This window comes from Eleutherodactylus coqui, chromosome 11 (genome assembly GCF_035609145.1).
Source record: "Eleutherodactylus coqui strain aEleCoq1 chromosome 11, aEleCoq1.hap1, whole genome shotgun sequence".
Lineage (NCBI taxonomy): Eukaryota > Metazoa > Chordata > Amphibia > Anura > Eleutherodactylidae > Eleutherodactylus > Eleutherodactylus coqui.
Window position 1 is genome coordinate 15,194,855 of NC_089847.1, and position 119,991 is coordinate 15,314,845.

Genomic DNA, 119,991 nt, shown 5'->3' on the forward strand with positions numbered 1-119,991 from the left:
CCGTAAATCCCATTTTATTGAGGACTGATTGAAGGTAGGACCATGACAGGGAGTCGAAGGCTTTCTCCATGTCTAGCGCTATTACTGACATAGGGGTTTTGGTGTAATTTGCGTTGTGGATAAGGTTGAGGATTTTCCTTACATTATCGGGGGCCTGTCTTCCCGGGATGAAGCCCACCTGATCCTGGTGGATTAATGAGGGAAGAAGTCTGTTTACCCTGCTCGCTATGATGGAGGTGAAAAGTTTTAAGTCTATATTGAGGAGTGAGATGGGCCTATAATTCGCGGGGATGGTGTGATCCTTTCCTGGTTTTGGGATGGTTGTGATTAGGGCTTGTAGGAATTCTGCGTGGATGTGGCCTTTGCTAAGGATGCGGTTGAATAATGCTGTTAAATGGGGTGTCAGCAGGGGGGTAAATTTTTTATAGTATAGGGACGTGAAGCCATCTGGCCCTGGGGCTTTTCCTCGCTTCAGCCGTTTAATCGCCCATTCTGTGTCCTTGTCGGTTATTAAGGCATTTAGATCAGCCAGGCCGGATTCCGACAGGTGGGGTAGGCTTAGTTGGGAGAAGAATTCTCTGATAGTGTTTTCTGGTGGGGCTTGTTGCTGTTTATATAGATTTTGATAATATTGGTGGAAGGTTTTGTAAATTTTATTGGGGTTGGAAGTGATTTGGCCTCGCTGCGTTTTAATTTTGTGAATTGTGTTGATGGTTTGTTTTTCCCTCAGTTGTCTAGCTAAGAGTTTGTCTAGTTTGTTTGCATATCGGTAGAATGTTGCCTGTGTCCAGGCCAGTGCTCTTTCTGTCTTGTGGGACAGCAATACGTTTAATTCTAATCTGGTGTCCCGTATGGTTTTTCTTAAATAGGGGGAGGGATGTTGCGTGTAGGCGATTTCAAGTTTGCGTATTTTATGTTCCAGTGCTAATTGGGTTTTTGTTTTCTCTCTTTTCTTCTGCGAGGCCATGGCAATCAGGGCACCTCGTATCACGGGTTTGTGAGCTAACCATCGGATGTCCGGTTCTGTGTCCTCTGGTGTGTTATGGTGAAAGTACTCCTCGAGCTTTTGCTGTAGTACGGTGGCTGAAGCCAGATTAGTGAGGAGGGCCTCGTTTAGCCTCCATGTGTAGGGGATTCTTGTTTGTGGGGACAGTAGAAATTCTGCCAAAACTGCGTCATGGTCTGACCACGCACTGACCAGGTGGCGAGAGAAAGATAATAGGGGCAGGGGCAGGGAGTTCGTGAGGATCCAGTCTAGCCTAAAGTGATGTTTGTGCGCTGGTGAGAAGTAAGTGTATCCTCTCTTGGCCTGGTTAAACTCCCGCCAGGTGTCCGCTAGTGTTAATGTCTGGAATATTTCCCTGAGCCTCTTTCTCTGTCCTTTGTCTCTTATAGGGGGGGTTGGGGAGGTGGAGTCAATGCTGGGATTCTTAGTGAAATTAAAGTCTCCGCACCAAATTAATCTGGTGTATTCTAGGGAGATAAGGATGTCACATACTTCTAGAAAAAATTCTATGGGGTTTTTGTTAGGTGCGTAGGTGTTAACCACGCACAGTTTATCATTGTATAGATCCCCTGTTAGTATCAAGTATCGGCCCTGGTTATCTGTAAGCGAATCGATCAGTTTAAAGGGAAGAGAGTTCCAAACGAAGATGGACACCCCTCTGCTTTTTGTGATGTAGCGGGCATGATGGTGTGTTTGGTATCTGGGATGGAAAAATTTTGGGGTGGAGGTGATTGAGAAATGGGATTCTTGTATGCAAATAATGTCGGGTTTGTGCCTTTCATAATCTATGAAAGCTTTTCTACGTTTCTGGGGGGAGTTTAGTCCTCGGACATTGTGGCTTAGTACTCTACACATATTTGTTTGGGTTAGTTAGTGCGCTGGTGTTAAGAGATGGTTGGGTGGGATTAATTTTATATGCGGGCGGTGTTGTGTTGTTCCTCTGTATGATGAGATGTGGTGATAGGGAAGGAGTAGTGTACCCTGTAACAAACAGAACAGTCAAAATAACATTGCTGCAAATTTTCCTAAATACTTTAAACTTAAAACAAGATAGGAAGCGAAAGGGGTCCTTAAATCGGACCAGCCAAATTCGCTTAAACCAGTCGGACAGCATTTCGTCCGCGTTGGTGGCATTGAACTTATGTAACGTTGGCAGCCGCCAATAGGCCGCTGGGAGGGCAACTCAAAGTCTTGTTCGCCTCAACAGTTATTGGGTGGTATAGTGTCCTGACAGCGACCACCCTGGGTGTCGCAGCATAATGAAGCGGAGTTAAGAGGATCTGTCTTACCCCTGGTGTTCGTCTGTTGGAAGTGGCATGCACGTCAGGGCACCACCAACTCTACTATACTTGGTAACTTCAGTGTGGTGTCTCTTGGGAAGGGGGTGGACGTGGTCTCTGGCGTCTTCTTTCCCATAATCTTGTGGGGCGTTGGGGTTGTGGGGGCTGTTGTTCTGGGGTTGTGACATCATCCATTGGTATGTTTGCGGCCTGGAGTATTTCTTGTCCTTCAGTCAGCGTGTGAATGATGTGTTCCTGGCCTTCAATTTTAAAAGATAGCATGAATGGGAAGCCCCAGCGGTAGCGTATTTGCGCTTTTTGCAATGCCAGAGTGATGGGGCGCAGTCGTCTCCTGCGCTCGAGTGTGGATGGGGCCAGGTCTGCGAATATTTGTACACCCTGGTCCACTCCAGGGAGTGGGGATACGTTTCTTGCAGCTGCAAGGATCATGTCCCTGGCTTCTGCGTAGTGCAGTTTGAGGATGATGTCCCTCGGTTGATTTGGATAGCGTGGTTTGCTAAGTGCTCTGTGTATGCGGTCCATACGAAATAAGTTGGGGTCTGCTTGTGGGAGGAGTGCTTGAAAAATGTTAAGTACAGTTTCTTTAAGTGATGTGAAGCGCTCCGGCAATCCTCTAATACGTAGATTAGCTCTTCTGGATCTGTTTTCAAGGTCTTCGAGTTTTAACTGTAGCTGCTCTATCATTTCTTGGTTTTCTTTAATGAGACTTCTGTCTTGGTCTAATGCCTCTATTATTTCATCGTTTTTATTTACAATCTTGTCTACTCGTTGGCCCAATTCGTGTGTTTGCTTTGAGAATTCGGAGATTGCATCCTGTAGCTCCTTTTTGAATAATTGTTGGATATTATCGTAGAGCTCCTTGATGTCCATGTTAAGAGGGGTTAGCGTTGCTTTGAGGTGGATTTGGAGCTTTGTTTTCTGAGGTGGACGGCTGGTCAGAGTCTTGGTCTTCCATTTCTGAAGTAGGTTGAAAGCGGAAGATTTTTGGGATTGTTTGAGACAGGTTTTGTAACGGGACGGGTTTCGGGTTTTTCCCGTATTTTGGCATAGTACTTTGGTTTTAGTAGTAGAGGTGTTTAGTTCGCTGTGTGTATACTGAGTTGCAGCTTTAAGGAATCACATGCCACCAGGCAGTCGGGGGTTAATACAGTAGCATCGAACCTCCGGGTATGCGTCCGCTGGAGAACTTTTTTGGTGGCTTTACAGTTTAGGACAGGTGGGGGTTTGGTCTTCTTTTATAGAAGCGATTAGGTTAGATGCTGTGGTGGTTTAGGGGGGGCGGAAGAGTGTCTCTCTCTGTGGAGCAGATCCTTTCTGCTGTAGTCTGCCAGGCTGTTGGTATTCAGGGGTTTGTAGTGGGTGTAGTGCCTGTGATTACACTGGAGGTGGCGCAATGCAGAATGTGGCGGCTAGTTGGTGTGGCCCCACAACCATGGCACCCCACCAATGCCCCTTGCTTGACTTTACAGTCTTTGTAAAATGTAAGTGCGTGGTGGTGGGGGGGGGTGCAATAACACTCACTGTGGTCCACGGAGACCTCTGGACTCCCGGGCCGGCACTGGTTTACGCGGTGCTGCTCTCCTCTTGCTCTCTTACTGGCTGGAGGGCAGTTCTTCTGAGCCTCGGTGCCTCTGAGGTCTCTGAGAGCCCTGGTTGGTGCTGCTGGCTTGTCGCCGCCGTCGGGGGCTTGCCCTCTCCTCACCCGAACGGCAGTTGTTTGCAGGTGCCCTGCTGGGGCTCAGTGCTGGTGCTCCCCTGCTCCCCCCCCCCTCCTCCTGCTTGTGGTGCGGCTCTCGTGTCTCTCCTCCGGCAGCTCCCCTCGGTCCTCGGTTGCAGCGGCTGTGGGGTCTGGCTTCCCCCCTTTGTATGGTTGGGTCCGGCTCCGCTTGGTGTCCTCTGCGGAGGCTCCTGCTGCCCCGCTGGCCGCACTTCCGGTCCGGCTGCTCACTGCGCTCCAGGTCGCGGCGCGCCGCTCGAATGGGCAGCGGTTCTTTTCGGCACCCAGCGCGTTGAGTAAGGGCTTATTCTGTGCCTCTTATGGTGGGGGCCCCGGTCCTGGTAATTTCGGGAGCTTTTATGCGTCTTTTTTCTGCGAAAACCGCGTTTTAATGCGGTCCGGCTGGAGGAGACACAGAGCGCGCGTCTTCTCCCGCTCTCCGCTAGGCCACGCCCCTATAAAGCATTTTTAAACTGCAAGTGAGGCGCATTTTAAAGTACATTTTCTATTTTTGTTTCTTTTGACTGATCTAATTTATTTCCGCTGTTTTATTATATTTTACACATCTATATAGCGTATATTTATTCCGCAGCGCTGTACATCACTTGATGTCCCTATTGGGGCTCGCAGTCTACGTTAGTATGTTTTTATTTTTTGGGATTGTAGGGGTAATCGGAGTATCTGGAGGAAAGCCACACAAACACTGGGAGAACGTGCTATTGACACTTTGCTGCAAACACAACCTGCATTTTGGGAGTTTAGTGTTGACTCTAGATCTTCTTTGTTTCCTAAAAATATTTAACGTTTTGTTAATCAACAATTCGTGTTTTTAGGGATCAGCTGTGAAGTTCGTATAAACTGCTCATGGAAGAGAAACGGATTCTGACAGAACAGTTAGAGGTCCAAGAAGGAAAAAGCAGAGAGACTAAACATAGTATGCTAGACTGAAAACGATAAATGTTCAGCCCGTTTTCGCCCTTCCTACTCCCCATGTTGATCCAGAGGACAGCAAAAAACAATGAGGCAGAAGCTAATTTACCCCAGCCCCGAAGGTGAGATTACCTGCGGGACTGTGTCTGTACTTCTGATGGGGCTCTTGGAACTGAATTCATGATTGGCTGCGCGCAGGGACCAATCAGGGGCAGCTCTCAGCTTTCATTCAATAGCTGAAAGCTGCCTCTGATTGGTCACAGTGCTCAGCCAATCAGAGGCAGCCCATTCAGCAGGCGGGGATTTTAAATCCCCACCTGCTGAATACTACTGAGAACAGTGCAGGGAGAAGAGAATGAGCAGAAAAGTTTTTTGTTGTATTTTTTTTTTTTTTACACTCTTTATGTCAGTGAAGGGGACCTGATCCATAGCAGTCATGACCACTATGGTAAGGCATTGTGGAACTTATGTACTTATCCCTTGTAAAAGCAATCATAGGCAATGGCAAAGCAGGACAGGTTGTCCTGTTACCATGGCAACCAGTCGGTCCTTTGTGATTACATTGTGAGGGTCCAAAAATGTCACAGAGGGAGCGCCATCCCTTTACATGCCCTGATTTACATAGATCGTGGCATGCAGGGGTTAACAGTGGGGATCGCTGTCCTCATGTACCCCCACTGTTGCAGGTGGAGGCCGGCCATCAGTAACAGCTGGCTCCTGCTGCCAGATGGTGCAGGCTCAGCTTCCGAGATCGCACCATCCACAGGGCGTAAGCTTATGTTCTGTTGTGTTAAGTTCCACCCAGTCATGACATAAAATTACGCCCTGTGGCATTAAGTGGTTAAGAGTTAAGAGTTTTTGGTGATTTCACATTTCACTCCACTTAGAAATGTAAAAGTTTTTCAGTACATTATAATGCTACGTTAAAAAACCCCTGAAAGCTACAACCCGTCCTGCACGAAAACAACGAGCCCTCAGACAGCGATGGCAATGGAAAAAACAAGAGTTTTCATTTTTATTTTTTATATTTTTTTGAAAGTGGGGAGGAGAAAACAAATATGAGGGGGGGGGGGGAGGCCGCATCCTTAAGGGGTTAAACTAGTAACTAAAAACACCAAACTTGACAGCATGTAATAACAAATATTGTTTTATTCCACTGGGACGGACTAATTCCTGTCGCCCAGCAAACATGACGACGTCTACAACACATTATTCTGTATCGAAACATCAATCTAAATATTGCACAATTACATCTCCGTCAGCAACGCGTCATCTAAACTCTGCCGGCGCCCGGGTCCTTTACAAGTGGTCATCTCGGCTTTCTGCGGCACCAACAATGTCTGTTCAGAGTAGAGCGATCCGGCGTTTACATATTTACTCTTAAATACATTAAATATATACAATCTTATATAAACCTACAAAAAGAAACAACCTCTATAGTGTAACACATATTTAAAGTCTTGACTCGCTTCCCTTATTCTGGGGGTCGTTCTGTCAGATATGCAAAAAACAAAATCTGGTCAAATGTTTTAACCTTGCTCCTTTAAGTTGCATCTATGAAGAAATGGCTTTTCTCTAGCACTGTAAGGGTTAAAGTTTGTATACCGTTCCAATAGCTCCCTAGTTAAAGGGGGTGTACAAAAATCTCAAGGTATCCCACCCCCATGCACAGGCTTAATGCTGAGTCCCCCGTTGTCATCAGTGCGGGGTTGCATCTCCCATCCACAGTGACAGCATGCTGAATGGAGAACCAAGCATGTGCGCCCGCGGCTGCATTCACTTCAACGGGGTGACGGAAATACCAGAGAGCTTGTCGCTCCTCAATCACTGGTAGTCCCATTGAAAATGAATGTAGCTCTTTAGTCAGTCTCCTCCTCACTTCAAGGGGTGCAGTAAGCCCACAGTAAGGAGTACTGGAGATACAGCGGTGAGTCCCCAGCGATCTGTGGATTGGGGTAACTTGAGATTCTGGTACAACCCCTTTAATACACAATGTTATGTAATCTAAGGGGAGTCTGCACGTTTGACCAGAGCAATTCCCACCGGTGATCTACAACCCTGGAACTCCCAGCATGTCTGCAGCTACCAGGATATTCTACTGCTCATTCCGTCACAACAGCTAAGGGAGGCTCAGGGTGTGGACCACTAACCTACAGTGTATCTTCATATACAGATGGACGATCTCAGCAGTAACACCATATAAACAACATATAAATATACAAAGACGACATCCAGCGTCACCGTATATCCACCATCATGCAAGGCAGACGTTGGAGTCGGACATGTGAAATAGTCTCACTGACACCTTATATAATCAGTCATAACATCGTCTATAGCAGCATCTGGAGGAAAGTAAGGATAGTCTCTACCGGCGTCCCTTCTCAGTGTAGAAGTACCTTAGTCTTTGGTCTGTGGGGAAAGTGGCTGAGCTGAAAAGGATTATTTGATCCATCAAACAGAATGATTCTTACTCAAGTAACACAGCAAACATATCAAGTTTTACTACAGAATGCAGGAAATAATGTCACTGATGCACTACCACCAGTGGCCTGCAGGTGGCAGTGTTTCACCTTCAGAACTATTTTTGAGGGCTGTGTACTTCTATGTACACTGAATGACCACTTTATTGGAGCCCCCACTCCTTTCAGGATTGCCGCCTTATCTGTATGGAAATTCTCTCCGTGACCCCGCAGTACGGCATAAAATCATGTGACAAGTTTGCCGTGGATCAGTTTCAGTGTGAATCCAGTGATCTGAGTGACTTCCAACGAGGCCGGGTCATCAGTGCTAGACTAGCCGGGCCAGGATGTCGCAGCCAATCATGTAGGATTTTCTTATGTAACGGTGTGGAGAGTGTACAGAGAATGGCGCGATCATGGAAAAACGTAGCGAAAGGGGATCTTGTGAGCGGAAACAACTAGTCACCAAAAAGGGTCAGAGGAGGATGTCCGGAATCGTTCTGACCAACTAGTGCTACGCAGTTAAGATCGGTGGAATACAAATAACATGTCCAATCTCTGAACTCGCCATTCCTCAGCAGGCGACCAGTTCCAGCGCCGTTGTTTCTAATTGAAACAGAAAAGCGAGACTCCAGCGGGCAAAAAGAGCATAAAAAGTGTATCACAGAGCAGCAGAAAAACATCTCCTGGTCAGATGACTTCAGATTGCTGTTGTACCATCCTGATTGGGGGGAAGGGGGCAGAATTTGGCACATGTAACATGAACCGACGCCCCTTTTCAGGTTGGTGGAGGTGCAGGAGGTTTTCTTGGCACTTGCTGGGTTCTTGTGAAGGAAGGACCACGGAGGTCCAACGCACTACTAGATGGGGGTCTCGAATGCAGTGGTCATCCAGTGTATATTCCACCAATAGCGTTGACAACTATCTGGGGTCGGTGATGAGCAGCTGAAATTGTTAATGATCTGCTAAACTGGAAAGATTATTTTATACAGAGGATTACATTATAGTGAAAAATTACAAAAATCGTTTTATTTAACTATTTAAGAGCAGATTCCTTTTCCAGTAATGTGAGGGGATTTTCCTTTTTCACCAGCACCTTCTTCCAGTACGGGGGAGGGGGGGCAAAAGGGAAATCCAGTTGTAAGGAAAACAGTTGGAAATTAAAGTACTTGTCACAGCTCGCGGGATCGGCACAGCTGTCACTGTGCATTTAGTCTTTGGGATATGGGGATCAGTACATAGCGCTGTCACACGCCCGGCTGTCGTAGGGTGAGAGGAAAAGTCTGCTGCTTTGGGGTTTGGCGGCGGTGGCGGAGGGGAGGCACAGGGTGCTGGCGGCTTTCTGGCGGTTTCGGAATCCCCAGCTGAGGAATGATAGTTTCTTTGTTGCTTTTTGCGTTTTGGGGTTCTTGTCGTCGTCCATCGTCAGGCAGACCAGGGAGTAAGTCTTCTGCATCCCGACTGAGTAGGTGGCACTCTTGTTATGCTGTGTGAACAGAAGAGGATATTATCACATCAGGTTGGGTTCTATCTGTAACCATCGATGCAACTAGAATGGTTAACAAATAATGATAGAACAATTAAAGAGGTGACCAGCATTAGAAAAACATGGCTGCTTCCTTCCCGAAAGAGCGCCACACCTGTCCACAGGTAGTAGTGCAGCTTCAATGGGCTCATTTTCAAGGTTATGTACATTTAGATTTAGTAATACTTGGATATTAGGGAACTGCAAGTACAGCTTTTCCCTAGAAGTTTAGAAATCCCATTATCCTATGCCCAAGTGGGGAATTATGAGTTAACAGAGGGGGTCCCTGTTTAGGATCCTCATCGCTTGGCCATAGTGTAGAGTGGTTACAGTAAGTGTCTCTCTGGAGGACTCATCAGTTCCTTCACACATTGCAAAAACGCTGCGGATTTGTTGTGGATTTTCCGCAGGTTGGAGTTACAGCAGAAAATCTGCAGCAGTTTTTTCCTCTATGTGTGAACAGGATTTGCTTTAATCCCATTCACTTTAAGGCTGGGGTCACATGGGACGGAATTCTCGCGGAATGGTCGCACCAAAAAAACCACGAGATTTCCGCTGGAAACATGTAGCTTCAAAACCTGCGGCCTTTAGCCACGGGTTTTGGAGCGGTTTCGCCGTCAGCATTCTGCTGCAGCTTTCTCTCCCCATAGAGAGGAGAGAGGCCGCTGCGGTAAATGACAAAAGAATGCTGCGGAATTTAATTCTGTGCCGCATGCCAGTTTTCGTGCAGCTTGGCCGCAGTGTGTGGACGAGCTTTTTGCAAAACCTCGTCCACTTTGCTGGCTAATCCCGGGATTAGGAGCCGCGGACTCTCCACACGGAAATGCCACCCCGTGTGAACCCAGCCTAATAGTAAACGTTTCTGCTGTGTGTAAATACACCTTACACAGACAGTCTATTAATATGAATGGACACTGTGTAATGCTTCATCTCCCCTTTAGGGGCACTGTAGAGAAATTGAACACTCAGGCCACTTTTTACACATGTTCAGAAAAAGCTGTTTCGAAATCGCAAGTTTTTGGTGGCATTTTTTAACGCGCTTGACAGCGCTTTTAAATCTGCCCCATCATTGCGATGGGTGATGAGGTGCGTAAAACGCACAAAAAGAGAGCAGATTGTACTCGAAAATCGCTGCGTTAGAAGCGCTGTCTTTGAGCGCAGGTCTGTGAAGCCCCATTAAAATCAATGGCAGTGTTGTACCGCAGCACTCGCACCTTAGGCTGCTCTCACACAGCACATAGCGTGGTGTTTTAAATGCCTCGCTAAGCTCTGTACAATGTCCCATTGATTTTAATGGCGCATCGCAGAGTAGCGCTTTAATGCAGCGTTTCTAGCGCCACAATTTTCTAGCACAATCTGCTCTATTTTGGTCCTTTTTAATGTGCCTCATCACACATTGTAGTGATGGGGTGTGTTAAAAAACACCGTAGAATGCGTTCGAAAACGCAGCACGAAAAATCACGGTAAAATGATGCTATTTTGAACGTGCGGTTTAGTAGACATGTATGAGAGTGGCCTTACTTGTCAGATATCCCCACAGATCACAGCTGATCCCTGGAGATCCCGCAGAGAGACACTTTGTAATCTTCATATTGTCTAGGAGGCAGGGATTGTCCGAAGTGGAGAGCCCCTTTAAACATCAGTCATGGGAAATGTTGCAGCTTTCCCAGAGTGCTGCACACACATATGCTATCAATGCACCTTCTTGGATACAAGGGTTTTAGCCCGGTCTTTCTGCTTCGGTATCACAATTAAAGTGAATGCACTTCTGAACATTTCCAACTACTTGTAGCTGCAGGTTACTGAGCTGACACGGGTCCCACATCTCGTCCGCTTACAGTTCCTGAGAACATCGCACCTCGAGAAATTCACTTTTAAAATTTCCCATGCCGCGTGCAAATCTCAGCCGACCAGTCCATTGTGGGGTACGGGGCAGACTGTCTCCTTCCATAGCCCCTCAGTCTAACTATACGATGTGATTGACATCTCCTACGTTGTTCACTGGATGACTGAAATCTCATCCGGCGGGAGATCGTAGACAGGAGCATGTGCAGAACAGTAGGCCCTTTTGTGAACAGAATGGGATCAGTCATCTGCACATGTGAGGGCAAGGATCCCGTTAGCAGGAGGATGAATCTCCAATCAATGGCACTGCAGATGTCGGAGATATCCACCTTGCATAGTCATTGAGAGGAGGGGTTACTGAAGGAACTCTACTAGACAGTCTGGCCCGCCCACTGGACCGATCGGCCAAGATTTGCACGTGGCGTGGAAAATTTTAAAAAGGCGATTTCTTGAAATCAGATGTCAGTAGAAACTGCAAGCAGTTGATGTTTGGGAGCCGCTCCACCTCAGTAACCTGTAGCTTTATGTCACTTGACAAGTTCAGAAGTGCTGACTGGTTCCATTTAGATATTAGAAAGCAGCGACACAAGTGGGTCTCCATAGATCTTTTATGGTACAAGGGAAACGCTGAGTGCAGTGAGTAATGTGGACGCGCCCCTACCAAACTAGACGTCTGGTCCTGGATACTGATCACTTTGATCTCCTTCCCTTCTTCATTGATTCCTTTCAGCATATCCATGACTTCATTTATGGAGCACCATTTGCAGTCCTTGTCTTCCACAGCCACAATGTAATCTCCTTCTCTCACGCCTGCCCCCTGGAACATCAAAAGGGGAAACATGACTAAATAATTAGTTCATGGCAAACTCTGTAGGTCCAGATCTAGAATAACCTGGGGTCAGTTTGTTCTCATCTACAGTTTTTGGCTATTTAGCCTGTGCTGAGAAAATTAATCTCCAGGTTGCAGCCTTAGGCCTCCTTCCCACGAGCGTGACGGGCTCCGCCGCGTAATATTACGCAGTGAAGCCCGTCACGGCGCCCCCCAGAGCCCCTATACTTACCTGCGGGAGATAGCGTGAAGCCGCTTCCCCGCCCACCGCGTCGTGTGACACGCCCACCGCGTCACGTGACGCGGCCGGCAGTGTCACGTGACGCGCCGGCCGCGTCATATGACGCTGCGGCGGTAGGTGGGGAAGCGTTTTTTCACGCTATCTTTTCACGCTAACCAGCGGGAGATAGCGTGAACGGACGGCTTCCATTGACTGCAATGGAAGCCGTCAGCGCGTACAGCCCGTCCTCACCCGCAGCAAATAGAGCATGCTGCGGGTGAGGACGGGAGAAATCGCGGTGCGTAATTCCGCGGTGGAATTACGCATCGTGAGCATTGTGCTATTAGGTTCAATAGAACCTAATAGCAGGGGGCCACGCAGCGGATTTTTGCCGCGAATTTACGCGGCGTAAATCCGTTCGTGGGAAGGAGGCCTTACTGAGATTAATTTCCTGCATGATGCTTCTCCCTCGCTCACTGAGGATTTACATGTAGTTTTATAGTATCTGTCCTTGCTATAATAGAAATTAACTCTCAGTGCACAGATCAGCTAATCTGAGCAGGGAAAACTGCAGTGCAAAGCATGGGGAGGGTCAGAGCAGCAGCATCTCTTTCTCTCTGCAGCACACCCTCATAAGTAGCAGTATGAAAGCCATTACACAGCAGTACTGTGCAGTGTAGATGTGAGTCCAGTAGCTGTCAGGTGGTAAACACTATTGGGCTAGGTTCACACCTGTATCAAAGGCAGAAAAGGCTGGATAAAATAGCGCAGCATGCTTTGCTATTCTGTCCAGAACAACAGAGGGCAGGAACTGGACTGACCCTCTTATGGTGGCCCTAGCGCCATTTGTTTCCACCATAAAATGGATCCAGCATTTCATTTTCCTGATCCCATGACTAAACAGAAAAATGGAAACCCAAATGCTGGTATGAACAAAGCCGTAGCTGCAGCAGTATATGTGTGTTCCTCTCTGTGTCTCCTTTCTTCCTGCAGCTGCCTCCCCCTCCCTTCTCTCCAAAGGGTGAAAGTAAAGTGGTGGAGCTATTCAATGGGTGGAAGTATAGCGTTTGTTATGAATAGTGGCACAATTCTATGTGGGAGATGCTACGGCCAGACGTGTTACCTGTACAAGACCGATCAAGAAGTACACAGTGGGAGTGAGAGAAAATGGCTCAAGGTGCAACGACTCCAAAAAATGGTGATGAGATATAAAGAGTAAAAGCAGCAGCACAAACGCGTTTCGAGGAATAACCTCTTCAGTGGGGCAAGACATGCTGGGTGGCTACAGTGAGTATTGAAGTTGCCATGCCAGCACGGCCAGTAGGGAAACAATAGGGAGAGGATCAGGCCGCAGGTGTGGCTCCTGGTGTCTGAAGTGCAGACAACATGCAGCGGACAGCAAATTAGAAGGAAGCGAGACCCTTAGTGGCCAACACTTTAAACTGTTTTTTCAGCACAACAACAAAGTGATTTGCACTTTTACCAGTTATCAGATTGGCTGTCAGAGAAGAAAAAAACTCCTTAATCATCGCAATACCGACTGATTTACATGCGGGTGTCATATGGAATGCAAGAAAATATTCTGGTAACGCCAAACTATTTGTACTTACTGCAGCAGGACAAAGAGGATCCAGCGAGGTTATCTGGACCGGGCAGTCACCTTTTAAGACGAACCCAACCTCCCCATCTTCAAGAGTCAGGAGGACCCTCCTCGGCGCCGTCCACCTCTGCTTTGCTGAGAATACTGACAGAGGGCCCTGGAAATCAAAGTGAAAAAAACATTATTTGCAAGCAAAACAGAATGTTTTCATCATGTGACCTAGAACCTTCTTCGTTCAGTATACACCAGTATGCTCAGGTAAGCCGGAGATCAAGGTATAAGCATTTTTTGTTCTAATCTGCTAAAAGAAGGACTTTTCAGTACAGTGTAAGGCCGGCTGCACACGGCGGATTTGCATTGTGGAATCCTGGACGGGCTTCCGCCTCCGGGTTCCATAGCAAACAGCGGCCATAGCATGCTATAGAAAGGTGATTCTTCCTGCACACGAGCCGGACCCAACTGTGGTTTCTGCTCGCAGAGGACAAATCACAGTATGCTCCGTTTTTGCACGGACTCCATGCAGACGGCTTCCATTGAAGTCAATGGAAGCCGGCCGATCTGTGGCCTTTCTGCGGGAAAGGCAAGAGTTTAAAAAAAATCTGTACTGCGCATGTCCGATGGTGAGCCATGCCGATCATTTGCAGTACAGGCGAAGAGAAAGGCCGCGTGCACACGGCAGGGACGGATTCCACAGGCGTGAGCCCACAGTGGAATCAGACCCTGGCAGCAGCGGTTCCCATGCGTACCTGTCTTTCTTGCTCTTTATCTGTACGGTTCGCCATCGGACATTCGCAGTAGATTTTTTTTTTCAAACTCCTGCTTTTCCCGTGCCTTCGCCTAGCATGACACGGAATCCGCTAATTTTCTGCGATGTTGACTGCAGAAGGGCCACGGGTTGGATGGCTTTCATTGAATCTACTCAAAAATGGAGCATGCTGCGATTTTTTCTATGCGGGCAGAAACTGCAATTGGTTTCCGCTCGTTTGCAGGAAGAATCATTTTTCCATAGCATACTATGGACAGGATTTGCTGCGGAACCAGGAGGCGGACAACCGCCCAGGAATCCGCAATGCAAATCCGCCCATGTGCAGGTAGCCAAAGAAAGACAGGTACACGCGAATTCTGCTGCGGGCTCCAGCATGCAGAATCTGGCTCTGCCATTTGCAGGCGGCCTGAGGAATAACCTTGAGGGAATGACCACCGGTTGCTGAGAACAACGCCAGTCTGCTGCTCATAAGCCCTGTACAACATTATGTCTGAAGCATGTTCACAACCATATTAAAGTATCTAGAGATCTACGGGGATACCAGAATACAAGCGTTTGCCACCCCACTGTGTATACAAAGTGGTAACTAAATCTTTGTGTAGTCTGGCGGTACATACCAGTCGATGAAAGAAATCAATCACTTTCACCCTAGAGAGTGGCGGAGGAATGGTCTCTGCCTTGAACTCTGTTTTACCTGAGGAAGAGAAGAAAACTTCATTGTGAATACATTCCAGTAGATGAAATGAAACATGCTTCTTAGTTATCTGTGGAATCTTGCCATCCAAAGACAGAAACCGCACATGAATGATACGGAACAGCCGCGCCGTGTGCCGCCCACGATAGTGTGATACACCATCCTACCAAAAGTGATTGAACCCCGGAACTAGAATCACAAGTAGTATTTATTTCCATATGTTACTACTTAGTGGGGCTCCTTTGGCCCTAAGGACATAGGATACTCTCCATGGTATACTTTCTACTAACGTCAGATACACTTCAGGGGGCATTACCCTTCACTCATCCTGCAAACGACTGGCGAGTTCTCTCAAAGAAGATGGACGCTGTTCATATTTCCTGACCCAACATTTCATTTTGTCCCAAAGATGTTCAGTAGGGATCAGGTCAGGACTCTGTGCTGCCGGACCAATCATGGAACATCCATATCCTCAGACCAACGTAGTATGTGTGACAAAGCATGTCGTCTTCTTGGAAGTATGGCTGGGCATTCCCAGAGTATTACCACATTATTGTCTAGAATGTCGGGGTCACCTCCGTGTTCATGGTTCTTGTCACTACAACCAACGGACTGAGCCCATACTACGTAACACATCCCTAGAGTATAACTGGACCTCTGCCGTACGTAACTGTTGGCACAACACACTTAGGTAAAATTGAAAAAGGTGTGTCAGCAGCACTCAAAACACCAGGCACAAGGGCAAGCTGGTGAAGGAAAAAAAAAAAAAAAAAAAAAAAATCACACAATTACGTCAAATGCGCATGAAGGATGCCGAGGTAACCTCAAGGCCGTAGACCATCAACCAAAGGTAATGCAAATATATAAATAAGAGGTGGCAGCATAAATGGTGCTTCAAATTGTTACAAAACTCAAATCTTTATTGTTCCATCATAAAAGAGGCAACGTTTCGACCTGTTACGGTCTTTATCAAGCCGCTAAATAGGTGAAACAGGACGGTAAGTCCATGTTCCAGGATGGAACATGGACTTACCGTCTTGTTTCACCTATTTAACCACTTAGGTAAAAGGTGTTCTTCAGGGTCCTTCACGCCCAGGTACCCCTCATCTGATGTGAAGATGGAGTAGCACAATTCGTCTGTCTGTAAAACTTTCTTCCATTGCTCAACTGTCCAATGACGACACTCCTTGCAGCATTGTATACGGCCGATGGATGGCGCTTCATGATGGACGGCTTGTGTGCAGCGGCATAACCCATATATCCAATAACGTACGGCTATTTTTATATGTGATAATCAATAAAAGCTACATTATAGTTTATGACGCATCACATCTTTCTGTGAACTCTTGAATTTATTGGGTCTATGGCTGACACCTCCGAGGGTCTGCATATTATGTAGCATGGTTTAGGACATGTGACATACTAAAAAGACACGATCCATTTGGGGTGTCCAAATACTTTTGGGAGGATAGTGTGCATTATAAGATGCACATTAATCCATACAAGACATAAGAGAAACTGTTTGATTATCTTACATCTGCCAGGTCCCATAGAAGGGAATGGGAGCTATGCCTGCAATACCATGTTGAGCCACTCCAAAGTATACGGAGCTGTCTGCTTCTGACTCCCTACTTACAGATGCAGTGGACCCCTGCCAATCAGCTACTGATGATTGGTCCTGAGGATAGCTCAACCTCCAGAGCTGGACAACCCCTTTACTCAGTTATAATAATTAAAGTAAGAACATTTGCCCCTGAAATATTTTTGCAGATTACTACGGTCCTGCATGCCTTGGGGGTCCTGAACATTTTTGGGACACCTGATGTTTACAGCTTTCAATGGCCTTTTTTTCATATATGCTGAATTAAAAGCATGCATGCGCATCACTATATCATTCACTTCAATGGGAGCTGCCAGAGATAACCAAGCGCTCGAACTTGGCTGCTTCCTGCAGTCCCACAGAAGTGAATGTCGTGGCTATCCACCATCAAAATTTCATAACTTGCTGGAGCGATTTCTCAGGATTGTGAGGGCCCCAGCGGTCAGACCCCAACCCCGTGAATAGGGAATACCCCTTTAAGGATAGGGCAAAGACCAGCCAACTTGGTCGTTTTCGTAATCCCAGCCACCACCGTCTGTCGCATTCAAACAGTTGTTCCCATCTCAGCCACAACTTAAGGTGCATTTAGACACAAAGATGATCGCTCAGAAGATGGCTTTTGAGCGATCATTTTTGCATAAACTACTACTACTTGGTACTAATGCCCATTAGTAGTGTGAGAGAGCTGCCCGAGAGCTATGTTCAGGGAACAGACCACCCGCTGATTGCTGAATACATTCTCTTTGTTCTGCCACACTGATTACAGCTGAGACAATGTAATCAGCAGTTATCAGCGCTCCCGGGCAGAACACAGCGTGCGGTCCGTCTTATCAGCTGTTCTGCTTATTGGCTGATTTCATGCCGAACTGAAATCCATTGTTCAGCAGAAAACTGAAAGATGGGCACATTTACACGCAACGATCATCGCTCAAAAGATGGCTTTTGAGTAATCATCATTCTGTCTAAATGGGCCTTTAGTTAGGAGGACACCTTTAGTTTAACTTCTCAGCTCTTGGAAGATACCGATTCTTTGCAGAGTCTGACAGGCAATGCTGTCGGGAAGCAGCATGCAAATTAGCTCTCCTTCAGAAGGGAAAAAAGTCTCTCTAGTGCCACCTATAGATTGCTACTTCTTTGGTTGAGATCCCTAGTCACGTTTCAAGGTTTTTCGATGAGTAACACATTGACTTACAGGGTAGCTACCAATAGGCGGTACTACAGAGACAGTTTTCTTTATTTTGCATGAGAATAACCTGCATTCTAATTATATGCCAGATACATTAACCCTTTCCAATCCAATTTGTATCCCGGTTTTCCTAGGGGGCTTACTCTTTTTCTGCCATTATACAACGGCGCTATCTGCTGGCTAAAGCCAGTATTGCATGAGGCAACACATTGGATAGGCTTCGACAGCAGAGAGGCTGGCAATATACAGCAAGAGACCCCCAACGGACGTCCTCCAACATCGGAGCTGTACAGCCTTAAATCATAATGTCTTCAGAGGTCAGACAGTGGGTTGGAAAGGGTTAAGGAGGTCAGAAATACAATTATAGGTTCTCATTAATCAATCTGTCATCGTTATATTAGAAAATCTGCATCTTCATCATCCTGGCGTACCGTACTTACTGACTATATCGGGGGCCACCAATATTCCGAGGAAGTCATCTTCCTTCTTGTAAATTGAGTCTTTGAGCAGCGCCCTCTTGTGGAAAGCAGACAGCATCTCCTGTAGTACGTCGATCTGCTTGAGTTGGCTGCACAGATTAGATAACCTCAGGGCTTCTTCGTGACACACAATGGCTTTGGATAGATGCGCCTTCCCTACGTATGAGACAAAAACAAAGCACCGTGGATGGGACGCCGGACAGAGCTGTATGCACCGCATTCTACCATTTCCCAGAAGATACAATGGCAGCCGGTGAGGACTGGCCGCAGGTAACTACATTTGCTGACCAGTTTGCAGTGATATCTTTTCTATTGTTTAAGAGCAGAGAGGAATGTGAAGTATGTCCGGTATAGAGGGAGCGGCCAGAAGCGAGGGTGCCATCACCCCGCTGGATGGAATTTATATACAACTCCACAAAGTGGCACAGAGCCCGGATGTTATGTCACATAAAGCACTTGTCAGGAGGACACAATGTCACAGAAATGCTCTATAAATGGCATCTTCTCAACAAGAGCGAACTGAAAGCCTAATATCAATTTTATTCCAGGTAGAAGAGTTATTGTCGCCCATCTGTCCCAGACATAGAAATAAAGAGCTGTTTATATAGTTTCATATATAATTTATATATAGATAAAACCCACATAAAGAGTCACTTTGTAAAAGTATTAGATTACTCATCCTATACGGATCCTGAGGTACATCCTGTATTATACTCCAGAGCTGCACTCACTATTCTGCTGGCGGAGTCACTGTGTACATACATTACTTATCCTGTACTGATCCTGAGTTACATCTTATACTCCAGAGCTGCACTCACTATTCTGCTGGTGGAGTCACTGTGTACATACATTACTTATCCTGTACTGCTCCTGAGTTACATCCTGTATTAGACTGCAGAGCTGCACTCACTATTCTGCTGGTGGAGTCACTGTGCACATACATTACTTATCCTGTACTGATGCTGAGTTACATCCTGTATTATACTCCAGAGCTGCACTCACTATTCTGCTGGTGGAGTCACTGTGTACATACATTACTTATCCTGTACTGATCCTGAGTTACATCCTGTATTATACTCCAGAGCTGCACTCACTATTCTGCTGGTGGAGTCACTGTGTACATACATTACTTATCCTGTACTGATCCTGAGTTACATCCTGTATTATACTCCAGAGCTGCACTCACTATTCTGCTGGTGGAGTCACTGTGTACATACATTACTTATCCTGTACTGCTCCTGAGTTACATCCTGCGTTATACCCCAGAGCTGCACTCACTATTCTGCTAGTGGAGTCACTGTGTACATACATTACTTATCCTGTACTGATGCTGAGTTACATGCTGTATAATACTCCACAGCTGCACTCACTATTCTGCTGGTGGAGTCACTGTGTACATACATTACTTATCCTGTACTGATCCCGAGTTACATCCTGTGTTATACCCCAGAGTTGCACTCACTATTCTGCTGGTGGACTCACTGGGTACATATATTACTTATCCTGTACTGATCCTGAGTTACATCTTGTATTATACTCCAGAGCTGCACTCACTATTCTGCTGGTGGTCACTGTGTACATACATTAACTTATCCTGTACTGCTCCTGAGTTACATCCTGTATTATACTCCAGAGCTGCACTCACTATTCTGCTGGAGTCACTGTGTACATATATTACTTATCCTGTACTGATGCTGAGTTACATCCTGTATTATACCCCAGAGCTGCACTCACTATTCTGCTGGTGGAGTCACTGTGTACATACATTACTTATCCTGTACTGATCCTGAGTTACATCTTGTATTATACTCCAGAGCTGCACTCACTATTCTGCTGGTGGTCACTGTGTACATACATTACACACTGTTTCGGTCTATACTTGTTACACCTGATCAGTAATGGAATGATTCCCATCAGGTCTTCTGTCTGATTACCTAGCAGGGTCCGCAGCTGTTTCTCCTTTAGTATTTTCATTGCGGTCATCCCTTCTGGTATGTGGTCATAGAGCTGCGATAACGCTTTCTCCTGCTTGTCTTCATCATCATGAGGCATCACTGTCAGAGAGAAGCTCCATTAATAAGCATCCTAATTAGTATAAGAGTGCACTGGGCTTCTGTGCCATCATATAAAGATACTTGTTGCATAGAGCAGTTGTACAGATAGTCCCCAGTGATAACTGTATATGCAATACAGACCCCCCCCCCCCCCCCCCCCCGATGGCTTAATAGACATCAAAAACACAATGTGGCAGGAGGAGCTTGCTGCAATGACATTGATATTCTGCATGGGATGAGCCAAAGCAATGGTGAACCATCCCATCTCTGCATTAGCCTTGTAAGCAACTGCGGCTGTATGAATTGTAGGCTATGCATGACTGGTGCTAGAAGATAGCCTTAAGCTGGTCATGCTCATTACATTTTGGCAGCTCACCCCACTGATCTTGATGAGACCTGCTGCCAATGTACAAAGGACCTGGCACATACGAGGCCATGTGTGGAAAGAAGAATCCATTCGCACGTCCTATCATATTCTTTATACAAACGAGAATAATACCAAAAGGTGTCTGGCAGCCGCTTACAGTGCTGGACTTGGGGTAGGGGGCATTCTGTAAATAGCATGCCTACACCAGAACAGCTCAGTGAATAACTACTGTACAGGAACCAAGCTCAGAACCTAAATACAGTACCGGAACCAAACTTCTAACATAAATGCAGCATGAATCAACCTTATTACAAAGATACAATACCAGAACCAAGCTCATACCATAAATACAGCCCCAGAACCATGCTCATAACATAAATACAGCCCCCAAACCAAGCTCAAAACATAAATACAGCCCCAGAACCATGCTCATAACATAAATACAGCCCCAGAACCAAGCTCATAACATAAATAAAATAGCAAAACTAAGTGATTGTGTTGCGAGGGTGTCAATGGGCTGACAGCAGTGCTTCAGAACATCAGAGGGGAAGAGACAGCGCTAAGAGGACGATGATCCATGTAGCTCCACAAGATGATGCCACATGGAGGAAGAAGCTCACCTGGCCAGGTGTACCTAGTTGAGGAGATCGCACCAAGCTGCAACCACCTGCTGCCCCTTGATGACCACACAGATCACAAGAGGCTCATCTTCCCTAACATGCATGATCTGCTGAATGTTAAGTGCCAAGACCTGTATCATTCACCCCCCATCTATGGCCAGCTTTAGAATTACAAGCGGACATTAGCTGCTCCGGCAGATTACACGGACTGTACAATGAACACTTACACTGGTGATCGATGAGTATGATTGCTGCAAAATAGTGAGCCAGGGCTTTGTAATGTTCCGACTTGACTTGCACCATAACGGTCCAGGAATAGGGGACGTTCTCCTTGATGGGCGCCTGGTTCATTGCGTTAAACACTTGCAAGTAAACCTCACTGACCTGCAATGAGTAAGATCATCAGACTGCAATACAAACCAGTGCAGTGCTACAATAAACCACAAGCGATTCCCTTAACGAGCTCAAAAGTATCAACACGAATACCTGATGCAGAATTGGATCTAGTGGAAGATGGGAACGCTCACCTCTGCTCCATGTAATTGTTAAAGTGACCCTCTGGTCCCGGACAAACAAAGATGGCCGCACCGCTTCTCTGACTACCTGATGTGCATTGTGTATTAGTATATATTGGTAGTCTAAGATACTAACATGCCAATTAAAACAGCTTGTAGCATCTTAAGACTAATAATGCATACTAATCCGGTGTGCATCAGGCAGTCAGAGAAGCCGTGCGGCCATCTTTGTTTGTCGTTTTTACGATGGGGAGAAGCTCAGCGGTAATGCTCCCATTGAGCCCAAAGGACATAAAGGTCTTCTCAATGGTAAAGCAAAGGCTTCACAGCAACACGTGTCCTGCAGCATCGCGTCTATGCGGTCATGTTATGACATGTGACTGAAACACGGCTGTTACAAGAAGACCAACTCACGGATGTGTCTGCCAGTGGGTGGATTTCAGCAAAATCGCAACTCTAAAACACTCAGATGACAGCAAACCGCATCCAGCTTGTCACACAACTTGTGTAATTGATGTCATGTAACACATGTTGCGGTGTAGCTCCAGCCTGAACCCTGCAGTAATAGGTCTTTCTCGTCAGACCAGATGGAGTCATATTACTCCTCCACATAGAGATCATTCACCTCCTCACAGGGGTTTTTTTGCCCATTGACTAGCCACTTCTGTCCTGGAAACAGTATAAGGCCTGTGTCACACGGGCTACAAAACGCATGTCTGTGAAGCTCATGACTTCCAATTGGTTCTTTCACATGAGTGAGGTTTTGTGAAAAAGGCCTAAAGGGGTTGTCTGGGATTACGAAAACATGGCTACTTTGTTCCAAAACAGTGCCAGACCTACCCACAGGTTGTGAGTGGTACTGCACTCAGCCCTATTCATTTCAATGAAGATAGGCTGCAATACCACCACAAAGCATGGACAGGAGTGGCACTGTATCTGGAAGAAAGCAGCCTGGACAGCCCCTTTAACATTCCTAAAATACTCCCTTTAATTAGGCCTAAAAGCGCCTCCCCTCTCCCTTCCATCTCGGGACAAGAAGGGGTGGGGGGGCGTTATATTAGCAGTACCCTTCTTTATTCCCAGACGATGGCAGCTATGTGCCAAAATGTGCATTAGGCTTCTTGGATTTTGTTTTTACGGTCATCATCTCATGTTGGCGCCTTCGTTACACAAGCAGTTTATTTGTATATGACTTGTCATCATTTGGGGTGTGATATATATTTATTGATTTCTGACATGAGATTATGGGATCATGCATGGAGGGCAATCTTTGGGATTTGTTTTGTCCTTTTGACTACTTTGTAATTACAATAAAGTTATTTATATTTTGGGGTGATACGTTTCTTCTATTTGGGGTTTATTCCCTTAGAGTTGCCTATCTGCCGCTTCCTGCAGCCTTTCTCAAATGATCAAAGATGGTCACCGAGTTGCTAATCAATGCATCAGTAATCAGCCTCTGCATGCTGCTTTCTGATTGGGCAGGGTTAGTCACGTGAGCAGTGCTGGCCAATCAAAGTAGCGTGTGATGTTTTAGACTGATATGTAGCAAGTCCGAGGCCATCATGACACCAGATCCTTTATACGTTGTAGCCCAAGGGACTCCCGGCGGGTTGCTGAATCTGGAGTGGCTGCCATTCCTCTCACAGCTGAGGCCATCTCCTGTTTAGGCCTGGTACTGGGCCACACCAGAGCTTCACAGTGCTGGGTCAGAAACGGTGTCCATCCACTCAGGTTACAAAGGAGGGTTCCATAGAAAGACTCTTGTGGTTCATGCTTGCAACTTAAAGGGGTTGTCCCGCGCCGAAACGTTTTTTTTTCTCTCATAGACCCCCCGTTCAGCGCGGGACAAACCCAAGGGACGTGATAAAAAAAAAATTATAATAATTTTACTTACCCGAATCCCGTCTCTGCAGCCAAGAAGGCCGCCGGGATCTTCACCCACGATGCACCGCGGGTCTTCTCCCATGGTGCACCGTGGGCTCTGTGCGGTCCATTGCCGATTCCAGCCTCCTGATTGGCTGGAATCGGCACGCGTGACGGGGCGGAGCCACGTGATGACGCTTAGAAGGGGGCGGAGCCAGAACGCCGCTCGTGCCGAGACCGAAGAGAAGGGAGAAGACCCTTCTGCGCAAGCGCGTCTAATCGGGAGATTAGACGCTGAAATTAGACGGCACCATGGCGACGGGGACGCCAGCAACGGAACAGGTAAGTGAATAACTTCTGTATGGCTCATATTTAATGCACGATGTATATTACAAAGTGCATTAATATGGCCATACAGAAGTGTACAATCCCACTTGCTGCCGCGGGACAACCCCTTTAAGGCCCTGAGTTATGGAGGAACCGGTTGCAATGAAGAACAAAGCTGGCCCAGATGAGTTAGACCGTAGAATGATTCTCCAAGTGACAAGCCGTTGCTTCGCTGCTCATAATTTCTTGAATCTCAAGAGCTACTTCTCATCTGCTGGGAGCATCTACCTCACAGGTCCTCTCACTGAGAAGACCTCTAATTTTTTGTGCCACCCCTCCCTCCTTCTGGGTCCTCCACAAACTCCTCTTAGTTAGAAATGTGAAGTACTGTGCCTTTATGTAATAGACTGTTTTATTGAGCAATGTTCTCTTAGTTAAACTACCCGATGCGGACTGGTATAAGAAGTGGCTCAGCCATCTTGGTTCACAGGAGCGAAACCCCAGGAAACGGTGGCTGCGGGGAAATAGAGGAGGGCACCAAGTAATATAACCCCCACCAGTCCAGAGGCAAAACAGGACCTGCTAAGTGGTGGATGATGAAGGATTCCGAATTACTGGATGATCATCGAACATTAGAAATAAATTTCACAGTGATTTGTTGCCACAGACACTCAGACTTTGATCATTAATACTCATTATTGGTCACATCAGATAAGTTATCCACATGCCAACGGGCACCTTAAGAGACGGGTAATGGAAACACTAAGCATCAATCATTGTGTTGACCAGGGCACCACCCTGCAGTCAATACAAGCTCCTGAACTGAATCACCAGTAAAAGTACACTTCTACCTGTACACATACACCAATCGGGTTGCTGTGATACAAATAAACACTGCGTCATTTATGATATTAGAGTTCCAGGAAACCTTGACAAAGCCGGAACTGGTAGCTGACGTTATATAATAAGATGCCAAGTACCTTCGCCGCTTCCTGCGCCATCTTCACCAAAGTGCAGAATTCATTCTGGACTCCTGCTAGGATCAGCTTTTCAAAATAACACTCATGGGCTTCTGCCAGAAACATCTTAATGAGGGCTCCCAACATGGCCGGACTCATGTCGTAGCTGGGGGTGTGCGTGAAGGTCTCTTTAAGGTAGCTGAGTACACCTGGAAGAGAGGCATAGAGTATGAGCAAAGGCTTTTCTGCAGTGTATAGTGGGTCGCACATCATGCTTGAGAAACATCAAGATAGAGTACAATTTAGAAAAACAGTAAGACACTGACTTGGTTATACCAGTTAACACTAAACTGCTGAATGCCATTCAATGCCAAGCAGCAGCAGCAAAAGCAAGTCCAATTCTAGTGTACATTAAACCAGAGATAAACCTATGAACTTAATTACATTTGCCCTTCTATGAATCACTAATAAAGTGGGGCACTGTTTGTGGAAGCATATGGGAGAGTTCAAAAGCATGAAGCTATATGAATGAACGACTGAAAAACTTAAAGGCTATGGAAACCTTTGAGCATGAAAAAGCAATACACACAGATCTTATTAAGGCCCTGCAGAAAAGAAATGCAATTATCTGTTTTGCTTTGCATTGAGTTTTCCTACTTCTGCATTTAGAAAACCTCATACTTTGCATGCATGCTTTCCTACATTAAAGTTTCTGGTTGGGGGGCATTCCCAGCACTGATGAGCTAGTCTCCATCAGCTCCTCCTCCCTGCTCCCCATTCAGAGGCTGTGTAGCATAACCATGCCCACTCAATACTACACAGCTATCTCTCCATCTAGATCATCCTCTCTCTGAGAAGTTGCTGGTCTCCCTAACTCCTGATAAGAGCAGAAAATTCACAGTCCTCTGTAATAGTAGCTTTCTCTGCCGTCCTGATCTCCTCCATCATTCCACAGCATTGTCATACAGCCCCATGCAATAGTAGCTTTCTCTGTTCTTTGCCCTTCTGCTCTCCTTCACCATCCCCTGGCACTGTCATACAGCCCTCTGTAATAGCTCAGTGGAAAGGAATTGTATGCACATTCACAAGAGAGGAGCCGAGAAACAATGTCAGTTTACTGTGACTGACAGCATTGGCTACGATTTCAGTCCTCTAGTCTATAGTGCCTTGGAAAACAATACAAGCACAGAAATGAAACATTTTCAGTGAAAACCAATTACAAAAAGTCTTAATCTCTAAAAACAGCTGGCGGAAATAGAATCGCAATACAGGTATTAACAGGTACGCCCAGATGCCGGCTGCGGTCAGAGATGGATTCCGCTGCGGGCTCCTGCATGCGGAATCTAACCTGTCCGTGTGAGACCAGCCTTAGTCTCCAGGATCGGTGACACTGGAGATGATGTACAGTCACCATTCTTCTTATGACAATCTTTGCAGACCATAAACATCTAACACCACCCCAAACACAAAAACAATGGGAAACAACAACCCCTCTATACGCAAACACTACAGAAACATTAACTCTGTTCTGGATTAAGATACTGATTTGCATTGTCGGGAAATAGTCCCTGATGTCAGAGTCCGACACTGATGCCTGGTAATTGCTATTTGTAGGAACTAACCCGGTAAAGTCTACCAGGCCCATGTTACTAATTGCATCAACATAGTAAACTATAATTACATGACTGCAGCGAGGTGCTACATTTTATTACACTGGCTATTTTAAAGTTTCATTGTGAAATAGCTATTTGGCTACATGCAAACTGACTGGCCGCTTTCAGAGAAACACCCGTGTAGGAGCGCTTTGGTCTGCCTTTGGCCTTCAGATTCCATTAGGTGATGCACTCGTTCTGCAGGAATATTCATTAGCACCTGCGGACAGGAAACGTCTTGTAGTTGCCAATTAGATGGATATACTGACATGCTCTGACCCGCTGACAGGAAGGGGTCATCTATTCATGCTGCTTGCACCAAATTATATCCCCCCTCCCATCAGCACGGGGCAACAGAAATCTGGAATCACCTGACCAGATGATGTGTTTCCGCAGCTCAGTGATACAATTTTTGTACTTTTTTGCCCCCCTGGAGTCTCACCTTTCTGATTCTCTTAGATACAATGGTGCTGGAACTGGTCGTCTGCTGATATAGGCCATCCGTGCTAAGGAATGGCGAGTTGGACATGTGTTGTATTTGGTTGCTCTTGACTGTGTAGCACCTCTTTATTGGTATGATTCCCAGCACCCTCATCTGACCCCTATGACTGTGAGAAGTCCTCTTTAGATTCGTCCAGCCCCCACATGTTCACACGGCCTCCCACACAGCAGTTATTTCATCCGCAGATTGTAAACACAAGGTTATCATTCTAAGATTAATACTGCAACCGGTTAGACTAGTTCCACTTAATCAGTCCTTGGAGACGACTTGCAGGCTCGCTCTCCTCTTGTATAAATGGCTTGCAGCTCTGTGTGCACAATATCTGCTGAGATCTACTATTTACTTCATGTAATTTTCACTTAGACTTTCTATCCATGCAAGGAGAACAGTCGGGTCACCTTGTCCTTAGATACTGGAAGACAAATCTCATTTCCCCTTGTCTTAAAGGAAACTTCTCCCTATGACAGGTTTCCTTTACATTACCGTACAAGTGCACTGTCCTACCAGAAGTAATTGCACACCTGAGCAAGAATCAGAAGTACTATTTTGTATCCATATGATAATACTTAGTGGGGCTCCTTTGGCTCCAATGATATCAGATAGTCTCCGTGGCATGGTCTCTACTAACGTTTGATTCACTTCAGCTGCCATTTCCCTCCATTCTTCCTGGAGACCTACAGATTTTTCATTGGGACCCAGAAGTCCCACTTTGCTCCTCTGCTATCAGCGGGTCAGAAGAGATGGTTCTCCCAATAATTCTTCTTCCACTCAGCTCACGTTATAGAACAGATATAATCTGCGGACAGTCCCATGTTATGGGGATTATCATTTAATGTCGCCAGTCAGTAGCAGCAAGAGTCAGATGTCTTAGACTTTAACTTATACTGAATGACCCCTTTAATATTAGAGACTTTCACTTTTTCACGATTGGCGCTTCCCAGTATGGAAAATCTCCCTGTGATCCCGGAGGGCGGCATAAAATCATGTGATAAGTTTTCCGTGGATCAGTTTCAGTGTGACTCCATATTAGATGGGAAAATCCAGCGATCTGAGCGACTTCCAACTAGGCCGGGTCACCGGTACAAGACTAGCCGGGGCCAGGATGCCACTGCCAATCGTGTGTGATTTTTTTCATGTAAGGTTGTATACCAAGAATGGTGTGATAAAGGAAAAACATGCAGTGAAAGGAGATCCTGTGAATAAAAATAATTCCCTGCCGAAAGGGGTCAGAGGAGGATATCAAGAATTGCTCTGAACAACAGGAGCCACACAGGAAAGAGCAGCCGAATACAATGCTGATGTTCCAATTAATGTGTCCGAATGCACAACTCATCGTTCCTCACCACGGATGGGCTATATAACAGCGGGCGACCAGTTCCAGCACCATTGTGTCTAAAAGAAACAGGCGAAATTCTAGGGGGCAAAAAAACACAAAAATTGTATCACTGAGCAGCAGAGAAACATCCTCTGGACAGATGAATCCAGATTTCTGTTGATGGGTGAGTTAGAATTTGGCACGAGCAGCATGAATCGATGACCCTTTCCTGTCAGCCGGTCAAAACATGTCAGCACCTCCATGTAATCTGCAGCGACTACCTTCAGGTGGCAGCTTCTTCTGTGGCTTTTGTGTTATACCAATGTAAGGTCCAGTTTTGGGGCAGGGTGCATATAAGAAAGCTGCACCCCTGGATACCATTAATTCAGTAGATAATGGGCTGGAATTTCCTTCAGCGCGGCATCTGACAAAGCAGCCTGTGTTCTGGCAGGTAAGTGACTGTCCAGCAAGCAAGAGGGATTAACAAGCCAAGGAGGATCAGCCGGTCAGCGGAGGAGCAGACGCTGGACCCTCCAACATCTGATAGGAATATCAAAGGATGGAGCAGCAGATGGGGTGCATGCAAAGCAATATGGACTCCTCACATCATACAAGGCATATCCTTTATAAGGTCCACAGCCTACAGACTGTCAAGCTAAACATCTGATGTCACAAGATGAGAATAGACCAGACACGATCTTTCTTATCTCATCTATTTGTTTTCTCTGAGATAAGCGGCATTAGTCTCACCTTGGCAGCCACCCATCACCCTCAGTTCTCAGGCGGATTTAGATTTTAGGTCTGTGTCCTGCATCACGCAATATTGTGTTTTTGCAAGCGTCCTGTCCCCGATTTGTGTGACACCAACTCTCCCCATACAGATGAATGAAGAGAATGGTTGACTTAAGGGTCAGTGATCTCGGAGAGACGGATGCAGCGGCGGCGAGCATGAAGGTCAGCCACACAATCATTAACCAGCAGGAGGCTACACGGCTTCCATTACAATCAGTTACCGGTTGTCTCCACAGGAATACAAATCATGTTCCATATTAAATATCTATGAACGGCTCTTATTAAGAATCTCCACCGTTACTGGAATCATTAGCTCTAGGCCAGGCGCATGTGTGCAAGCTTCGTCCGAGAGCTTTGGATGGAACTCGCATCAGACACCACACCTGACCAATACACGGACGGCCCGCACATTGACATACATCTGTATGCCCCAATTCATGTTCATGATATGGGGAAGAATAGGACAAGCAACAAGCAATATTCCGCTTCGGCCATGAACAGGGGGCCTTCCTTACAAGCCAGCATAGCTGCAGTGTACAGCATGGGGGAGACTGAGCCTCTGATGAGTAATGCCCCTTTTACATGAGATGATTATCGTTTAAAAGAGCATATGAGCGGATGACGTCACCGCTAGTTGTTCGCACTCGTGCGAAATGTTTAGACAGGCAGATCATCACTGAGACTTGTTCACTTCTCGCTCAGCGCTTCATATTCTATGTAAAACACTGAACGGGGAGCGTTTACACGCAACAAGAAGTGAGAGAGCCAGCGATGATTTTTATACATACTGAAAATGTGCAACCTACAAAAAGCGCGTGATGGCTTCGCATTGAGACGTAGCAATTATCGCGCACTTTCGTTCATTGGAAACGAATGTTAAGCAACAATCGTTACGTGTAAACGGGCCTTAAAAAGAAGTGGGTTTCACACTACAGTGCAGCTATGCATACTATACACTGAATAGCGAGTTAGACCTTCTTTGGCCTTCAGTTCCGCAGCAATTCATTATGGCGGATATTCCACTAGGTGATGAAATTGTTCTGCTGCACTCCGGGGTCACGGGAAGAATTCCATACAGGGAAGTGCCAATCGTGAACGGGCCGGGGGCTCTGATAAAGTGGACACCCAGTGTAGAGGGATAGTAGTTATAGTCTATAGATGATGATGAAGAGCAAATAGTAAACCCCAGTCTATATGGGTAAGTACCGAAGGGGGCTCCACTGTTACACTGTAGTTAACCGCAGCCACGTTCTGGTCATCGCTAACCTGTAGGAATAGCTGGGCATTATTAATACCGGTATGTCCGGGTTCACATCCGCAGGCACTGCACCACTGTGGCGGCTGTAAATACACAAGATGCCGCTTTGTCTCGTCCTAGAACTGCATCTACGGGATTACTCCTGGTCTTACATGCGGTTCAGATATGTGGTCGCTCGTACTGCAATTTTGCCCATTGAAGTCAGTGGAAGAAAAAGGCCACAAGTCACGAGGGAAGGGAATTCTCAAAAAGCAACTGATTTTCCATCATATACTCCTAAGCTTCTGGCTGCCGCCGCTTCCTTCTGCCATGTGGACGGGGAGCAGAGAACGCTCTAGAGAGGTAAATGTTAATCATTAACCGCAGTAATTCCTCAGCAAGGTGCGCCAATAACAGAGACGTCACCGGCGGCAGCCTACTGAGAACCCGATAGAAAAGAGAAAGCGCCCGTGTCATGGAACATTTACTTGTTAAACTGGGGTATCGACGACATGCCTGTATAGCCGGTATAGCATGGTACCCCAACTTGTGGAGAGCTCTAACTTGGCATAGGGAGTTTAATATAGCCCGTGCAATGCTCTCTGGGAAAAAGATAGGAGAAGGAAACATACCTTCACAGGTATTGGAAGGCGATTTCCCACAGCCGCATATCATAGGCCTCTCACCCAGCCAACCTAATCTGCACTAACGAAGGGGAAAAACAACAGAAACAGCTGCCTACGGATGGCTAATTTTTCCTTCCGCAGAAGACCTTGGTTTGGCTTATAGGCTTATGCAAATAAGGGAGATGGAGTAATATCTCTGCAGCGCCACCTATTGGCTGGCAGCATTCCTTCAAATCAATGCTTGCGCCTTTAAACAGGTCTGTAGAGCAATAATTGGGAATTGAAAATAGGTGGCGCTACAGCGGTATTGTTCCATCTCCCTTATTTGCATATTACCCAGAGGAGCATGGATGGCCTTTTAACTCTCCTCACTCACCTTCTTGGTGCTCTCCCTAAGGAGTGATGTTACCCCTGGCTTAAAGCCTTAGTCATGTTACAAGGACTGTTAAAAAAAATCAGATACTGACTTATAGGGTAGCCACTTTCCAATAGGTGGCGCTGTGGAGGTACTTTTGCAAGCCCTATTTGCATACCTTTTTCCCAGGCAGCATTGCATGGCCTTTACAAGACATACCTAAAGATATAAGCCATCACTCAGATTAAGGCAGGGCATGAAATGACGCCTCCACAAACAGGGATCCTTCCCATTGGTTGAAAGGGAATGTCATTTGGATAGTGAGGGCAGAATAACTGAACCATCACAGAAAGTGATGAATCGGGTTAAAGATGTCAATCTTCCAGTCTGCCGATCGCCTTAGACATTAGATTGTCAGCTGACCTTGATGAAACTGACTGGTTCCAATGGCAAACGTTCATGTGTCTGCAGCGTTAGATGAAACGTATCAGGATTATATCTGTGGACTATATCATATTACCTGCAGCCTTCAGGAACATGGTGACAGCCTCCCCCAATCCGTTTTTTGTCTGTCGGTTGCAGCGGGTACCGATCTGTGTGTAGAGGGCGGCCATGTTAAATAAAATGCTGGCCTTCTCCAGTGAGATATTTGATTGGCTCATAGGAACACCAGTGAAGGAGTCGTACCTAAATACAGAAGGAACTAAAGATTAATAATGGTTTACTGTAAAGACCGATCGAAGATACTGTGAAGTAGAGAAGACGAGGCTCGGGTAGGAGTCTGTCTGATGTCCAGTCATTGACCTGAAGATACGGTGGTGACTGAAGAAAGGACTTAAAAGTAATAATACAGTATATAAAAGGGAACCACTTTTTTAGTAAACACAAAAATCATCCTTTTAATGACGCAAATCCATCTAGAGGCAAATCTACTCTCAATAGTGAACAACCACCAAGTGAAACCTCAAGTTGGGGTCTCTACTGAGGTGCAGTTTGTCCTATGACTAGAATTGGATCCAACAGGTAATATCAATCTGATCAACCATCTATGAATCATCTCTTACAAAGTGTAGAACCCAAAAATGAACTCCGGGGTTTAACAAGACGCCTTAAAGGGATTGTCCGGGTTTTAACTATTGAAGACCTAGTCTCAGGATAGCTTCAATAGTTCATCACTAGAGGTCTACTACTCGGGACCCCGGCCAATTAGTTGATCCTCTGGCCCGCTGTCAGTGCAGAGGAACTGGATATAGTCATTAGTGGTCAGGACCGGAAGTGTAATAGACGGCTTCACTCCCATTGAAATCAATGGGAGTGATGCCTCCTCTTAGACATCTGGCTCCTTATTGTGGTCCTAGCTGGAAGTGTAATAGAAGACTTCACGCCCAATTATTATAGTTGATCATCGTGATCCGCACTAGTTTAAATGCCTAGATCAGCCTGTGTAAAAGGGCCTTTAGGCTGCTTTCAGATAGGAATAATATGGTTTCTTTATGTGCCCGTATTATAGATGTAACACATGGACCTCACACGGTTCACTAGAACTGGAGTCAGTACACCATAGGCTCCTATAGTGCTCCATCTCCTGTTCTAATGAACCACAGGAGGTCCGAGTGGCAAGTTAATGCTGCCCGGAAGGGAGCCCGGCTCAAAAACATGACTTAAAAATGAAAAGGTTCCAGTCTAAAAAATATTCCTTGCTTTTGCAACTGCTGCTTGACATTGAGAGATGCTGCTTAGATAACTGTAACAAATATACCAGCTCCTCTTCTTGCTCTCTTATCTCAAGTTGTATAGATATAAAAAAACTTTATATTCTTCTTCTTCTATGCTGGAGCCAATCCCAAATGGGAAGGGGGGGGGGGGTTAAGCAAGTGGCAAACACATCAAACCACAAATGTGTGACAACTTAAAGGCCATTTTAAACGGGTCAATAATTGGGCAAGAACATTAGTCCTAGCGCTCGTTTCCCTGATGTTGGGACCTTAGGCTCATAAACATGACTAAACGCGACCGCCATAGCTGAGTGCATTATAACTCTGAGAAATAAAAAGTAAGAAGGTTGTTTCCAGGACTTGTTTATTAAGAAGGCAACAAGATAATGAGGCTCCTTGCCCTGGTCATTCATCTGGAGGTTTACACAGGCCTGTGGGTTCATGAAAGGCTTAGTCAAGCCTATAATCTATGAATCAAAACACAGCCTGTCATTAATTCTATGTCTCCCTTTTATTTTGTGCACTCAGCAAATCCGCCTAAGTGGAGGAGGAACAGAAGCCTTCATTTGTGGCCATGTTTGCTCTCATACCTGGCCGCACTGCTAATTGTTTAGGGCTGAATAAACAGTCACCACTTCTGACCCGTTCACAGGATTTAAAGGGAATAATCATGCTGTGCCGTGCTAATATATATATATATATATATATATATATATATATATATATATATATATATACACATACACACCTTCATAGTATTTCATGTATACTCTATAGCTGGGGCATATTTAAAGGGACATTCTGCCTAGTGTCTCGGTTCAGCTCTTACTCTCTGTAGCAGTGAATTCACATGGGACATGTAACCTGCGTATGTCCGCTGCAGAAAAATCCCCTTTATGTAATCTTATGGTGGAAGAAAAGAAATCACTAAATCATCCACGGAGTAATGTTACACGTGAAGTTTCTGTTGTGTTCTCTAAATGTGCTGCAAATTTTGGATGCAAAATGTCTTCATAGACTTCAAGGCGATTTAAAATTCTGCACCTAAACAGGGGTTTTCTGATAAATAAATTCATTGGTAGCAGTGAAGACGGGAGAAAGACATGTAAAAAAAAAATAGCCTGTTTGTTGACACACGGCTCTGATACTCTGCCACCCTGGTGGGTTGTTTACATTTGTCTGCAGCGGTCACATGATTGTTGACCCGTGTGACTACTGCAGCCAACGGAGGGCCCAACACTGACGTCATCAGTGTGACATCACATGAACAAGCCAGGGCTTCACGTAGACTTCTACTGTAAAAGCCCATATGATAGGTTTACGAGACGTGACCAGGCCAGAAGATTCAGTGAGATGTCGCGATGCCGAAGCACCGTGTAGTTTGGGGCATTAGGAGAAAATTAAGTTGAACCACGCCTTTAAAGGCATTCTCCAAGAATTGAAGGCCACCATCCATGCAACCTCTAAGAAACCTGTCCTGGAATGTAACCAAGTCAGGCTGAATGCAGCTCTAGACTGGGAAGAGCAGGGGCAGAACGAATGCAACTTGTCAGGCCAAATAACGCAAACACAACAGCGCTTGTGCGTACCGGATCACATAAGGGAGGCTCCTTTCGGCGTGTGTTGTGAGCTCCCAAAAGGAGTCTGGATCCGTGACCCCCTATAAAGTCCAGCAAGAAATGATGTGTTGGAGCCGCAAAGCAGGGTACCCAAATACCTCAATGCATGCGTTTCGACTGTCGCCACAGCCTTTGTCAATCGAGACTTGTATTGAGGTATTTGGGTCCCCTGTTTTGCGACTCCAGCACATCATTTCTTGCAACTTGTCAGGCTGTATGGCCTTAACCCGGACAGAAATGACCGATTTAGTATTAGGCCCTGCCCCCTCCAATTTACAGTTGCATTTAGAGGTTGCACAGACAGTAGTCAAGTTTTTTAAATTTTTGGAGAACCCCTTTAAATCTGCAATAGAAATCCCAAAAACAGCACAAAATCTGCAGTTCAAAATGCTAAAAAGTCTGCGTGTCTTTAAATAACAATATACTTTTAGCGTGAACTTTGTAGTTGACTTTCATGTCACGCACACTGCTGTATTTTGGGCCATGGACAGCTCGCAGCCCCGCTATATGCCTATGAGGACACGCATATTGACGTTTTTTTTTTTAGACACACCAATAGTCCACATGAAAAAAGAACTTATGGCACGTCCTATCCCTATCCATTTCACAGATCTGTTAATGTATGTTACTGTCCTGGCTCTGTGTAACTTGGACAGCACATGGACTTGTGTCGGTCAGCTGTCCAATGCAAGTTGCATCCAAGCCTCTCTGGCGCAACTCGAACACACGCCTAGTGTGCATCCTAAGGCAGTAGGGACCACAACTCCTGCTAACTTCTTTGAAAGGACGTTCTGTCTTATGGATATGTCAGAAGAGAATACGCTGGGGTGCCCTACGCTGGGGCCAACTTCAATTCTCAAAAAAATGGGAGAGCAGTAGTACACTATAAAACATCTGAGCCCATTTAGTTACAGGCTGGAAGAGTTCTGGCACCAGATTCGTTTGGAGCAGATGTCACCTTATAGTAGCCTAACCATGTTATCTTCTGACGTACCTCTATGACACATTGGAGGGTAACTATGGCAGAACTCTCCATTCAAGATGCCCCAGTGATCGTTCCACCATGAACGCCTCTCAAGGTATCCACACACCTTCAACAACTGTTGGATGAATGATCGTTTGTCCAACATCTACTTCCACAAAGCTCCTGCAAACACATGAACGCTCGTCATGGCCGGCTTGAACGTTTGTGTGTCTACGGAGTTACCCTGCAGCTGGACATCTCCAACAGCGGCTCATCATTCAAATAGGATTGGGCATTGAAATTCAACCTCCCAAATCCTTCTCTTTACCTTGACATCACTTGTCAGGGGAACGTTGAGTCGCCCCCGTACACATTAGAGACTGGTCAGTCCCCACCATTATCAGCTGGTTTGGACAACCAAACTCTAATGTTCAGCAGCGGAGTGGCTGTATTCGCTGCCACAAAAGCTATTAGATAAGACTTTGAACTGTGATATCTGTCTAAACAAAGAGACCCGACAACCCACATGTTTGTACAAATACTTCAAGAAAAGCTCCACCAGGGGAACAAAGTCCTCTGAAGACCTACTTCTGTCCCCCTCCCATTGCTATAATGAAAAATAACAATATATTACCATGTGAACAGTATGCCCATGTTTCTGCTGGATGGAAAGAACCGATTCTCCAGAAACCCAAGCTGCTGGAAGTAACTGACCAACATCTCAAGACCTGCTTCATCTCGGCTAGGAGTTCGGCATGCCTACAAAACAAGGAAATGGTAAGATGCAGTGGACTAAGTATAGGAGGTGCAGAAGTTGGGAGTTTTGTCTGGGGCCTAGTGACTCCTCTACTACTAAAGAGGGCAGCAGTACTGCAAATGCAGGACAGGGGGCAGTAGCACTGCTATAGACAGTGTATCACGACCCAGGTAAAGTACATCTGTAGAAAAACAAACTTTCCAGATATGCTGCCTGACTACGACGACGCATATATGACAGAGACAGATCACCGGTTTTGTTAGTGTGACCCTCTCAGGTGTATTGTGCGTGTGAGGCAGTGGAAAATAATTGTACAATGACGTGACAGTATATTCAGCAGTGTTTTCTAACCTTTACTCTTACAGGTTACCATGCAGAATAATCACCAGATTTACCTTTATACACCTTTCACCCCACTGAAGTAGGCAACAACCCAGCAGGCTAAAGGAGAGGGCAGGCAGCCAAAATCTTGGCTTACAGTGCATTGCAGTGTGCAAAATTCAAAGGGTTAAAAATGATTATAGCCCGAGTCGATTGACCATGAAGGTTTACCTTTGGTGAATCTTGGGTTGTATATTATAGACCTGCAGGAGGGAGAAGGTTTGTTGTGATGGACTAATAATGCTAATCCCTACCTTGGCTTATAGGTAAAAGTTGTCTAATACCATTATAGGAATCCCTACTGTTCGCCATAGAAGCTATCTAAAAATTAAGCACAGCGGCAGGACCGGTGGCCACCAGGATTGTGGAAAGAGGTTCAAGGCCATAAACACGGACACAGTTGCATAGTACATGTATACAGTCAGACACGTATATACCCACTGCCGTACATATACGCATACACTCTCACACACATATATACATTCATTCACACATATACGCAATGATGCATTGTTAGGATTTGCAGCCACCATGTTGCCTCACCCCATTCCTCTAGTCCAGACATGCACACATCCATAGTCTTAAAGGGCCATTACACATCCTGCTATTCTGTCCTCTTCCAGTTATGGCGCACCTCTTGTCATATCAGGCGGCTAAGCTTTTGGTCTTTTTGGTCCAGCTCAAGGTGCTCTTCATTTGAGCTGACTTCCCAGTTGACTATACAGTCTGACTTCTTTGCATTCTATGCTCCTAACCTCGGCTTGTTGTGTTGACCGTTCTCCTGGGACCATAGCGAGGGTGCAGTGCCAGATCCCGGTGCAAGCGGCGGGGTAAGTATAGTTCAGTTTATTATTTTAATACAGAGGGTCCTATTAAAGTAGTGTTGTCGGGTAACTGGACAACCCCATTAATGTGTATGAGGCCAGTTGGGGGCCAGGGCTATGCCAAGCGCAGCAAAAGGAAACCCAGCAAAATGACATTCAAGAACTTAGAGGCAAAGATTAGAAATAAAGCCCCCACCTGTCTGAGATCCATCAGGTCAGCCAGCTCGTTCTCATAGTCAGCTCCATCTTCACTATAATGTTCCAGTATAAAGTCCTACAAATATATATATTTATGAAGTATACACGTTACTAAGAAGGGGATTTTCCCCCATTTTACGGATTTACTAGCATGTACAAAGTTAACACTCATCTCCCAGAAGAAGCATTTAGCTTAATTAGCACAAAGAAGAAAAGAGGGAGTTCTAGAAATAACTAACCAATGTGGAATTTTTATTACTTGGCCATATTTGCCCATTTGTCACCTCTTTCTGCTTATTATCTTTACAGCATTTCAAGAAGTTAAAATGTAGGTCAGGTTGTTAACCTGGACTCCGCTCACTGAGAAAAAAACTTTAGTTTTGGGCGGGTCTATTGGTTCGGCGTCTGGATCTCTGCCAGCGAGGAGCATCCATGCTCTTACAGATGTAAAAGCGACACAGGTGAGAACTTTTTGCACAGTGCAATATATACAGTTTATGGGCGCATTCAGACGACCGTATATCAGCCCCATATTCCCACCCGGCCGATATACGATGTCCCTCTCTGCAGGGGGAGGAGGCTGGAAGAGTCGGGAGCAGTGCACTGAGCTCCCGCCCTCTCTCCGCCCCTTGGCACTATTTGCAATGAGAGGGGGTGAAATGGGGTGGAGCTAAATGGTATGACTTAGCTCCGCCCACCCCACCCCCTTCCATTGCAAATAGTGCCAAGGGGCGGAGAGGGGGCAGGAGCTCTGTGAATACCCGGCCGATATAAGGTCATCTGAATAAGCCCTATTTCACATTCACCTGGAAGAAGGGAGAAGGGGGGGCGGGGCAAGAAAAAAAGAATTTGCTTAGGGTACCCCAACCCATTAAGCATCCCTATGGAAGTAAAGCAAGAGCAAATTATAGGCAGATTGATGCCCTTTACATTACTGGACATTGCACTAAACTGTTTATTTTTAGTTTTAGGTGGAGTTTTACTTTAATTAGGAACATGACTAATTATTATTTATAACTACATCTAGAGGAACCCTGGGAGTATTCTCCATTAGTCACTGACAGATCTCTCTCCGCCGGGTAGTTTTGGAGGAGAGGGACGGGTGTTGCTCCACATTCCTTGCAGGAAGCTTCCTCTGCTGTGGAGGGAGTATCAGGCTGATTCAGGGCCTGATAGCACATGACGTAGGGAGCGCTCAGGTCTCCTTTCCATTAATTGAGTGAATGAGTTTACATTTACCGTTCTAAAAATAGACCGCGCTCCTCGTCATCCTAAGAATAGAAACTTTCGACTGCGGCTAATCTTGAATCGGCTGGGGAAATACTTGTCGAGTGATTGGGGAGTGGGGTTGTGTTGTAATCAGCTTCATTACAGTGACAGTAATGAGGCTTAAACCTCGTATATGTAAACTATGGGATCTGCAAATAGAGAGAAATTAGATTACTGCTTTTATATCTGAACCGCCTTAGGGGGGAGCTCATGGGCCGATTATCAGGCATGAACATTCACCCAAACGTTAGTTTCCCCAATAATTGGGCCGTGCCAAGTCCTTCTAATGCACCAGTGATGACAAATGCTGGTTAACGAGGTTGGCGATCATCTACTGGGCCTCCACATGGTTCAACAGGGACTCTTTTAGGGACAAACAATCCTTTATACGATGGTTCATCCACCATAACGCTTCAGAATTGTTGGCAGCACGTTCCTTGTTCACACGGTAAGATGTTCTGTCTACGATAACTTTTGTATCACGTAAAAGACGCAATCTACCGACAAACGAGCATTTGCTCATTCGTCAAGTGATCGGCGTCACCTTCACACAACTCAATGATTAGGTAAAAGCACCCTATTGCCTAATCATCAGGCAATAAATGGGGATATCCAGTTGTAAAGTATTGGTGGCCTACCAGGATAGGCCATCAAAAGTACATTAGCGAGGGTCCACTGCCCAAGACCCCACCGATCAGCTATTTGCCAAGTTACTTCTTTTGTGCACTCAGCTGATTTCTACAGAAAGCAGATAGCTCCGTTCTCACTGCAGTGGTCAGGCTTGGAATTACAGGCAAAGCTTCCACTAAAGTGAGCTGGAACTCTGGCTGTAATGCCAAACCTCACCACTACAGTGAGAAGGGAGTTGTCTGCTTCCTGCAGAAATCAGCTCAGAGCATGCGCCCATTCGCTCAGAGAACAGCTGCTGGAAGAGTGGCCCATGCAATGGATATATTAGTGCTGATCTACTAAGGATACCGCATCAATAGTTTACACCTCGACACATTACTTGTCCTTCTCTGCCATCCCTACAAATGGCCAGTTCTGTATCTTGGTTTGGCTGTCCAAAATGGTCAACACAATCTTTGGACTATCTAATCCCCACAGTGCACTGATAGCATTAGACCACTAATACATCATAACTGCTCTCTGATTGGCCAAAGCTGCTCACATGATCAGCAGTGGACCATGTGCATTAGGTAGTCTGAGAATTACTGCAGCCATCTTGGATGGCCAAAGATGTAGCTCAAAATTGGCGGAGCAGAAGAACAACCGCAGGTAATATCCTCCCCACCCCTCTCATCCCAGGGCAGAATTTTGTCCGAAAACCACAAGATTACTTTAAGGTCCTTTTAGATGGCCCGGTTATGTGGCATCAGCATTACTCTGAATATTCGTTTGCCTGACAGTAAAATCATGTAAAACTGCCAAAAATTAGCCGTCAGACAAGCAAACATTTTGTCGGTGATTTTAAGGAAGTATAAAGACACTTGCTGATTGTTTGTATGTCTTCACCTTAGAATAAGGAGATGTACAGCGGGCCTATGGGGATAAACGATTGTAGCTCGACCTGTGTGAAAGAGAATTAAACGAGCGCTGACCAACATGGGTGTCGATCGGCGCTCGTTACATCGGGCTGAGAAAAAAAAAGGACACTTTAGAAAACCGATGTTGCCATCTGATAGTTATAGAGAGGCCAGCGGGGCCTCGGGGGTCTAGGAGTCACAATGATTCCCTATACATAACGAAGTCTGTAGAGCTCTTTGGGGGCTTTTTACTTTGGGACAGATAGACATTTGGGATATATGATGCAATCATTCTTGATGCTCGTGTCAAAAACATTTCTTGCACAGAATCAGATATACAAAGAAAAGCCTTCCAGTTACCTTGATTGCCGTTGTGAAATCAACATCTTTTGTTTCTTTAAGGCCGAGAGGGATGAGAGGAATGCTGGCGGTCTGCCTGCAATATATAATGTATTAAGAGTCAATAGATGAGGGCACATCCTATAGCAACGCAGCCTCGAGAGGGTATTGTTCATTCCTATGAGAGTGCAAAGCATCATGGGTGATAGCGAAGGGCTGGTAGCAGTAATTGATCATTATCTTAGCCAGTTGCTATGTCCTTGGCATCACATAGGTTACGATGCAGAATCTCTTTCCCTTGTGGATGCTGCAGCAGAAGTCTTCATATGGTAGGGATCTCCGTAAGCATTGGTATTAGCACAGAGCATTTCTGCAATAAAATACCATAAAAAGTGCCTAAGGGAATTTTCTAGGACTAGACTAATGACTTGTCCATAGGATAGGTCATCAACCGCTGAAAGGTGGGATCCGCTGCTTGAGATCCCCACCGATCAGCGGATTGAAGAGGCTGCGGCGCTCGGTTGAGCACTGCGGCTTCTTCTCAAGCCAGTGACGTTGTGTTCATCGGTCACATGGTTGGAGAGCAGCTCAGTCCCATTCAAGTGAGCTGCAATACCAGTTACAGCCACTACTCAATGTAAGACAATGTGCCTAGTATGGACTGAAGTGACAGTGGCACTCACCCGCTTCAATCAGCTGACTGGCGGAGATCCTGAGTAGTGGACCCACACTATTAAACTATTGATGACCTCTCCCGAGGATAGGTCATAGTTTAGTTACAGAAAACCCCTGTAAAGGGCTTTTTGCTACGATTAGAAAAATATAGCTGCTTCCTTCCAAAAACAGTGCACACGCATTCACAGATTGTGTTCAAATTGTGGCTCAGATCAATTCACTTCAATGTGAACAAAACAGCAATACTAGAAACAACCCATGGACAGGGGTGGCGCTGTTTGCAGAAGCTACAGTTTTTTAAATTTTGTACTTCCCCTTTAAAAGATGTGGTCCGAGACTGGAAAATACACGGCTGCTTTCTTCTAAAAGCAACGCCACCACTATCCACAGGTTGTGTATGGCATTGCAACTCATCCTTATTCATTTCAATGGATTTGAGCTGTAATCTCAGAAATGGTTAGATGTGGCGCTGTTTCTGGAAGAAAGCGGCCATGTTTTTCTAATTCTAAAACAACCCCTTTAAATCTCCATCGAACAGAGCCATAGGGACTGAGTATGAAACTGTAGAGCTGTGTTGTGTGCATGGAGCCTAAAAGAAGGGACCTCCCATGTATAACATATGTGAGCTGGTGGACCCCCACCGATCAGTTGTCAGGCTAATCGGAGGATGGCCGCACTAGGGGGCCCTCTTTATAATAGGCACATTCTCCTATAGAAGTGGGCAACCCCTTTAAATGTAAAATAATAAGAACAGACGAAGAATAAGTTTGCAGTGCAGATAAATGCAAACTGAAGTGTATCTCAGCCCGTGGCCAGCTGCTCGGTGTCCTCCTACCGCTGATTCTGCCACTTATCTAATGAGCCTGAATATTATACGTAGGAGGGCGGCAGGGAGTGTTCACTAATAATCAGTGACTTGCAGTGATTGAAACCGGGTCATGTGCGCTCAGTAATTTACTGTGACCTCAGCAGCAGGTTACACACCCAGCAATCAGGGAACATCTCCACATTCTACAGTCATTACTAATATACAGCAACCTCCATCCGGTGGTGTCAGTCATAAAAGTCAGAGTAATCCGTGATCACAAAGCGGAGCGAGGTCCTTTCAATGATGTCAGCATTTTACACTCCGTCTGTTAAGTTGTGCAGTTTTCAGGCTGCAGTCCTATCAGGTAGGTCTCCACTTTATATGCTCAACCACGGCTTCAATGAAGAAGAGCACGACTTTGGGAAGAGTTCCGGCTGTCCTAGAACTGGCTGGTATAGTATACCGTAGCGCACGGTGTGAACACAGCCCATTAGGGGGCAAACGTGATGCCAGGGAGACTTTGGCCACAGAGTTCTGCCGCTACATCGCAAGTAATGAAAGTGAATATGACCGCATTGCAATCCGCAGATCAATAAGATACGACTGCTGGAATTCTGGAAGACCGCATTCACTTTCACTAGTTGCAATTTATCCAATGCAACACTGCAATCTATCACACGGCCAAAGCTACCGTGTATCACGCAGCCTATCCTTAAAGGGACTCTTACTGTCCTCAGTATAGGTCATTGATAGGTGATCGGCGGGGGTTCGCCAATCGGGATCCCTGCTGATCGCCGGGCCACTGTCAGTGTAGAGAGTACCGGAAGCAGATAGCGCTGTCAACATTGCATTGAATGCAGTGTAAGTTGTGCCTGCAGTCACAAAGCAGGCCATTGAGATGCATCAGATGACAAGTTTTTCCTTATTTTTATTTTAAAGGGTTTTCCGAAACTTTAAAGAAAAAAAAAATACATTTCTGTGCAGGAAATGGGCTAAAATAAAAAATGAATACTACTCACTAGAGATGAGCGAGCATACTCAATAAGGCGATTTACTCAAGAGAGCATCGCCTTTTTCGAGTAACTGCTGGCTCGTCCCTGAAGATTCGGGGGGGGACAGTGAGAGAGATATCTCTCTCCCTCCCGATCCCCTCTGCAACCCCCTGCAGCCCTCCTGAATCTTCAGGGACGAGCCAGCAGTTACTCGAAAAAAGCGATGCTCTCTCGAGTAAATCGCCTTACCGAGTATGCTCGCTCATCTCTACTACTCACCCAAGAAACGTCCGCTGGTCCCACACAGCTGCACAGTCCCCGCCGCTCCTATCCCAGAAGCCAGCTATTCACTGGCTTCATGGCAGTATCATACGGAAGCCAGTGAATAGCATTGAGCACTGCAGCAGCTTCTGGGTGCGGAGAAGTTGTGAAAAGTGCTTTTTTTTACATTTTAACCCATTCCCTACATGAAAATTTGTTTTTACCCTCGAAAAAATACATTTAACTTAACATAGAAAAAAAACAGAGAAATCACATGCAAGCAACGCCATTATTTACTATGGTGACAACTTGCTGCAAAGGTCCCCTGCAAGAACTGCCTATGTTACGCTTTCCAGCTGATGGGTACAACATGTAGTGTTAGGTCAGTTTCACATTGCCGCACGTCCGTAATATGGAGATCTAACAGATGACGCTGCAACCGATGTCATCAGTATTCCATTATTGCTTGATCCGTTTTCGCTTCCGTATTTGCTCAGTAGAAAATAATACTAAGGAATGCAAATACGGAGGCAAAGACGGACAATTGTAGTGCATTTACAGCTTGGACGTTAAAATATACCCATGTGAATAGATACATAGATTTACCTTCGTTCCGCAAAAAACGGAGTAAAAATACGCTCATCTGAACGCTGCCATAGGCTGGAATCACACTATTTTTTTAGGGCAAAATTAGAAGTTGAGCCAAAACGACGGAAAACGATTAAAGGAAAGACTGACAATTCTCCTTTGATTCCACTTCACAGTCTGCATCAAAAGCTGCAAGGGTCATTCCAGCCTTGTGACTACAAAGCTGCGATTGCATCCCCAACCAATTACATATCAAGTGTGATTGCTTAACAGCAAACATGGCTCTTATCAGCCAAGAAATGCTCGTTCTCTCCTTAGAGACACTCAAAATAGCCGGAGCAATGTACCAACTTGAGCACGGTTATCAGGAATGCAAGATATGCCTCTCTGGTAAACAAAGGCAGGGCTGAAGTGGAACAATGGTTGAAGTTCTGCTATTAACTCCAGTCAGAGGTCATCAACCTGCACTTGTAAGACCCATTTATGAGTCTTGGAGGTTTATCAATGCAAGATAGCAAGACTTCATGGCGGCCCTTACTCTGTGTGCTGGTACACCTCCACCGATATGTTCAGACGTTCCAGCTCCTCCTTGAGAACTTGCAGATTGGAGTTGACATAACTTAGTTCCAGCAAAACTTGTTCTCGGACTTTGCTGTTGTTGGTGGCCCTAAAGAGAAGGAAAATAATAAGACATTGTTAGACGGAAGAGGTCTCCCGCAGAGTCGGCCACGACTAATAGGTATATTATAGATGCTCTGAATTGTTCACATTCTTCTTTCTACCTCCTTCGAAGGATTATGGTTCAGAAAAGGGCAAGTCCAGGTTGACCGGCGTGTTCATATTCATTTTCAGACCTTTTATAGTACGTACTGCATATTTCTCTAGAGTAATTCAAACCTTACAAGGAGTTTTCCTGGACTACATTACTAAAGACCTATCCCTTAAATAAGATCATCGACAATTGATCAATGGGAGTCTTGGGTGCCCATTGACTGAAGTGACAATGGCGTCCAGTGAGCACCGCTGTCACTTGAGTCCATACCATACACAGCGCCGTACATTGTGTAGTGGCTATGCCCGTTTTTGCAGCTTAGTCCCATTTACTTGAGTGAGATGGAACTACTGTCAGGCTATGTGTCCAATGGGCAGGATGTTACATACTGTACCGGAGAAGAGGCTGCAGCGTTCACTCACGGGCCGCGGACTCTTAAGTCAGCTGATCGGTGGGGAACCCACTAATCAACTATTGATGAGCAATCCTGAGGATAGACAGACCAAACCATTGAAGAGAAAATGTGTGTTGGTGGTTCTTTTATAAATTGCCAGCAATGAAACGCGCTTCAAGGCACAAGACCTCTTCATCAGCTAAGCAGGGGTACAGGCAAGGAAAAGAAGATAATATGCATGGACTAATCCAAAAAAACCGTGATATCAAGGCCGCCAGTAATTGGACACGGAGCAACACAGACAACTTTATGAGAGACAATCCTTTTTCTCTTCAATCGCTGGGATGAAGCATCCAACTTAATTTGCCTTTTCCATTTCGGACTCCAATTCTCAATATGCAAGAGGGCGTACTTCATCTCCTTTTTTCCAGGAGTACACTACTGATTACCTTGTCTTCAGGACAGGTCATCAATAGTTGATCGGCTTGTGCCGCCATTTGGGATCCCCGCTGATCAGCGCAGCAGCACCTGAGTAGGCATCACTGTAGTCCACACCAGCACAGTGCCATACATTGTATAGTGGTTATGCCTAGTATTGCAGCTCAATTTAATTCACTTGATTAGAAATGAGCTGCTCTCAGGCCGTGTGAATCATGATGAATTTAATGAGCAGAGGCTGCATTGCTCACCCAAGTGCTGCAGCCTCTTCAATCAGCTGATCGGCAGGGATCCCTTCCTAAGGATAAGTCATCAATAGTGTAGTCCTAGAAAACCCTGTAAGAGCCTAATGACAGATTTCCTTTACAAACTCTTTGCAAGAGATTTTCATCTTACTCCCTGAAGAAAAAAAGTAACTTGTACTTTAAAAAAGTGCTGACCCCCCCCCCCCTCCCCTCCCCCGTCAGTGTCTGGAGCAATTGTTTGCATTGTCTTAGAACAATTTTCTTTGTACTTTTTAAGGCAGCTGGGGAATAATTGGATTACTCAACTACCAACATAAAAAGCGTTATGCTGCTTCTCAGTGGTGGGAAGGGCAATCGGTGAGATTGTGAAGACGGCAGCGCTTCATTAATGGCCCATGTAGGAGGGTGGGGAGCACATTAAAGAGAAAGTGTGTTGTACAGGTGCGCTGGGCTACAGCAGCTAGCTCCATTACCTCCTGTCTAATTAATTCGTTGGTAAACATATTAAACAGTTTGTGATTTTTATGGTAAACTTTTCATATAACACGTCCCTCGAGATGAAGCTTGAAGGCTCATCATGTAAAATCTGATGACTTCAGCGATTGCTGACATCATGCTCTATGGAGTCTATAGAAAGCAAAGGGGCTATGCAGAATTAGATATCCATGATATCCACCTTTGTTCAGGAGTTGTTTCTGGCATTGCAGCTTAGCTGTAGTGAGGTGAATGGGACTGAACTGCATGGCCGGCCATAGTTATGTGTGGCCCTGGCGCCGTATTTATTCACAGAGCTGTTCTGGTGTGGACATGCTGCTACCATGCCGCTTTCTGCATAGGGTGCAATCGAACCGAAGGCTGGCTCAGCCTGAAGTGTATGGTAGCAGTGACTGTGCATGCACACCACTGCTCCGTTCACTTCAATGGAACCACTGGAAATCTGTCGTGATACAACCCCTATAAGGGATATCTACCAGAGATGAAAACATGCTGAGTGCTACAGCTCCTAACAAATTCCTTATTTATGACACTTCAATGGACCATGGGCTGTATGAAAATGCTGCAGCAATGACCACATGGTCACATAGTAAGAAACAAGTTTGGATGTGGTCATATGGCCCCTCTCAACCAATCAGAAAGGAGGTCTTTAGCATACAGCTTGCAACTATTGCAGTGCCTCAAAGAGGAGGTTTAGTGGGCACAGTTGGCTTCTCTTAGTTGGGGCATCTGATGCTGCAGACGGGAAGCGCTGGGAGAGTTTATCTTCTAGGGAACAAAAAGGATCAAATGCTAAAGTTCAAAGTCCTTGACCAACAGTTGGGGAATGTGGTCCGGCTCCACCATAAATGGCAGGTTCGAATGACTTAGGATTCAGGACCTACCATAAAGGGTTAAAATGTTGCCACAGGGACTAACTGGAAAAGATGTGTCACAAGTTGCACCGGAATCATTGCTTGCACCAAAATTTGCACCATTGGTTGAGGCTCTCACATAAAACGAGTGTGTGCAAGGACTGGAAGCAGAGTGAAGGGAGCTGCTGCCTTGCAAGCAGAGGAGGGCATGAGCACTATACCCTGGGAGAAGGGACTGCTGACTGATCAAGGAGTCAAGCTGAGTTGAGCACCTGACTGCCAGGAGGACCTGGAGAGCGCTAACCAGAATTGCCGCAGGAGGATCCAGTGACCCTGAGCAGTTCGAGGCAGATCAGTAACACCAAGGACATGGAGAAAGAAGACAACACAGTAGTACCGCTATGGACGATAGAAGCTGTGACCTCCACACAATAAAGCGTAAGTGAGGCCAGCCTCATATTGGACACAGGGTGTGCACATCACAGGAAGGGGTAAAAACAGTTCATTGGCCACCCTGCTATAGGAAATAGGGCTTATCTTTGATTCTGATGCTCGAACCTGGTTCACGGACTGTGTTATTTAAGGGGATAGTGTGAGTGTATACAGGACTACTTGAATGAAAAATGCCCTTGTGGCTCTGAAGAGTCAACAGGCAGTTTTATGCTTTTAACTGCACTTCAACTGGACGTATAATTAAATTCCTGTATACTTTGGTCTGTATTCAATCCCTGTTCTCAAGATCCTGACCATCATTACCACAGGATGATCACAGTCACACATGGAGACCCGAATGAGGTTATAAGACAAGTAGCACAATATTGAGATTTCCTACAATACTGGGGAAGAGTCTGCTAAGGCTGTACTTAGGTGAGACCTCTAGGCATATCCTCTGTGACATCTCACGTATGGGTGGGAAATCTATGTATATCTACATACTGGAGGCACCATCATCCATGAAGCAAGGTGAGAATCAGAGGGGGGCTTCAACACTTCATTTTTTAACCTCAGCAAGTACAAAGGGTAGTAGCACCCCCATTGTGTGGTATACACCTACACTATACTTCATCCCTATGGACCCGCACAATAGATCTCTTCTCTTTAGAATAGCCTCTTCCCTCTCAGGAGCTGAAATAAGAGATGACTAAACTTTCTGTGGTTCTTTTATGAGTCTTTCTGGGAACAGAGGAGGATGGGGAGCCATTGTTCTCCTGGCTGCTGCGAGCACTGGACCACCAAGGCAGATGATATGTAAATCACAATGACAAGTGTAAAGACGTTGGTGACTTTTCAATGGCCGCTCTGCTCAGACAGAGATTATAAGCCATTTCTAGTGCATTACTGCTGAGCCTCTGATGTGGAACTGAAAGTCCCAGCTTGTCTTGTCCGTTAAAGGGGTCTTCCAGAACTACACTATGGATGACCTATCCTGAGGATAGGTCATCAATAGTCGATCAGTGAGGGTCCAACGTTCGGGGACCTCAGCTGACTGAAGTGACAGGTGCGCTTGGGTGAGGACCGCTGTGACTTCAGTCCATAGCAGGCACAGCACCGTGCATCGTATAGCGGCTGTGCCTGGTACTGCAGCTCAATCTCATTCATCTTTCGCCATGTGACAGATGAACGTGACATCACCGGCTTGAAAAGAGGTCACAGTGCTCACCCCCAAGGAGGTTAAGAGAGAATACAACAAGGTGGAACTACTTCGAAAGATTGAAAATCCAGTGGATGTGATGAGGTGAACAAATAGTGAGTATGTTCCTAAGGTGATACCGACAAGTCAATCTGTCATCCTTCATATGTCAACACAGCATTGGTGGTCAGCTATCCCGCAAATTTGAAGAAGGGGCTATTCCTGAAATGTGTTATGTGCTGGTGTATATAATAAAGAGGATCAGGTTTTTAGCCTTGTCTCCATTGTCGATCATTTAGAGTTGTGCCACCTGGGCCCAATGTCTTCCCTCTTTCACCCAAGCACCTTGGCCTCCAATCAATGTTCAGTCATTCTAATTCATCGTACCAGTGAATGAAATGAATGATGAGTAGTGATGAGAGAGCATACTCGCTAAGGGCAATTGCTCGAGCGAGCATTGCCCTTAGCGAGTACCTGCCCGCTCGAGAGAAAAGGTTCAACTGCCGGCGTGGGTGAGAGGTGAGTTGCAGCAGTGAACAGGGAGAGCAAGGGGGAGAGAGATCTCCCCTCCGTTCCTCCCCGCTCTCCGCCGTCGCTCCCTGCCCGCCGCCAGCAGCCGAACCTTTTCTCTCGAGCAGGCGGGTACTCGCTAAGGGCAATGCTCGCTCAAGCAATTGCCCTTAGCGAGTATGCTCGCTCATCACTAATGATGAGTGACCAAATTATCATTGGATCATTGCTGTGTTTACACTGAATGCTAATCGTTTCGTGTAAAAGCTCATGTACTCTGATCGAGTCCATGCAGAAAACCGTTCATATGATCAGAACCATTGGTTATAGGGTCAATGTAAAGACAGTATTGAGCTTGTTGTTGGACCCCATACGGACACTAAAATCTTGGTATCTGTATAGCGCCAACTTATTCCGCATCGCTTTCAGGTCATTTATTCATTACCCCCCACCAAGCTGGGTACTCGTTTTACCGACCTCGGAAGGATGGAAGGCGAAGTGAACCTTGAGCCGGCTACCTGAACCATACGGGGATTGAACTCGCAACCTTCAGGTCGTGTGAATTAACCCTTAATGTTATAGTAGGTACTGCAAATATGCATTTGCAGAAGTACGTAGGTTTGTGTTCAGCTGAAAGAGTTAATGGAGATGGCTGGCACGCTGCCCCTCTGTGCAGAGTCTCAGTATGGCCTCCGCTGGGAGAGGGTTGGTAACCGGTGCATGAACTGTTGCCACAATCAATGCGCTGTCTCGCTGTGTTCATTAGTACGCTGCATCTGTTGGGAATCTGCTCTGGGAAATCTAAGATCACCGGAGCCAACAGAACAAAGGCTTCATTTTGTAGCCGAGTACAGAGAGATGGGAACATACCGCAGGAGGTTCTCAGCCCCGGCTCTCATCCGCATCGCTTTCAGGATCTGATTGTTCAACCCGGCCCTTTGATTCTGTAATTTGCTGCGACCGGTCTGTGCGATGGCCTTGCCCTGTGATAAAGAAAACGTATATTTGTCAGATATGTATCCAGCAGGTCACAGAACACTTTACACATCAGGTGTCTCGATCATCACTTTGCTATAAGCAGAGCAGGTTGCCGGACCCTTTACAGAGGGCTGAGATTCAACTTAAAGATAACCTTTCACATTAAGCAAACAGTCCGTTCTGCGGGCAGCATGTTATGGAGCAGGAGGAGCCGAGTAGATTGATATATAGCTTTATGGGGAAATATTTAGTAGGACTTGTCATTTATTGATCTAAATCACTGCGCATTCTGAGCTTAGGAGTCCAGTGGGCGGTCCTACTCACTGTTTATGTGCGCTCATACAGGAAAGGACCGCCCACTGGACTCCCAACCCACAATGAGCAGAGATTTAGATGAATAAAATGACATATCCTAAATCTTTTTCAGCACATCTATATATCATTCTGCTCGGCTTCTCCCGCTCTTTATTATGCACCTAGAGTTCAGACAATTTTAACAAGTCTAGAACTAAAATACAATTCCCGTTGGATGCCACTCACATTCAACCCCTGATTTGCAAAGTTTGGGCCAAACAGTACATCAGTGGCAACTGCCCAATCAAAATAGTCTATAGCTATAGCTCCATCTATAGTATAGTCTCTTGAAGCACATGTGTCAAAGCCAAGGCCAGCGGGCCCAATCCAACTCGCCATGGGATTTTATGTGGTCCTCAACGAGGTCTGGGCATAGAAGGAGCGGCTCTCCACTTTCCCCGGACAATGGCAGATGGAGTGGTGCCAGCACAGGGAGCAGGTGCCATCTTAGATTCTGAGCTCCGGCGCACCTCCACACTGAACTGTTCAGCAGCTCACAGGTAGGTGGTAATACAGTTCTGCCATCTCTACCCGGGCACCGTAGGCACTCTCCAAGGTAGGAAGCTCGGAGCTAAAGAGGTGGAAGGGGAGAAACCCCAACATAGTGCAGAGAGCTCCATAGCCGTGTTAAGGAGTAGTTAGATTTAGGTCTCATTCATACGGACGTCTGCAGTTTCGGTTTCTTCTGCCTTCATACGTGAATACGCATACATCATCATTTAGGCAATCTCATTGACTTTAATGGGCAATTTAGGTCCGTAATACGGATCAAAATAGGACATGCTGCGATTTTATACATGCATGAAAAATGTATGTCTGAGTACCGCAATGCAAATCAGTGGGGTTTAAGCCGTCCGTATTGTGCGCGTAATTTGAAGAGCTAATACATCCGTAAGAATGAGCCCTTATAAATGGCCCTTTGAAGACAACCATAATGCGGATGTGGCCCTTGGTGAAAATGAGTTTAACCCCGTCTTAAAGGAATCTTGAAATCCTGTAATTCTCTCTCTGACCGCTAAGCCTAATACTAGTCTCACACTTCCTATTCTGTACAGAAGATTTTCAGCAGTCGTCTCACTAACATCACAGGCAGGATTACAATGCAAAATAAAATTACTTATACATAGACAACACAGGATCCAACATTCATAATATGTGATGTCACAGCCCACCTCCTCCCTGTCCCTGTAGAGGTCACAGAGCATGCTTAGAACAGTCCCCTATGGAAGTCAATGAGTCCCCTCCAGTCCATTGAATGAATGACCCATTACTTTTGCTGTAAAATCTCTCTAAATGCTGTTAACTGCAGTCCAGGCAAGATGGCTGCCCCCATAGTCATATACCAAAAAGAGAATAAAAATGTTTACAAATCAGAAAACGGAAAACGTTTTAACTAGTAAAAAAATTAAATATGTGATACATTCCCTTCGCATCGCCGCTTGAAAGAAGGCTGCTTTGCAATTTCAGGTATTCCTACGTATGTTTCAGTGAGCGTTCACCATCATAGCACCTTATAAAACTGAGGCTTTAAATTATAGCACCACAAATAGTCATTTACATCCAGAGACTCGGAGTCACGAGAGCTTCCTGTGACTACCATAGTGCTCATATGGCCCGTAGCACCAGGAGCTTCGAGTGAAGGTGCGCCCAATCAGCTACACCTGGGATTATATGCTAAATCTGTGCTGGAGGCTCCGATACAGATGTGAATGTGGCCTAATCCATGGGATTTAAAGGGGATGTCTAGGGTTTATTCTATAGATGATCTATTCTCAGGGTAGGTCATCAATAAATGATCAGCAGGAGTCCACCACTCAAGATCCCCAATGATCAACTGATTCCCGATACCGCTGTCAGTATGGACAGTGCAGGAAGCAGAAGCGGTTGTCTGAAACAGCGGCCCAGATTGGTATTCCATCGAATTCAATGGGGGCTGTACCTGCCATACCAACCGGGGCCGCTGAACTATCTAAAGTGGCGATTGCTCGCAGACCATTGCTCAAGTAGCTTTGGTCTTATGTAGCCTTCCCGGAACTGTTGGTTTAGCCAACAAAATGATAGCCCGCTTCACCGCAAAGTCAAGCGCCTTTATTTCATTAGACAGTAAAACCGAATTACACGTCTAGAAGCGAATTCTGGCGTAGATCTGCACAATAGAAGGCATCCCATTTATTCATATCCATCGTGCCTACAGGAATACATTAGTGTTATCTCCCATTGTCCCACTGACTTAGTTTACGCATTTTGGAATCTGAGTCATTCTTCAGTGAGAGCTGCCCGCAAGCGTGAGATTTGTTGGAAGAGGGGATGATGTCAAAGAGGTGTCAGCGGGAGGCGATGCGCAGCCCATTCATTGTCTGGCGGCAGTCATTTTACGGACAGAACATCCTGCGCTCGGCCTTTATTTCAGAGCGCGGTAAATAGGGCTATTAAAGGCGATTATCTGGGGAAAGCCAGCAGGCGAGGCGTTACGGTCTCTAGTGGGCGACTTGTCAGCCGTTGAAAATTTGTGACTACTTGAGACGGACAGCGACGAACACGAAATCTAGACCCTGATATACGTCTTATGGGTGAATGAGATTACATGTAGAGTCAACGACTATTTGATGTCACTATGCGCGATAATATGGGGTAACGGTCCAGTTTCCTGGTGACGCAGTCCTGCATTGTACCATTATATCCGGATGCCCAAGATCACATATGACGACGACGAATTGATCGCCATTACATTTTTAGTCTCTGTGCCCCCTCCATCCTTATACGTCTTAGCACAGTCTTCTCCTTAACCCTTCCATTCCCTGACACAAGCTTCTTTAGGTCTCTGATTGACTCATCCTCGTTGTTGCATCCATAACGACATGACGTCATATCTTCGTATTGTCCAATCGTTGCTGTGGGTCAGTAAGTCAGTATTGGCAGAAAGTTGGTGTGGCGGCCAATAGTCACTGGGTGGCATGGTCATGTGGTGTTAGCAACGTATAGACGCCACAGGCAACACACGGAACAGTGGGAGACAAAAGAAGAGTATCGGTATAAGGTGCATTGCACCAAAATCTGCACCGTAATCCGCGCCATTTGGTGTGGTTTTGGCCATTGATCCGCAGCGGATTCATCCTTTCAATGGAAGCGGTGAAGTCAGTTGCAGATGTACGAGAAATTCCACACCAGTACTGCGGATTTTGATGCAGACTTTCCACTATGTACCCTAAAAGCTGGGCATACTCTTAAGGTTCTGTTCACAAATGCCTTCGGGAATCCATTTTTAACAGATCCATCTACAGTTTTGTAAACAGATTTTTATAAAAAGGATTCCAAACTACAGTTTCCGCTTTTTCCATCCAAAAAATGAGATTTGTCTCCCTTTGCATCAGTTTGGCAACCGTTTCCATCTGCTGGATCATCTCTGTTTTTTCCATTAAACGGGATGAACGGTGGATACAAAGCGGAAGGCTTTCCATCGGCCTCCATTCTCCATTTACTACAATAGGGGGAAAAAACGGAACGCTATTTGCCATCAGATTTCTACTATTTGGGAACAGAAAAGATAGCGCAGCGGACAACGCTATTGCTCCTATAAAAAGCGGAAGCCTGACAGAACGGACGGAAGTCGGAGCCCTAAAACCCCACACTAATATCAATGGGGAAGTAAACGGAAATGTTTGTTTCTGTTTTTCTGTCCCTATGACAGAACAGAAGAATGGAAACCCTCAATACAGATCTCTACGGAGCCTTAGGCCGGCGTCACACGGGCGGATTTGTGCGCCCAGTATGCAGAAAATAGAACCCATTCATTTCAATGCGTTCGTTCACATGCGCATTATTTCCTGCGCATTTTGGTTGCGCAAAAAAAATAATAATCCAGCATGGACTCTTTTCCTGCGTAAGTCCCCAAAGAAATCAATGAAGGCGCGCAAATCTGCTAGGGGATGTGTTAAATACTGCGTAATTGCGCAGGAGAAATAACACGACTGAAACTCATTAGACTAATTAGCCATTCCAATTGGCGAGTATTTTTTTGCCGTGTAAAAAGTACACTGAAATACACCAACATGCGCGCAAAAAAGCAACGTTCGTTCCACATAAAAGCTACGCTCATGCATGCGCAAATATGCGGACGCTAGTGTGAATCGGCCTTCGGGTCCTTCTACATGGTGCGATAGTCAGACTGTTGCCCGCCAGTCGTCCCAGCGGTTATCACTCTGCTGTCACGCAGGAGCAACGATCGCTCATGAATGGAGTCGGAGCGGCCATAGATCGCTTCTGACCGCCCGCCTCCATTCACACTAAAAAGGCAGTCATTCATAGATGAACCACTATGTACACATTATTTATGCCTGCAGTAACTGAAGAATAAGCGAATGAATCCGAATTATCGTTCGCCGTTCAGTCGCTGGCAGCATTTCCAATGAACGATTATACTTCCGATCCTACGATCCAGCGACAATCTGTCCGTGAAAAAGGGCCCTTCGTCATACTGGGAAATATGCCTTTAAATTAACCCGACTTCATGGCACAATTTTATAGTTTTGGAAGCATTGTGACATGTTAGTAAAACACGCATCACATGTAAAGTTTACATACATGACTGCATACGCAGACAGTGCTGTTCTATCAGAAGCCGGGGTGGATGGCAGTTCTGCAGCAATGTACATTTGTTATCTAGTTCACACCCAGTTATTGATACGGTTATTACCGCCATGAGAAGAGCATGCCCTCGTTGAGCTGGTGAACAATAGCTGGCAGGAGCGCCAATCCTGGAGACGTGCCTGGAATGTGGCATCAGATACCGTAGGAACCAGCGCTGGTTATTCGCCAAGTCATCGGCAAACACCGATCTCTAATGAGCGCGTCAGTCCAACGGGGGAACAGGCGAGCGGATGGAAGGATATAGGAGAGATGTAACTGTTGGGGCCCATTCAGATTAGCGTACTGTATATGTGGGCCGTGTAGCGAATAACCCATAACGGAGCAGAGAAATCGCTGTTCGTTTTCACAAATGCGAATGGCATACGCAGAGCCTGCGAATAGCGGACAGCGCAGGAATATCGGATTGGTCCAATACAACCTGCATACAATTGTCCAGCTTTCTGCTTTCTGCTCTATGTAAGGCTACATTCACACTTGGATTGATATCGCACTTGCGATATAGAAGAGCTCTATAATCTTATGTATCTATCCTTGAAGAAGCAGGAAGAACCCGAAGCTCCTTCACGGTATATTCCTTGCCTGACAATCATGTCTTTGGCCATTCTACTGTCCACATCTTCCATAGGGCTCAAGTCATGTGGTCATTGGCTGAGCTGAAAGTCATGTAGCATGCAAAAGCCTACGATGTGAATCCTGTAATTAGTCCCTGTCTGAGGACGGCTGCTTCTCAAAATTACATGTTACAGACCTTGAGATCCGTGCAAGTGACGTTGATGGGACGCAATGACCCCACGGAGGGTTCGAACTTAACTGTTGTGATGCTGAGAGAATATAAAACTTCGGAGTAAGTAAGGGGGGTGGCTGAGACATCGAAGCCAACGCTGAACTGTGTAAAGAATGTGTAGAAATCCTTAGCACATTGCTTAAATGGTAATCCCCCCTATCATGTTATCTTAGTGTGTGGATAGGGAAAAATCCAAATCTACTATTACTGAGGTGATTCCAGCCCCCTCCACATCCCAAATATAAAACAGGCTACAGGTTAGGCAGGTTGTCCGGTTATAAACTACTGATCATCCATCCTTAGGATAGGTCATCAGTAGTAGATTTGCAAGGGTCTGCTGCACAGGATCCCGGTCAATCAGCTGTTCTCTGGGCTGGGGTGTTCATACACTGAGATGGTTTCTGCAGGAAGCGGACAGCTCCGTTCCCACTGCAGTGGCCAGGTTTGGTATTGCAGGCATTGAAGTGAATGGGAACTTTCTGCAATACAAAACGCCTGACCACTGCAGTGAGAAAGGGGCTGCCTGCTTCCTACAGAAAAAACGAAACAACTGTGTGAATGTCCCCCAGAGGTCTAATATGACATCATGGGGGTCATAGATGTTAAGACAAAAAGCTACAAAAATAAGCAAAAAAATGTAAATATAATAATTTTAAAAATAAAAAAAACTATAAATTAAAAGACATACTTTTCACACGCATTACTCCTAGGAATATATTTTTTTTAATGTAGCGAAAAAAGGTATAGCCTTATATGTAATAAAAAATTTTTTTTTAAAAACGCAGCAAAAATAATTTTGGCAGGCCAGGAAAATAAAAAAAAATATATATATAGCCATAAAACCACCACATGGATCAAAAGTGCTAAAAAGTGTCCGATCCTTAAGGACTGAAACACACTGGTCTTTAAGGGGTTAAAGGAATGTTACATATAATGTATCCAAGTCTATCTATCCATTTATCTAGCTATCCCATATCTATCCATATACCCCATATCTATCTAACCCACATTGCTATATCTATCTCACTTTACTACCTGGCAATCGGATCTTGGCTTTGTCAATCACGGAAAGATTATTAGGAGGCGAAGAAGCTCTCGAAATCTCAGCGGCCCATATAAGCGCTCTGTAGACATTTGTACTTGGTAAACAGTCCAGAACAGTTCAGCTTCCTGTCTTTGAAAGCTCTGAGAAGGTCAGAATCATTAGAGCCAGCGCCTCAGCCTCTTATGTTACAGGTGAACGATTCAGCTCAAAGGACAAGAAAATCCTTGACTGCCAACCCTCAAACAGCATCTCATCATAAAATAACGTATACTCCGAATGGCCACTTTATTAGAGACCCCCATCTAGTGGCGCATTGGACCTCCTTTGACCTTCAGAGCCGTAGCAATTTGTCATGGTGTCCATCCACAGGTATCAGAGTACCCAGGGTGCGCCAAGAACACTTTCCCTGTACCATTACTCTACTTCCACCAGCTTCACAGGAAGGGGTCATCGATTCATGCTGCTTGTGCCAAAGCTAGACCTCCAATCAGCACATTGCAACCGACCTCTGGATTTGTGTGACCAGGCAATGTATTTCCGCTGCTCTGAGATACAATTTTTGCGTTCTTTTGTCTTCTAGAGTCTCGCCTTTGTTTCTCTTACACAACGGCGCTGAAACTGGTCGTCCGTTATAGACCATCCGTACTAAGGAACAGCGAGTTATGCGTTCGTCACGTTAGTTGGAGAACCAGCATATTTGGCTGCAATCTTATTGACTGTGCCGCGACTGTTCTTCAGAATGCTTCTTGACATCCACCTCTGAGCCCTTTCAATGAGGAGTTGTTTCCATCAATAGAATCTCTTTTCGATGGATGTTTTTCCTCAATCGCACCATTTTCTGTGAAGATCTGGCCGTTCACTATAAGTCTATCATCCTTTTCTGTCCAGCAGGCGAAAATGACTATGTCATGTCTGGTAGAGCGGTGAGACACCCAACAAAGTCGCCAGTATATATCTTTCCTCGATTCTAGGATCCTCAGTGCCAATTCTGCCTAGTTCTGCAGCATTACGTGGTATAACGAGGTTACCGCACTTAATGAGTCTGGGAGACCTGGGTGACAACCGGAAGGGAATTGAGAACGGAGGCCAACACATGAGTTGCCATCATCATCCATAGTGAGGTATTACTGGAGCGTCTTTAGGCTGGCGTTACATTACAGCTCCCACTGTACCAATGATGTTACATCAATGAGGTGACAAGTAGTCGCTGACTGTTCTTTGAAGTTGTATTACAGACACAATGAACCATTGGCTAATTAGAGGAGGGTCAGTAAACGTTAAACTAGGTGGGTCATCCGGAGATAAAACGGCCTCTCCTCCCATGTCAATCTCATAGCTATGAACCATCGTTAACACAGGTTGGATACACTGGAAAAGAGCCATTATTTATGCAGCACAAGCAGCCGGATTAACGCTTCCACTAATTATTGCTCTTCCTGAACAAAGGTATCCATACCGTATTAGGGTGGCGTTACACGGGTGCTGTCCAAATGATTTTCGCCCTTGTGCATTCATACCAGCAGTAACTGCTGACTGAAGAGGTGGAACCCTCTAGAGATCTCCTCCGGCTGCCCACCTCCATTCACTGCAAACAGGCAGCCGTTCATAGAAACGGGCCGATAGTCGCTAAAAGGCATCTTCAGTTTTTAGATAAGCTACATATCTATGGCTTCTCGCTCACTTGCCCTGTTGGGTCCCGTGCTCACACACTACAACCGTTGCCCATGATTGCTCTTTTGAGCGCGATGACTCGAAGTCTATTGGCCAGTGTGAAGCCCCCCTCACTCACCATGCTGCTATAGTTTAGCTTTCTCTGCAGTCATGTCTCATACTGTGGGATGTTCTCTTCTTTGTGCTATAGTATGTAATTATATTGCAGTAGAAGAATAAAAAGTTTATGGATGAAGGCTGAGCGTCACAGACTTTTAAAGGCTAATTGGCATCTCTTAGGGAAACTGCTAGGCTATAAAGTATATTAAAAAGAACATTTTCAAAGCGGGACTTGCCATGAAATTCAAAGAGCGGAGTGAAGGGGAGGGGAGTATCTTTAAACTTATTATAGTCTACGTGCAGTACCGCCTTTCACCACCATGGCACTGGTCAATCTTTCCATAGAGGTCAATGCAACAGCCTCTATGGAAAGCCAATGACTTAGAGATCTAATTAGCCTATAAGTAACAATGTCCTTTCTTCACAGTTTTAGTTCCAGTGACATCATACTGTGTGGGACCATTACTGACATATAAATAGTGGGTCTTAACTTGGAGAGGACATTACAAGTGTCCAAATCTACGGGTATGATCACACATTGCAGAGAAAATCCACATTAAAACCTGCGTGTGGATTATAGTGTGGATTTTCACTGTGGAATTCACTCATTACATTGCAAGTAATACATTCTGCAGTGAAAATCATGAATACTGCCCCGGAACCAAGTTCAGTACATAAATACTGCCCCGGAACCAAGTTCAGTACATAAATACTGCCCCGGAACCAAGTTCAGTACATAAATACTGCCCCGGAACCAAGTTCAGTACATAAATACAGCCCCGGAACCAAGTTCAGTACATAAATACAGCCCCGGAACCAAGTTCAGTACATAAATACAGCCCCGGAACCAGGTTCAGTACATAAATACAGCCCCGGAACCAGGTTCAGTACATAAATACAGCCCCGGAACCAGGTTCAGTACATAAATACAGCCCCGGAACCAGGTTCAGTACATAAATACAGCCCCGGAACCAGGTTCAGTACATAAATACAGCCCCGGAACCAGGTTCAGTACATAAATACAGCCCCGGAACCAGGTTCAGTACATAAATACAGCCCCGGAACCAGGTTCAGTACATAAATACAGCCCCGGAACCAGGTTCAGTACATAAATACAGCCCCGGAACCAGGTTCAGTACATAAATACAGCCCCGGAACCAGGTTCAGTACATAAATACAGCCCCGGAACCAGGTTCAGTACATAAATACAGCCCCGGAACCAGGTTCAGTACATAAATACAGCCCCGGAACCAGGTTCAGTACATAAATACAGCCCCGGAACCAGGTTCAGTACATAAATACAGCCCCGGAACCAGGTTCAGTACATAAATACAGCCCCGGAACCAGGTTCAGTACATAAATACAGCCCCGGAACCAGGTTCAGTACATAAATACAGCCCCGGAACCAGGTTCAGTACATAAATACAGCCCCGGAACCAGGTTCAGTACATAAATACAGCCCCGGAACCAGGTTCAGTACATAAATACAGCCCCGGAACCAGGTTCAGTACATAAATACAGCCCCGGAACCAGGTTCAGTACATAAATACAGCCCCGGAACCAGGTTCAGTACATAAATACAGCCCCGGAACCAGGTTCAGTACATAAATACAGCCCCGGAACCAGGTTCAGTACATAAATACAGCCCCGGAACCAGGTTCAGTACATAAATACAGCCCCGGAACCAGGTTCAGTACATAAATACAGCCCCGGAACCAGGTTCAGTACATAAATACAGCCCCGGAACCAGGTTCAGTACATAAATACAGCCCCGGAACCAGGTTCAGTACATAAATACAGCCCCGGAACCAGGTTCAGTACATAAATACAGCCCCGGAACCAGGTTCAGTACATAAATACAGCCCCGGAACCAGGTTCAGTACATAAATACAGCCCCGGAACCAGGTTCAGTACATAAATACAGCCCCGGAACCAGGTTCAGTACATAAATACAGCCCCGGAACCAGGTTCAGTACATAAATACAGCCCCGGAACCAGGTTCAGTACATAAATACAGCCCCGGAACCAGGTTCAGTACATAAATACAGCCCCGGAACCAGGTTCAGTACATAAATACAGCCCCGGAACCAGGTTCAGTACATAAATACAGCCCCGGAACCAGGTTCAGTACATAAATACAGCCCCGGAACCAGGTTCAGTACATAAATACTGCCCCGGAACCAGGTTCAGTACATAAATACTGCCCCGGAACCAGGTTCAGTACATAAATACTGCCCCGGAACCAGGTTCAGTACATAAATACTGCCCCGGAACCAGGTTCAGTACATAAATACTGCCCCGGAACCAGGTTCAGTACATAAATACTGCCCCGGAACCAGGTTCAGTACATAAATACTGCCCCGGAACCAGGTTCAGTACATAAATACTGCCCCGGAACCAGGTTCAGTACATAAATACTGCCCCGGAACCAGGTTCAGTACATAGGTACAGACCCAGAACCAGGTTCAGTACATAGGTACAGACCCAGAACCAAGCTCAGTACATAGGTACAGACCCAGAACCAAGCTCAGTACATACACACAGTCCCAAAACATAAATACAGCATCAGAACCAAGTTCAGCACATAAATACAGCTTCGGAACTAAGCTCATAACAAATACAATAGCACAACTAAGTGATTGTGTTGCAGGACACTGATGGACTGACAGCGGTGCCTCCAAACATCAAAGGGGAGGAGATGGAGCCAAGAGAAGGATGATTCATAGAGCTCCACAAGACGCTGGCACAAAGAGAAAGATCATCTGGGTGGTGGAGGGCATTGCATTCACCTAGTTTGGCCCCCTACAAACTGGTGGCTGGTGCCCTATGCAACTGCAGGACTCGCACATAGCTAAGACCAGTCGTGCTCAACTGCGCATATTCTGAATAAATGAACCCTTCAATCAGAGCTCCGATGTGGTCGGGAGCACATGTGGTGCACATGTTTGCTAACACGGACCGCTTCATTATCCCTCAGCCTGTGAGCAGCACACTGAAGGCTTCAGATCCCCGAGGGACAATAGCTCATTAATGTGTCAGCTCTGCTGTGTGTAATATCCTCATCTAACAACAAGCACAATGTAAATGAGCGGGGTAACACAACACCTCTGTTTACATACTGTCAGATTGGGCTTATTACATTAGCGATGAATGCGGCCGTGCTGGCGGTAAAGAACCATGACTGAATGGAAGCTTTGTCTTGGACTCCCTGTGTTTGATTTATGCAGACAAGCACAAACAGCCCAATAAACACAGCGGAGGCATAAAGTGGCCCTTCTCCCCAGCCTATGGGCCCCAAGTAATTACTGGAGATTCCTTCGGCCATGTGATTTAACAAGGTCACTAAAAACCCATCTATGGGGACATTATTACGGTAGGATAATTCAATTATCAAAGTGTCAGAATTCCTAGGAGCCCAGAACTTATATAATCGCCAACGTCCTAATGTGAACCCATCGACCTGCGCCGGCCAAGTTTTGGCCAATGATCTCAAGGGTCAACCGTCCTTCCTAGTTGTCCTTCTCCGGAATTGTTTCGCAGGCAGGAATCAGCATTTCAGACTAAGACATACATGAAGGCGATGAGCATACGTGTCCCGGGTCATGTGCCTGTGGTTTGGGCAGCATGCGCCAGGTGACAGAATCCCTTTAAATACCCCTGAGAAAGCCCTTTGTTCTGTCTATAAGCCGGGATCTGAATGTTTGCTTGGCAGCACCTGAAAGACACACAGACTCCTGGGAGATAAGGCAGAATGGATTAGACCCATTTCCTTGTGATGAGAAGGTTCAAAAAGAACAATTCAGATGACATTACAAAAACAATGGAGGGAGTGCGACAATAAAATAAGGTTATCTTGTCTGCACCAAGGCTTTTACTGATAACAGGATGGAGCCATGGTCATGGGATTTGTACTCTAAGGCTGGGTTCACACAGAGCGGAATTGTCGCGGTATGTCCGTACAGAAATTCTGCATGGTAATTCCGCACGCGGCTCTTAATCCTGGGATTAGCCAGCAAAGTGGACGAGATTTTGCAACAATCTCACCCACACTCTGCGGCCAAGCCGCGCTGAAATGGAAATGCGGCGCGGAATTCAAAACCGCGGCATGTCATTTCTTTCCCCTTTTCCACGGTGGCCTCTCTCCTCTCTATGGGTAGAAATAGCCGCAGTGGAAGGTCAACGGCGAAGCTGCTCTAAAACCCGCGGCGAAAGGCACTTATCCCACGGAAATCTCACGTTTTTTTTCCGTGTGGTCATTCCGCGAGAGTTCCACGGGATTTCGGACTGATAATCGTTTAAATGAGCGATTATGGGCGACTGTCGGCCTGTATATATACGGCCCCCGATAGGGCACGGGGCGAGAGATGTTGCTCAGTTGTTGCTAGTCGTTCCGTTTCAGTGGGCTAAACCATTTGCAGGTTAAGGCTACATGGCGACGTTTTGCTGTGGTATAAACCGGTGACAACGCAAAGTAATAGAAGTGAATGCAGGGTCACTGCAGCCTGTAAGTTGTCGGGCCTGCAACCCAACAATCGCAAGAAACCCGGCAGGTTTGGATTTCTTTTATCAGGTGGCGGCAACAACTTGCGAGCAGCAAACGACCACATTGTCCTCTATAAGGCTGGGGCTGCACATGGCTGACAGCGGAAAGGTCAAGGATGACGGGAGGCTGCAGGACCATACAGCAAACTTGCATCGTGCGACCCAGACAGGTTGCCATGTAGCCATAGTCCGTATTTACACAGGCGGTTTTCACGCACAATTTCTGTGTGTTGTGAGAAATCACACGTGAAAAGAAACCATTATTTTACATGGGTTTTATTTACAAGGTCGATTTTTTGCTCACCCCGAGACAGAAAAATCAAAGCATGCTCTATTTTGGGGCAATTTTGCACATTATTTTCTATGGAACCAGTGAAAAAAAAATTGCCCGCGCTCACATGCCATGTTATGTGCATGCAGCTGTGATAGCTGTTATTTTCCACTATTGAAACATGCGATGTTCACGCGTGTAAATAATCACATGTGCAGCAATACAATACGTGGTCCGCGCAAAACGCATCACACTCAGAGGAAAAAAATGCATGTTTGCAGGTGTGATATCAGCCCAAGTATCTCAGACCAATATCACACCCGTGTAAATACCGCCTTAGGCTACCTACACACAGGTGAGTGCGATCTTGGGCCGAAAAACGTAGCCCGATATCGTGCTTGCCAACATGCGTTTTCACGCCGATGCGTTACAGTTCTCTGCCAGAAGCGCCTCCCATCACTTCTTTGAAGTAGCGATGCTCCGATGCGGCTTTCAGGTGCGTTAGAGGAATGGCAAGTGTTTCCTATGGGAAACCTCGCCCGCCGTGCGATGTGTTTTATTGCGCCATTGAGTTCAGTAGGGAATGCGTTCCGAGGAACGTGAAAACATAGGAATGCCCCGACTTATGGTACCTTTACACGCACAACTTTCGGAGCATGTATACGGCTCCCGACAAGGTTTTAAGTGAGAAATTGCTTAGCATTCACTAGTCGTTCCCTTTACAGTGAGCTGAACTGAAACGACTACCGAGTGACTTCTCATAAACAGGAATTGCTTAATCTTTGAGCGACTTACTGTTGGTAGCGAATGGAAGCGGGCGGAAGAGATCGGGGGCCGCTGCTCCTCCATTCTCTGCCAGACTATCGCTCCTGTATGAGCAAGGAGTGATGGTCGCTGGAGCAGCTGTTGGGCACTCATGCGCCCGCCAGTTGTACCTTCGGCCTACGATGTAGCAGGGTTATACTGCGAACTTTGGCCAAGTGACCCGTGTCACATGTAGCCGTGATCCTGCAAACAGCGACACGGATACACGTCCTTGTTATTGTACAACCACAGGCCCTCCAGCTGTGCAGAATTCCAACCTCCTCTTGCTGTCAGGACATGTTGAGACTTGTAGTTCTATCGATCCTCAAAAGCTGAAGAGCCAGATAGTCACGTATTTACAGAAGCTGTTTTTGGTTGTAGTTTTTAGGATGCAAATCACAGCAAGAACAGCGGAAAAAATCATATTCGTAAATACACCCTAAAGGACAAATGTTTAAGGGACTTCTTTCACACCTGCGTTAGGGTCAGTTCGGGGTTTCAGTCTTTCTGTTAGAGACCTAACAGAATGGAAACAAACCGAAGCTTTTTTTAAGCCCCATTGAACTCAATGGGGAGAACCATGTATTCATTTTATTCTTTCCTCCAAAAGCGGAGCAGCGAGAGGACCTGAACTGACCTTAACGCAGGTGTGAAAGCAGCCTATTTGGTGCAGTTTTGTTGCATTTTTAACCACTATTTTTGGAATCACACAAGTGCTCAGCTTATTACAGGAGATCAAGTAACTGCAGCTGGAAATGAAAGAGTTAAAGATCATTGTGATCAGTGACCGAGACGAAAAGAAGTGCAGGACTTGACAAAAGTGCAGGACAATACTGTAACCGGAGACTGGTATTTCCAGAAATGTAGGATTCGTATACAAAGGCGAAACACTGAGATACAAGAGTGACGTGCTCGCTGAAATTCATGCTGTTTCTTCTCTCTGTTCCTGTTTCGGCAAGAAGACTTGTGACATTATATATATATCTATGGGTTCATCAGCATTGCTTTGATCCCTGTCTGATGAAGTAAATACCTCGTTTGGCGGTAGGTCGGTGCAACAGCAGCCATACATATACAAAGTTGTGCTGAGAAGGTAATCCCAGTTGATATACACTATTTAAGGAGTTGTACAACAATTTCATGTTATTCTCTATCCACAGGATAGGGAATAACTTGCTGATCGGTAGGGGTCTCATCACTGAGACCCCCGCAGATCTTGAGAATGGGGTCCCGTGTTCCCCATCCTCCTCACTGCACCTTCCGCAGGACTGATTGGAGCCCTGGTCACACAGGTACACTAGCACTCCGTTCACTTTCAATGGGACTGCAGAGACACCCAAGTGGCATTTGCTCTGCCTAATATTCTGTCAGCCCCAGTGAAATGAATGGAGTGTTGATCACGTATGCTCGGCCAGCGCTCCCTTCATGCTCACGTCACTGCTGGGGGAAGGAGCGACCCTCACAGTGAGTGTCAAAATAGGACATGGGAGTCCCATTATGCAGATTGGAGGGGTCTCACCAACCCCCAACACTCAGTGAGCTATAGCTATGCCCTATCCTACCTCTCTATGTGCCCTCCTCAGCTGTTCTTCCAAGTGTCAGTAAACCCCTGTAATGAATTTGGCCGCTTCTTAAGGTCCATTTAGACGCAACGATCATCGTTCAAAATTCGTTTAAGCGATCAGAAGTGATCGATGGTTTTGCTTTTGAAGACGACCGTTTCAACTTAACGATTATTGTTGGAAAATGGCCCAGCGAGCCGCACTATTCCATCCTGTGAAAAGCTGGAAGCCCAGATACAAACCAAATGGACCGCATTATAGTCAATGAGGTCTGTTCGGCCCCGGCACATAATACGCACCTGTTCGGCCCCCCCGACACATAATACGCACCTGTTCGGCCCCCCGGCACATAATACGCACCTGTTCGGCCCCCCGGCACATAATACGCACCTGTTCGGCCCTCCGGCACATAATACGCACCTGTTCGGCCCCCCGGCACATAATACGCACCTGTTCGGCCCCCCGGCACATTATACGCACCTGTTCGGCCCCCCGGCACATTATACGCACCTGTTCGGCCCCCCGGCACATTATACGCACCTGTTCGGCCCCCCGGCACATTATACGCACCTGTTCGGCCCCCCGGCACATTATACGCACCTGTTCGGCCCCCCGGCACATTATACGCACCTGTTCGGCCCCGGCACATTATACGCACCTGTTCGGCCCCCGGCACATTATACGCACCTGTTCGGCCCCTCAGCACATTATACGCACCTGTTCGCCCTCCCGGCACATTATACGCACCTGTTCGCCCTTCCGGCACATTATACGCACCTGTTCGCCCTCCCGGCACATTATACGCACCTGTTCGCCCTCCCGGCACATTATACGCACCTGTTCGCCCTCCCGGCACATTATACGCACCTGTTCGCCCTCCCGGCACATTATACGCACCTGTTCGGCCCCCCGGCACATTATACGCACCTGTTCGGCCCCCCGGCACATTATACGCACCTGTTCGGCCCCATCCGGCCATGGGGTGCGATTTCCCTGCTACCGAAACACAGCAGGAAAACAGAACCCCAAGCGCCGTTGGTGCTTTTACCAACTTCTTACAGCTTTCCCCCAATTATCTGGAAAACCTACGTGGTTGAGGCTACATTTACACGGTTGATATTCGCACGCGAGCTCTGTATGTTGTGAGATGCATGAAAATAGATCCCATAGTTGGCAACGGGTCTATTTACGTGCGCCATTTTTCTCACACAGCTATGCTACAAGACGAAAAGAAAAATCACAGGGCGTCGTATTTTCGCACGAGACTAGAACATGTAGATGTGCGGTCTCCTGCCCGGCAGACAGACAGGGTGTTCGTGTTCTATGCGATGATCTCGGACTCAACTGACTAGTGGGCCTGTAAATAGACTGTCTCTTATGAGTCTGTGCCGCCTGCCCAGTGCCACCTGTTTCCAGGAGTCACCAACTTGACACCCAGAAGCCGTGACGTTGCAAATTAATTTACCACATGCCATAAAGTAATATTATTATTGTCCTCCATTACGGCACGCTCCTACTGGAGATAATTTAGCGGTGATTTACAGTAATTGCAGACATATTTCTCTAATGACGAGCTTCCCCCCTCCCTGCTAATACCCCCCACCCCATGACAGGTGGAAGAAGCTCCCAGCCCTACAGAAAGGCAGCAGAAGAGATAAGAACCCTGTCTTATGAAAGCCGATAGAAGCATGAGTCAGTATACAAGGTGTGACCTAGTCTTAACCCGTCGGCTGCCAAACAGCAACAGGAGGTGCCGAGCGCCTGACGTGAGGGATCAACACGCCAAAAAGCGATAATGACTGACACAGCTACAGATTGTGGAACTACAAGCCCCAGCAGCTTCACAATCGTTATTACCAAATTGTATGTAACTATGTTTTAGTTAGGATTTCCTCTAGATTATTGTCTTTAGTAAACAGACAGAACTGAGAAGTGACAGGCGTGTAGAACTACAAGTCCCAGCCAGGAAGAGTATTATTTTTATTGATGTAAATGAATGCCAAAGGAGTCCTGCATTATATATATATATAAACTTTCTTCTATAAAACTACGACTAAGGCCGGGCTCACACGAGCGTACATTTACCACGTATTACGCGCCGGGCGTAAGTGTGTGTGATACGAGATAATTCACAAATACATTGCCTGACGCTGATTCCATCACATTTGCGTGCACACATTGCGTAGTACGTGAGCTCAAAAAACAATGTTCTACTTTGCCACGAATTACGTGCGAAAGAGACCATTATTCTCTATTAGCGCTTAATCGGCGCCGCCCATACGCGATTACATACGCGGCAATAGGCTGAATCATGCATATGGTCATGTGAGCCCGGCCTAAGACACCTCTCACACAGGACGGAATCCGATGGCTCATGGATTTTGTCAATTGCTGCATATTTTGTTGCACTTTTTACCGCGGACGTGCGCTGTGGAACGTCTGGCATTTTTTTAATACGAACTTTAATTACGGAATTATATATCCTGTATATTAGAAATCCACAACGATTCCGCAAGACGTCCCTAATTCTGTAGCAGAAAGCTTTTCCGCTGTGGAATCTAATCCTGAAGTGAAGACACGCGGATTTTAACAGATGCGGAATTCAAGCCCCATAGGGATAGCATTGTGATGCAGAAATGTCCCTGCGGACTGATCCCGTCCCGTCTGAAGGGTCCCTGAGGTCGCTCCTGGTTTCGCACTCCTTAACCTGAGGTTTCTTACCTAGGAGTGCGACATGTTGTGTAAGTAAAATGAATCGCGGCACGCACAACTGTCACACACGTTTTTTGTGCGCATGAAAATCTGATTTTTTTTCTCAATCACATTTACAGGTGATTTTTTTTGTATTTTTGTCTGCCGTTGGAAAGAATGGGCGACTCTTACACAAGAATCACCCAAAAATAGGACATGCTGCGTTTTTTTTTTGTCTCAGATCACCGGTCCGAGAGAAAAAACCACTCATGTGAATGACATCATCTAAATCAATTGGTCATTTTAACGTGCCAGATCTGAGCAGATCACATGCCCCCGAGGCCGCTGACACAGTAGCGCTTTTTTTAAAAATCTGTACGTCAGATGTTAAAAAAAAAGATGTCTGACACACGGACACATGCGATACAATGAGGCAGCGCACACTACAACTCATCGCATGTCCTATTCTTGTCCGTATCACAGAAGAGAATCGATGTGCCGGCCATCCGCATATCGGACATCACGCAGATCGGTGTCCGAGGCGAGTTGCGCCTGAGTTTCTGGGGCTCAACTTGGACACACAGCAAGTATGTTGGTAGCCTATTGGTCTGGTGGCTTCTGGAAAGCAGTTTATGGCTAATAGTACTATTATTTTACAATCTGATGAAATGTAACACGTATCAGTCATAGACAAAATCCTAAACCACAGAGAGAAGATACACATTACCTTCCTGTATTTATCAACACAAGTAAACTTCTAGGAAGAACTACAAGCCCCAGTATGACAATAGCTGGAAAACATCTTGCTAGTCATCCAGTATATGTATGAAATGATCATCTAAGTAGGTTTTGTAGAACTACAAGCCCCAGCAGGTCATCGTGATAGCAGCTGGGGATTGAGAATATGATTATTATGTATATACGGAAGCAAGCGATGACTTTGCAGCACTACAACCCCCAGCATGCCCTGACAGCTGCTGGCAGCCCATTTCCTACTTGTGATTGTATTCCAGGTCAGCTTGGCTGGCACATCTCTCCGGGTAGATCCATAAGATGTGCCTCTTACCTTTCGGAAGTAGCTCTGCTCGCCCCCCTGGAGGTCCCTTGGCCGCAGAGTGTCAGTCATGTTTGCCGCAGCAGGTGACACCCTGTAATATGTGAATGGAGTTCTCCTGTGTGGATCCGGTGTCGCCTTCTCCTATCTCTGAGCTTCTTGCAGACCTGGCTGACTTTCTCATTGCCAGGGGTGGAGCTTATTCTGGAACCGCCCACCAGAACTCAGGCACGCCCCCTGTTCTGCACTTTGTCCTGCTTTACCTGCAAACAGGAGTCAGAGCGCAGCAGACGATCTACAAGTTCAGCAGGAGATGGGCTGTTATAGATATAGCAGGAGATGGGCTGTTATAGATATAGCAGGAGATGGGCTGTTATAGATATAGCAGGAGATGGGCTGTTATAGATATAGCAGGAGATGGGCTGTTATAGATATAGCAGGAGATGGGCTGTTATAGCAGGAGATGGGCTGTTATAGCAGGAGATGGGCTGTTATAGCTATAGCAGGAGATGGGCTGTTATAGATATAGCAGGAGATGGGCTGTTATAGATATAGCAGGAGATGGGCTGTTATAGATATAGCAGGAGATGGGCTGTTATAGCTATAGCAGGAGATGGGCTGTTATAGCTATAGCAGGAGATGGGCTGTTATAGATATAGCAGGAGATGGGCTGTTATAGATATAGCAGGAGATGGGCTGTTATAGCTATAGCAGGAGATGGGCTGTTATAGATATAGCAGGAGATGGGCTGTTATAGATATAGCAGGAGATGGGCTGTTATAGCTATAGCAGGAGATGGGCTGTTATAGATATAGCAGGAGATGGGCTGTTATAGATATAGCAGGAGATGGGCTGTTATAGCTATAGCAGGAGATGGGCTGTTATAGATATAGCAGGAGATGGGCTGTTATAGATATAGCAGGAGATGGGCTGTTATAGCTATAGCAGGAGATGGGCTGTTATAGATATAGCAGGAGATGGGCTGTTATAGATATAGCAGGAGATGGGCTGTTATAGATATAGCAGGAGATGGGCTGTTATAGATATAGCAGGAGATGGGCTGTTATAGATATAGCAGGAGATGGGCTGTTATAGATATAGCAGGAGATGGGCTGTTATAGATATAGCAGGAGATGGGCTGTTATAGATATAGCAGGAGATGGGCTGTTATAGATATAGCAGGAGATGGGCTGTTATAGATATAATAGGAGATGGGCTGTTATAGATATAGCAGGAGATGGGCTGTTATAGATATAGCAGGAGATGGGCTGTTATAGATATAGCAGGAGATGGGCTGTTATAGATATAGCAGGAGATGGGCTGTTATAGATATAGCAGGAGATGGGCTGTTATAGATATAGCAGGAGATGGGCTGTTATAGATATAGCAGGAGATGGGCTGTTATAGATATAGCAGGAGATGGGCTGTTATAGATATAGCAGGAGATGGGCTGTTATAGATATAGCAGGAGATGGGCTGTTATAGATATAGCAGGAGATGGGCTGTTATAGATATAGCAGGAGATGGGCTGTTATAGATATAGCAGGAGATGGGCTGTTATAGATATAGCAGGAGATGGGCTGTTATAGATATAGCAGGAGATGGGCTGTTATAGATATAGCAGGAGATGGGCTGTTATAGATATAGCAGGAGATGGGCTGTTATAGATATAGCAGGAGATGGGCTGTTATAGATATAGCAGGAGATGGGCTGTTATAGATATAGCAGGAGATGGGCTGTTATAGCTATAGCAGGAGATGGGCTGTTATAGATATAGCAGGAGATGGGCTGTTATAGATATAGCAGGAGATGGGCTGCTATAGATATAGCAGGAGATGGGCTGTTATAGCTATAGCAGGAGATGGGCTGTTATAGATATAGCAGGAGATGGGCTGTTATAGATATAGCAGGAGATGGGCTGTTATAGATATAGCAGGAGATGGGCTGTTATAGATATAATAGGAGATGGGCTGTTATAGATATAGCAGGAGATGGGCTGTTATAGATATAGCAGGAGATGGGCTGTTATAGATATAGCAGGAGATGGGCTGTTATAGATATAGCAGGAGATGGGCTGTTATAGATATAGCAGGAGATGGGCTGTTATAGCTATAGCAGGAGATGGGCTGTTATAGATATAGCAGGAGATGGGCTGTTATAGCTATAGCAGGAGATGGGCTGTTATAGATATAGCAGGAGATGGGCTGTTATAGCTATAGCAGGAGATGGGCTGCTACTACGTGACGGCCGGCAGATACTTGTAACGAAATGTATCATCTCAGCACTGCTCGTACGTGCAGCTCTTGGAGTTAGGATCTGCGTGCTGCGCTGTTCATTCCATTCAAAGAATGAAAACAGAATGCAAGCAGACAGAAAGATTTACGTTTTTTCACAAACTATTGAAATTAAAGGGAAAAAAATGGAAATATTTATTTTTTTCTGTTCCAAAAATGGGAGATACAGAAAGCCCCAACGCCTGTGTGAACAGAGCCTGATTACAATGCCCGTACATACAAACGATGCTGAGATGATACATTTTCCTCTGACTTCCACTGTTACCCTGTTTCCTTGAAAATAAGACATAGCATGATTTTCCAGAATTTTGGGGGATGCAAAATGATTTTTCAGGCTTTTTGAGGATGCTAGAAATATAAGCCCTACTCCAAAATTAAGCCCTGCTAAAAGTTAATTTAAAAAGTCAATTTAAATAGTGTCCGGGCAGCTATACATGTAAAAAAGTTAAACCTTTTTGAACAAAAATTAATATAAGACACCGTCTTATTTTTGGGGAAACACGGTATATACGGATCTGAGGCTTGACGAAGTAAGCATCCTGAGACCATTCATATGTTGGGTTGCTTTACATTCGGGGGGGGGGGGGGGGGTCGTTCAAGAACATGACCATGAATGAAGAACGGGATCTAATCATCCTCCAAGAGCGACTTCTCCCAACCATCCAGGAGGTATCTGGCGATGAACAATGCTTTTTCCGGTATTATGGAGCACAAGGCAAAAGTAATAAGGAAGTGGCTCTGAGAGCAAAACATTGACATTTTGGGTCCGCGGCCAAGAAACTCCTCAGATCTGAATCCCACTGAGCCATGTGGTCAATCCTCAAAAGGACTAGTGAACAAACACAGAAATTGTGATAAACTCCAAGAACTGATCACTCAGCATTTGGCCCAGAAGCCGATATCCAGCAGGTCAGGGCGAATTGAAGTAGTCTTGAAAAAAGGGGCAACACTGTAAATATTGGGTCTACGCCTAAACTTGATGAATTGGTCAATAGAAGTTTAAAAACTTATAAAATGCTTATAAATGTACTTCAATAACCATACAAATATCTGACTTAGAGCTCATTCACACGACCGTGATTTCGGCACGTATTACGGGCGCATGACACATGGTGAATGGAGTCATTGATCCATTCACATTAGCGTATAAACACTGCGTGTCGATACGCATGAGACACAGATCTTGGCATTCACTATTTCTCTGCGTACCACGCAGCGCGATTCCTATCCTTCATTCCATTGTGTATGGGCGACAATTCATAATAACCGCACTATGAAACGGAGCGGGGAGTTACACTGTGCATGACCGTATACGTGATATTCACGGTCATTCGCAGTACATTCGCTACCACACACGGTCTCTGCCGTCTCTCTGCTGGCAGAGTCGGCATCACACGGACCAGTAAAACTCACAGCATTTTAAACAGGGTTCATTCCTGGGTATTGCTGTGTATTACAGCATGACAGCGTACCGCATGCGCAATGTGACAATTTTTTTTTCTTTTTTAAAATTCCCTGCTGTGTCTCAGTAGCGTTGCGTATGCAATGCCGCACACACGCAATGTACTGAGTATATACAGCATGGCATACGCAACCCGTAGAGAATAGGGCGGTACGTGCGTAAAACGCGGTAAAATAGAATATGCTGCGTACTTTTTTATGAGCGTAATTTACACAAGAAATATACGCCAGTGTGAATGAATCAATGAACATCAATGTACTTCCATTGACTCCATTCAGCACTTATTACGCGTGTGTACATTGCAAGCGTAATACGCAATGACATTACGCTCGTGTGAGCCCGGCCTACGGGCCACTCGCACCAACCATGACATTGATCCCAGTTTAGGTAAACTGCTATCAGCTGTTGAGCTTAGTCTAAGCAAAATGCGTTGCACCGGCAGGGGATTAAACTGATCCGGGATTTGAAGCCCGATCTGGGGCTAAACTGCATTGGCGCAATGTTTTTCTACTTGATCGGGGATCACCTTTCGTTGAACACCGATCAAAATGTTGGTGCAACTGGTCCTAAAAGATCTAAAAAAAACAAAGCATACTTTGTGAAGATCAAAAATTTGTGCCAGTCTCAAAACTTTAGCAACGACAGTATTGTAGGGAGTGAAAGATCCTCATCAAATCCATATATGAGTAATGCTGTCAGGAAATAGTTAATCGCAGCATGAAAACATGAAAAACATACATTTTTGGATCTCAATTCTTATCTAAATAATCACAGAAGGCTGAAAACCCCCTGAAGTTCTAGAGTATAAAATACGAGCCGCGGATCATCTTACAAATTCCCCATAACTTTGAAAACCAAAGTAGTCCCTCATATATCCAGTATAGAGAGCAGCCGGCGCCCAACTATGCAGGAAGGTCCTGTCCAATGATGAACAGGAGCGCCGGGGCAGGAGAAGATGCGCTGCTCTTGGAGAAGTAAAGGATGCAGCCTGCACCACTGGCAGCATTATTTTGTTAACCCATTAGTGTGTCATTGTCCCGTACCCCAAGTATTAGTGTCATTGTCCTGTACCCCAAGTGTCAGTGTGTCATTGTCCTGTACCCCAAGTGTCAGTGTGTCATTGTGCCGTACCCCAAGTGTCAGTGTGTCATTATCCTGTACCCCAAGTGTCAGTGTATCATTGTCCTGTACCCCAAGTATCAGTGTGTCATTGACCTGTACCCCAAGTATCAGTGTGTCATTGTCCTGTACCCCAAGTATTAGTGTATCATTGTCCTGTACCCCAAGTATCAGTGTGTCATTGTCCTGTACCCCAAGTATTAGTGTGTCATTGTCCTGTACCCCAAGTATCAGTGTGTCATTGCGCCGTACCCCAAGTATTAGTGTGTCATTGTCCTGTACCCCAAGTGTCAGTGCGTCATTGCGCTGTACCCCAAGTGTCAGTGTGTCATTGTGCATTACCCCAGTGTGTCATTGCGCCGTACCCCAAGTATTAGTGTGTCATTGCGCCGTACCCCAAGTATCAGTGTGTCATTGTGCATTACCCCAAGTGTCAGCGTGTCATTGTCCTGTACCCCAAGTATCAGTGTGTCATTGTGCATTACCCCAAGTGTCAGTGTGTCATTGTGCCGTACCCCAAGTGTCAGTGTGTCATTGTGCCGTACCCCAAGTATCAGCGTGTCATTGCTCTGTGCCCCAAGTGTCAGTGTGTCATTGTGCCGTACCCCAAGTATTAGTGTGTCATTGCTCTGTACCCCAAGTGTCAGTGTGTCATTGTGCCGTACCCCAAGTATCAGCGTGTCATTGCTCTGTGCCCCAAGTGTCAGTGTGTCATTGTGCCGTACCCCAAGTATCAGTGTGTCATTGCTCTGTGCTCCAAGTGTCAGTGTGTCATTGTGCCGTACCCCAAGTATCAGTGTGTCATTGCTCTGTACCCCAAGTGTCAGTGTGTCATTGTCCTGTGCCCCAAGTGTCAGTGTGTCATTGTGCCGTACCCCAAGTATCAGTGTGTCATTGCTCTGTACCCCAAGTATCAGTGTGTCATTGTGCCGTACCCCAAGTATCAGTGTGTCATTGCTCTGTACCCCAAGTATCAGTGTGTCATTGTGCCGTACCCCAAGTATCAGTGTGTCATTGCTCTTTGCCCTAAGCATCATAAGTCTCAGTGTTTGATTGTCCAGTAGGTGTGGTGATCACTGCTGCCAAAGGGTGTTCCCTGGCAATAAACAGTAATGTGGACTGAGACATCACCCATCATCATGCCTGAGTAACGACCCAAACAGAGCTCAAAACAGCTGTGATCTCACGGATGGTGTAATGCAGTCAGCAATACACTTCACATTTCTGATCCTACTACATTATAAGTATGTGATCCCTATAGGGGGGCATTCACATGAGCGACTCGCATGGCACACGGACACTCCAGTAGGGAGACCTCACCTCTGCATGTTCTATTCTTGTGCCAGACTCAGACTAAAACAGAACATGCTGTGATTTTTCCATCTTGCAGTGTCGCTGTAAGAGAAAAAGCGCTAAATGTAAATACACCCATTGTAAATAATGGGCTGTATTCTCATCTCACAATGCACAAGACACGCACGATTTCCTCACTTGTGTGAATGCAACCCAACTAAAGGCCCTTTTACACGGGAGGACAGTCGGCTAAACAACCGCACGAGCGCTGACGTCACCGCTGAGGTCATTAGCATCGTTCAGAGTGTTTACGCAGGCTGAGTTTGACAATGGATGGCGGGCTTCTTGCTCAGCACATCAGCTTCTCTGTGAAGTGCTGAGCGGGGAGCGTTTACACGGAACGAGAAGTCAGCGATCCACCGATAGTTATTATGCTGACTGTGAGTCAGTGATAACGACTTACGATTACGAACTAATAGTGAGTGATTTTTTTTTGCATTTACACTGAATGATTATCGCTCAAATCTGTTTGTCTGAATGAATTTTGAGCAATGATCGTTACGTGTAAATAGCCCATAAGGCTGGTTTAGGGCTGTGTTTCCACGGGGCGTTTGTACGGTCTTTATGATGTGCATGTTAGTCAAAAACACTGCTGAAAACTACGTGCATTCTGCATTTCAGTTTTCAGCCGATCAACTTCCATACATGAAATGCATGAGATTCACCTGCAGCAAACCGCATCTTACACAGACATCATCTGCGGGTCAAACAATAAATCTGAAACATGACTTTTATTCAGTTTCATCAAAAATCAATCTTCAAAAGAAGCTAAAGATGGAAAGGGAAAAATAATATCATTAATAATAAAATTCCTATTATCACCTTGTAGATCACGAAGCATTCGCCCTAAGCCGAGCCCAAACAGGAACCAAGCCCTGGAAGCACCTAACTGACCCTAATGGAAAAGCCAGAGCCAGAACACCAAAGAGGATTGATGAAAACCACACAAAATGCATCGTTTATGATGTACTGTTCAGAGACAAAACAAACGTCATCTGAGTAACAACCGTGAGATGCCACGATGTTCCGTCATATATTGATCAGACGCAAGGTGAGAAAACAAACAGGTGTGACGCCTAAGTGATTGATGAAAGATCTGCGAGTTCCCTCATATATGAATCAGATGCGAGGTAAGTAATCCGACAGACATTATGTAACGGGGTAAACCAGTTCTGTTCATTATTCTCTGTACACCTGGTTACTGTTTATGGAAAATGGCGCTGTATCCCTTTAAGCTGGGCAGTGTTGGCGGCTGGTTACAGAGGACAGGAATAGCCAACTCATAGGGGACGAGTTTATAGTGAGCTGCGAAGTGATAAGTAGGGGAGTTTTTTTCCACGTCGAGCTGATTCAGTGTACGGCGCAGCAGGCAATAGAAAGGATGTTGAAGAGTGGTGAGAAAGGCGCCATTCGCACCAGAAAATGTATTTTCGGATGCACTGCAAACCGTAAGCTCCCACAGAGATGACTGGAGCACACCCGCGTGCGATCCGCAGTACAATGGAGCATGCTGCGATTTATTATCCGCGCGTGGCATCCGCAAATCAATTAAAAACAGAACCGCAGGTGTTACATGTAGTGCGTACGCCCAATGCTTCCCTATGGGCAGTTTGATTTACGGGTGCGAAGTGCGGATTTCGCAAATGAAATCCGCCCGTGGACATTGGGCCTAATGTTGTCAGGAAATGGTTAATCGAAGCATAAAAACATATATGAAAAACATAGATTTTTAGAACTCTCTTATCTAAATAATCACAGACGGCTGAAAACCCCCTGAAGTTCTAGAGTATAAAATACGAGCCGCGGATCATCTTAAAAATTCCTGTGAACCTTGAAAACCAAAGTAGTCCCTCATATATCCAGTATAGAGAGCAGCCGGCGCCCAACTGTGCAGGAAGGTCCTGTCCAATGATGAACAGGAGCGCCGGGGCAGAAGAAGAAGATGCGCTGCTCTTGGAGAAGTAAAGGATGCAGCCTGCACCAGTGGCAGCATTATTTTGTTAACCCATTAGTGTGTCATTGTCCCGTACCCCAAGTATTAGTGTCATTATCCTGTACCCCAAGTATTAGTGTGTCATTATCCTGTACCCCAAGTGTCAGTGTGTCATTGTCCTGTACCCCAAGTGTCAGTGTGTCATTGTTCTGTACCCCAAGTGTCAGCGTGTCATTATCTTGTGCCCCAAGTATCAGTGTACCATTGTCCTGTCCCCCAAGTGTCAGCGTGTCATTGTCCTGTCCCCAAAGTATCAGCGTGTCATTGTCCTGTGCCCCAAGTATCAGGGTGCATTTGTTCTGTACCCCAACGTCAGCGTGCATTTGTCCTGTACCCCAACGTCAGCGTGTCATTGTCCTGTACCCCAACGTCAGCGTGCCATTGTCCTGTACCCCAACGTCAGCGTGCCATTGTCCTGTACCCCAACGTCAGCGTGCCATTGTCCTGTACCCCAACGTCAGCGTGCCATTGTCCTGTACCCCAACGTCAGCGTGCCATTGTCATGTCCCCCAACGTCAGCGTGCCATTGTCATGTCCCCCAACGTCAGCGTGCCATTGTCCTGTGCCCCAAAGTCAGCATGTCATTATCCTGTACCCAGAGGTGTAACTTAAAGCTGCTGGGCCCCAGTGCAAAATCTGGAACTGGGCCCCCAACTATAAAACGCACCAGAAAATAAGGTCTGCGCAAACACCGCAGAGGAGATAATCTACTGCTTCAGTCGAATTGTGTAGCTCCGGTATTTAAAACCAAGTGCCGATAGATTGCGACTCACCCCTTTTTTCGCCACCCGCACTGCCTGGCTCCAGTTGCTTGTGGCAAGTAAAGTTTATGAAAGCATGCTGTGTGGTCCTGTGGTGGCTAGTTGCCAGCATGCCGCCCGATTCCCTGGCAACCCATCAACAGACATTACTAAAAACAGATGTTGGCCTACCTGACCAATGATCCATTATGCTGGAGGTATGACATGTCTCCGTTCACTGCCTTCTTTGCCAGGATGGACCAATCCCAGGAGCCCCTGCAACCAGTTTCAATGACACCTAGATAAACAATTAGAGACTTAATGACCATGAGACTAATGGTAAGCGACTGAGAATGCTGACTCTGATGAGATGAACTATGATGTTTAGGCCGCTCTCACACCGGACTCTTTTTACCACAATTAGCGCGGCATTCCGAACGTGGCGCTAATCGCGGTTCAACGTTCCCGTTTATTTCAATGGGGCCTCGCAGACGCGCACTCGAATGCTGCATTTTGAAAGCCACGATCTTCGAGCGCTGTCTGTTCTATTTTTGTGCACTTTCGTGATTTTTAACGCACCTCATCACCCCTCACATGGCGAGGAGTATTAAAAAACGCTGTCAAACGCTGTGACATGCCTTCAAAAATGCTGCTAAACTTAATATTACCCAACAGCCCTGACAGAATAACAGGGGTGTAGGTTGGGGGGCACCTGGAAGATAATGACTACAATATAACAGATTTCCACTTGTCTTTTAAAAGGGGGTTTTATCAGGGAGCTACGAAAATACTAAACTTTAGGAAGGCAAAGTTCGATCAGCTCAGAGATGCCCTTAACCTTATTAACTGGGCCGATGTCCTAAAAGATAAGAGCACAGGCAATAAATGAGAAATGTTTAAAAACAGCTTAACCCCTTCGTGACCGCCGATATGCCTTTTGACGGCCTGTATCAGCGGCCTATGTATGACAAGAGATCACAGGTGATCTCTCTACATACATCAAGGACACCGGCTGTTTATTACAGCCGACACCCGGCGGCAACAGCCCCGATAAGCCGCGTGGCTCATCAGGGCTGTTAACCCTTTAAATGCGGCTGTCAATTCTGACAGCGGCATTTAAATCCCCCGAACGATGTCCGTACAGCCCCCCTCGATGAGATTGCAGAGAGCCGTGCAGGTGTCATCCAGCCAGGGTCCACCTGAAAGGCTCCAGGGCTGTCACCCCGTGGGGTAGCTTGATAGACTGCCTGTCAGATTGCAGTATGATGCAGTGCTATGGCATTACATCATACTGCAGGAGCGATCAGAGTATCGCAAGTTCTTGTCCCCTCTGGGGACTAGAGAAAAAAAGCAAAAATAATAACAATAAAGTTTTACTAATTATTAAAAAATAAAATAATAAAAGTTAAAAAATCCCCCTTTTGCCATATTCATAATAAAAGAATCTAAATCATGATAGAAAAATACATATTTGGTATCGCTGTGTCCGTAAAAGTCTGATCTATTAAAGTAACGCATTATTTATTCCGCATGGTGAACGTTGTCTGAAAAAAAATAAAGAAAGCCAGAAAGGTGCTTTTTGGTCACCCCCGTCTCCAAGAAAAAATGCAATTAAAAGCGATCAAAAAGTTGTATGTACTTCAAAATGGTACCAACGCAAACTACAGGATGACCCGTAACTATGTTGATGAAAAAATAAAAAAGTAATTATGCGCACAAGATGGCGGCAGAAAATAATTTTAAAAAATTTAATGTCTCTGAAAAAAAATACAAGCAGTACAGCAAAAAAAACCCAACTATATAAGTTTGGTATCGCAGTAATCATACTGACCCACAGAATAAAGTTATCATGTCATTTTTGTTGCAGTTTGTGCGCCATAAAAACAAGACGCACCGAAAGATGGCGGAATTTCAGTTTTCTTCATTTTACTTCACTTAGAATTTTTAAAAAGTTTTTCAGTACATTATATGGTGCATTAAATAGGACCATTGAAAAATACAACTCGTCCCGCAAAAAACAAGACCTCATACAGCGACGTCAATAGGAGTTACGGTTTTTTAAAAGCGGGGAGGAAAAAAAACAAACAAACAAAAAAAACTTGGTCACTAAGGGATTAAATACTTACGATGAGAGGGTCATACCTTAGGGCTAATTCAGACGACCATATATCGGCCGCGTATTCACGCCGGCCGATATACAGCGTCCCTCTCTGCAGGGGGAGGAGGCTGGAAGAGCCAGGAGCAGTGCTCTGAGCTCCCGCCCCCTCTCTGCCAACTCTCCACCCCCTCTCCGCCCCTCTGCACTATTTGCAATGAGGAGAGGCAGGATGGGGGCGGAACTAATTCCTGGAACTTAGCTCTGCCCCCATCCCACCTTCCCTCATTGCAAATAGTGCAGAGGGGCGGAGAGGGGGTGGAGAGGGGGTGGAGAGGAGGCAGAGGGGGGGGCGGGAGCTCAGAGCACTGCTCCTGGCTCTTCCAGCCTCCTCCCCCTGCAGAGAGAGACGCTGCATATCGCCCGGCATGAATACCCGGCTGATATATGGTCGTCTGAAGCCGCCCTTACAGGAATAAAAGGTTTAGAAATAGGAGAAAAACAATGTGGCTCAATAAAGATGTAAAGGCGGTAATAAACAGCAAAAAGAAAGCATTTAAACTACTACGGCTGCCTGTCCACAGGCGTATTTTCATTGTGTTCCCCGCAGCGATAATCCGCCTGCGGTGAACGCAGTGAACACTTTCCATAGCGTTGCTATGGAAACCGCAGTTCCCCCCTGTCCATGAGCAGAGAATCATAGTGATTCTCCACTCGCGTGCGGCAAATCGCAGCATGCCGCGATTCTCTGTGGGTAGCCTATCTGTCAGATGGGCTCAGTGCGGAGAACCGTCAGCTGCCTCCTGCTCCACAGCAGCAGAGATCCGCCGCGGGATATCGCTACACCCGTGGACAGGCAGTCTTAAACAAGAAGGCAATGAAGAAGCACAAAAACCTATAAGGAAAAAAATAAATTTTGTAAAAAGTAGATAAAAGCAGCAAAGATGGAGACAGAGAGACTTATTGCCAGAGAGAATAAAACTAACCTTAAACTGTTCTTTAACTATATAAATAGTAAAAAGATTAATACTGAAAGTGCTGGCCCTTTAATAAATAATGTAGGAAAAATTGTAGAGAGTGATGAGAAGAAAGCAAATCTAATAAACAGTTTTTTATCTCCAGTGTATTCACAGAGGAAAATGAAATATTAGATGGGATGCAGCATGATAAAGAGAAGCAGTTAGCTGATAAATTAATAGACCACTGATATTGATAATATCTGCTCGTTGCAGATACCCATAAAAACATATGTACAATAATTACTCATCTGATAAATAGTATGTCAAAAACGAGAGTGAGACCAATAGAGCAGAGCACCAACGTATATGAGAACTATAAAAAATAAAAATAAATCACACCCCTTCAATGGAGTAGTACAAGCTGGGCTGCATGACAATTCATGTCTGTTCTCAGTAACGGAGTATAAATGTTTTAGACACTTGATGCATATATCATAATACACTGTATATGACACTTGATGCATATATTATAATACACTGTATATGACACTTGATGCATATATTATAATACACTGTATATGACACTTGATGCATATATAATACACTGTATATGACACTTGATGCATATATTATAATACACTGTATATGACACTTGATGCATATATCATAATACATTGTATATGACACTTGATGCATATATCATAATACACTGTATATGACACTTGATGCATATATTATAATACACTGTATATGACACGATGCATATATTATAATACACTGTATATGACACTTGATGCATATATCATAATACATTGTATATGACACTTGATGCATATATCATAATACACTGTATATGACACGATGCATATATTATAATACACTGTATATGACGATGCATATATTATAATACATTGTATATGACACTTGATGCATATATTATAATACACTGTATATGACACTTGATGCATATATCATAATACACTGTATATGACACTTGATGCATATATTATAATACACTGTATATGACACGATGCATATATTATAATACACTGTATATGACGATGCATATATTATAATACATTGTATATGACACTTGATGCATATATTATAATACACTGTATATGACACTTGATGCATATATCATAATACATTGTATATGACACTTGATGCATATATTATAATACACTGTATATGACACGATGCATATATCATAATACACTGTATATGACACTTGAGACTATTCCTGATGAAGCCAAACTATTCAGTGGGGAAAAGGAGAAACATTTATTGGCATCTCTTATTATTTATCTAGGTGTCGTATTTGTTTGATTACTTACCTTGCACCTGATTCACTTAGGCGTCACACCTGTTTGTTTTCTTACCTTTCGTCTGATCAATATATGATGGAACGTTGTGGCATCTCACGTTTGTTATTCCGATATCATTTCCTATACTGATGCATTTTTGTGTGGTTTTAATCCATCCTCTTTGCGGTTCTGGCTTTTCTATTAGCGTTAACTCGGACCTTCCGAGGCTAGGTTCCTGTTTGGGGTCATCAATCACAAGGTAAGTACTCCATGATCTACAAGGGTGAGAATAGGGAGCAATAGCATTGGAATATTCTTATTTTTCCCTTTACATGTTTAGCTATTTTTCGATATTCATTTTTTAAAGAGTAACTGCACTTTCTAAAAACTTGAGTGTGGCATGTCAAACGTTTTAATCAGTGGGGTCTGGATGCTGAGACCACTGCTGATCGCTGAAATGAAGTACTCTTCTGAGTACTGGGCCCCTTTGGCTGTCTTCACTGCCTGTCGGCTCCTCTCAGCAGCTGAAGACAGACACATAGACTTCTATAAACATGTATGCATCCGCTTTCAGCTATGAAAAAGAGCCTACAGGCAGGTTGCGTTAGCGTCAGTTGGCAAGTAGCAGGTTGAACGGTGCTGGTTAGGGGGCCTTCACACTGGCGAGAAAATTGGGCGATTTACTCGTGATGCAAGAGTGAGTGAAAACGCATAATTAAGAGAACAATCAGGATCGCGATCCCCTGCAGCCATTTGTGACAGCTGCAGTAGGGGATCCCTTTAGCCCCACAGGGATGCGAGACTGTCGCATCCAGGGGTTTCACTTTGCCAGCAGCGGAGGAGACGAAGGGAACTCCAAGAGTAATGGCGAGGCTGTTTTTAAATGAAAACACCTTGCATCCAAGGGTTACTTCACGTTCTCAATGGGAGGGGGGGGGTTGCAGTAGCGCCGGGCCCAATGAAAACAATGAGAGAGGATCGCAATCTTCTGCCGCGGCCGTGACAGCTGCGGTGGTGATGAAGAGAACCCCTGCAGGGATGCAAGGCGATTATTTTTGTGCAAACGCCTCACATCCAGGGGTTTTCAAAAGGTCTGTTAGTGCAATATTGGGCCATGATTCACGGCCCAATATCACCCTCACCAGTGTGCAAAAGCCCTTGCTGTTTACATGCAGAGGGCTCAGTCACACGGGCACATCGGCACCCGTACACTGGTGCCGATGCGCCCGTGCGACTGAGCCCAGAAGAGGATTGGCAGTAGGAGGAGAAATGATCAGTAATGCGATTGTTCATCCCCATACAGATAGCATTTGTTAGCAGCACAGTCTCACCCCCCCCCCCCTTTTACATAGGGGATGTTAGGGCAAGAAGCAAGCATTTTTATGCTCGCATAAGCATCAGTCAGCGACAGTTAAGCATTTGTTGGCTGATTTGGGGCATATTTAAACAAGCTGATGATTGGGCAAATGAATATTCATGCCTGATCACTGCGTATAAGAGCCTTAAAGCAACCCGGACAAGACAAGATGGCTCCACCACTTCTCTGACTATTGCACACACCTCAATGGCAGCGCAACAGTAATCTAAGGCACTAAATCCTGCTCTTGTTAGCCAATGCTTGCTCATATGAGCGGTACTGTCCAAGCAGAGCAGAGTGTAGTATCTTCGATTACCGATGCATTACCAATTCAGTGTATACTATAGTCAGAGAAGTGGTGCGACCATCTTTGTGCGGAAACGCAACCGTGATCTGCTAAATAAAGCAAGTGTCAGCAGGGAGAGCGGAGTATACCGTATGCCTTATAGTTATTTTACTGCATGGGAGAGGCATTTGAGTGAAAACCTACAACTCGGACGACCTCTTTAAGAATCCCAATCCCTTTGCTATTGAGCAGGAGTTTTCCTGGACACAGTTTTGCATAATGTTCTGATTGAGTTAATACTTTCACGCACCGTGTGTTTTAATGGGATGTTCATGGCTATTTGTAGAAACAGAGGAAATATGTGGAGTCTGATGCAATGATTTTCTAACCAGGAACAATAAATAAGTAAACTAATGAGCTGTGACATCATCGCCCCCCCCCCACGTGTCATAGGTGAAAGTTGCTCAATTTAATGGGCTGTTTTTCGGAGTGTCATTTAGTTGATAAATGGGACACTTCATAAAATGAGTTTAAAAAGCCTATTTCTAAGTTGGGTTTTTTATTGTATTGTTACTGTTTTGAGTTGTTTGTTGTCACTTGATTATACTGCAACTTACAATAAAAGTCTCACAGGCTGCACCTCAGATCTCCAAGGACTAAAATGGCACAAGGCGTATGTGGCATACAGTAGTGTGATCACGTACTGTGCTCTAAGGGGTGCAAAGGTACAACTTCTACCTTGGCACTGGCACCTGAGGGGTCTAAAGGCCCCTCTGCCACACAAGACAGTGGTATGTTAAATGGACATAGTAAATAAGGGCCTTGTTACAAACTTTGCATTGGGCCCAGGACCTTTAACCCTTTCCAATCCAATTTGTATCCAGGTTTTCCTAGGGGGGGGGCTTACTCTTTTTTGCCGTTTTAAATTGGCGCTATCTGCTGGCTAAAGCCAGTACTGCATGAGGTGACACGTTGGATAGGCTTCGACAGCAGAGAGGCTTTCAATATACAGTAAGAGAACCCCGACGGACGTCTTCCAACATCGGAGCTGTACAGCCTTAAGTCATAATGCCTTTAGACATCAGACAGTGGATTGGAAAGGGTTAAACGAGTTTCAGATGAGCATACTGTCACACGTCTGTAATACGGACATGTTACAGATGACCTTGCAAGCCTACGTCATCAGCATTTCTTTGTTGTTTGACTTTTCTTTGCCTTTGCATTCAGTGGTTTTATTTTCTCCTGGGTACATACAGATCCGTATTTGCCCCATAAAAAAATACCACCAATGGATGTATATAAAAACAAACAAAAATAGGTCATGCTATATTTTTAAAACACTACCATGAAAAACACAGGCATAGAATAGATACGTAGATTTACATTAAGTCCGTATTACGGTCTGCAAAAAAATGGGCAAATTCAGACTAAAAAGAGACTGCCTGGAAATGGCTCTAAAGATGTCTTGTTACTGGGACAACATTGCCTCAACTGTGATAAAATAAGAAAAATAGCAGTACTTGCCCATCCTCTGCTGTGGGTATCCAGCGCTGGAGCCCTGGCGTCCTCCTGGTGTTTGTAATGGAAGATGAAAGGCTGGAGTTACTGTTCTGAACTTCTGGCATCTTGGTGGCCAGGATCTGAATGCTGATGCCGGGAGAACTGGCAGTAACGCTGCAGCTTCCGATTGGTAACCAGACAACCCCTTTAAGGGTATGTTCACACGGGGCAGATTTGCTGCACTGGAAAAATCCACAGTAAGAGCGTCTTCCCACAAGCAGGTTTCCGTGCGTATCTGCATGTGCAAGTTACAGAAAATAGAACTAATTGATTTCAATGGGTACATTCTCATTTTCGTTTTTGCGCGTTAGAAGAATAATGCAGCTCTATTTTATTGCGCATTTGCACAATTAAGGCCCCGTAGAGGACTATGGAGGGTGCGCAAATGCACACCCCAAACCACGTAATTGCACATTACGCTGCACAATTTTGCTGGAAAAAGAACACATCTGGAACTAATTAGGCTAAATAACCTTTCAAATTGGGCCGCAGCTGTGTCCCGGATCTATGGGCAATGTTCCTGTCAGCGCAAAAAATACAGTAAAATGCGCAAAAGTGCAACATTCAAGGCACAAATACGTTGTGCTAACGCATGCATTTTTGCGCATACGCTCATGAGAAGCCGCTCAAAATCTACACCATTTGGTGTGGATTTTGGTGCAGATCTACAGCAGATTCCAGTCCTTCAATTGAAGTGAATTGAAGGGGTGAAATCTGCAGTGTATGCTTTCAAAAACAGCAAAATCCGTACTGTTTGCTGTGGCTTTGCTGAGGATTTTTCCACTGTGGAAGATCCATAGAGGTTCCACCATGTGTGAACACACCCCAAGATATGACTTTGGCAAAACCCAAAAAAATACTTGTTCTTGCTTTATGTCTGCTGTATATCTTGCAGTTGATTTATTAGGCTCCAACGTGACTGACAGCTGCATTTCCTAGGATACCCTGAGCATCATGACCCATCCATGTGCATCTAGCAGACCTGCCTGTGATGAAGGTATACCGATTAGTTTAGGCTCTTGTATTCCCTGATAATTGCCTGTCCTTTATTCATGAGGCAGACAGCTGCTGAGCACCCTGCAGCTTCCCAACACAAGGATGGTGGAAGGAGAGCGGGCATCCATCAGGGACTCAGGGCCAAGAGGACTGTTCTTAAGACCTGGTTGGCAGTGCCATGTTCAGGCTGTACATACACTTTTCGCAGTAATATTCTGTTGCTTTTAGCAGCTCTGTAAATCTCCCCGGAGAAGCTTTTATTACCCGCTGCTGCTGATGTCTTTTTCTCTGTGTCCCTTTTGCCTTGCAAGATTTCAGGGTGTTTCCTTGCAAGGCTTTCTCTTCCATACGTGATAAGACTGCAACCAGCAGACTACTTGCTGATATCATTTGCACTACTGGATTGGGCAGTGGAGTAAATTAACAGCACAGATGTCATACCTGGCCACATCGATTTGGAGTGCATTAGTCCATAGGATTTGTTTTTAGCCTATACACTGAAATAAACCAAAATTGCAACACTCCAAAGTCCATGGCCGCCTTAAGCTACTTTCACAAATAGCGAATAATTTACACTGTGAATCCACACTAAATGTCAGCCCTAAAATCTGCAATGAAATAGCTGTGGATTTCCCTCATTGAACTGAAATTTGTTGTGACATGACTTGAATCTGTTGCGGATTTTATCTGCTGTGAGTGAATGGGCTCTATTAAAACCCCATTTACTAACACTATATTCTACATAGTTGTAGAATTTTGGTGTAGATTCCAAAACCAAAACTTCTCAACTAGAACACGATGCCTGAAACCGGCCTTAAAGGGAATTGTCCTACAAATATCAGTTATCACCTATCCGTAAGGATGGGTGATAAAGGACTGATCTCTAGGGATCTGACCCCAGGGGTAAGGAGAACGGCACACTCAGAGTCCACTGGGTGAATGGAGTTGGTTTGGATGTGGTCTACATGTGCAAGAAAAATCACAGCATGCTCTATCTTGGCACGTATTATGCACGCATATACTCCAAGATAGCACATGGCTAGGAGCGGCTCATAAAAAGTACTTGCTGCGCGCGGCACGCCGCAAATGAGGGTCATGTGAGCCGGGCCTTACCTGAAAGACAGCTCTTTTAGAAATCCACCACTGTCTTCCTCTTAAAGCCTGTCCTCTTAGGGCCATCTCTTTGGACTGATCTTATAAATCACTTGGGAACCTGCATAGGAAATATTACCTGTTTGCTCACCTGGTACAGTCTTCAGTTATGGCCTAGAAAAAGATAGAAAGGCAAGTCAAACTTTGAGGGAAGAAAAAAAATATATATATATATCTTCCTCTTCCTTCTAGTGCTACGCTTTAAAGATTGCTTCTCTGTAGTAATTGGCATGGATCAAAGCGGCCAGACATTGATGGCATATGCTAACTTTATATGATCAAGCTCTTCACTGAGACAACCACTTTCATATTAAGTGGGTCTGGCTCCCAGTGATCAGCGGTTCTCAGCAGGGTAACCCAGTGGTACAGAGGAAAGCCTGCTGTTTGCACTATTTACTCCCATTACATCCATATATAATACATGATACTGTATGTAAAGCCAACAGGTAACAATGTAGCACAACATTTTTTGCATTGATCTCAGCTTGTTTGCCGTCGCAGCGCTGCAGACATAATTCATTTGCATGTGATTTCCAAAGTTGATTCTCTTCCAACAGATGTTCCAGTACAAAGATTCCGTCTTTATTTACATGACCGTGAGCATTAAATATGCATGAGGCTCAATTGTCCCTTTGTCTGCTACAAGTAAGTCTATTACACAGACACACACGGGAGAGAGTTAAACAAGAGCGAGTTTCCTCTGGGGGCTGATGAAGAATAATGTACGCACATATACAACGCCAAGTCCAAAAATTTGAGGCGCTGTGTAAAATGTAACAAAAAAAAAAAAAAACTAACGCAATGATTTGGATATCTCATATAATCTTATTTTATTCACAGTAAAACACATATTAGAAGGTGAAAGTGAGACATTTGTCCATTTTAATTTTAAAAAAGTAATTAAAGGGGTTCTGACATGAATCATGTTTTTATGCTTTAACAGCCATTGTTCCCTGGTCTGCCTAATGGACACAGGGAACCCACGGTTTAATGGCTGTTAAAGCATAAGAACATAATACTTACCGTGTGTTCTGTTGTTGTTGTCATCAGGGGGGTCATCTCCCAGCAGGCTCTGTTCTTCCTCTTCTTCCTCCACGAGCCACCTCGCTCTGGGATTGCGCGCATGCGCAGTTGAGAGCTGCCCTCTGACAGGAGTCGGGACGGGCCGCGTCTCCACTGCGCACGCGCAGAATCTCGGAGTTCGGCCAGGACGGACGGGCCGCCCACAGCAAGCACTGCTTGTGACGTGCTTGCTGTGGGTGGCCCATCCGTTCACCTCGGAAGTGGCTGACGGACGGAGCAGAGCAGGAAGCGCTCATTTTGACCGCTCCTGCTCTGCTTCTACAAGCCACAGAAGAAGATGCCGGCTGGAGGGGACATGCCTGGATATCGGTCCTGGCCAGGCAAGGTGAGTAAATTTTTTTTTTTTTATGTCAGAACCCCTTTAATTTAGAAATTGATGGCAGCAACACATCTCACAAAAGTTGAGACAGGGGTAACAAAAGCCTGGAAAAGTAAGTAATACTAACAAAAAACAGCTGGATGGTCAATACATGACTGTATAAAGAGAGCATTTTAGAGAGGCAGAATCTCTCAGAAGTAAAAGATGGTCAGAGGTCCAAAATCTGTGAAAAACTGCAAAAAATTGTGGAACAATGTCAGAAAAATGTTCCTCAAAGTAAAATTGTGAAGACTTTGACTATCCCACCATCTACAACACATAATATCGAAAGGTTCAGAAAATCTGGAGAAATTCATGTGCACAAGAGACAAGTCCGATGGTCATTATTGGATGCTTGAGATCTATGGCCCCTCAGACTTCACTGCATTAAAAACAGGCATAATTCTGTAATGTAAATCATTACATCGGCTCGAGAATATTTCAAGAAATCACTGTCTGTGAACAGTTCACTGTGCAACCCGCAAATGCAAATTAAAGCTGTATCGTGCAAAGAAGAAGCCATATACCAAACACAATCCAGAAACGCCGGCGTCTTCTCTGGGTCAAAGGTGATTGAAAATGGACTGAGGCAAAATGGAAAACTGTTCTGTGATCAGATGAATCCAAATTTTAGATTCTTTTTAGAAACTATGGACGTCGTGTCTTGTGGACTCAAGAGGAAAAGGATTATCCAGCTTATCAGCACACAGTACAAAAGCCTGCATCTCTGATGCTTTGGGGTTGCATTAGTGCCTATGGCGTGGGCAGCTCACACGTGAAAAGGCACTATCATTTCTGAGCAGTATATAGAGGTTTTAGAACAACATATGCTCCCATCCAGACAATGTCTCTTTCAGGGAAGGCCTTGCATATTTCAGCAAGACAATGCTAGACCACATAGTGCATCCATCACAACAGCATGGCTTCACAGAAGAAGAGTCCAGGGGATGAACCATCCGCCTGCAGTCCAGACCTTCCACCAACAGAAAACATTTCATACATTAACTCAATAAAAATCTAGCAAAAACGACTGACGACGGTTGAGAAGCAAAAAGTCAACATAATAAGACAACATTCCTCTCCTAAAACTCCAGCAATTGGTCTTGTCACTTCCCAGATGTTTACAGACTGTTGTAAAAAGAGGAGGAGATGCTACACAATGGTAGACACGGCCCCACCCAACTTTTGTGAGATATGTTGCTGCCATCAATGTCTAAATGAGTGATTTTTAAAAAAAATGAAATAAACCACGTCTCCCTTCCCCCCTCTGATATGTTCTATTGTGAATACTATAGAGTTAGATGAGATTTCTAAATCATTGCATTCTTTTGTTCTTTACATTTACGGACATTTTACAGAACGTCCCAACTTTTTTTAGAATTAGGGTTATATTTATTTAGGAGGAAAAAAAGGGTCTTAAGTATAGATGAGCGAGTATACTTGCTAAAGGCAATTGCTCGAGCGAGCATTGCCTTTAGCGAGTATCTCCCCACTCGAGACGGAAGGTTCGGGTGCCGGCAGTGGGCACGGAGCTGCGGGGGAGAGTGGGGCGGAACGGAGGGGAGATCTTTCTCGGCCGTTACTCACCGCTCCCCTGCGCCGGCACCCGAACCTTCTGTCTCGAGCGGGGAGATACTCGCTAAAGGCAATGTTCACTCGAGCAATTGCCTTTAGCGAGTATACTCGCTCATCTCTAGTCTTAAGCTCAGCATCCAGTAGTACATGAGCAAACGATTTCTGCAGGGGTGCTTAAAGTACTTTTCCACAATTGCTCCTTTCCACTGGCTTTTACCATGGAAGTTATGTTTGGACGCATTCCAAGCCTGGGAATAAAAAGGTGAAGGTCGCATGCATTAATAGCCTATAGACAATGCAATGCATCATTTGTGATGCTAGGGGACCCCCTGTAGCCAAAGGAAGTTGACACTTCATTGAGGCAGCGCTGAAAATGCTGTATCAATATGTTTAGATGGCAGCTTATGAAGGAAACCATCTGTTTCGAACATCAAATAAAAAATTTCAGGGCAAAAATCGAAAAAGTGTTGAAAAACTTTGCAGTCACTTTTCTATATTTACCATCCAGTGATCTTCAGCTTTCTTCTCTGAGCAGTGCACTGTGGGAATTTCTCAAGTATGGGGTTGATAGGGGTCAATCATTATTAATCAATAACCTAACATAAGAAAGATAAGGAAACAGTGTAATGAATGTGACATTAGTTATTTGGTTATATAATGTTATGTATTATATGTAAAACATTCCGGAAGTTGCTAGTAGAATTTGGATATAGAATTATATGTAAAAAGGTATATTCAAGCGTTTATTTGAATATTGATTTTAAAATACTAAATGTATGACTAATTAGATTTTATTCAGTTATCTTACTGAATACCAACTTACCAACTTTGTGCTGACTTCCGAGTAGGTGGCTGAACCAGTTTTGTCTATGTGAAAATTAGAAACAATGTCCCCTCTTTTGATGTGCAAATTGCTGATGAACTTTGAAGATTACAGTTCTTCCCAAACAAGAAATGTAATTAACAAAACCTGTATTATCACACTGTAACTGTTTCCATGTCTACTTCAAACAGTTTTGTTGATACCTTTTGTTTAGAAAAGCTTGTTGATTTACAGTTGCCAAAAGTACTTTGTAACCAGGCATCAGGTAACATTTGGCTTGTTGATTTACAGTTGCCAAAAGTACTTTGTAACCAGGCATCAGGTAACATTTGGCTTGTTGATTTACAGTTGCCAAAAGTACTTTGTAACCAGGCATCAGGTAACATTTGGAAACGCCTTCTTTACAACTTGCATATAAACTAGCAATGTACAACAATAAACAGAATTCATTCTGATCACTAGACGGTCTTATGTGTAGTGGTTATTATGGTTCTCTATGAGTACTCTATATAATATTTCCTCTTAATTTGGATACAGGCAACATTCGCATTACGGTCTGCGTTCCAGACCCCCCACAGTTTATTTGGCGCCCAACGTGGGGCAGAAGCTAACTCCTTACCTGCAGCCGATACCTGACGACACTACCTGCCGACCAGCCGGACGAGAGGCCACGGGACCCCAGATCTACAAAACACCGGTATACGGTAAGCTCTTGACTTACCACTCAAGCTCTGGGCTCTCCTGACTTCAAGTCTCGTGTCGACAGGGGGTGAGTTGCTGTATGTTATATAGGACGCTTCTGCCTGTTATTTACGGTGTTCTTAGTGACCGTGCTAGACGGAAGAACCCTTGTGTGTATATTGCCATGTTGCCTGTAGTAATTGTTGAAATCTGTACGTTGATAGTCTGTGTCGTGTTAGCCATAATTTGCTTTTACTGAGTCTGTTATAATATCACCAGAAGTTCCCTTAGAAGAGAGGTCTGGTCTCCCCTAAACCCCCCCTTAAGGAGTCCGTAAAACTATTCCAGGACCAGGGGTCCTTAGTGTACTGTGTGAAATAAAAGCCTCTGTGAAATAGAAGCCTGTGTGAAATAAAAGCCTCTGTGAAATAGAAGCCTGTGTGAAATAAAAGCCTCTGTGAAATAGAAGCCTGTGTGAAATAAAAGCCTCTGTGAAATAGAAGCCTGTGTGAAATAAAAGCCTCTGTGAAATAGAAGCCTGTGTGAAATAAAAGCCTCTGTGAAATAGAAGCCTGTGTGAAATAAAAGCCTCTGTGAAATAGAAGCCTGTGTGAAATAAAAGCCTCTGTGAAATAGAAGCCTGTGTGAAATAAAAGCCTCTGTGAAATAGAAGCCTGTGTGAAATAAAAGCCTCTGTGAAATAGAAGCCTGTGTGAAATAAAAGCCTCTGTGAAATAGAAGCCTGTGTGAAATAAAAGCCTGTGTGACAAATAAAAACCTGTGTGACAAATAGAAGCCTGTGTGACAAATAGAAGCCTGTGTGACAAATAGAAGCCTGTGTGACAAATAAGGTTCTGTGTGCCATAAGCTGTGTGAGAAAGGGAAGGGGGAGACGATTGCAGACAAGTGTATAAAATATAGAAAGATAGGACTTAGAAAAGCAGGAACCTTTAACTATGAGTTCTGGCAATAGTACGGGAAAAAGCATATGAAAGATATCAGAGACGCCGGTTTAGATAAAGGAACAGACAATATGGGAAACGTACAGGGCAAGCAGTATGCCTATATGGAAATCAGCCAGAGAAATAGTAAAAGACAAAGAAGGCACGTTAGCTGTGGGAAGAAGAATGTAGTAAGGTGCTTAGAATTTTGGGAGTCTTAGACCAGCAAGTTTGGGGAAAAGATTCAGAGATAGTCAAAAGGTTGTATAAAAATATGTTAGACAGATGGATTAAGGCAAGTATAGATACGGCAGTAAGGGGTTATCAGAGAAAGGGAATCCTCTTATAGTTTGTGTCCCTCTGGGACATAAAGTAAGTTCATGCAAAATCTGTGGACAATTATGTGACAAATAACCACTATTGTTTGTCTTGTAAGTCTTGTTGTTATGTAAACTAATCTTTGTTGTACGTCTTAGTGTTCTTGTAATGTCTAATTTCTAAGTGTAAGAAAGTTATACCCCACTCACATCTGTGGGGGTTCAAAAGAACAATGAAGTATATATATACTGGGTGTTTTTTTTTTTTTGTTTTTTTTTTTTTCCTGAGTGTAAAGTTGATGTAAGCAATTTTAGCTGAAGGTTATAGTAAAGAAAAAAGCAAGTCAATGAGTTAAGGAAAGGTAGAAGGTTTAACAATGAACGGTGATAATAGTTGCTATCTGGAGTGGTGAATATAAGTATGTGGGTAGAAATGGGCATAAGTTGTATTGTGTTTGTCATTGGGTAGCCTATTCTGAGCGAATCGTGTAAAAACCGCGGTACTAAGAGTTTTTCTTATCTATACATAATTCGCTCATTATTGGAAGTCTGGTGTACAGTAAATACAATCCCAATTTCTACTTCACGTATTATCAGTCTGTATGAGTGAATTAAAAACCCCAGTGAGTGTGAATTCGTGTATTAATGAAGGGCCCGTATGAGAGTTAGATTGTGTTATATGGTATATACTGTCCGGTGGCTAGAAACTAAATGAGGCAAGAAAGACCAAACGCTGAGCCAGACCACAGGGGGTGGAGCTAGGTGATGTAAGGAGATGGGAGGGAAGAACAATAGGAAGAGGTGTTCTTCCACCCTCAACACAGACCAGCCTAGGAGAGAAGTATACGTCTAGTAATTACTAATAATTAATGCTGTTTGAAGTCTGAATGTTTTAGTTGCTTATTAATATCTTAGCTATTGTTTCATAGAGATAAAATTCAGTGTCATAGAAAGGAAGAAAGACGCTGATGAAATAAGAAACTTGTAATGAATTATGTGAATTACTCGGTCTTAAAAATAGAGAACATATAGGGATTTTTAAGATATATTTTAGTTTTTTTTTTTTTGCTTTTTGTGTAAATGTCAGTTCTGTGATTGGTTGGACGTCTATATCACTGCTAAATGCTGTTAGTACTGCACTGTCTCTGAAAGAATGTTCCGTAGGAGAGACATGCAAACGACCAGCATCGAAGGAGTGGAGCTAGATAATGTAAAAGTAGGTAATGTTTCATCCTTCTTTTGTCTACAAAGGAGGGGGTGAGGAGCTTGGGCAGTTAGGAAATTTTTTTCTTCTCAAATTTGATGAGACATTGCAGGCAGGATCAGATTAATAATGAATTTGCTTAAAGAATATCATATTCCAATATGAATACATGTTTGTGGATTATTCTGCCTTGTTGTAATTCATGTCTGTTATTTGTATTAATATCTTACAAGCCTTATCTGCATCCATCAAATTTTCACCGGATGGATCGGTACGGGTTGAGACCTCAAGTGACAGTTCAGAGGAGGTTTTGTAAACTAACTGCTCTCTTGGTAGATCCAGCTCATGTATTTGTCTTGATAGCCACTGCAGAAACTCAGCTTTCCGCAGGTCCTGACAAATAGTAAGCCACTCCAAGACAAACTCCAATTCCTGAGTCATTGCTTAGCCCAAGGAACTGGATATCTGACATAGGTGATCCAGGTATTGCAGGTCAGCAATTTCTAAATTTTTAATTTTTAATTTTGCTACAAGGTTCTGATCTATTTTAAATAGAATACCAGCCTGATTGTCTAGCAGTAATTGGTGCAAGGGGTTTCAGGAGTGCCGATTCAGCTGGCAGAAACTGAACCACTAGAGGTAATGTTTAAAGGGTCACGATGCCTCATGCGCTTCCTTGTGCTGGAAAGTCCTGAAAGCATATTGGGAACCGAAATGATGGGATCCTTGGGATCTTGTATCGAACTTCACTCGTCCGGTGAGGCTCGTATACACCCCAGGTCTGAAAGTCACCCGACCTTCGGTCGGATGGCAGCAGACCTAGCGACACCTCTACCTGTCTTCACTTTTACGCACGCAGAGAAACAAGTTCTTAGTGTCATTCCTTTGAGCCTTTGGGCTACCAGTCAGACGGACCTCGACAGACTGTCTGTATTTGTTTGTATTTAATTTCAGAGGAAAGCAGTACTGTTGGATAGTGCTGCCACAAGGGGCACAGTATAGCCCAATACCAGTTCACCAGATTCATGAAACTGGTATTAGACGCCTGGCCAATTCCCGAGGGCACCGCCCTCTTGTAATATGTTGATGATTTGTTTTTTATTTTCTTTTATGTACTGCTGACACAAATAGTTACCTCAATGCATCACTAAGCCTTTTGTGTTTCCTCCATCAGAGTAGAATGGCTGCAAAGCCAGCAAAGAGAAACTTCTTAGATCACACCATGGTGATCTACACCCCACATGACATACATGGTATCCTGACACAGGTAAGCCGTAGACATCTGTCTCTTGCTAGACGGATCAAAATGGAACTTGCATTTACACTCTTCATCCAATGTCTCATTTCAACGTTGCACCACTTTGAATCCGGCCACCTTATTGCCATTAGGTGACACTGATTCAAATGGGGGAGTAAGTACAGAGGACCAGCTTTTTGCAAATTCTCTGACTGATGATGAAGAGGAGGCCTTTGACGCAGAACACCAGCATGATTGTGACAGCTGGGTTCGCACATGTCACTGACAAACCCCTCCTAAACCCCCACCTTGAAATGTTTGTGGATGGATCTAGATACCTGAATGACGAAGGAAGGTTTGTAACAGGTTTTGAAGTAGTCACACTGAATGAGATGCTTGTACAAAAACCACTGCCGCCACACATGTCAGCGCAGGAACTGAGGCCTGTACGATTGAAAAATATACCACTACTAATATCTACACTGATTCCAGGTACGCCTTTGGTACTGCACACGATTATGGACCCATCTGGCGGTCCAGGAGCTTTCTCACGGCACAAGGCAAGCCCATTAAGCTATCATGTTGCCAGGACAGGTGGCCATAATAAAGGTTAAAGCACACACGCAGGGGCAGTCACCAGAGAACAGGGGGATAGGGCAGCCAAGGCTGCAGCTCTCCCAGGACAGGACGCAAGACCCCTTGTGCTGTAAGTTGGATCTTGGTCCCACCACTCTTGTTGATTTGGGATTTGGCGTCCTACGGGACGTAGATGATGTACCAGCGGCTGCCTACCCCCACCTCGCCGTCCTAGCTCACGGGAAAGTGCATGCCTCTCGGAATGCCATGGTTTCTGTTATGGACAAGGTATGGTATGCTCCAGGGTTCGACAGGTTGGCAAAGGCATATGTGAAGGCATGTGAAGTGCACACCCAGACCACTGTATCCTATTCAGAGATTACAAATCGATTACATCCAGCTTCCCAAATCAGGCAGGTATGAGTATGTCCTTGTGTGCGTGGACCTGTTCAAAGCCACCGCACAATGTACAGTGGCTAAACTTGTGTCAGAACTTGTATGTAGATTTGGGGTACTAGAGACAATTGAGAGTGACAGAGGTACACAATTTACAGGTTAAGTGATGCGAAAGGTTATGTCAGCCTTGGGGTGGAACAAGCGTTTTACACTCCATATCACCCGCAGAGTTTAACAAAGTTGAAAGAACTAAAATTATATGCTTAAGTTAAAAGAAGTGTTGTTTGGCTCTATGCCAAGATTAGGCCTGTACCATCCACAGGCCCTACAGCGGGAGTGTGATAAGGTTATTGAAAATGTACAAGAACTATGTCGTAAACTGAAAATAACACCCGATCTAGTGTTTTCCCCAATTCCAGACCCTGACAACCTAGAGGGGACTCATTTCTTGCCACCTGGAGATTGGGTGGTCACAAAAAGACACGTAGTAAAGGCCTTGGACCCAAGGTTTGACGACCATACCAAGTTCTGTTGTCAACGCCTACTTCTGTAAAAGTGGATACATGCCTCCCACTGCAAGAAAGTTCCTGAGCCAGAGGAAAAGTGATGGGTGGGATCCCGGCGTTGTTTGGGTGGGGGAGGTAATGGACATTTTGATTTTGACTTCTGCATTTGTCTTATTGGACTGTCTTCTTATTGGGAAACACCACTACGAACGATCCACATGGAGAAGCGATGGACTGGATGGGCAAATATTTCCCACACATGTATGCCCAACCTCAGGAGTGGAGAGGACATTTTGCGGACTTATCTATTATCTGTCCCTACTCCTGTAGAGACTTTTTGAGACATACCCAAAAATACACCCCTTTAAGTGTCTAATATGACAATGACGATATTGATGTTGATAAATCTAAGATTACTGTATTGTAAACTTGATTGACTTGCAATATTTGATATTATGTCTTCATATCTTGATGGACATAGAGTGCACCATTCCTACCTGGGAACCCGGCACCTATGGGTGACAGAACCAGGAGATAATGGTGGCTCTGATGTCCAAATGGGGGAATGATAGGGGTCAATCATTATTAATCAATAACCTAACATAAGAAAGATAAGGAAACAGTGTAATGAATGTGACATTAGTTATTTGGTTATATAATGTTATGTATTATATGTAAAACATTCCGGAAGTTGCTAGTAGAATTTGGATATAGAATTATATGTAAAAAGGTATATTCAAGCGTTTATTTGAATATTGATTTTAAAATACTAAATGTATGACTAATTAGATTTTATTCAGTTATCTTACTGAATACCAACTTACCAACTTTGTGCTGACTTCCGAGTAGGTGGCTGAACCAGTTTTGTCTATGTGAAAATTAGAAACAATGTCCCCTCTTTTGATGTGCAAATTGCTGATGAACTTTGAAGATTACAGTTCTTCCCAAACAAGAAATGTAATTAACAAAACCTGTATTATCACACTGTAACTGTTTCCATGTCTACTTCAAACAGTTTTGTTGATACCTTTTGTTTAGAAAAGCTTGTTGATTTACAGTTGCCAAAAGTACTTTGTAACCAGGCATCAGGTAACATTTGGCTTGTTGATTTACAGTTGCCAAAAGTACTTTGTAACCAGGCATCAGGTAACATTTGGCTTGTTGATTTACAGTTGCCAAAAGTACTTTGTAACCAGGCATCAGGTAACATTTGGAAACGCCTTCTTTACAACTTGCATATAAACTAGCAATGTACAACAATAAACAGAATTCATTCTGATCACTAGACGGTCTTATGTGTAGTGGTTATTATGGTTCTCTATGAGTACTCTATATAATATTTCCTCTTAATTTGGATACAGGCAACATTCGCATTACGGTCTGCGTTCCAGACCCCCCACAGGGTCAAAACCCCCATGATTGAGAAAAGGGTTTTTTACCCCCGAAACGCGTTGCATTATACATAATTCATCAAAAAAAGGTCCTCTGGCTTTGTCATTTTGTTGTGGGTCTGTATTTTCACCAGACCCCTCTTTTAAGTAAATGCTCCCTTACAATTATAATTGAATGTATTCTAGGTGATAGTCATAAAAAGGTCTAGCACTCAGATCTGACAGTAAGGGCTCATGTCCACGGGCGGATCTGATCCGCAAATCAAGCTGCGCATAGGGATACATGGGCGTCCGCAAGTGAAATAAAGCATGCAGATTTGATTTGGGGACCATTTGGTCTACAAAAAAAAAAAAATCGCAGCATGCTCCATTTCAGTGTGGATCCCGCAGGAAAGCAGGGGTTAAAAAAAACTCCACAGTGCATGTGCGGTGGCACACATCCGCAGTGAAGAAAAGAGAATACTCAAAGAAGACCCGGACGGGTAAGTAGAATCCTGCAGTGTCCTCGGCCATGGGCAGGGTTGGATTCCGCTGCGGGCTCCCGCATGCAGAATCTGATCCGCCTGTGGACATGAGGCCTACGGTTGAGATAAACGGTGGTCTGTTTCCAATGGAGACCAGAAGAATATTGAAAGCAGCTCTAAATGCAAATGGAATCAACACAAGGAAAAGTAAAAATAGTTACAAAGTTACTCATGTTTTAACACAGATTTAATCCCAATTGGAGGACTGGAGGAGAGGCAGAAGGACACCATACCCATTAGATCATTGGCTGGAACTGCCGAAATTAGCGTGTGTGGCTGATCAGTGTCTAAAGTGTATGGCCATCCTGAGTGTGATAGATGTAGTAGCGGTCATGTTACTGATCACACAACTTTAGTAGAATTTCCAAAAACCTCTACCGAAGAAGAAACCACTTAAAGAATTAAGGCGTATTGACATGGGCGATTTTCACACGTGAGCTCCGTCCGATTGCGCTGTGGACAGAACTGGTATGTGAAAAGAACACATTCCTTTGAATCTATTTATGAACATGAGCGGTTTTACCCCTGAACCGAACCCATTGAAAAAGGAGCCAATAATGCACCCCTGATAGTTTTTCTCTCACCTCAGTGATTTTAATCTAGTTAATAGTGAAATAGAGTAGTTTCTGATGGACGCTTCAGCTTATGTGTGTTGGCAAAATGCAAAACAAACACCCGCATTTATCAGTATTTTTTTGCATGAAGTTCGCTATAGATTTTGAGGCAGCCCAGGAGGTCAGCCTGTGTGACTCACTGTGGTGATACAGGGCGATCCACTGCTTTGCCAGTAAGTGTTGCAATCCTGTATGGTGTGGTGCACCTATCTGTGGCTGGCATCCTTGGTATCAGTTCACATGTGCAGACTATGTTTGCTTGCAGTCATCCCTCCCCCAATCTGGGCTGGGTTGAGTTGAGTGACTGAACATTAGTTTGCACAGAAGAAGTAGCTCCTCCATATTGAAGTCTGGCTCTCCGCATTCTACTAGGGTATATGACGATTGCGCATGCTTTTCAGTGGGTAACGTCTTTGTGTTTTTTCTCTTACCTCGCCGATTTTACTTTTGAACCGAAGATCTGAGATTAAAAAATAGCAGCATGTCTTATTTTTTGGCGATTCTTGTTTAACCCTTTCCAATCCACTGTCTGACGTCTGAAGACATTAAGATTTAGGGCTGTACAGCTCCGATGTTGGGAGATGTCCGTCGGGGTTCTCTTACTGTATATTGCCAGCCTCTCTGCTGTCTGAGCCTATCCAACGTGTTACCTCATGCAGTACTGGCTTTAGCCAGCATATAGCGCTATTGTATAACAACAGAAAAAGAGTAAGCCCCCCAGGAAAACCAGGATACAAATTGGATTGGAAAGGGTTAAGAGTAGAGCTGAGCGAACGTACTCGTCCGAGCTTGATATTCGTGCGAATATTAGGGTGTTCGGGATGCTCGTTACTCGTAACGAGTACCACGCGGTGTTCCGGTTACTTTCAGTTTCCTCTCTGAGACGTTAGCGCGCTTTTCTGGCCAATTGAAAGACAGGGAAGGCATTACAACTTCCCCCTGTGACGTTCAAGCCCTATACCACCCCCCTGCTGTGAGTGGCTGGGGAGATCTGATGTCACCCGAGTATAAAAATCGGCCCCTCCCGCGGCTCGCCACAGATGCCTTGTGAGTTAGCTGAGGGACAGTGGTATCGTGCTGGAGCTGCTGTAGGGAGAGCGTTAGGAGTGAGTGTAGGCTTCAAGAACCCCAACGGTCCTTCTCAGGGCCACATCTAATAGTGTGCAGTACTGTGTTAGCACTGCATATTTTTTTTTTTTCCAAAATTGGATCTGCAGAGCATTGCGCCCTGCAATAGGGACAGAAGTGGTGGTTAGGCAGGGAGAGTGTTAGCAGTGAGTGTAGGCTTCAAGAACCCCAACGGTCCTTTCTAGGGCCACATCTATCCGTGTGCAGTACTGTCCAGGCTGCTGTTAGCAGTGTTGCATATTTTATTTTTTTTCTCAAAACCGGCTGTGCAGAGCATTGCACCCGGCATTAATACTACAGGGATAGAATTGTGTAGGCAGGGCCAGAAGACATACATTATTCATTGAATAGACGCAGTGTGGCTTTTCCTTTGAAAAACAAGGGAAAAAATTCTATTTCGCCTGCCTCTGACAGTCCTCAGGGCTCTGGGTACGTGTGTGCTGCGTGCAGAACGTTAAAAAAAATCAGACGCAGCCAGCTACGTTTTACTGCAGGCTTTTTTCCTGCATGGGAAATCCCTGATCTGCTGTAGCCAATAACTTTGCATCACTGCAGTTCTGTGACACATTTGCAGGGCCACAACACAGTTATTAAACTTAGTAGTATTCATTGAATACACGCAGTGTGGCTTGTCCTTTGAAAAACAAGGGAAAAAATTCTATTTTGGCTGCAGGCTTGCGCCAATTTCTTTCCTGGCTTGGAAATCACTGGTAATACAGCATGCTGAGGGGTAGGGGTAGGCCTAGAGGACGTGGACGTGGCCGAGGACGCGTAGGCCCAAGTGAGGGTGTGGGCACAGGCCGAGCTCCTGATCCAGGTGTGTCGCAGCCGACTGCTGCGCGATTAGGAGAGAGGCACGTTTCTGGCGTCCCCACATTCATCCAATTAATGGGTCCACGCGGGAGACCTTTATTAGAAAATGAGCAGTGTGAGCAGGTCCTGTCGTGGATGGCAGAAAGTGCTTCGAGCAAGCTATCATCCACCCAGAGTTCTGCGCCGTCCACTGCTGCAAATCCTCTGTCTGCTGCTCCTCCTTCCTCCCAGCCTCCTCACTCCACTACAATGACACATGCTCAGGAGCGGGAAGACTCCCAGGAACTGTTCTCGGGCCCCTGCTCAGATTGGGCAGCAGTGGTTCCTCTCCCACCAGATGAGTTTATCGTCACTGATGCACAACCATTGGAAAGTTCCCGGGGTCCGGGGGATGAGGCTGGGGACTTCCGGCAACTGTCTCAAGACCTTTCAGTGGGTGAGGAGGACGATGACGATGAGACACAGTTGTCTATCAGTGAGGTAGTAGTAAGGGCAGTAAGTCCGAGGGAGGAGGGCACAGAGGATTCGGAGGAAGAGCAGCAGGACGATGAGGTGACTGACCCCACCTGGTTTGCTACGCCTACTGAGGACAGGTCTTCAGAGGGGGAGGCACGGGCAGCAGCAGGGCAGGTTGCAAGAGGCAGTGCGGTGTCCAGGGGTAGAGGCAGGGCCAGACCAAATAATCCACCAACTGTTTCCCAAAGCACACCCTCGCGCCATGCCACCCTGCAGAGGCCGAGGTGCTCTAAGGTCTGGCAGTTTTTCACCGAGACGCCTGACGACCGACGAACAGTGGTGTGCAACCTTTGTCGCGCCAAGATCAGCCGGGGAGCCAACACCAACAGCCTCACCACCACCAGCATGCGCAGACATATGATGGCGAAGCACCCCACAAGGTGGGACGAAGGCCGTTCACCGCCTCCGGTTTGCAACGCTGCCTCTCCCCCTGTGCCCCAACCTGCCACTGAGATCCAACCTCCCTCTCAGGACACAGGCACTACCGTCTCATGGCCTGCACCCACACCCTCACCTCCGCTGTCCTCGGCCCCATCCACCAATGTCTCGCACCGCACAGTCCAGCCGTCGCTAGCGCAAGTGTTGGAGCGCAAGCGCAAGTACGCCGCCACGCACCCGCATGCTCAATCGTTAACCGTCCACATAGCCAAATTTATCAGCCTTGAGATGCTGCCGTATAGGGTTGTGGAAACGGAGGCTTTCAAAGCTATGATGGCGGCGGCGGCCCCGCGCTACTCAGTTCCCAGTCGCCACTACTTTTCCCGATGTGCCGTCCCAGGCCTGCACGACCACGTCTCCCGCAAGATTGTACGCGCCCTCACCAATGCGGTTAGTGGCAAGGTCCACTTAACTACGGACACGTGGACAAGCACAGGCGGGCAGGGCCACTACATCTCCCTGACGGCACATTGGGTGAATTTAGTGGAGGCTGGGACAGAGTCAGAGCCTGGGACCGCTCACGTCCTACCCACCCCCAGAATTGCGGGCCCCAGCTCGGTGGTGGTATGTTCGGCGGTGTATGCTTCTTCCACTAAAGCACCCTCCTCCTCCTCCTCAACCTCTGTCTCGCAATCTAGATGTGTCAGCAGCAGCAGGACGTCGCCAGCAGTCGGTGTCGCGCGGCGTGGCAGCACAGCGGTGGGCAAGCGTCAGCAGACCGTGCTGAAACTACTCAGCTTAGGAGATAGGAGGCACATGGCCCACGAACTGCTGCAGGGTCTGACAGAGCAGACCGACCGTTGGCTTGCGCCGCTGAGCCTCCAACCGGGCATGGTCGTGTGTGACAACGGCCGTAACCTGGTGGCGGCTCTGCAGCTCGGCAGCCTCACGCACGTGCCATGCCTGGCCCACGTCTTTAATTTGGTGGTTCAGCGCTTTCTGAAAAGCTACCCACGCTTGTCAGACCTGCTCGGAAAGGTGCGCCGGCTCTGCGCACATTTCCGCAAGTCCCACACGGACGCTGCCACCCTGCGCACCCTGCAACATCGCTTTAATCTGCCAGTGCACCGACTGCTGTGCGACGTGCCCACACGGTGGAACTCTACGCTCCACATGTTGGCTAAGCTCTATGAGCAGCGTAGAGCTATAGTGGAATACCAACTCCAACATGGGCGGCGCAGTGGGAGTCAGCCTCCTCAATTCTTTTCAGAAGAGTGGGCCTGGTTGGCAGACATCTGCCAGGTCCTTCGAAACTTTGAGCAGTCTACCCAGGTGGTGAGCGGCGATGCTGCAATCATTAGCGTCACCATTCCTCTGCTATGCATCTTGAGAAGTTCCCTGCAAACCATAAAGGCAGCCGCTTTGCGCTCGGAAACAGAGCCGGGGGAAGACAGTATGTCGCTGGATAGTCAGAGCACCCTCCTGTCTATATCTCAGCGCGTTCAGGAGGAGGAGGAGGAGCAGGAGGAGGATGAGGAGGAGGGGGAAGAGACAGCTTGGCCCACTGCTGACGGTACCCATGCTGCTTGCCTGTCATCATTTCAGCGTGTATGGCCTGAGGAGGAGGAGGAGGATCCTGAAAGTGATCTTCCTAGTGAGGACCGCCATGTGTTGCGTACAGGTACCCTGGCACACATGGCTGACTTCATGTTAGGATGCCTTTCTCGTGACCCTCGCGTTACACGCATTCTGGCCACTACAGATTACTGGGTGTACACACTGCTCGACCCACGCTATAAGGAGAACCTTCCCACTCTCATTCCCGAAGAGGAAAGGGGTTCGAGAGTGTTGCTATACCACAGGACCCTGGCGGACAAGCTGATGGTAAAATTCCCATCCGACAGCGCTAGTGGCAGAAGGCGCAGTTCCGAGCGCCAGGTAGCAGGGGAGGTGTGTAGATCGAGCAGCATGTACAGCCCAGGCAGTGCAACAGTCTTTAAGGGCCTGGACAGCTTTATGGCTCCCCAGCAAGACTGTGTCACCGCTCCCCAGTCAAGGCTGAGTCGGCGGGAGCACTGTAAAAGGATGGTGAGGGAGTACGTAGCCGATCGCACGACCGTCCTCCGTGACGCCTCTGCCACCTACAACTACTGGGTGTCGAAGCTGGACACGTGGCCTGAACTAGCGCTGTATGCCCTGGAGGTGCTTGCTTGTCCTGCGGCTAGCGTCTTGTCGGAAAGGGTGTTTAGTGCGGCTGGGGGAATCATCACAGATAAGCGTACCCGTCTGTCAACCGACAGTGCCGACAGGCTAACACTCATCAAGATGAACAAAGCCTGCATTTCCCCAGATTTCTCTTCTCCACCAGCGGACAGCAGCGATACGTAAGCAATACGTAGGCTGCACCCGCGGATGGAAGCTACGTTCTCTCTCACCATCCAAAACGGGGACATTTCTGCTTCATCAATCTGTGTCTAATATTCCTCCTCCTCCTCCTGCTCCTCCTCCTGAAACCTCACGTAATCACGCTGAACGGGCAATTTTTCTTAGGGCCACAAGGCTCACTCATATAATTTTTCTAAACAATTTTTATACGTTTCAATGCTCTTAAAAGCGTTGGAACTTTAACTTGAACCAATTTTTCGTTAAACTGGGCTGCCTCCAGGCCTAGTTACCACTTAAGCCACATTAACCAAAGCGATTAATGGGTTTCACCTGCCATCTTGGTTGGGCATGGCCAATTTTTACTGAGGTACATTAGTACTGTTGGTACACCAATGTTTTGGGGCCCTCACCTACAGTGTAATCATAGCAATTTGTATGTTCTTCGCCTGCACTCATGGTACAGAAGTGTGTGTGGGGTTGGCCTACACTTTAGCTACATAAATGTAACTTGGGCCTTGGCTATACTAAGGCTACTGAAATAGAACTAAGACTGCGCTCCCACTATACTGCTGCTTCGGAATTGTTCCTGGGGCCTGTGTAGGCTGCTACTATTACTGAAATGGAACGAAGACTGCGCTCCCACTATACTGCTGCTTCGGAATTGTTCCTGGGGCCTGTGTAGGCTGCTACTATTACTGAAATGGAACGAAGACTGCGCTCCCACTATACTGCTGCTTCGGAATTGTTCCTGGGGCCTGTGTAGGCTGCTACTATTACTGAAATGGAACGAAGACTGCGCTCCCACTATACTGCTGCTTCGGAATTGTTACTGGGGCCTGTGTAGGCTGCTACTATTACTGAAATGGAACTAAGACTGTGCTCCCCCTATAATGCTGCTAGTGATATGTTAGTGGGGCCTGTCGCTAATGCTACGGCTGAAATGTTACTAATTCTGGGCTCTGCCTATACCTCTGCTAATGGTATGTCTCTGGGGTGTGGAAACAGAGGCTTCCCAAAGACATGATGGCGGCGAGGCCATTTCCCACCAACGCTGTTACTGTTAAGGTGCATATAACCACGGACACGTGGAGAGGACACGTAGTGCCTCCAAAACATCCCCCGCCACGGTCCACTTAATCCTGGCCACATTCCGAAAACCAACAAAATAAAACCGCGCTACTAGGTCCGCAGTCACCACCACATTACCACCAACGCGGTTACTGTTAAGGTACATATTACCAGTCTGACTGGGGCATGCAGTGTTCGCCGGAGCCCACCTGCATTAAGCACGACATTACTACCTCAGCTGTGTTGGGCAATGCAATGGGATATTTCTATGTACACCCAAATGTAAATGCCATTTTCATGCAGGTGCGTTGTGATTTTTTCTATTTTTACTATTGGAAATCCATGCAATTTTTACGTGCATAAAACTCGCAAGTGTAGCAGTGCAATGCGTTTTTCTCGAAAAATACATTGAATGCAAAAATCACAAGTTTGCGACTGCGATATGTATCCCAGTTTCTCAGACAGATATCGCACTTGCCCATGTGAAAACATTAGGGACAACTAACAGGAGCAATAGTTGTTCAATGAATGGAGTGCGCCAGTAGTCTCTTCCGGCCGCCCGCCTCCATTCACTGCAAACAGGCAGTCTTTCATAGATGAAGGACTGCCTGTATATACCAAGCGAGAAGTTACTCATTAGTCAGTTCCATTTCAGTGACCTGAAATTTAACGACTAGCAACTAGTAAGCATTTTCTTGTTAGCTACCCAGTCGGATGCAGTGCTTACATAGGTTGACAGTCACCCGTAATCACTCATTTGAGTGACGATTGGCCCGTGTAAAAGTAGCCTTATATTTACTGGTTATTTGATTCAGCTGGCAGTTCCCTTACTTTTCTCGTGGAGTTGACCTTTAAACAAGGTAGGTATTTTCCTTCTCCGGCACTGAAGTCCTGCACTGTTGTTATGTAACCAGCAAGCGGATCCGCCTCTGTGAGCTGCTCCCAGACTGACCTATTCAAAAGAGGCGAATATGAATGATTCTCAGTGACCGCATGGGGAAAGTAGTAGCAGCTTAGTAATCACAACGAACACAGAATTAACAATCTGCTAACAATTAGATACGTGTTGAGCACTCGTCAACGATGATTAACCTGTTATTTTCTGCAACTGCTTACAGTGACTGCCTGTCACAATAGCAGCTAATTTCTAAGTGATGGTTTATGCTGCCGGCAGTCACCCTCTTAGCAAATAACAATGCAGTCAATATAAGTCGCTAATTGTCCTTAATTATTCATTTCGGTTGCTTAGTTATATTAGTCTAAGGCCCGCGGCCCACTACTGTATTTTGGTGCCGTATGCTGTCCATGTAATGTCATGGACAACACACGCCTTATTATAGCCTATGGGACTATACACATGGATGGCATGTCCTACTAATGTCAATGTCAAAGATATTTAACCCCTTAGTGACCAAGCACTTTTTTTGTTTTAAAAAATCGTGACTCCTTTATTTATCCATCGACATTGCTGTCTGAGGGCTTGTTTTTTGCAAGACGAGTTGTATTTTTCAATGGTGCTATTTAAAGGGGTTGTCTCACGGCAGCAAGTGGGTCTATACACTTCTGTATGGCCATATTAATGCACTTTGTAATGTACATTGTGCATTAATTATGAGCCATACAGAAGTTATACACTTACCTGCTCCGTTGCTGGCGTCCTCGTCTCCATGGTGCCGTAAATGAGCAATAATAGTTTAGTGTAAGCATGGCAAACGACATACAGTATAAATAATATGTTAAAGGGGTTGTCCCGCGCCGAAACGGGTTTTTTTTTTTTTCAACCCCCCCCCCCCCGTTCGGCGCGAGACAACCCCGATGCAGGGAGGTAAAGAAAGCTCACCGGAGCGCTTACCTGAATCCCCGCGCTCCGGTGACTTCTCTACTCACCGCTGAAGATGGCCTCTTCCTCCGTGGACCGCAGCTCTTCTGTGCGGTCCACTGCCGATTCCAGCCTCCTGATTGGCTGGAATCGGCACGTGACGGGGCGGAGCTACACGGAGCTACACGGAGCCCCATAGAGAACAGGAGAAGACCCGGACTGCGCAAGCGCGGCTAATTTGGCCATCGGAGGGCGAAAATTAGTCGGCACCATGGAGACGAGGACGCCAGCAACGGAACAGGTAAGTATAAAACTTTTTATAACTTCTGCATGGCTCATAATTAATGCACAATGTACATTACAAAGTGCATTATTATGGCCATGCAGAAGTGTATAGACCCACTTGCTGCCTCGGGACAACCCCTTTAAATTAATTCTGCAGGCCGGTACGATTATGGCATTACCAACTTTATATAGATTTTTTTAGGGGGCGGGATTCAAACATTGATGCTGAGCCTCATAGGTCACCATAGCTGGCAGACCTGGAGGCTATATTCAAGCCTTTGGGTGCAATAGCAACCCAACAGGACCCCACGATCACATCGTGGGGGTCTGATTGGTTACAGATGTACCCCCCTCTGTCAGCCTTTTATATGCTGCGATTCCTGGTGTAAAGGATTAAACACCAGTAATCAAAGGCTTCTTTAGTCCCCTATGTTAGAGCAAGTGCCAATCTGTCGTCCAAAAGCTGAGCACCCGCTCTCTCTGGCACGGCAGACCTGCATTAGGCTTCCAATGCAGAGTCATCAAAAGACCGTGCTGCAGAATAAAGCCCCTTTATGGCCGCTGTCAAAAGGCTCATGGGCGGTTGTTATGGGGTTAAGTACTGGACCTTTCACACGGGTCAATGAATCATTTGCATCCAGTGGGAGTCTGAACAATGATCATTCAGTGCAAATGCATGCCCCGATTAAACCACAAATGAGAATTCGTTCGCTTCTCGTTCGTCATGCAGAAAACTGAACGGCGGATCGGTCCGTGTAAACAGGCAGTCGTACATTTATGAGCGACAGCCTGTTTGCTGTGACTGGAGGCAGGCGGGCAAGAACAATCCCCAACCCGCTCCATCCACATTCACTAGTGATGATCTGCCTGTGTAAAGGCGCAGGAATGATCATTGCTGGGACAATCTGTTGGGCATCTGCCCCCACTTAAAGGGCCGGAACACTTTGTGCTTTACTTTCGGCTGCGATGGAACGTCTGCATCTTTTCTCTGAATTATTTTGGAATAAACAGGCCTCGGTCGGTGGAAACGGCTACATGGGGTATTTACTGAAAATAAGGCCGCTTCTCCTTCACCTGTGGCATCCAGATATTTCTCGCTGCTAATTCACTTTGCAGGTCAAACTTCCTTTTCCCCGTACGGCATGTCACTTGTTACTTTGTGACAAGAGGGATGACATGTAATTTGGGGATTAGCACAGCTGGCATGTCTTGACAAAATGCAAAGACGGGAATGATCTGGCGCTGGAGAGTCCTGCGCCGACCATCCGCTCGATGTGCAGAATCATTATATAAGTTACGGCTTATTCGAACAGACATATATACGCTGCACTTCACGCACAAGAAATTTGCACACGTAATACGCAATGAATAGAACCTATTGATTTCAATGCGTTTGTTCACATGCACGTGTTTTGTACACATGTGACGCAATCTATTTTGTGCGCATTTCTGCGGCACAAGAGTCCATTGAAATGATTGGGCTTGTGTAAATGTGTGCTAAATACGCAGAAAACCTGCGTAGTCGTAGTGCATATACGTAAAAATCATTTCAATGGGCAATTTATCTGTGAAATACGCGCTAAAACGCCGAAAATAGGGTATGCTGTGTGTGATTTTGCGGGCGTAAAGTACGTGGCACAAAAACTATAGTGTCAGAGACCCCATGGAAAGACATGGAGGTTAAGGCATCATGTCCATGGGCATAATTGAAACGAGGAATCCACGCGTGTCACCCACATGTGTGATCTGCCGTTCAATCAGAGTGGCCTTACACTAATGATGCGTACTGATTCAGTGTATGTCAGGTAGTCAGAGAAGCGGTGCGGCCATCTTTGTTTGCCCAGGCCAGCTGGTCGCTTGAACCTAATCTTCATGCTCGTTAAGCCACGCCTGGACATAGCGAGCTGCATGGACTTGGGCATTACCATTTTGGAAGATCACATCTGTCAGGAAGCAAGGTCTCCTCCACTGGGTGACCCGATTGGCCAAAACCTCAGTCCAGTCCTTGGGAGCCGCTCTCCCTCTTAAGGTGATGAAGGGTCCTGCAGAAAACCATAACGGATCCACCAGCAAGCATTGATTCAAATGGGAGCTGCGCCTATAATACAAACCGGGATCGCTGCGCTGTGGTCAACACATTCTGCGTCCTGCACTATCTGTAGTGACAGCGGTGAGAGGAATCAGCTGATCGCCAGAGATATCCAGCAGCGGATCCGCGCCAATGTGCTGTTGATGACCTATCCAATAGTACAAAGTGACAAAACCCCTTTAAGCAGCAAGATGGCAGCGTACCCACACCAGAACACATCAATAAATACAGCACCAGAACCAAGCTCAGTATATAACATACATCACCGGAAGCAAGCTCATTATATAACATACGTCACCGGAAGCAAGCTCATTATATAACATACGTCACCGGAACCAAGCTCAGTATATAACATACGTCACCGGAACCAAGCTCAGTATATAACATACATCACCGGAACCAAGCTCAGTATATAACATACATCACCGGAACCAAGCTCAGTATATAACATACATCACCGGAACCAAGCTCAGTATATAACATACATCACCGGAACCAAGCTCAGTATATAACATACATCACCGGAACCAAGCTCAGTATATAACATACATCACCGGAACCAAGCTCAGTATATAACATACATCCCCGGAACCAAGCTCAGTATATAACATACATCCCCGGAACCAAGCTCAGTATATAACATACATCACCGGAACCAAGCTCAGTATATAACATACATCACCGGAACCAAGCTCAGTATATAACATACATCACCGGAACCAAGCTCAGTATATAACATACATCACCAGAAGCAAGCTCAGTATATAACATACATCACCAGAAGCAAGCTCATTATATAAATACATCACCCGAACCAAGCTCAGTATATAAATATATCACCGGAACCAAGCTCAGTATATAACATATATCACCGGAACCAAGCTCAGCATATAACATACATCACCGGAACCAAGCTCAGTATATAACATACATCACCAGAACCAAGCTCAGCATATAACATACATCACCGGAACCAAGCTCAGTATATAACATACATCACCAGAAGCAAGCTCATTATATAAATACATCACCCGAACCAAGCTCAGTATATAAATATATCACCCGAACCAAGCTCAGTATATTACATACATCACCCGCACCAAGCTCAGTATATAACATACATCACCCGCACCAAGCTCAGTATATAACATACATCACCCGCACCAAGCTCAGTATATAACATACATCACCCGCACTAAGCTCATTATATAACATACATCACCCGCACCAAGCTCAGTATATAACATACATCACCGGAACCAAGCTCAGTATATAACATACATCACCCGCACCAAGCTCAGTATATAACATACATCACCCGCACCAAGCTCAGTATATAACATACATTACCCGAACCAAGCTCAGTATATAACATACATCCCCGGAACCAAGCTCAGTATATAACATACATCCCTGGAACCAAGCTCAGTATATAACATACATCACCCGCACCAAGCTCAGTATATAACATACATCACCCGCACCAAGCTCAGTATATAACATACATCACCCGCACCAAGCTCAGTATATAACATACATTACCCGAACCAAGCTCAGTATATAACATACATCACCCACACCAAGCTCAGTATATAACATACATCACCCACACCAAGCTCAGTATATAACATACATCACCCGCACCAAGCTCAGTATATAACATACATCACCCGCACCAAGCTCAGTATATAACATACATCACCAGAAGCAAGCTCAGTATATAACATACATCACCGGAACCAAGCTCAGTATATAACATACATCCCCGGAAGCAAGCTCAGTATATAACATACATCACCAGAAGCAAGCTCATTATTTAAATACATCACCCGAACCAAGCTCAGTATATAACATACATCACCCGAACCAAGCTCAGTATATAACATACATCACCCGCACCAAGCTCAGTATATAACATACATCACCCGCACCAAGCTCAGTATATAACATACATCACCGGAACCAAGCTCATTATATAACATACATCACCCGCACCAAGCTCAGTATATAACATACATCACCCGCACCCAGCTCAGTATATAACATACATCACCCGCACCAAGCTCAGTATATAACATACATCACCCGCACCAAGCTCAGTATATAACATACATCCCCGGAACCAAGCTCAGTATATAACATACATCACCGCACCAAGCTCAGTATATAACATACATCATCCGCACCAAGCTCAGTATATAACATACATCACCCGCACCAAGCTAAGTATATAACATACATCACCAGAAGCAAGCTCATTATATAAATACATCACCCGAACCAAGCTCAGTATATAACATACATCACCAGAACCAAGCTCATTATATAAATACATCACCCGAACCAAGCTCACTATACAACATACATCACTAGAGATGAGCGAGCATACTCGCTAAGGCAAACTTGTCGAGCGAGTAGTGGCTTATTCGAGTATCTGCCCTCTCGTCTCTAAAGATTCGGCTGCCGGCGGGGGGCACAGAGCGGCGGGGGAGAGCGTAAAGGAACGGAGGAGAGATCTCTCTTTCTCCCTCCCAAACCCCCCCCCCCCCCCCCCCCGCTCACCGCCACAACTCACCTCTCACCCGCGCCGGCAGCCGAATCTTTAGAGATGAGCGGGGAGATACTCGGCTAAGGCACTACTCGCTCATCTCTATACATCACCCGAACCAAGCTCAGTATATAACATACATCCCCGGAACCAAGCTCAGTATATAACATACATCCCCGGAACCAAGCTCAGTATATAACATACATCACCGGAACCAAGCTCAGTATATAACATACATCACCCACACCAAGCTCAGTATATAACATACATCACCCGCACCAAGCTCAGTATATAACATACATCACCCGCACCAAGCTCAGTATATAACATACATCACCCGCACCAAGCTCAGTATATAACATACATCACCCGCACCAAGCTCAGTATATAACATACATCACCCGCACCAAGCTCAGTATATAACATACATCCCCGGAACCAAGCTCAGTATATAACATACATCCCCGGAACCAAGCTCAGTATATAACATACATCACCAGAACCAAGCTCAGTATATAACATACATCACCAGAAGCAAGCTCATTATATAAATACATCACCCAAACCAAGCTCAGTATATAAATATATCACCCGCACCAAGCTCAGTATATAACATATATCACCCGCACCAAGCTCAGTATATAACATACATCACCGGAACCAAGCTCAGTATATAACATACATCACCCGAACCAAGCTCAGTATATAACATACATCCCCGGAACCAAGCTCAGTATATAACATACATCACCCGAACCAAGCTCAGTATATAACATACATCCCCGGAACCAAGCTCAGTATATAACATACATCCCCGGAACCAAGCTCAGTATATAACATACATCACCGGAACCAAGCTCAGTATATAACATACATCACCCGCACCAAGCTCAGTATATAACATACATCACCAGAACCAAGCTCATTATATAAATACATCACCCGAACCAAGCTCACTATACAACATACATCACTAGAGATGAGCGAGCATACTCGCTAAGGCAAACTTGTCGAGCGAGTAGTGGCTTATTCGAGTATCTGCCCTCTCGTCTCTAAAGATTCGGCTGCCGGCGGGGGGCACAGAGCGGCGGGGGAGAGCGGAAAGGAACGGAGGAGAGATCTCTCTTTCTCCCTCCCAAACTCCCCCCGCTCACCGCCACAACTCACCTCTCACCCGCGCCGGCAGCCGAATCTTTAGAGACGAGCGGGGAGATACTCGGCTAAGGCACTACTCGCTCATCTCTATACATCACCCGAACCAAGCTCAGTATATAACATACATCCCCGGAACCAAGCTCAGTATGTAACATACATCCCCGGAACCAAGCTCAGTATATAACATACATCCCCGGAACCAAGCTTAGTATATAACATACATCCCCGGAACCAAGCTCAGTATATAACATACATCACCGGAACCAAGCTCAGTATATAACATACATCACCCGCACCAAGCTCAGTATATAACATACATCACCCGCACCAAGCTCAGTATATAACATACATCACCCGCACCAAGCTCAGTATATAACATACATCACCCGCACCAAGCTCAGTATATAACATACATCACCCGCACCAAGCTCAGTATATAACATACATCACCCGCACCAAGCTCAGTATATAACATACATCCCCGGAACCAAGCTCAGTATATAACATACATCCCCGGAACCAAGCTCAGTATATAACATACATCACCAGAACCAAGCTCAGTATATAACATACATCACCAGAAGCAAGCTCATTATATAAATACATCACCCAAACCAAGCTCAGTATATAAATATATCACCCGCACCAAGCTCAGTATATAACATATATCACCCGCACCAAGCTCAGTATATAACATACATCACCGGAACCAAGCTCAGTATATAACATACATCACCCGAACCAAGCTCAGTATATAACATACATCCCCGGAACCAAGCTCAGTATATAACATACATCACCCGAACCAAGCTCAGTATATAACATACATCCCCGGAACCAAGCTCAGTATATAACATACATCCCCGGAACCAAGCTCAGTATATAACATACATCACCGGAACCAAGCTCAGTATATAACATACATCACCAGAACCAAGCTCATTATATAAATACATCACCCGAACCAAGCTCACTATACAACATACATCACTAGAGATGAGCGAGCATACTCGCTAAGGCAAACTTGTCGAGCGAGTAGTGGCTTATTCGAGTATCTGCCCTCTCGTCTCTAAAGATTCGGCTGCCGGCGGGGGGCACAGAGCGGCGGGGGAGAGCGGAAAGGAACGGAGGAGAGATCTCTCTTTCTCCCTCCCAAACTCCCCCCGCTCACCGCCACAACTCACCTCTCACCCGCGCCGGCAGCCGAATCTTTAGAGACGAGCGGGGAGATACTCGGCTAAGGCACTACTCGCTCATCTCTATACATCACCCGAACCAAGCTCAGTATATAACATACATCCCCGGAACCAAGCTCAGTATGTAACATACATCCCCGGAACCAAGCTCAGTATATAACATACATCCCCGGAACCAAGCTTAGTATATAACATACATCCCCGGAACCAAGCTCAGTATATAACATACATCCCCGGAACCAAGCTCAGTATATAACATACATCCCCGGAACCAAGCTCAGTATATAACATACATCCCCGAAACCAAGCTCAGTATATAACATACATCCCCGGAACCAAGCTCAGTATATAACATACATCCCCGGAACCAAGCTCAGTATATAACATACATCCCTGGAACCAAGCTCAGTATATAACATACATCCCCGGAACCAAGCTCAGTATATAACATACATCCCCGGAACCAAGCTCAGTATATAACATACATCCCCGGAACCAAGCTCAGTATATAACATACATCCCCGGAACCAAGCTCAGTATATAACATACATCCCTGGAACCAAGCTCAGTATATAACATACATCCCCGGAACCAAGCTCAGTATATAACATACATCCCCGGAACCAAGCTCAGTATATAACATACATCCCCGGAACCAAGCTCAGTATATAACATACATCCCCGGAACCAAGCTCAGTATATAACATACATCCCCGGAACCAAGCTCAGCATATAACATACATCCCCGGAACCAAGCTCAGCATATAACATACATCCCCGGAACCAAGCTCAGCATATAACATACATCCCCGGAACCAAGCTCAGTATATAACATACATCCCCGGAACCAAGCTCAGTACATAACATACATCCCCGGAACCAAGCTCAGCATATAACATACATCCCCGGAACCAAGCTCAGTACCTAACATACATCCCCGGAACCAAGCTCAGTACCTAACATACATCCCCGGAACCAAGCTCAGTACCTAACATACATCCCCGGAACCAAGCTCAGTACCTAACATACATCCCCGGAACCAAGCTCAGTACCTAACATACATCCCCGGAACCAAGCTCAGTACATAACATACATCCCCGGAACCAAGCTCAGTACATAACATACATCCCCGGAACCAAGCTCAGTACATAACATACATCCCCGGAACCAAGCTCAGTACATAACATACATCCCCGGAACCAAGCTCAGTACATAACATACATCCCCGGAACCAAGCTCAGTACATAACATACATCCCCGGAACCAAGCTCAGTACATAACATACATCCCCGGAACCAAGCTCAGTACATAAATACAGCCCCCGAACCAAGCTCAGTACATAAATACAGCCCCCGAACCAAGCTCAGTACATAAATACAGCCCCCGAACCAAGCTCAGTACATAAATACAGCCCCCGAACCAAGCTCAGTATATAAAATACAGCCCCCGAACCAAGCTCAGTACATAAATACAGCCCCCGAACCAAGCTCAGTACATAAATACAGCCCCCGAACCAAGCTCAGTACATAAATACAGCCCCCGAACCAAGCTCAGTACATAAATACAGTCCCCGAACCAAGCTCAGTACATAAATACAGTCCCCGAACCAAGCTCAGTACATAAATACAGTCCCCGAACCAAGCTCAGTACATAAAATACAGCCCCCGAACCAAGCTCAGTACATAAAATACAGCCCCCGAACCAAGCTCAGTACATAAAATACAGCCCCCGAACCAAGCTCAGTACATAAAATACAGCCCCCGAACCAAGCTCAGTACATAAAATACAGCCCCCGAACCAAGCTCAGTACATAAATATAGTACACACCAAACTTATGAATACGATTCCAGAACTAAGCTTACAACATACAGCACCAGATCCAAGCTCAGTATATAGATACAATAGCAGAACCAAGCTCATAACATAAATACAGTAGCAGAATTAAGTAAATGTGTTGCAGGGGAGCCGTGAGCTCACAGTGCCCTCTTGGAACAACAAGAGGAGAGGAGATAAAACAAGGAGAATGATTCCTGCAGCTCCACAAGATGCCACCACACTGGGTAAGGCCGGTTCCACACCACCAGATTTATATTGTGGATTCCGCAATTGCCATTCCGCACTAAAACGCGGGCATTGAAAGGTACGAACTTTCGCAGATATGAATTGGGTATTATGTGAGCTGAAGGAAAATCACAGCATGCTGTATTGTGCCACAGAATCTACACGGACGGCCAGCACTGAAGTCAATGGAGGCGCCCGACCCGCGATTAACATTGCATATGGGCTGCGGGTACCTGGGGCATCGCTGAGCAACAGGGTGGGAAATACAAAGGAGGAAAGATACAACTATAGTGCCCACGACCGCCTGCGAGCCTCTGTGGTCAACGCCGTACAGTTTAAGGAGGTACACAGGGTCACCGCTGCAGCCCTCCCACATGCAGAATCCACCCTGTTGGATGTGGCACAGCGGTTGGCATAAAGGAGGCATTGGGTTTTTCTTATGAGGGCACAATGACTTGTGCTTCGGCCGGCTTCACACGAGCGATATGCAGAGAATAGCACCCATTAAATTTCAATGGGTTCATTCACGGGGGCAGGAGGTGGGGGGCATGCAAAGGTTAGGCACAGCGGGCATTTGTATTACTGGGTAATTGTTAACCCCTTCACGACATCTGCCATACCCCAAGTGTCATTGTATAGAGCAGGCTCCAGAGCTGAACTCACAAGGTGCATCATGGGAATCAGGTGACACCTGCCCCCCCTACTGGGATTGGAGAGAACTGCATTCCCGGGATTAACCATTTAGATGCTGCTTTAAATTGCCGAACATGGGAAGGTCACGCCTCTCGTCACCCTAACAGTCCGCCGGCAAGGAGATCGCAGCCTGCCATTTGGTTACCAGAGCAGCCTGGTGAAGGTACCCGGGTGCCACGGATGGGTTCCTATTAAGCCCTGCCTTTGGTGGAGTAGGCAGTACACCGTACATGGAGTATATCATATTGTAGTATATAGTCCTTGCGATCAGACGATCGCCGGTTCAAGTCCCCTATGGAGCCTGAAAATAAGATTAATTAAGGTTGGTTTTTTTTTCAATTATTGGCAAATTAAAAAAAAATAAAAATTAAAACTTTAACTTCTTCGCGTTTCCAATTTATCGCATCAAAGGAAAAAAAAGGAAACGCTTTAAGAAAATTAGCGCTGTTGCGTTTGTAAAAGTCCAAAGTATTAACGGATCCCATTATTTATACCGCACGTCCTACACCATCAGAAAGGTAATACGCCATGACAAAATGACGCTTTTTGGGGAAGGTACCTACAAAACTACAGGTCACCGCGCAAAAAACGAGCCCTCACACAGCTGTACGGGTGAGAAGGTGTAAAGGAAAAGTCATGGGGGGGGGGGGGGGGGTCATAAAGATGGCGGCAGGAAGCCATTCAAAGTTATTCTTTTTAACGCGTTACAACATAAAAAAATATATATAATTTTGGTTTTCCAGAGATCCTCCTCACCAGCAGAATAAAGATAATGTACGCTTTTTACTGTACCGCGAATGCTGTAAACCCCCCCAAAAAGGAAAAAAGGCAAAATCTTGCATTTTTTTCCCATTTCACCAA

General features: G+C 45.6%; 1 protein-coding gene across 1 annotated transcript; it reads right to left on the reverse strand.

Moving 5' to 3' along the window:
• Positions 1–6,085: 6,085 nt before the first annotated feature.
• RHPN2 (rhophilin Rho GTPase binding protein 2) lies at positions 6,086–70,265 on the reverse strand. Its single transcript, XM_066583743.1, has 15 exons — positions 70,110–70,265; positions 50,466–50,578; positions 44,796–44,924; positions 40,955–41,030; positions 37,798–37,875; positions 36,274–36,398; positions 31,862–32,028; positions 24,884–25,071; positions 21,426–21,582; positions 20,092–20,211; positions 18,119–18,313; positions 14,816–14,892; positions 13,443–13,589; positions 11,445–11,600; positions 6,086–8,899 (listed from the first exon to the last, which is right to left on the reverse strand). Exons 1-15 carry the CDS (start codon positions 70,167–70,169, stop codon positions 8,645–8,647), a joined length of 2,043 nt encoding a protein of 680 aa, XP_066439840.1. The 5' UTR covers positions 70,170–70,265; the 3' UTR covers positions 6,086–8,644.
• Positions 70,266–119,991: the final 49,726 nt, after the last annotated feature.

What these genes read in the sequence shown, in the direction of transcription:
- RHPN2 (XM_066583743.1), bottom strand. Translation starts at nt 70,169, where the DNA reads ATGACTGACACTCTGCGGCCAAGGGACCTCCAGGGGGGCGAGCAGAGC. An exon ending in GGGGCTGAGAACCTCCTGCG is followed by an intron (nt 44,925 to 50,465) that starts GTATGTTCCCAT and finishes CCTTCTCTTTAG; the next exon opens with GGCCACCAACAACAGCAAAG. An exon ending in CATGTTCCTGAAGGCTGCAG is followed by an intron (nt 25,072 to 31,861) that starts GTAATATGATAT and finishes CCTCTCTTCCAG; the next exon opens with GTGTACTCAGCTACCTTAAA.